The 144,179-nt window shown below is 33.5% G+C and overlaps 7 protein-coding genes and 3 long non-coding RNA genes across 19 annotated transcripts; 6 read left to right on the plus strand and 4 right to left on the minus strand.

The window, feature by feature from the left end:
* Positions 1–11,720: 11,720 nt before the first annotated feature.
* On the minus strand, positions 11,721–16,491 carry LOC112291557 (linoleate 9S-lipoxygenase 6). The gene is made up of 9 exons (XM_024539139.3): positions 15,745–16,491; positions 15,341–15,621; positions 14,921–15,161; positions 14,403–14,777; positions 14,082–14,167; positions 13,873–13,980; positions 13,449–13,753; positions 13,040–13,306; positions 11,721–12,936 (listed from the first exon to the last, which is right to left on the minus strand). The coding sequence occupies exons 1-9, from the start codon at positions 16,196–16,198 to the stop codon at positions 12,183–12,185; spliced, it is 2,871 nt and encodes a 956-aa protein (XP_024394907.1). The 5' UTR covers positions 16,199–16,491; the 3' UTR covers positions 11,721–12,182.
* Positions 16,492–32,034: 15,543 nt separating this feature from the next.
* Positions 32,035–35,306, plus strand: LOC149989934 (uncharacterized). Its single transcript, XR_016501861.1, has 2 exons — positions 32,035–33,861; positions 34,374–35,306. It is a non-coding gene; the product is annotated as an uncharacterized LOC149989934 (long non-coding RNA).
* Positions 35,307–45,638: 10,332 nt separating this feature from the next.
* On the plus strand, positions 45,639–47,103 carry LOC112287298 (ubiquitin-conjugating enzyme E2 7). The gene has a single exon (XM_024530188.3). It carries the CDS (start codon positions 46,249–46,251, stop codon positions 46,750–46,752), a length of 504 nt encoding a protein of 167 aa, XP_024385956.1. The 5' UTR covers positions 45,639–46,248; the 3' UTR covers positions 46,753–47,103.
* Positions 47,104–50,171: 3,068 nt separating this feature from the next.
* LOC112287305 (uncharacterized) lies at positions 50,172–50,727 on the minus strand. The gene is made up of 2 exons (XR_002971229.3): positions 50,525–50,727; positions 50,172–50,325 (listed from the first exon to the last, which is right to left on the minus strand). It is a non-coding gene; the product is annotated as an uncharacterized LOC112287305 (long non-coding RNA).
* A 1,491-nt stretch (positions 50,728–52,218) lies between these two features.
* On the minus strand, positions 52,219–57,893 carry LOC112295442 (organic cation/carnitine transporter 7). 5 transcript variants are annotated; one of them, XM_024547427.3, is made up of 14 exons: positions 57,761–57,893; positions 56,647–56,882; positions 56,165–56,249; positions 55,861–55,958; positions 55,629–55,702; positions 55,324–55,419; positions 54,982–55,054; positions 54,735–54,815; positions 54,406–54,464; positions 54,144–54,228; positions 53,865–53,982; positions 52,994–53,628; positions 52,696–52,773; positions 52,219–52,584 (listed from the first exon to the last, which is right to left on the minus strand). In XM_024547427.3, exons 2-14 carry the CDS (start codon positions 56,713–56,715, stop codon positions 52,513–52,515), a joined length of 1,623 nt encoding a protein of 540 aa, XP_024403195.1. In that variant the 5' UTR covers positions 56,716–56,882; positions 57,761–57,893; the 3' UTR covers positions 52,219–52,512. The 5 variants fall into 5 exon arrangements, with proteins under 5 accessions (XP_024403195.1, XP_090109449.1, XP_090109439.1 ...); XM_090253323.1 differs by lacking the exon at positions 57,761–57,893 and adding an exon at positions 57,503–57,760; XM_090253313.1 differs by lacking the exon at positions 57,761–57,893 and adding an exon at positions 57,299–57,745.
* A 23-nt stretch (positions 57,894–57,916) lies between these two features.
* LOC112295903 (uncharacterized) lies at positions 57,917–59,807 on the plus strand. The gene is made up of 3 exons (XM_024547973.3): positions 57,917–58,398; positions 58,600–58,730; positions 59,342–59,807. The coding sequence occupies exons 1-3, from the start codon at positions 58,206–58,208 to the stop codon at positions 59,633–59,635; spliced, it is 618 nt and encodes a 205-aa protein (XP_024403741.1). The 5' UTR covers positions 57,917–58,205; the 3' UTR covers positions 59,636–59,807.
* A 524-nt stretch (positions 59,808–60,331) lies between these two features.
* On the minus strand, positions 60,332–62,745 carry LOC112295711 (GPI mannosyltransferase 1). The gene is made up of 4 exons (XM_024547616.3): positions 61,959–62,745; positions 61,567–61,749; positions 60,964–61,448; positions 60,332–60,700 (listed from the first exon to the last, which is right to left on the minus strand). Exons 1-4 carry the CDS (start codon positions 62,248–62,250, stop codon positions 60,383–60,385), a joined length of 1,278 nt encoding a protein of 425 aa, XP_024403384.1. The 5' UTR covers positions 62,251–62,745; the 3' UTR covers positions 60,332–60,382.
* A 24,305-nt stretch (positions 62,746–87,050) lies between these two features.
* LOC112289718 (histidine kinase 5) lies at positions 87,051–94,153 on the plus strand. Of its 2 annotated transcripts, none has more exons than XM_024535209.3 (10): positions 87,051–88,551; positions 88,898–88,954; positions 89,307–89,628; positions 89,796–90,002; positions 90,135–90,318; positions 90,501–90,871; positions 91,156–91,259; positions 91,591–92,442; positions 92,809–93,009; positions 93,367–94,153. In XM_024535209.3, the coding sequence occupies exons 1-10, from the start codon at positions 87,817–87,819 to the stop codon at positions 93,544–93,546; spliced, it is 3,213 nt and encodes a 1,070-aa protein (XP_024390977.1). In that variant the 5' UTR covers positions 87,051–87,816; the 3' UTR covers positions 93,547–94,153. The 2 variants fall into 2 exon arrangements, with proteins under 2 accessions (XP_024390977.1, XP_024390969.1); XM_024535201.3 differs by having other exon boundaries at positions 87,670–88,632.
* A 2,791-nt stretch (positions 94,154–96,944) lies between these two features.
* On the plus strand, positions 96,945–102,107 carry LOC149989935 (uncharacterized). Its single transcript, XR_016504885.1, has 3 exons — positions 96,945–98,836; positions 99,388–100,417; positions 100,587–102,107. It is a non-coding gene; the product is annotated as an uncharacterized LOC149989935 (long non-coding RNA).
* A 15,729-nt stretch (positions 102,108–117,836) lies between these two features.
* On the plus strand, positions 117,837–121,292 carry LOC112282150 (putative glycosyltransferase At5g03795). Of its 5 annotated transcripts, none has more exons than XM_073536587.2 (2): positions 117,837–118,485; positions 119,415–121,292. In XM_073536587.2, exon 2 carries the CDS (start codon positions 119,616–119,618, stop codon positions 121,035–121,037), a length of 1,422 nt encoding a protein of 473 aa, XP_073392688.1. In that variant the 5' UTR covers positions 117,837–118,485; positions 119,415–119,615; the 3' UTR covers positions 121,038–121,292. The 5 variants fall into 5 exon arrangements, with proteins under 5 accessions (XP_073392688.1, XP_024375402.1, XP_024375482.1 ...); XM_024519634.2 differs by having other exon boundaries at positions 118,480–118,673; XM_024519714.1 differs by lacking the exon at positions 117,837–118,485 and adding an exon at positions 118,492–118,673 and having other exon boundaries at positions 119,407–121,292.
* Positions 121,293–144,179: the final 22,887 nt, after the last annotated feature.

Genomic DNA, 144,179 nt, shown 5'->3' on the forward strand with positions numbered 1-144,179 from the left:
ATGCTATGGTATTACAGATAGATTGCCGTCAAATGATTCTACAATGCTGATATAAAAAAGATGTAAAAAAATAATGACTTGTAGAAGTTAAAAAATTATTGAGCAATTGCTATATAATTTACATGACTTATTTTAAAAATTAACATTTGCATCACCTTTACATGAAGCTTTGGTATCTAAATTATGTAAAGTAAAAAAAAAAATATTAATATTAGTAGCAATGAATTTTTCTTCACATTTTGGTTTACATGTTAAGATGATTGAAGGCTTAAATAATTTATATTTAGATTCAAAATAAAAAGACTTTATAATTTTCTTTAAAAATTACTTTAAACAATAGCTTTGGATAGACATTTTTTTTCACTTAGTTTCTTAAGCCTCATAGTGAAAACCAAGTGAAGAGGTAGCTTCTTAACTATGGTGGTATACAATGGATTGGAGATGTTTGGGATCATGAGAGATCATATGATGTTGTTACTTTAGGAATTGAGTAATTTTAAGAGATTCAAGTTCATCTCATTAAAAATTGATCCATTGATCTATTACCATGATATTATGACTTGCATCTTTACAATTTCCTTATAAATATCTCTTTTCTTGAATTCATTGTTATGCACAATTTCAAGCATTGTAAGTCATCAAATCAACTCATTACTTATTTTAAGACAAAAAGATGCAATTAGAATACTAAAAATCATAATATATTATGAATAGTGTAGAAATCCTTAAAAAAATAGAAAATTAGAATTTCAATTGTAGAAATAGAGTCTTAATAAGTCTTGAAGGCAATTATCTTAATCAATTTAGTATTTTTATTTACTATTGAATATTAAAGATTATTTATTAAGATCAATATTTATATTGGTATTTTATTTATATGTATTATTTATAAAAAAAAATATAAATATTAGTTAGTAGTTAAAAAAAGTATGACAAAGAGCCTCATATCTTTTTAACTATTTATATAAAAAATAGGATTTATAATGGAATTAAATTGATTTTATTACTATAAAATATTATCAAGATAAAAAATTATAGTTTTAAATTGATATTAATATTTAAAATTATTTTAGAAAATTTTAGAATTTATTTAGAATTTAATTAGAAGATTTAGAGTAATTTTTAAGACTTTGGTAAAATAAATTTTACTATTTTGGGAGACATTATGAAAAAATGAAGTAAGATTTGAAGGCCATATAAGGTTTTAAGGCTAATTGGATATTTTTAAATACCATGGTAGAGTCAAAAAAATAAAAATATTGATTTTATTAATAGAAAGTAGGAAGACTAGCAACTAGTATAGTCCTTGTAAAAAAAGAGGTGTACAAGTTCTATATGGATTGTAACACCTTGAAGGTGATTAGAAAGATAAGACTAAAGCCTTGCGGCCTCTCTTAGAGATTCATATATAATACTTATGAACCTTAGTGAATCTCGAACTCTTGATTTCTTAAACAAGTTATTATTGAGGTAAAAATCATTCACTTAATTTTTCTATTAGTTACCTTTTATCTTTAATCTATTATAACTTATTCAAAAAAACTTAGATTTATATGGTTTCTATATCATTAGAAAGACAAAAAGATTATTTATTTAAAAATATATTTTTAATTTTTACTAGATAAAAATCTAATAAATAGATTGTAACTAGTTTTATAGTGTATAATTGTTTGATTGCACTTCTTTTGCTTATTATGTATTGTATTTTTTTTATTCTTACTCTTATTACTTCGACTTCATATTCATAATTATAAGAAATTTTTAATTGAGGCCATCTTGTAATTTGGATTGAAGAGTGAAATTTACCTTCTTAAGTATACTTGTATTATTTTATGATGTGGAAGCATGGCTACTACGTTTGTCATTTGTCAACGGTTTTTTTGTAGGTTTTTAAAAGAAAGAGTGCCTACTAGGTTGTAATCCAATTTGTAAAAGAGAAGTATCTTGTATCTTTTGAAGTCATGAATGAGATTTAGGTATTGATTTTAAAATAATTATAATATAATAGAATGGTCAATTTGACTAGTCGCTTTATACATATTTTAATGACATTGAAGATATATAAGAGTTTAGAAGAAATTCAAATCTCATGTCAATTATATAGAAAATATTAAAAGCCAACTTATTAGCTTTTACATTTCTTTGAAGAAGGCAAAATCACACAAGTGAGATAGACAACAAGAGAATTGTATAAACAAATTTTTATTTAAATGGAACAAATGGCAATAGAAAAAGGAGGTTTGAGATGGAAGATAAGATTAGAGAGGTTGGAATGGAAGATGGAATTGATGAGGTTGAAATTAGGGAGATGAAAATGTAGAAAATTGGATGAACATGAACGTGGAACAAGAAGGTATAATCATGTTACAGATACGTGGATTGATTTAATAATAATTTAGATTGATTTATTATTTATCAATATATATATATATATATATATATATATATTTCTAATATAATAAATCTTTGTTAAATAAGATAATTATCAAAATATATAAATTAGATTTTTAAAGATTATTTAAGTCCATATAAAGACTTAATAAGTTTTACATCAAGTTGAACTAAAAAGATGTTGATAATCCTTCAAATAAATATATATATATATATATATATATATATAGATATATATTTATATATATTTATATATTTATATTTCTATTAAATAAGATTGTTTTGACATCTAATTGGTGTATTTCCAAATTACATTCAGTGGGTAGAATTAATAGAACTTTTATAAAATTAAGCTTTATAATAAAGAAAATTCTTCTCAATAGTTAATGCCTTGAATTTGCCATGTGCTATTAATTTACTTTATATTTATCAATAATGACATCAACACAAGTTTCAATTTTAAATATCTATTTAGAACTAATAATTTTTTTATTAGATGGAAATGGTCTCAACTTTTAAATTTGATTTTTTTTAAAGATTTAAGTTCATTAATAATGGTTGATTTCCAATGATGTCTATCATGCTTTTCTGAAGCTTTAATTATGATTTGAGGTTCTAGAAAAAAAACGTGTTATCTTAGATATATTAGCTTGATGGTGAGACTTGTCACAAAGACAAGCTTATGATGATGTATCTCAAATTGATTTAAGTAACGGTTTTTATTGATTTAGCATTTCTTTAAGATTAAAAAGAACTTATAGAAGGATATTGATTTCTAATAATAAAAGTAAATTTTTTCTTTTTATGAGAAAAATAAAATCTATCTTTATTTTAAAAAAATTATAAAAAACCTCCAAGAAGTTACAATGAAAAAATAGAATTAATTTACTTTATAGATTATCTTTATTAAAGGAATTATTTGATAAGAATTGAACAAGTGTACATTGTACTTATTAAGTTGGTATTTTTGAATATAATAAAAGAATTTAAGTAGATGAAAGTGAGATTAATTATAGGTTTTAATGATTTTTAGATGGATATTTAAATAAATCAAGTTCCATCAATTTTCTAATATCTTCATCTATGTTAATACTTAATTCAACATAAATTTTTTTATTAAAAAAAAATGCCTTGAAATATTATAATTTTCTTATTATATTTTTTTCATAAAATCATAAGTCTTTGATTTTTTATTATATTCTAAAAAAATGGATTCTATAGAATGCAAGTTTAATATTCTTTCAGTTTTATTTTGAATGAAGTTATGACCTTAATTGTAATATTTGAAATGTTTAAATAACATTTAAAATATTTTTTTCAACTTTTAAAAAATGTTTTGATTTTTTTTCACTTTTCTATATTTTATTTTATTACAATTGTCTTTTATTGTTACAAATAAAATGATTTGTGACTATCAACTATAGGCAAGTGCCAATTGCTTTGGTTTATTTTTGATTTTTGCTCATGTATTGTTGAAGATGAGGATTTAGTATGGATTTTTAGATTTTATTTTTGATACATTTTTCTAATTACAAATATTGTTCTTAGAGGTTTTTTATGATTATTCCATTTTTTATTTATACTAGTTTGTATTGATAGGCATATTATAGAAATAAGATTGAGTTGATCGCTGATAAGATCTTTTTATTTGTGGATATGCTGGACCTATAGTAATCCAAACGTAATTGCCAATGAATTGCAAAGCTTAAAGATTTTTCAAGTACATATTATCTTTTTTAGCCTTTAAATAGTTATAGGTATCCAAATAGTCCTTTTTATGATACATACAAGGAATCAATATTATTGATCACTTTCACGAGACTACTTAGATAGTAACCACATCAAAGACTTTGATCTAAAAATGAATACTAATGAGGCTTTTTAGCTTGTTTTAGTATTGGATATCACTCAAAGGCTTTAGATCTCAGGAGTGGATATATTTTATAAGATAGAAGACAATCCTTGCAACATAGTGAGGGATAGATTTTTAAAAAGAATTGAGGGCATTTTGTTACCAAATTAGAAATTCAAATTTCAAACATGAATGAAGAAAAAGCATCAAAGGTCTTCAATTTTCAATGAGTGGTATGCTTTTGAGCTCTTACTACAACATTTTGAGCATAAGATGCTCCAAATCTATATAAAATAGAGTAAAAAATACTCACTTAAATTGTGAGAAGTAAAGCATTATTAGAAGACACAAATATAGTTTATTTCAGTTCTTAAAGAAGATGCTATTTCAAACTTCATGTCTATGATAAAGGAAGAAGATTCAATCGAAAAAAAAAGTTGATACATCTTTAAGAGATATCAAAGAAAAAATAATAGGTATTTCTTTAATTAGTATTTTAATTAATTTATCTTAAATGGCTCAAGCAATGAAAACAAATTTATTTGTAATACAAGAGCCACTATTAATTAAATCACTTCAAATATTTATTAAGCTCTTAGAGTACAAATATAGAAGTTTTAGGCATGATTAAATGTAATACACTCAAAACTTTTGTTGTAAAAAAGAAGATACTCTATATACTATATATACATGGTTGGCTTGATTTTCAATAGAGTCAAGAGGTGTATTTGTTGAGAGCCAACTTGTTAAGATTTTCTTCTGTAAGTTTGAAAAGATATTGTTGGATTTAGTCACATCAAGTTTTATTCTCAATTATGACAATAAGGCAATATTCACACAACTGTTTATTAATGTTAAAAAATGTAATAAGGTACTTTATCAACATGATGATACTGACATGGTAGCTTGAATGACGGCTGTGTCTAAGCTCAAGAAGATAGTAACTATCAGAAGTAGTTTGGCAAAAACTCAACCTGAAAAGACTATGCATTTAAGGATATGATCAATCAAGTCACACGAAGAATAATCCTAATTTTTCCAAGAAGAAAAAAACCTTATATATAGAGAAGTCTAAGTTAAAAGCTATGATTGCAAAAATAAGAGATAAATCTAAAAAAAAGTAATTAAAGTGTATTTATTGTGGTAAGCTTAATATCAATGATGATGATTGCTTCATATTACATCTTTACAAATAGCCTAATTTGGTTAAGAAAAAGGCCTTAGAAGCTAAAATTATTGGATTAGAGAATAAATTCAATAGTGTGGCCTTATTAAGCTAAGTCACCAAATCTAATATGACTTTTAAAAGTAGAACAAGTTCTTTTTTTCTAAAAAAATATATATTTGGTGTATCAAGATAAATAGTAGTTGTAATTGCTACATATATCCAAAAAATTTCTAGGCATATGACACCTATAATAAATGAGGTATTAAAACCTTTATTTGGCCTTCTAAGTAATCGCAGAGATTTTAATACTCATGTGTAATTGCTTTTATCTTTTGGCCTTGTGGATGTTAATTTTGCAGTGAAGCCTTCTATTTCAATTTCAATGTAAGATGAAGATACTAGTATTAAAAATATAATACATACTTTGGCTTACAAAATATTGACTATGCTTATATTTTTTAATATTGACTTATTAGTTTTAGAATATAAACCAACAAGGATCTTTTAATTGGCTAGTAAAACTTTGGAAGCCAAAGTGCCTATGCCATCATTAAAAAAGGCTCAAGCAACAACAAAACCTTCAATATAAAAGGATTTAACTAAGTTACAAGAAAAACTTACAACTGAAGCTATTTCTTTATTTGAAGAAGATTACTTAAAGTCCACAAACATAAATCCTTTAAGTGAGGTGCTATTGGAGTCAAGGCCACATCTTACTGATGCCAAAGCACAAAGGATATAAGCTTTTATCTACTTTTATTTTATAAAGGCAAAGCTATTCACATCTAGTAAAGAAGATGATTACCTAATAAACTTTTGACAATCTTATAAGCTAAATGCCTCAAAAAAAGCTGGTATTCAAGCTTATTGCCAAGAGTTATTGGTTGTAAGCTTAATTGAGCTTTTTAAAGGTGACTATACTTGTGCTACAATCATATCTTCAAAGAAAGATGATTTTGGCAATTAGATAGAAAAATGGATGTATAAAAAATATGGTTCAGTTAATTGTAAGATTAGATTTAATTAATATCTAATACAAATATAAGAATAATTATTTAATATAGTAAGATTCTCTCGAATATACAACATTTTGGATTTAAGATTTGATTATGACCAATTACTATTACTTGTTGAAGATTGAATAAGGACAACATTTTAGAGAGTTGATCAAGTTGACAAAGATCAATTCTATCACTAAAAGTTATTCCTATTTGGTCTTTAAAATATACTTGCTATGTTTTAATGGATGATGGATCAAGTTTTATCTAGCATGTTATTTTTTAGATGTTATATTAATGATGTTATTATTTTTTGTAGCATCCTACAAAATCATTTGAAATATTTACAAATAAAATTTGAGTAATTACGGCAATAGAGATTATGCTTACATCATAAAAAGTATAAATTCTTCCATAAATAATTATCATACTAATGTTACATTATTATCCCAAAAGGTCTTAGTGTACAACAAGTAAAGGTAGATGCCTTGCAAATTTTTTTGACACAAAGTGATGTTTCACTATTTCAAGCTTTTTAAGATTTTCAAATTACTACTAAAGATTTTTAAAAAACTTTAGCATCATTGCTAAGGCTTTAACTATTTTTATAAGTAAAAATCAACTACAGACTTGAAGTCATGAGTAACAACATGCATTCAATATATTAAAGCAAAATTTGGACTCAATTTTAGTGCTTCGATGTCCTAATACCAATAGACCTTACAACTACAGACAAATTAGAATGCAATAGGATTGAGAGCAATCTTCACACAAAAAGATGATATAAGATATGAATATGTCATTGCATTTGCTTCTAGAAGTAATAACAATGCAGAGTCAAATTACTCATCTTATGAAGGAGAAGTTTTGACAATAATTTGGGCCATTGCTTATTTTTGACCTTACTTATATACTCAACATTTTATATTGATAACTGACTATCAAGCTTTAAAGTGGCTTTTAGAGTCAGATAAGTTTACTAATAGACTTGCAAGATGGGCTTTATTGCTTCAAAAATAAAACAATAAGATTGTGCATTGAGTAAGCATTATCAATTTGAATGTCAATAGACTTTCTTATAATCTATGTCTTTTAAAAAAAGTCATAATTAGAACTTAGGGGTATAGAAATTGTGATTAAGAAATAGTTTGAGGGTGGCATGTAGCCACATATTTGATTTTAATGTTAGGTTCTACAACGATGGTTTTTAACTAGATTTTAGATGAAGAATTAGACAAGAATCAAGTAATTAATAATATGTAAAAATATCTAGTAGTCTTATATAAGCTTTAATAAAGAATATTTCTTTTAGTTATTTTTAACATAGGAAGAGATAAGATTAATGACTAAATAATAAGTTTTTATTGGAAGAATAATTTATTATTTTGTATAAGGCATGATGGAGCTAGGTGCATAGTTCCAAGGCCTAATTGAAGAGCCTCCTTGATATAATAAGTACATAAAAAACTTGGACATTTTAGAGTTCACAAAATATATTCTATATTACAAAATCAATATTAGTAGAGTAGTATATATCAACAAGTGGCCAAATATGTTTCTCAATATAAAATTTGTGATTAAATTAAATCAAGCTTTAACACTTTATCACCTTAATTGAAGCTATTACCTATTATAGATTTGGATTATTATTGATCTTCAGACTTTATTAGACTACTTATTGTTGCTTTATGTGGAGCTAAATACATGTTGGTGATAATAGAGCACTTTATCAAGTTGATTTAACTTATGTCTTTATCACAAAACTCTTCAAAATTGGCAGCTATGGCTTTTTTTGATTAAGTATTGGTACATTGTGGAACACTTGCTGAAGTCTTAACAAATCAAAGGAGAGAGTTTCTTAAAATTTTTGAAGCTTTATGTACCAAAGCTTTGATTGATCATCATACCATGTCTAAAAATCATCTTGAGATAGATTATCCAACTAAACAAACTGTTCACGCTGTCAAGCATGGATAATGGAAGTATGGATTACTTCATGGCAACCATTGTGATTGAGATTTCATGTTGTCATAGATTGCAATGATTTATTGCTTCAATATACAAGTATCTTTGGCATCTTATTGTCCTTACCAATTTTTGTATTGATGAGAGTCAATTCTATCTAGCTCAATTTTTTAAGAAGCTAGCTCCAATTAAAAACCTATATGATTTTGATCTTTGGATTCAATGTCTATATGACCAAACATAGTTCTTTAAGCAAGCCATGCCTATAGCTATGAAAAACTTATCTATTACTTCATATTGTAATACTTTGCAATATCCTTGTATTTATAATAGAGCTTATTGATCTCAGCTGCGAAGATTTTTTACAGAAGAAAATATATTTTTGTAATGTTAAATAACAATAATACTTAATATTAAGATAGGAAATATAATTTTATATGTAAAAAATATGTTTTCTAGTCATATTTTATTATTAAAAGGTAAAGATGGATAAGAGTATCGAGAGCATTTAAAGAATTATATTCCTTATTATCTTTATTTTGATGAATCTATACATCCTAAATTGGTAGTTGTGCAACTTGATCTTCCTTGTTTTATGTGTGGTGAGAAGAAAGAGGCTACTACCATGCTTTTATGTAATCAATGGGAATATAGGTGGCATATGGTATGTTTGACATCACTTCTTTTGACTCTTCTATTCGAAGATTGGATTTGTCCTTGTTGTAAGAGTCTTCTAGCCATGCCTCATCTCTTGATAATGATTGAAGATTTCTTCTATTGTGTGTCATACATTCTAACAATTTAGCTGCTATAAGACTAGTTTGAAAAAATAGAGTTTGACATTCACATCGTGGTGGTATATATCTTCCAAAATGTATGTTTTGTAGTCCTAATTGATTGAGGTTCGAATTCTTGATCTCATAAGCAACTATCATTGAGATTAAAATCATCTATTTGATGAAGCTCAAATTTTTTATCTCTTAAGCAAATTATCCTTGATATAATATCTATTTACTTAATTTTTTATTTTTTAATTTTTTATTTTAAAACCTTTCTAATTTATTCATAATAACTTAGATTTCTAATTATTCTTACATCATTAGAAAGATAAAAAATTAAATTTATAAAAATATATTTTTTACTTTTATTTTTTATTTTTTATTAAGTAAAAATCTATTGAATAAATTGTGATTAGTTTTATAGTATATAATTACTTAATTTAACTTGTTTCACTTATTTTTGTATTGTGCTTCTTTTGTTCTTGTTCTTGTTTTTGATACTTCCACTTTATACTACCAATAACAAGCAAATTTTAATTGAGGCCATCTTATAATTTGGATTGAAGAATAAATTTTACACTTACAAAAGAAATAAAAATAGCTATTGCCAAAAGACAAAAAAAACTTAACTTTTAAATTTAGACTACAATAAAAAAGAAGTTGATAAGAGTGAAGAAGGCATCATTCTTGCTTTTAAATAAACTATCCATTCAAAAACTTTATGGTGGCATTCTATAGGACCTCCAGCATATATTGACTTTACAAACCACATGTCTTAACTTGTAAGACAAGTTTTTTATATGTGTGCCATATAGTTAGCTTGTTCCATAAGCTATCCACATGTGTAATATGTGACTAATTTTTTGACCAACTTTCTAATCTAAAAATCAACAATAAATACGTATAAAGTCAAAACCATATATAACAAGCAAATTTTAATTGAGGCCATCTTATAATTTATTCATAGTAACTTGGAGGTAGGAAACACTCTTGATGGTATTACTAATGTTTTGTTTGAAGGAAGTTATGAAGGCTTCAATAATAATCAAATATCAGGGTGGTCTTCTCGCTCTAGTATAGAACATTATCAATTGTTGAAGGAACCTATCAACTACCTTCAAAGAGAATAAAGATCAAAGTACATGGCAAATAAAGTTCGGTGCATCTTAGACTTCATCAATATGTAATTACCGCTCCTCAACTCGTCCCTAAAAGAGAAGGTAATGTCACGAACATACATATTTATCTTGATAGTCATCTAGATAATAAGAATAGGTAGAAGTAAGTCAAAGTAGATAAATATGATAATATCTTGTGGGAAGCTTCTTGAAAGCTTCAAAGTTATTGCTTTGCCTTTATATATGTCTACAGGTGATTGATAGGTTAAAAACTTAGCCAACAAAGAGGCCACGTGTTGACATATTGACTACTTGTAGTAGAAGTTGGACATATGGCACACACCTAGGATACTTGCCTTGCAAATTAGACATATGTCTTGCAAGTTGGATGCGTATTAGAGGTCCTATAGCATGTCACCACATAGTTCTTAATTAAGTGGTATATATAGAGGCAAGATTGAGGCCTTCTTCACTCTTATCAACTCTTTTCTTACTTTTAGTCTAGTTTCAAGAGTCTTATGTTTTCTAGTCTTTGACAATAGTCATTCCAGTTCTTTCTTGAATATACATACTTTTTTCTATTTAATCACTTTTCTTTTGATTTAGATTCCACAAGTTCATGTATCTTCTTACATTTTGTGTCCTTGAAAAGTTTAAAAAACTTAAAGAAGACTATTAATAAGAACTTATAGTAATAAATTCATATAATTAAATTACAAGATAAAGTGTTTTTATAGTCAAATAGACTTCCAACTTGTAGAGGTTTATTTTAATTCACATGCTTCAAACATACTTTTCAATTTCTTTTATGCTCAATTAATGTCTTATATGATTATATATATGATACAATATTTTTGTCAAGGCAATTATTAATTATAGTTAGAAATAATATATTTCTATTTTTCCAATGGATAGTATGGTATAATTTTGTGGCAAACAAAGTTAAGGTATCAACATCAATTTTTGCAACATTAGGTATTACAAGTAAAGGTTCAGTATTGCCTATCACAGACCATAGCTTTTTAGTCTTGAGAATCAATGACAAACAATATTGCAAAATGTTAATGTAGGTGCCAACAAATTTAGAAACATGGCTGATATTAACCTTGTGAATAATTCTCAATATTTTATAGAATAAACTTCAAGTTCATAGAGTTAAAAACGAACTTCTTTAAATCACTTTCATTTCCATTTTAATCACAAATTTTAATTTTATGTGTAGGATCATAATCACTTTCTATGAAGTTGAATACAGCTTCAATCTTCATATTAGATTGTTGACTTATGTACATTTCAATCTAATGTAGATTCATGAGCAATTTTTCTTTTAAGCATAAGAATTGAAATTCAAGAGAATTTGCTCTAATACCATGTGGAATTTATATGAGAACCAAAATGTGGAGGAAGACTTTAACTGTATTGACAATAATGTTTACAGATCTCTATGTATGTTGTTCAAGTAAGACTAACTGTATTGACAATAATGTTTACAGATCTCTATATATGTTGTTCAAGTAAGACTAACTGTATTGACAATAATGTTTACAGATCTCTATATATGTTGTTCAAGTAAGACTAACTGTATTGACAATAATGTTTACAGATCTCTATATATGTTGTTCAAGTAAGACTTTAGTAGCATTGATAATAATGTATACAGCTTTGTACATATGTTGTTCAACTGCCTAAGACACAACTGTTCTACTAGTGTACTGTACTCATATTATATATGTATCCAACATATGCAATATATGTTTACCAAGTTCTTATGGAACATGTGTAAAACAGAAATGTACATGCCATCGGAGGGCTATGTAAGTGGATGGTACTACGGATTAGAATCCCTGAAATGAACCACTTGCCATGCAAAGAGGAGAGGCAACTCCTACTTACACTGCCTCACAATCCATCCTAGATGGAAATACTGTTGGGTACCCCTTTCCCGGTGAGCCCAGGGCCGGAAGTAGGGATCAGAAGCTCGTAAGGTAATTGCACTGGCCCTGCCCGGTTCCGAAGAGATTTATCTGCATTACGCTCATGAATGAGGTTCTCAACATTAACCATCTTTTGTGTGAACTTTGCAAAAGCATTGAGGACTTTCTCGTCGTTGCTCCAGTTGAGCGTTGCTCGCTGTCCCAAGTACTCCTCGTCTATCGCATGCGTGGCCAGGATCTCAATGGTGGACATGATGCTAGCAGCTTGAGTTGAGTTGGAGATGGAGTCCAAATAAAACCTCTCCGAGTTCTCGTGGAGCTTTTCCCAGTCTGGAGTACCAGGCTCCGGGATGAGCTTGCGGGTCATGCTTGGAAAATTCGGCATGAATCCGGCGTACGCGTACTGGCCGAAGTTGACAGCGGCGTGGTGGCAGGACGCAACCCACGCGATCGTTGTCAGCGTATAAATCAGCGACTCGATTGAGTTCAAGGTGGGCCATCCAGGTGCGTCCTTCTTGTCGCCATGGCCAACGGTGCGTATCTCAGTCCACCACGCTTGAAGCTCAGTGTCTTCCGCAACAGACTTGTCGTTCTTGTAGAAGATCTTCACGTGGTCTGTCATGTACTCCTTCAAGGCATCCCAGATCTCAAGTCCATCGGCTGCGTAGGGGTAGTCCTCGATTGCCAGCTTCAATCCATGCTTCGCAGATGAATCCCGCACCGCCACCCCCCTGAGTCCACAGAGCAACGTCAGCGAAGGACAAGTTTGAAGGTTGGGTTTTAGAAGAATAAACTGAACCATGCTAGAGATGAAGTAAGGCAAATGATCGTTACCTTTTAATGAGATCTTCAGGCAAGGCCTGCTCGTCAAACCTCCAGTCCAGGTTATACACAACTGCGGACATCTCCATACTGTACTTCCCTGCCGTGAAGTTCTGCTCAATAATCCCACCTGCATTAATGAGAGCTTTTCTTGCAGCGCCGTTTATATCCATAGTGTTTTTGTAATGCGGCACTAGCACATTATGGATTGGATGGAGAACACTCAATTGCCGGTTGGTGGCGATGATGAAAGGCTCAATGCAAGCGTGTGTGCGCAAACTGCAACCGACACATAGCCGATGAATCAACCATCCACTCGAGGTTAGTGTGATAGCAGAAACAAACAATCAATAACTCGCAATCAGAGTGAGAAGAGTTTCAGGATAGAAAAAGAAAATGATCTCGAATTGAGACTACTTACAAGTGGCTGATGAGCTCGTGATATGCAAAATCGCAAGAAGAGACGTGAGCTTTGGCGAGCTCCCACACCCAGTCTTTGGCAGAGCCTGGTGGGGGAGGAGTGAACACGCGGCTTTTCTTGCCAACTTCTTTAGTGGGTGGCAATGTAAGTTCAATGGCAAGAGGCATCAAGATTTTCTCGTTTGTCAAGAATACCAAGGCTCGAGGTGCGTACGTCGATCCCTTTTTTTGTTCATTGATTCTATTGACGTAGGGAAGGAAGGTATCATGGTAATCCATGATGAACAGCCTCTTCTGGGACAGAGCCTGCAGCAACAACACGACTTGGAGATTCAACAAAATCTCCGAGGATTCATAAAAGTTGGAAGCAATAGGAAAATGTAAATCCTCAGGCTCGAAGACGCGTAACCGATTGGTGGACTTACCTTCTCGACTGTAAGATCCTCAAGTCCGCTTTCAATGTGTTTGGTCGTTATTGCGGAAATGGGGTCGCCGAACTGAGCAGGGTCCAATTTGCTCTTGATTGGCCACTCCTGCGAATTCGAAGAGGTCGAGTTAGTCGGTTACAATTATAATGCTTACATGAATCCAAACAATGTCTACTTCAGCCTTCATGTTTTAAATGTAAACAAACCTTAAGTAAAGTGATGACGAGCGGGTTGAGGCCTGCGAGCATCCTCCGAGCAAATTCCACGTCTGTGGACCAGGCCTGAGTATCAGCTGCAAAACACACAAAAGTTTTCATATGAAGTTAAGTGTCTTGACTTTGTGACCCTCGATAATCTAGTTCTAGAGAAGCGTAATGAATGTGATGAAGGAAATCTTACATCAACGTCGTAAGTTGTGCCAGGGGTTGAATCAACAATGAGACGATCGCATTGGTGATACAAACATCGTCTACTTCAGATCAATCCGGAGACCCGACTGTGGCTAAGGCTGAGAATAGATGACGCACCTGCGATGACTCCAGGTAAAGGAAATGTGAGGAGCTTAGTGTCGGGTCCTGAGGGGAAAGCATATTCGTGAATGAATGTTAAGGGATTCTGGGTCGTCGTGCCTGCCGTAGATGCGTTAGGGGCAGCTTGAGGGGTGAGATTGGACGGAGTGACCACCTGAGCTTTCTTTGCTGCATACATGTCCATGATTTCGCCGAAGCTACCAAACTCTTGGTCTCCATCACGGACTGCACTTTTCAGAATAGGAACGATGGCGTGCTGCCCACTCCTGAGTGTCTCTGCGGCGAAATCTGAGAATTTAACTTGGTCGAATTTCTCGTCGCGCGGAATGTAGAAGAGCGCTAACAGCTGCCCTCGACTTTCTGATTTTGGATCTGAAGGCCCGAGCAAACCGATCAATGATCAAACTGACCACAACAAACTTGAACAAGAAATCCTCAAATCCTTTCAAAACCGACAATAAAAGCCCGTATGCTTGAATAGTGGAAATAACGGGGGACTAAGCGCGACTGGATACCTTTCTGCGAGGGAGGTCGACCAGTTCGAATCCGCCGCGGATAAGGAAACTCCTTCGATCCTCCTAGCACGGGCCTCTTCAAGGATTCGTGAAGGTCTGGATCACCCAAGTCGTTGTAGGTGGCGTAGTCGTATATTCGATCCTGATACTTCCGCTCGCCCTTGCCGTCACCTCGCAGATTCTCCAGCTCTTGCTTCCTCAGCCCCACCAAACCCTCCGGTGTTTCTGTCGGTAGATAGAGCTGCACAATCCCGCGTAAAACTCATCTGTAAATAAAATTTTACAGATGTATTCATGTCCATCGAAAAGTTTTCCTGAATATAAAAACATAGAAGACTTCTAATTTACTTGAGCTCTGGGCAGTACTGCGCATCAAGTAGCAATGAGAGCATTGCAGGTATGGACGGGGAAGAAGCTTACTTCATTACTGAAGAAAACACGACCAGTCTTGAAGCTGGTGTTGTACACCCACGAGTCAATGGGGAAGTTAATGACCCTTTCGTCAGGTAGCTGGACTGAGAACGACACGAGAAGAAATTCATGGACATGACGGTTCATCACGATGATGGCGCCGGGTGTGCCGAAGTTCTTAGGAACCTTAAACTCCATCTGGAATCTGAAATTAGTTGGGTACAACATGTCGACCGTCATCGCCCAGTCCTTAATTGGCACATCCTCGCTCACTAGCACCTTCTTGGTTTCTGCACTTGGCCGATTGCATTTATCAGATCACTCGGGTGAAAATTTCAAGGTTAGGGCATATATCCAGAATGCGATGTAGGCCACTAGATTTCCTAATCAAATAAGGCAATTTAGCAACATACTTGCATCAAGCTTGTTGCTGACGAGCATGATGGAAACGTGTTGTCCAAGGAGTTCAGCGACGTCGTCCCCGCTGTCGGCGATCAAGTCAGTCAGATCCAAAACCAGAAGTTTCTTTTGGACTGTGACAACGGCTTGCAGCGTGACAAAATCCCCATTCGAGGACGCAGTCGGTAAGACTCTATGGAACAGATTCCCGACCGCAGTGGTCACCTGTTCCAATCCTTCCGCAGCAGCTTTCACCGCGGAATTCGCTTTCAGCGCCAAAACTGTGGACTTCGGCGTCCCCTCTGGAATAGGCTGCGCCATTGCAAGCGGCACTTCCCTTGCGAACAGCATTACCAAATCGTACCTCGACATCAATTCCTTTCTCTTCGGCACATCAACCGTGGCTTTCGGTTTAGGCCCAGCTGGTGCTTGTGGCATCGCCGTCTCGGGTCCGGGAGTCTTCGCCATCGCAAAATCTTCGAGCTCTTCGTGCTCTCACTAACCGCAGTGACTCTGCTCCCGTTCTCCAAATTACAATATAATAATAATAAATAAATAAATAAGGTAAAACTTTTACGTCTCTCTCTTAGTAATCTAATTCGTGAAACAACGTCGGTAATGGACTGGAATTGTGTCACAAACTCCAAAGTTGGCTGGTGCGTTGAGACGTCTCAGTCTCTGAGCTGCGTTGGACTGCAGACATACCCCGAAACATGGGGAAACTGGAACCTCGAGCTCGCAATTCCTTCGTGTCAATGGCAGCACTGATGGGTTTAGGCCAAACTCTGGTGTCCAGGATTTCTATTTATAGGTTCACGTGAGGGGCTCCTTCCCCTCAATGCTCGTCACGTGGGCGGACAATTTAAGGCCCGGCTGCTGAGAATTGCTGGGTATTTGTCTGCTCGCATTGGGATCCACTTACAGTTGTCCAGACGACCCACCTCTTTATGTTTTTCATGAAAAAAATAAAACAAATTTGATAAGAACACATGCAGATAAAAGCAAAAAAAGAAAAGATAAGAAGGATCTACAAAATACAAATTTAGTACGCGTATGAATATGTATACATGTCTTAATTAACCTACTGGATAGGTTGTTGGCCGCATGGGTCAGAGAAAAAGTGCTTCTAACAACTTCTCATTCATTGGAGTGACATACTAATCCACAATCATTTTTGCAACCAAAACCCTACTCTAGCCACAACTGTATCCTTAAATATACAAATACCGTCTGGTATTTAATCAAGAAACCCAATGCTTAGTGAACAGTTGCACCTCTACTCTATACTCAATATAGTTGTTGTTTCTCTAGATTTCAAATAGTCACATTCTCAATGTTAAGCTTTTACAAATCTAAATGGTGTAGGAGCATCTAAAGCTAAGGAAACAGCACCTGCAACACAAATAGCAGTGGGGCTATTTCATGGGAAGTTGATGGAAGTTTCATATTAAAAGTAGTCATTCATCATGGGTCGCTCTGCAGCTTCTATTTCCCACTTCCAGTGCTAAGGATGCTTAGAGCACTATTCAGTGGGGGGCAGGCTCTGTAGATGCCTCCAGGAAGTCACTTCTGCACACAGAATCTATGGAGGTCCCTTTGTCAGTGTTGAAATATGAACATTACCCTTGGGTGCTAAAAGAAGCTTGGAATAATCCAAGCAAAGTCAGGCTGTGGTCCCAATGGCTCTTTAACTCTCATGAGGTCATGCCATGCTCTTTCGGGATAGAAGCAGCAGCAGCACCCTGGTGTGTACTTTCCCCAGCACACCCATCTAATATGTTCATATTCATAGATCCAGTGCATTCTTCCAGCCATCCCTGTTTGCACCATGTTTTACTGTGTGTGTTCATATAATATGACTTTATCGAATAGTAAAGTAATATTCAAGTGGATTGAATGAAGCAGATGAGAGAATCAATGTTTGAGTGGTGACATGCCCTGTGATGTCAGGGCCAACTTCTGCCATGAAACTAGATTCACTGCATTCACCATTGTATTCATTCCACAAAGGAGGTTGGGAAAGGAACTCCCAGTGTGATGGTGGTGATGTGTTTGAGAAGGGAGAGAAATCCACATGTTGGGGGAATTTGTTCCTCTGCATTTGTCTGTGGATGAATGAGAGGGGCAGTGTGTTGTTGTGGGTAAATGTGTTAATGTGTATATGGGCCTGGATGGATGACCTTTTCATGCTTTAACTAGGTTGTGGGTGTATGGGTGAATGTTTTAGGCATGTGCTTTGTGGTCCAGGGTGGCTGATGATGGCTGCAGTGGGAAGAACCCAGCCCCATGCTTGCACAAAAGTGAGAATGAAACCTGCCAAACTCAGAATTAGTAATAGAAATGGAGTGGAAAGTTTTGAAATGGAGAGGGCACTGACACTGTTCACATCTTGAATTCTTGTCTATAATTTTGGAAGGTTTGACCATGAGTTGGTGTTTTTTTGATATTGATAAACTGTTTCAACCAGGTTTCTAATTACAAATATTTTTCAACTGTCATTTATGGTTAAGAGCTCCAAAGTCATTTGTGAATTTGCACAGAATTGAGTATAGCTTTTATGTTTACAGTATACAATTTTTATACAAAATTCAACCATTGATTGTTGTCAACAAAACAATGAAAAAGGAGGATACTTTGAAGTTAAATGAGACAATAAATTGGAGTACAAAAGTTTTTAATTTGTCATGATTTTGATATCTGCATTTCAATTAGATCATAATATGTTGGTTTTGAATAAGTTTCAAATGTTTTAATAAGATGTAGATGGTTGAGTGGAACAAATTAAAGCGAGACAAAGAGAGAAATAATGTACACATGTATGCTATTAATATGACATGTATACATAGACTTTTGAAATTTGCTACAGTTTGTCATCTTAAATTTATCTAAAAAAGTTAAGATAATATGTTTGAATAGAAATATTTAAAAAGGAATACGCATGGATTGGACAAAAGAGTATGTATCAAAAAAATGATTGTCTTATAACTTTGAGTCTTTAGGTAGATTAAGTATTAAATCATTGTATAAATGTTGTTTGAAACCATAGATTCATTATTTTTAAAACACATTTAGACTCACATAATACAAAAAATCAAAGCTATTTGTTTTTTTTGATAAAAAAAGATACACTAAATAAAAGTCATTAATTCTATTTAACAATAAATTAGGTTATTTATATAAATATTAATAATAAAAATCCCTAAAACTAATGTTTTTTTTAACTATAAAAGTTATTACTAAAGTGAATTATCACTTAACATATATTAACATTCTTCTATTCAATTTTATTCTTTGTTTATTTCTAAACTGCCAAAAATAGAATTTTTTAGAAATTATAATATCTATTAATTAAAAAAATTATTACATTAATTTTTAACTAGATGAATTCATGTTGTTGTCTTGAAAAGTATGACTCAAATGAAGTTATTTTAGAAAGATATGTTTGTGAGTCAAAAAATATTTTTCAAATACAAGTACAATATAATATAAATAGGAAGAAATAAAATATAGAATGGAGCTTTTAGCTAAAAAGTAGGATTGGTCAAGCTATGCCATTGTCATAGATAATATGCAAAAAAAAAATTTAATTTTGTGCAAGGAACTACTTATGAAAAATATATATATATATATATATATATATAAATTACATTAAAAAATCATAAAAGTATGTTAAGACATTCAAAGATGTACTAAAATGAAGAAACAAATAAAATAAAATATAGAATACAATAATTAAATTATTAATATTTTCTTAATCAAAAATTAAAAAAAAAAAAAAAAAAAACTAGTGTAGAATTTTAATTGTATTTTTTAGAGAGAAGAATCTTAATAAAATAAGAGGTGGTGCATCAAGAGAATTCTATATAAAATTAATCATGGAAAAAAAATAGTTGTCACAGATCCAAATCAATGTGCTTCATTGACTGTCCTTTGTGAGTCACTGAATTGACTCACTTGGATATTTAGTATAAAAAAAATACACTTATAGTACTTAAAATCACAGATCTTGTGAATTAATACTAGAATTTTTAGAAAAAATAGAAAAGAGATTACGAATAAGAAATATCCAACGTAGGATAGAATTTAGTAAGGAAAATTCTACAAAAAATAGGTTTTTTAGTTAATTAATATTAGATGAAGGGCCAAGAGAAGTAATCTTTGCATAAATATATATATATATATATATATGATAAAAGATAAATAATTAAATAAAAATTAAAAGTAAAATTAAAAAAGAATATGTATATATGTATATATATATATATATATATAAGTATAAAGGCAATCAAGGTGGAATGAGAAGTTATCCTTGAATGGCGGCATTTTTTTTTATTTTTTTTATCAATAGGGATTCTATTGCCCAAATTTTTTTATTTTTTTTATTTTTGATATTTTTCTTGTGTCAAAATGGGAAGGAAGTGACGCTCAAGGAAGGACATGGTTGCCTATTCTGATCTACAACTTTGTGTTAAATGATTGTAAGCATTTGTTTTTGAAGGAGTGCAATGGCCTTTCTCTCTGATTTTTCGATGGCTGCGGAAGCTCTATAATCTTGGTATGTATTACAAAAGTGTCGCAAGGAATTTTATTTTTGGGATGTTGTAGATCAATAGAGGACCATTTAAGGTCCTTGATTTAGTTCTAGTATACAATCCTCTTATTTTTTTTCTTCTTATATTTTTTCCATTAGTTATTTATTTTGGCTTTGGAAGTGTTGTGGTGCAATATCCTAATTTTTGGTAATCAAAATTTTATCAAATTATTTTTTTTAAATGAACTTTGATTTCTACGGTGTTTTGTTACTCTTTTCTTCTATGTTTTTATGCATTTCCAAGCTTTGATCAATACAAAGCTTTCTCTAGTTTTGTTGTTTTTTATTCTAATTGTCCGAGCTCTGTAGATTGCCGTTGTGCTGCTACTATGCAAACCTTTGATCTTCTTTATTACGTAGGTGGCAAAGAAGTTGTTGTTCTTTATTTTTTTCTCTTGTTGTTGATTGTAGGTTCTCATTACTCCCTAAGCTCATGCATGTAGCAATCTTAGAGAGCTTGATTGTTCCTAGTTTTATTGCTATAGTCATAGAGGCTCACTACAAGCTTCGTTCTTCCTTCACACTTTTATTCTCCTCCGTTGGTGGCACTACCAATAGCCTTTTTATGTATTGTATGCCAAAAGAAAGCTTGAAGATGTAATATTGCTTATTATAGTCGTAATTTTCAATAGGTAGGTTCAAAAGGTGGTTAAACATCACTTCTTGCATTACATTAAAGCTACTAGCACTACAACTTTGTCATATTACGTGTCGTCCTATTTCAGAATGTACTGAGCATATAGTTGTGGAAGGTGAAATTATATTTTACAAGTATTCAAGAATCCTAATATGTTTCATTCTTATAAGAAGAATGCAATTTGAATTTCAATTCAAAATTTCTTGAATCTAATACAAAGTGTTCAAAAATACTCTTTTAATAATCTCAACTATACATAAACTCCAATTGCCTTGTTACTTTCATAATTAGATAATTTTGAATTTTTTTTGTAAACCTTAATCCTAATTAGTAAGCTTTAGTAAGCTGTAGCTCATAATCTAACTGTCCATTTAGAGCAAAATTTTGCATATAAATGCTACTACAAGTCTTTTATGTATTTAAAAAAGAATTCACTCTAATCCAACTTATATATTATGAGAAAACGTCCAAAAACCACACTAATGTTACTTGGCCACCAACTTGAAAGTTGATACAAATGTTTTAGTAGTGATTTCTCCTTTTTCAACTATTAACTTTAATTCAAAATTGGTGTGTAGCTTGATCTTTAAGTCTTCTAATAACTTGCCAAATTTCACATTGATGTGACTTATAGATCTTAAGATATCATAGAAACTCTATTCAATCCCTTGCTCCCAACTTTTCATATCTTCTTGTACTAAAACTTAGATATGTCTTAATCACACTATTAGATTTTTACAAAATTTTACATATACTTTGTACACTCAATGAACTAAGCACTTTGAAATTTTGAACCATAGATGTGACACCAATTTTACAAACTAGCTAAGAATGTCACCTCTAATTGTATTGTATAAATCTCATATTGCCAATACAAAATATGACTTTGAATAACAATTGCCAAGTCCAAACAAACTCTAAAAAAATAAGGCTTATGTTTCTAAAACAAGCTCCAAGCTATTTCTTAATTTTTAATCTTCGATCTTTGAATGAAATCGTATTTTATCCTAGATCATTGTTTTAGTGGCTAGAGGATTGATTTAGACCTTGTTTCACAAACGGTTGACCCCCACATATCAATCTAACATATCCTAGTGATTTTTAATCCAACCTTATTTTCAACTTAATTTTAGTATCAACCATGTTAATTATTTATCTCTTTTAACCTAATTTTATCAATTGAAGGTCTTTCTAAGGCAATAAAAGAATCTCTATAGCATAGAAGGTAAAATTAATAATCAATTTTTAACCTACTAAATATTAAGACAAGAAAATAAACTAAGAGGCTTTTATAAAAGTCATGTTTAAATATGTTGAATTATTATTTAATCATGATAATTAGATATTATTTAGAAATTTATTTTTTATTATATTTTTACCATATGGACGTATTACATCACGATAACATGTATTTGGCTATATTTTTTTTCCTTGCTGCAATGCAAATGCATGTATTGCAGTGGATTGAAGGCAATTAATAATATTGACTTGTGTTGATTCCTAATCAAAATTGAGATCTTGTAATAAAACTATTGGAACTATGATTCAATAATATTGATTTTATTTTCTTATCATTGTACAGAGCTGTGGTGCTCTTAATTGTTTAGACCTTCTTGTTCTAATGGAAGAATGTTGTAGTGATAATAGCAGTAGTATTATATTTGATTTGGCAATTATAAAGAACATCACCAAATTCTTTTTTATTGTGTTGTAGTGCGACAATGATGGTTATTGATTCTTCATTGTATTTAGATGTGATTTCCTATAATGGTGTCTATTGGTATTATAAGTGGCAAGTTGTTTTAACTAAAGCATTGCAATGAGGCAATCAACAATAATTGAACGGTTTGCAAATCATCAAGTGTTATAGCATTGTGTATTGTTCTATATACCTTGTTGGAAGTTGTTGTGTACTTTGTTGTCAACATATACTTTGATATATAGGAGGCTCATTATAATTTTGTAGAAGCTAGATTTTGATTCAATTTAAAATAATTTTATTTATAGAATTGGTGACTAATTTTATAGAATTAAAGATGGATGATGCAACACTTGCATGTATTCAAGTCGTGGATTTGATACAAGTTAAGGAATTAAAGTCAAAATTTTAGAATATAGTTGGAATTACTATGAGATAGTTGTTTGATGTGTAGTAGCAATTCTAGAGTCGTGCGCAAGATAGACTTGTGGCTATAATCAAGTAATTAAGCCAACACTATTGAGACATGCTTGGCTACAAAATCTCATAGAAAAAAAGAGCTTAAGTTAAGAAATCTAGATGGATTAGACTTCTAAGCAATTAGAGTACAAAGAAGTGACATCTTCTTGCCGCTACCACCATCTTATTGATTCATGCAAAGTCTTGTTATCTTAGTAGTAAGACATGTCAAAGTTTATTTTGGAATGTATTGCAACAGATCAATACCAACTTTGAATTTGGTGAAAGTTTCAGTGATGTGTTCATACTAGGTTACTTGGATAGAATTGGATTAGAATTTGGTTGAATACTTATTAGATTATATTTAATTTAAAGATAAATTTAATATATGGATGAATTATTATTTGTAGATGAATTATTATTTAAGGATAAAAATTACCAATGAATGAACTAAATAAAATATAAACCAAATCAAATTAAAATAAATAAATATTTTTAAATTTAAAATTAAAAAAATAAATAATTAAATAAATAAATTTCATACTATTATGTTCTTTTGATTGGGTGGAATTATGAAGTGTCCTATTATTATAAAAGTGAGCTGTTATTGATCAAATAAATATTAAACAAATAAAATATATAACCTAACGTAAGTTGTTAATGGTCAAAGGGCAGCAAAAGGTAATAGAAAAGTTACCAAGATGGCGGCTAGATTTTGGAGTGGCAGCTAATTTAAGTAGAATCTAGGATTTAATTGGATGAAATAAAGATGAATGAGGATGAAGTTGAGCCACAATGGATATAAATTCTACTTATAAATAAAGGATGTTGGAAGTGAGGGGCATCTCATTCCACACTTCTCTTATGTTTAACCTTGTTGATTTTTACTTACTTATGTCTTGCTTATTATGTTTCTTCAATAGGTTATGGGCACACACACACTTAATTATTCTTCTTAAGTAAGTTGAAGTTATTTGCTAGTTTTTGCTCTTGTGTGGAATACATCTTATGGTGTTTGCTAATGTTAGGATTTGTATGATCTAATCTTATATTTTGGCTTGTGGAGGTTCTGATTTGGACCTTATAGATCCCTAACATCTATTTGAAGGTTCTTAATTCCTAGAATTAAGTGATTAAGATCTTATACAAAGACCTTGATAGTGTCTTTGGTGTTGTGGAAGTTTTAATAAGAAAGTGAATTTTATGAGTTAAAAAAATTGATAGTGAGGCTACTTGGAGTCCACATACTTGTTAGAAGCTTTGAAAGTTGAATTAAAAATTTTTGAAATACAAAAACACTCATTTGTTTTCAAGATGGCATTCTGAGATTTTGCTAGTGCAAAATTGTTTTGGTGATTTTAAGTACATAGAGACTCTTTTTCTTGATATTTTTTGATAGACCAGTCTTAGACATGGCTTCTAGTGAGGATGAAGGTTTAAAAGTGATTGAAAAGTTTAAAGGTGACAATTTCTATCATTGGAAGGTGAAAATGGAACTTTTGTTGGCAACTTTGGACCTTTGAGACATTGTAGATGAAAAAGAAGAGCTTCCAAGAATGTATGCTAATGCTAAGGAAAAGAAAGACTTTACAAGACATGAAAAGAAGGCTTTTTGCATAATTGCCACCAATTTGGATGAAGCCAACTTTTCTTACATCATCTCTTGCAAAGAACTAGCAGAAGCACGGAAGATCCTTTGCAACATATATGATAGCAAGAACTTATCCAATATCATCTTCACAAGGAAGAAATTCTTCACTTGTAAGATGGAAGAAGGTGATGATTTCATGGCTCATGTTAATAAGGTAAAGACCTTTAATAATCAACTTTGCATTATTCACAAGTCTTTAGAAGAGAGTGATATTGTCATGACCTTGCTTGTGAGCCTTCCCAAATCCTACAACTACCTCATTTAAGCATTGGAGTCCATCAAATTAAAAGAATTTACAATGGATTATGTGACGGCAAGACTTGCTTATGAAGTGACCAAGAGAAAAGAAAAAGAGCTTCAAAGTGAGGATTCGGCTCTCTTTTCAAGACAAGACAAGAAAAGATATTCTAACCAACATGATAATGTAAGAACTTGCTTCATTTGTAGAAAATCAGATCATTTTGTTAGAAATTACTACAACGCAAAGAAACGAGAAAGTACAAACAATGCTCGTGATGAATATGGAGGTAATGATTATGCATTCATGGTAGCCATATCCAAGTAGAATATTGATTCGGATGCCACCAAGTACATGATTCCATATAAGTATTCATTTAACACTTATGAAGAAATTTCAATAACAAATATAGTCATGGGATACAATGGCTTAGTACAAGCTATTGGAACATGTTCTATTGTAGTAGAGATTGTTGTTAAAGGCCAAACTAAGAGGATTAGATTGAAGGACGTCTTACATATACCAAAGATGAAGAAAAACCTCCTCTTGGTGAATAAACTTATTTCATATGGTTGTAAAGTGTAATTTGATAAGAATAGATGTTTTGTGAATATATTGGAAGGAGATGATATTACAAAAGACTTTAGAGATGGAAACCTCTACTTCATCAAGTGTAAAAAGGTGAATAGAGTTGAAGTGGCAATATTTGTTGAATTTCCTCAAGATTAAGACAAGTTTAGAATTTTGCATCGACACCTTAGTCATTTGAATGTGAAGAGCATGAAGGAGCTCCAATCCATAGTAAGTGGCTTAGATCTTGGTCATATAAGCCAGAATGCTATGACACCTGCTTGTGAAGGTTGTATTCAAGAAAAACAACAAAGAGCTATACTTCCAAGTAAAGTTGTAACATGTACAACGAAGTTGTTGGAAATAGTCCATTCTGATATTTATGGACTTATGAAGATGCCATCAATATGAGGTGTAAGGTACTTTGTCACATTCATTGATGATTTTTCAAGGAAGGTGTGGATTTTCATCCTCAGAGCAAAGACTGAGTATTTCACAAGGTTTAAGGAATTTAAGGCATTTGTAGAGAAACAATGTGAGTGCAAAATCAAGATATTACATACGGACAATGGAAGTGGATATATATTAAAGCAATTCAATGATTTCTTGAAGATACATTGTATTACAAGACAAACTTCTATTATTTATATTCTACAATAAAATGGAGTTGCTGAATGAGCAAATTGAACCATTGTGGAGATGGCAATGAGTATGCTTCATGCCCAATACCTTAGACATGAGTTTTAGGTAGAAGCAGTGGTAAATATAGTGTACACAAGAAATAAATATCTTATAAGTGCACTTACATCAATGAGTCCAGAAGAATCTTGGAGTAGAAAAAAACCTTGTGTTTCCCACATGAGGACCTTTGGATGCAAAGCATATGTAAAGATACCAGATTGTATGAGATCAAAATTTGATACAAAAGGTACAAAATGTGTATTTGTTGAATATTGTGAAGGTATAAAGACTTATAGGCTCATGTGTTTGGAGACCAAAAGGATCATCAAAAGCCGTGATATTGAGTTTTTAGAGCACAAGAGTACTTGTGAGTACTTAGAGATTTGTCCAAATAGGAGTAATAGTATGTTTGTGGACACATCTTCAAATTCAGCAAAAAAAAAAAAAAAAAAAAGACGAAAAAAATGATGGTTATAAAGGTGGAAATGAAGATGAAGAGGCAAAGAAGGTAGAAAACAAGGCTTTTAAAAATGGTAAGACCAACAATGAAGAGCATGAAAATATTAATGATGATGGTGATGAAGATTATCAACTTTTAAGTAAAAAAAGATTATCTATAAAAGAAAAGAAGGTTGGAGGAGACCACAAAATGTAAGAAGTTGAATCTTCTCCAAATGAAAAGAGATATCCTTTAAGAGATAGAAAATAATGTAAAAAATGGTAGAAGAATCATATCTTTCTTCAAGTAAGTGAAGAAAATACCAATATTATACTTTTTGTTGACCCGTCGAGTTTGTGTAATGCAATGAAGTCCACAGATACTTTGAAATAGGAGAAAGCCATGGAAGAAGAGTATCAATCATTCATAGACTTTAGAACATGGAAATTGACTCAACTTCCAAGAAATCAAACTTTAATTGGTTGTAAGTAGATGTTTTGAATAAAGAGGGATGCAATGGACAATATTGTAAGGTATAAAGCAAGATTAGTTGCCAAAGACTACTTACAAGTTGTTTGTATTGATTTCAATGAGACATTTGCTTTCATGGCCAAATTCACCACCATTAGAACCATTGTGGCAATTGGGGCAAAAATGGACTTCGAGATGCATCAGATGGATGTGAAGATGACTTTCTTGAATGGAAAGTTGGAAGAAGACACCTACATAGATCAAACTCAAGGATTTTTTGAAAAATCTAGTTATTTCTTCTCCTGAAATAGATTTTGTACATAGTAAAAAATGTACCATTTTGATGAATCAATATACAATTAGAAATATAGAGTCATATGAACTTGAACTTAAAAGATCTGTAATAAAATTTATAGAAATGAAAGACCATAATTGTTCAGATATAGGCACTAGTTGAAAAAGTCTATAGGATCAATGACAAGGAATTTTTTATCTTGAATAAATGTCACATGACTGAACAAAGTCTTTTACCACCTTCTACATTTGCAGTCACCAAAAATCTCTAGATATAAGCTCCAAAATTTCTTGCTGTTGGAAAATCATGATGTGCTTGAAGAATATGTAAACATGCTTCTCCTTCTAGAATATATAAGCATCCTTCAAAGTAGAGTAGGTTGTTCTTGAACTCGAACTTTGAAATATTATGAGACTTATAAGAAAGATTTTTAATATCATGAACAAAAAGATCAAAGAACATACTTGATTTAATTCATTTGACAAAGGTCAAATCAATAGTCAATGTTGATTTCATTGCTTAAAGATGAAAATGCTCTAGCTTCAAGAAGATTGTTCTTTGTTAATCAAAAGATATGTCTCCTTCTTTTGATACAAGATAAGAGCATCTAAAAAGAGCATATGATAAATCTTGTTATTTTTCAAGTTGATATGTGATCTTAAAATCAAATCTTGATAATGACATGCTCCAACAAGTTTAACAACAATTCAAAACATATGTTCACATGAAATATTAGAGGTTCTTGAGAAAAAAATATATTATAATTGGACTTAAAGTACCTTTTAGATAATGATGCCATTTTTTAAATGAATCTACAATTGTAAGAAGTTCTTTTTTGTGGTTTCATAATTAATCTTGGCTATTGAAAATTTCTTTAAATGGAAAGCTACTAGATGAAATTTGTCATTTATTCCAATTTTTGATAATATAGCACCTAAAATAAAGTTTGATGCATCCATTTCCATAAAGAATGCCTTAAAAAAGTCAACACAATATAAATTTGGTATAAAAGTAAATTCCTTCTTCAAAATAACAAATGATTCTTTGGCTTATTTATTCTATTTTTCTTTGTCTTTACAAGTCAAACATGTAAGTGGAGTTGTAACTTAAAAAAAAAATTAATAAAGATTAGGTAATAATTGACAAAGCCCAAAAATATTGCATATCTCGTATTGTTCTTGAGATCTTCCAATGTATGATAGTTTGGATCTTCTTTAGATCCATCATAAGACATTCATTAGAAATGATTTATCTCAAAAAATCAACTTGAGTAGTATGGAATATATACTTTTCTATCTTCATGTATAATCCTGCATCTCTTAGTTTTTGTAACACATAATAAACATGAACTATACTCTTCTGTATTCTTAGAATAAATTAAAATGTTATCTAAATAACAGATGATAAAATCATCAAGAAACTCACAAAAGACATCATTTATTAGATATTGAAAAGCAATTGGTGCATTTGTGAGTCCAAAAGGCATGACATTATATTCAAAATGTCCATACCTAGTTCAAAAAGTAGTCTTCTTTTCATCTCTTCTTTTGATGTGGACCAAGTTATATGCTCCTGTCACGGACATACATATAATTACCTATATGAATAGATAAAAGTATGTAAAAGTAGGTTAATTGTGTAATATCTTCTAGAGAAGCTTCTTAGAAGCTTCATAGACGCTGCTTTGACTTTATAGGAGTCTATAGTTGACTTTTAGGTTAGAAACTTGGTCAACAAGTTAGCCATGTGCCACGCATGTTGGAAGCTTAAAGAACAAGCTAACTACGTGGTCCATCCATAGAAAACTTGCCTTGCAAGCAAAGGCATGTGGCCTAGAAAGTCAACATATATTGGAGGTCTTATAGAACATCGCCACGTGGCTTCTAGTTAGATAGTATATATAGAGGCAAGAGTGAAGCCCTCTTCACTCTTGTCAACTCCTTTCTTGCTTCTAGTCTAGTTTCAAGGGTCTCTAGTTTTCTTGTATTTTGGCAATAGCCATTCCAGTTTCTTTCTTAATATACATATTTCTATTTTGTCCTATTTCTTTTTAAGAAAAGTCTCACTTACTCTTTAGCTTTCATCGAGTTCTTGTCCCTGACAGATTGACAAGAGTACACTTACAATATCAGAGCTTTGTCTTTTCTTGATTAAGAGTGGATTACCCCTTTTTCTTGATAAGACATAAGCGCATTAGAAGTTGCGGATTACCCTCTTTTAAACTGATATTGTTCTTAGTATTTTCTTTGTTATCAATTCCTCTCTTCTATTTGTTTTGAGCGTTGTTAGACATCTTCTCTTTTCTAAGTGCTACTATGGCAGAGCTTGTTGAAATGAAGAGTGCAATGGCACAGATGCAAGAACAATTGAGGGAGTTAATGCTTGCGATGCATCAACTCAATTTACCACCACAAGGAGTAACAAGAATGGTAGGAAGTGAAGATATAGAGATGATTGGGGCTGCTTCAACATCTGCACCAAACCATGTCCCTTCTCCCAGAATGGAACACCCTTCGAGTGTTAGAGAACCGAGAGTTGCCTTGCCCGAGAAGTTTGATGGTACCAGATCCAAGTTTCGAGGATTCATCAATCAGGTCCAACTAGTGATTGAACTTCAACCCCAGAGCTATCCAACTCCAGGGTCACAAGTAAGATTCATTGGTACACTTCTTTCAGGTTCAGCATTGTCATGGTTTTCATCTTTTCTTGAACGACGAGATCCAATATTGGATAATCTGGAGGCTTTTTTGGCGGAGTTTCGATCCATGTTTGGAGAACATGATGCAATTCGTGTTGCAACCAACAAGATCCGTATTTTGCGACAAGGCAATCGATCAGTAACATTATATGCTTTGCAATTTCGACAACTTGCAACTGATATCAAGTGGGATGATGCCGCACTTGTGAGTCAATTTCTCTACGGATTACAATATGAGGTAAAGAAATTGATGCTTAATTTACCTGATCCTCAAACATTGAGTCAAGCAATTGACTTTGCTGTGAAGTGCGACAATCGACTTTTTGAATTTCGATCCGAGAGTCGCACAAGTAGGCCTCAACGTTACTACAATTCAATGGCAACACCGACGTCTCCTCAACACATACCTTCAGAAGTAGTGGATATGCAAATTGATGCGGTACGTTTCAAACCTCTTACTGAGCAAGAAAAGTCTCGTCGTCGACAAGAAGGATTGTGCTTATATTGTGGAGAACCTAAGCACACTGCTCAACATTGTCCAAAGAAGCGACGTAACTACAAAATGAGGAGTACGGCTGTCAAAGAAGACAGTATGTCAGAAAACGAGTACGTCCAGCTACAATAGGGACCGTGCGGCTGGAATCTTGTACAATTTCTAATAAAGGTCCTATCCTCTCCTCAAAACCATCTCCTTGTTTTATAATAGATGTGCGTTTAGGACCTAATAATTACAAAGCCTCTGCCTTGGTAGATTCAGGAGCCTCATCTTGTTTTTTAGATGAAGAATTTGCTAGATGTCATAGAATATCATTAATACAAAAAACTAAACCTGTACACGTAGAAGTCATAGATGGTCGTCCGTTGTCTTCTGGAGATGTAACTCACGAAACACTTCCTGTAGATGTAGTAATAAATGGTCATAGTAGTTGCGTAATTTTTAATATAATTAGATCTCCCTCTAATCCAGTAATTTTAGGCTTATCATGGTTAGAAAAGTATAATCCTCGAATAGATTGGATTTCTCGTAAACTTGATTTTCCTCAGAGCATTAGTAACAGTTCTATTAACCAAGTAAAAAACCATGAGTCTAGTATAGTAAAACTCACACCTATAGGTGCAAAAGCATTTATACACGCAGAAAAAGAAGGATCAACTTTTGTTATTTATGCTGCACCTATTTTTGAAAGCGTAAAGACTTCAAGTGGCATTCCAAGTCAATATCAGGATTATCAAGACGTTTTTGAGAAAAAGAATGCAGATATTCTTCCTGAGCATCGCCCATACGATTGTTCAATCGATCTCAAGGAAGGAACTCAGCCACCATTTGGACCAATTTACAGTTTATCGCAAGATGAGTTGGCTGAACTCAAGACATATATTGACGAGAATTTAGCGAAGAATTTCATACGCCATTCAAAATCTCCAGCAGGAGCTCCAATTTTATTCGTAAAGAAAAAAGATGGATCTTTACGAATGTGTGTTGACTATCGAGGACTCAACAAGATCACAATCAAGAACAGGTATCCATTACCTTTGATATCAGGACTCCTTAACCAGTTAAATCAAGCTAAGATCTATACAAAAATAGATCTAAGAGGAGCATATAATCTAGTACGGATCAAAGAAGGAGATGAATGGAAGACTGCGTTTCGAACCAGGTACGGGCATTTTGAATATAATGTCATGCCTTTTGGACTCACGAATGCACCAGCTGCTTTTCAACATCTCATGAATGATGTATTTTGTGAATTATTAGACAATTTTGTCGTCTGCTACCTAGACGATATCCTGATTTATTCTAAGAATGTTGAAGAACATGAAATACATGTTCGTCAAGTATTACAAAAACTCAGAGATGCAGGATTGTACGCCAAGATGGAAAAGTGTGTATTTCACACTACTCAAGTTGACTTTTTAGGATACATCATTTCAAATGATGGTCTTATGATGGATTCTAAGAAAGTCCAAACAATCATGGATTGGAAGATTCCAAAGACTGTGAGAGATGTCCAATGTTTCTTGGGATTTGCCAATTACTATCGGATCTTCATCAAAGACTTCTCACGAGTTGCAGCTCCACTTACACGCTTGACTAGTAAAGATAAATTCCAATGGAATCAAGAAGCGGAAGCAGCATTTGAAGCCTTGAAGACATCGTTTGTCTCTGCACCAGTCTTATATCGTGTTGATTTTTCCAAGGCATTTTTTATAGAAACAGACGCATCGGATTTTGCCTTGGGTGCAGTTTTATCACAAATGGGAACAGATGACAAACTTCATCCGATAGCTTTTCATTCAAGAAAATTCTCAGCAGCCGAGATCAATTATGAGATCCACGATAAAGAACTTCTTGCAATCGTGGATTCCTTTCAAGAATGGCATCATTATCTAGAAGGTGCTTCTAGTCCAGTCACTGTGTATACAGATCACAAGAACCTCAAGTATTTCATGTCAGCACGCGTATTGAATCGTCGTCAAGCTCGTTGGAGTATGTCTTTGTCAAGATTCGACTTCATTATCACTTATCGGCCAGGAAAACAACAAGGTTTGTCCGATGCCCTGTCTAGACGTTCTTATTTTGCACCAAAAGAAGGAGATGCAGCTTTTGAGCAACAAAGAACGGTCCTCTTGAAACCGGAGCAATTTCATCTCCGAGCAGTGAAATCAACATTGACTGTTGATTCAACTTTTCTCAAGTAAATCCAGTCCAGTATGTCCTCAGACCCTCTTGTTCATGATATCGAGAATAATTCTTCCAAGTCTCATGATTCTTCTAAGTTCGAGTTCAAGAATAATCTATTATATTTTGAAGGACGCCTATATGTTCCAGAAGGAAAAGCACGTTTGCGTGTTCTTCAAGCACGTCATGACTTTCCAGCAGCAGGGCACTTTGGATATAATAAGACTCTGGAACTCATATCAAGAGATTTTTGGTGGCCACAAATGTGGAAGTCAGTCAAAGACTTTGTACAATCATGTGATATTTGTTCAAGATCAAAAATTCCTCGACATCGACCTTACGGACTTCTTCAGCCATTACCTATACCAGAACAACCATGGTCTTCTGTTTCTATGGATTTCATCACAGATCTTCCAAGCTCAAGATCTTATGATTCTATATTTGTGATAGTAGATCGTTTCACCAAGATGGCACATTTTATGCCATGTACAAAATCTATCACAGGTGAAGAAACAGCTAAGCTTTTCATTGATAATATCTATCGCTATCATGGATTACCTAAAGATATCATATCGGATAGGGGAACTCAATTTGTGTCGAGATTCTGGAGGACTCTTTTCAAGATTTTAAAAGTGGACATAAAGCTATCTTCAGCTTTCCATCCTCAAACTGATGGACAAACAGAGCGCGTAAACCAAGTCTTGGAACAGTATTTAAGGTGTACCATCAACTACCAACAAGATGATTGGACAAACCTTCTGCCATTGGCAGAGTTTGCTTATAATAATACGGTACATTCCTCTACGCAACAAACACCTTTCTTTGCCAATTATGGCTATCATCCATGACTTGATACTTTTGATTTTTCAAAAGTTGATAATCCTGCAGCAGAAGATATGGCAAATCGGTTGTCAGAGTTACATGCAATAATGAAGGCGCAATTGAAGAAAGCTCAAGAACGACAAAAGATAAATGCAGATGTATATCGTAAAGAGCAACCACAACTCAACGTGGGTGATAAGGTATGGCTACTTCGTCGCAATATCAAGACCACTCGACCTTGTGACAAATTGGACTATCGTAGGCTTGGCCCCTTTTCTGTTTCTGAACAGATCAACCCAGTTGCATATCGATTACATCTACCGGAGTCAATGAAGATCCATCCTGTATTCCACGTGTCTCTTCTTGAACCATATAAGACAGTGGATATACAAGGAAGAAGACAAATGCCACCGCCTCCTATAGAAGTAGATAATAATGAAGAATTTGAGGTGGAAGAGATATTAGACTCAAGGCGGCGCCGAAATAAGCTGGAATATCTTGTTCATTGGTGCGGATATGATATTAGTGAGCGCACATGGGAGCCATCCAGGAATCTAGCAAATGCATCAGCTAAAGTCAAAGTTTTTCATCAACGACATCCATCAAAACCAAGATGAAAACCTCTCTTATAAAAGAGACAAGATTGAGGCAAGATAACATTCAATTTCCTATCCTTGTTTATAACTTCTTTACATTTTGTGACGCTAATTAGATGGAGAGCCAACAACCAGCGGATTCAACTCAAGAACCTTCGTTTGCTGACTTACCGGATGAGACATTGCGATTGTCACAACCTTCAAGACGACGCAACCGAGATGAAGACCCTCAAGAACGACATGTTCTTCCTCGAATAGATGGTGAGATACAACGCGTTTGGTATCACGACCTTGGAAGAGATTCTCGATGTTTGGTGATATTATTGGAGATAGGAACGACTCCTGATGGTGTTTCAAATGTATTATTTGAAGGAAGTTATGAAGGCCTCAACAGTGATCAAATAACAGGGTGGTCTTCTCGCCCTGGAATGGGACACTATCGATGGCTAAGAGGACCCATCAACTATCTTCGAAGAGAAGAAAGATCAGAGTATGTAGCAAATACAATTTGCCGCATATTAGATTTTCTCAATATATAATCACCGCTCCTCGTGGAACTCGTCCCTAGAAGGGGGGTAATGTCACGGACATACATATAATTACCTATATGAATAGATAAAAGTATGTAAAAGTAGGTTAATTGTGTAATATCTTCTAGAGTAGCTTCTTAGAAGCTTCATAGACGCTACTTTGACTTTATAGGAGTCTATAGTTGACTTTTAGGTTAGAAACTTGGTCAACAAGTTAGCCATGTGCCACGCATGTTGGAAGCTTAAAGAACAAGCTAACTACGTGGTCCATCCATAGAAAACTTGCCTTGCAAGCAAAGGCATGTGGCCTAGAAAGTCAACATATATTGGAGGTCTTATAGAACATCGCCACGTGGCTTCTAGTTAGATAGTATATATAGAGGCAAGAGTGAAGCCCTCTTCACTCTTGTCAACTCCTTTCTTGCTTCTAGTCTAGTTTCAAGGGTCTCTAGTTTTCTTGTATTTTGGCAATAGCCATTCCAGTTTCTTTCTTAATATACATATTTCTATTTTGTCCTATTTCTTTTTGAGAAAAGTCTCACTTACTCTTTAGCTTTCATCGAGTTCTTGTCCCTGACAGCTCCTCATAGATCTATTTTTGTATAAATCTTTATTTAATTTAGTTGATCAAGAAGTCTTGAAATCAAAGATAGAGGATACTTATTCTTGATATTGATCTTATTAAATCCTTGTAAATGCACACATATCCACAAAGATCCATCTTTTTTCTTCACAAATAAGATAAGAGCCCTAATTAGAGATTTAGAATGGCACATAAAGTTCCTAACCAAATTTTCATCAATATATTTTTTGAGTATAATCAACTCATTTTGTGATAGGCTATAGATTGGTCCAAATGGTAGTTGAGTTCTTTCTTGAAGATCGATGGTACAATCATAAGGACAATGTTTTAAAAAAAAATCCTGCATTCTTTTTTTCAAAAACGTCTAAAAAATCTTCATATTGGCTAAGAATAGTACTTGATATCTTCTCAGCATCAATAATAGACGTGGCACATATAACAAAAGATGGCCCTTCATTTGCAGCATGCATGAAAGCTTTTGCACCTATTAATAAGGGTTTGGATATACTAGACTTATGGATTTCTACTTGCTTAGCACGACCTTGGATTAAACTATGGAAAAAATCAAGATTGTGAGAAATCTAGTGTATATGAGGATTATAACTTTTTAACCATAATAATCCTAAAATGATTGAGTTAGAAAGAGACTTAAGTACATTAAATATTACTAAACTATTGTGACCTTAATAAAGTCTTTAATTACATTAAATATTAATAAACTACTGAAGACTTTAATAAATTCTTCATCTATAAAAACAAGTTAAAAATCTTGAATCCAACAAGGCTAAGACTTTGTGATTTTTCAATCCTAAACATACTTCTATTGTAAAACAAGATGACAGATCAAAAGAGAGAATAAAACCTTTGCTAGATGTTGCATATGATTCCAGCTGCATGATTCCTATTATAGCTGAAGCAACTCATTTTTTAACACATTGTCTTCTTTGGCAATTGTACTTTTCATTTTGTAATTGCATTATTTTTTTGAAAAATATTAAGCAGTGTGTTTAGCTTCTCCACAATATAAGCATAAGCCTTCTTAACATCTTCGATTCTTTTCCTATTCTATGAAGGATTTAAAATATATTGTATCAATTTGCATTGGTTTTGGCTTTGATAAATAAGTTTCTAAAAACTTAGGAGCTACCTTCATTATTTGATTGTTCCTCTCTAGCCATATCTTTGTTCTTGACATCATTCAAATAATCGATTGTGACATACAATGGCTTGAGCAATAAATTATTTTAAAGATTTTATCTTTGGTATTGTCAATAACAAGTCTTTGATATTATCCTTCAACCCATATCAAAATTGATTGATAAGGACTTTGTCATTCCAATCCACATTGCAAGCAAGGTTTTGGAATTTAACAGCATATATGATGGCTGACCATAATCCTTGCCATAAAGATAAGAGCTTGGTCTCTGCTACTCTTTTTCGATCACTTTCTTTGAATGTAGCCATAAACACTTCTAAGAATGAATTCAAATCATAAAAAAGTCACAAATCTTTTTCCATTAAAGGTACAAACCAAGAGAGAGTACTTCTTGATAGAAATGCGTCTATGAATCTGACTTGAGTAAACCCATCAAAATATTGGAAAAGGTGCAATATTAGATAAAGCTTGACTTATTGCAAAAATCTTCGAAATTTTGATCTTGTTCCATCAAACTTCTCAAGCATACTAATCATTATCTCCATCATACTTATAGAAGCAAAACTCCTTGGATTTTTTTGTAAGGTCAATCTACTTACTTCCTTTAATTGTACAACTTCTTGCCACAGATTTTGTTCTTCCATAGGCATAGGTATAATACTTCCATGATTCACATTAGAAATACATAAAATTTCTATTATTAGAGTATTGACAAGCTCATGAATATTTGTAATAGTTATAAATCTATTCTCACTTCTATTAGGAGTAGCATCTATAATTTTTTCTTCTATAGACAACTCAAACAAATTAAAAAAAAAAAATAGAGTAACATAATCTACAATCTCTAATAAAAATTTCTACAAAGAAAGATAATCCACTAACTTTAAAGAAAAGATCAGTATTAAAAAATAAGATTTTTATTTAAAGGTGGATAATCTACAATCTTCAAAACACAACAATAAAAGTAGGATAATTTTTTCACTTTTAAAACAAGATAAAAACAATATGTTAGCACTCTTATCAAATTTTCAAGGACATGAATCTCAAAGAAAGAGATTCCTCAATACACTCTTGTATCAAAGAAAGAAACTGAAAAGTCACTCAAAAGGTGATGGAATATTAATTTAGATTAGCTATTGCCAAAAACAAAAAAACTAGATAGTCTTGAAACAAGACTAAAGACTAAAAAGGTATTGATAAGAGTGAAGAAGGCCTCACTCTTGCTTCCATATATATTCTTAACTAGAAGCTATGTGGCGATATCTTATAGGACCTCCAAAATGTATTGACTTTATAAGATACGTATCTTAACTTACAAGGCAAGTTTTTTATATGTACACCATATAATTAGCTTATTTCACAAGCTACCAATACGTGGTTAATTTGTTGACTAAGTTTCTAACCTACCAATCAACTACAAACATATATAAAGTCAAGAAGCATCTATAAAGCTTTTAAAAAGATTTTCTAAAAGGTCTTATAAAATTAATCTAATTTTATCTATTTTTATCTATTTTTATCTAATTATATAACTATTTACTATAATATCTATGTATGTCCGTGGCATTATTCCATTGATCTTCAAGAAAGAGCTCAACTATCATTTGGTCCAATCTATAGCTTATCATAACTCAAGTTGGCTACATTCAAGGAATACATTAATAAGAATTTGATTAAAAACTTCATATGCTATTCTAAGTCTCTAGTAAAGGCTCCTATCTTATTTGTGAAGAAAAGAGATAGATCTTTGTGAATATATATGGACTATCAAGGATTCAATAAGATCACCATTAGAAATATGTATCTTCTATTTTTGATTTTAAGACTTCTTGATGAATTGAATCAAGCAAAGATCTATACAATAATAGATCTATAAGGAGCATACGATCTAATATGCATTAAAGAAAGAGATGAGTAAAAAAACTATATTTTAAATCAAATATGGCCATTTTGAATATAATGTTATATTTTTTAGATTCATAAATGTACTAATTACTTTTTAATATTTAATAAATGATGTGTTTTGTAAATTTCTTGATGACTTTGATATTTATTATCTAGATGATATCTTACTTCATTTTAAGAATATAAAAGAGCATGAACTTCATATTCTCCATGTATTACAAAAATTAAGAGATGCAAGATTATATGCCAAGATAGAAAAGTGAATATTTCACACTACTCAAGTTAACTTCTTAAGATATATCATTTCAAATGATGGCCTTATAATAGATCCCAAGAATGTTTAGACTATTTTAGATTGGAAGATCTCAAAAATAATTAAAAATTTATAATATTTTTTAGAATTTGGTAACTATTATTGGATCTTTATCAAAAATAAATTCAAGTTGTTGTTCTTACATGTTTGACATGTAAAGACAAACTTGAGTGGAAAAAAGAAGCTAAAGAATATTTTAAAGCTTTAATAATGGCATTCATTTTTATATTAATTTTATATTACATGAATTTTTTATGGAAACAAATACATCAAACTTTACTATGGATGCAATTTTTTCACAAATAGGAGTAAATGACAAGTTCTACCTACTAGCTTTTTATTCTTAGAAATTTTTAGTAGCTAAAATTAATAATAAGATCCACAACAAAGAACTTCTTACAATTGTGGATTCATTTTAAGAATAATGTCATTATCTAAAAAGTACTTTTAGTCTAATAACTATGTATATGAATCACAAGGACTTAAAATATTTCATGTCAATATGTAATTTAAATTTTTGCCAATTTCATTGAACTATGTCTTTATTAAGATTATTTATTGATCCAAAAAATATCAAGATTTTTTAGATATTCTTTTTAGAGATTTTTATCTTTTATCCAAAGAAAAAAAATATAAGTTTTGATTAATAAAGAAAAATTCTCTATAAAATAAATCATTTTCATCTTTTAGTAATAAAATCAATATTAACTATTGATTCAACTTTTTTGAAGTAAGTTTAATCAAATATATCATGTAATCTTCTTATTTATGATTTTAAGAATAATTATTCTAAGTCTCATAATACTACAAAGTCTGAGTTCAAAAATAATCTATTCTATTTTGAAAGATAATTATATATTTTAGAGAAAAAAATATAATTATATGTTCTTCAAGCTTGTCACAACTTTCCAATAGCTTGATATTTTGGATACAACAAAACTTTAAAATTAATATCTAGAGATTTTTGGTAGCCTCAAATGTAGAAGGTAGTTAAAAACTTTGTATAATCATGTAATATTTATTCAAGCTCAAAAACTCCTTATTATTGACCTTATGGACTTCTTCAACCATTATCTATTCTAAAATAACTATAGTCTTTTTTTTCTATAGATTTCATCATGGACCTTCGAATTTTAAATTTTTATGATTCTATATTTGTGATAGTAGATTATATTACTAAGATGACATATTTTGTATCACATTCAAAATCTATTACAAGAAAAAAAAATTAAGTTTTTTTTAAAAATATGTATTATTATTATAGATTGTTCAAAGATATTATATCAAATAATAAGATGTAATATATATTCTAATTTTAAAATATTATTTTTAAGATTTTATATGTATAAATAAAACTATTTTTGGATTTTTATTATCAAATTGATAGCCAAATTAAGCAAGTGAATTAAATTTTGGAGTGGTATTTGAAGCATATCATCAATTATTAATAAGATAATTGGACAATTCTTTTGCCATTGGTAGAGTTTGTTTATAATAATGTAATACATTCTTCCACTCAATTAATATCTTTTTTATCAATAATGATTATCATCTATAACTTGATATTTTTAACTTTTTAAAAGTTGATATCTTGCAACAAAAGATTTGATAAATCATTTTTCAAAGCTACATACAATAATTTAGGTGCAACTAAAAAAAGCTCAAGAACAATAAAAAATCAATATAGATGTGTATTGCAAGGAACAACTTCAATTCCAAATTGGCAACAAAGTATGATTACTTTGTTATAATATTAAGACTATTCACTTTTGTAATAAGTTGGATTATCTTAGACTTGAACTATTTCTTATATGTAAATAGATTAATCTAGTTGCTTATCAATTCTATATATTCAAATCTATGAAGATTCATTTTATATTCCATATGTCTCTTCTTGAGCCATACAAGATAATAGATAAATCAAGAAAACAAAAAATATGAAATTGAAGAAGTTGTAGACTCAAGGCAATACCAAAATACATTCAAATATCTCATTTATTAGTATAAATATGATATTAATAAATGCATGTAGGAGCTAGCTAAGAATCTTATAAATGGATCAAAAGAAATTGATATTTTTCATCAACATCTATCAAAACTAAGTTTGATAGATCTGTTTGCTAACTTACTAAACTAGAAATTACAATCATCACAACCTTTAAGATGACATAATTGAGATGAAGTCCTTTAAAAATAATATGTTTTTTTTCTTATAGATGGCGAGATACAATATAATTAGTATCACAACCTTAAAAGAGACTCTTATTGTTTGATGATTTTATTAGAGGTAAGAATGACTCTTGATGGTATTATAAATTTTTTGTTCAAAAAAAGTTAAGAAGGCATCAATAATGATCAAATAATAAGGTAGTCTTTTTTCTCTACAATGAAATATTATCAATGGGTGAAAAGATTTTTCAACTATTATCAAAAGAAACAAAGTTTAGAGTATGTGGAAAGTATAATTCACCACATCTTGGACTTTTTCAACATGTAATCACTGTTCTTTGTGGAACTTGTCCTTAGAAGGGGAGACAAAATTACAAACATATATATTTAGTCTAATAATTAATTAAATATTATGAATAGATAAAAATAGATTTATTTAATGATAGCTTATAGAAAATATTTTTAGAAGCTTCATAGGTATAATTTCACATTTATACATGTCTATAGATAATTAATATGTTAGAAAATTGACCAAAAAATTAGGCCACATGTTACATGTATTAGTAGTTTTTGGTACAAGCTAAGAATGTGGTGTACATATAAAAAACTTACCTTACAAATGAAATACATGTCAAAGGTTCTATAGAATGTTGCCATGTTATTGTGTTGTGGTTTGGATACTATGTAAAAATAATATATATATATATATATATATATATATATATAATTTACTATATAATATAGTAAAAGCTATATTATTAGATTTTAGTTGCTTACAAAATATAATTAAATTGCTATTTTGAAATAATTAGTCTAAAAGACCTACTATTGAGGTTGATTTTTATGTTGATAATAGTTTTTATAAATTCAGAGCCATCTTTATTAGATATTGGTGACTCTTGAATTTTATTTTATTTTATTTTATTTTAATTTGATATTTAGAGCACATATTATATAAAAATTATTGAAAAAAAATTTAGAGAAGGATTTTTGTGTAAAAAATGATAGTTAACCCAACTATATGGATGAATGGAGATGAATGATGAAAATCTCCATTCTTATTAGCCAAATGCCATATCCAATGGGCTTCAAGGAAGCTTCTTAAGGCCTTAGTAGGAATTAGGGTTATTTTTTTGAGGGCATTCAAACATCAAAGGTTAAGATCATTAGTTTTAGGATTTTAGATATGGTTTTGATGAAAATTTTATGTGATTTGGAGCTTTTGTAAAGAAGATATAGGCTTTCAAAATCAAGATATTGATTTTGTACCTACTATCACTCTTTTGGACATAGTGCATGTGTTTAAAGAGATTTTGAGTATCAAATTGTGTGATTGAAAATTTGGTTTAAAGAACTATATTTTTCATATAAAAAATAAAAGTTTTGGAGTCTATTTGAAGGCGAAACAACTACTTGAAGATAGTGCTTCCAAATTGAGGTTTGTCAATAAACCAATTTCATGAGGGATTTGGTTGTAGCCATATCTTAGGCATTTAGACAAATATTTAGTTAAAATTTTCTAAAAATGTGTACTAATATGTTTTAAAGCTATATACCAAATTTTGTAGCATTTAAATTTTTATTTTTGAGATATAAAGAAAATAGTACTCAGGTGCTTATAAATTGAAGTTTAAAGGACCATCTAGGATTCTTAAGATGCTAGACGATCTATAGTAAGTTTATAGTTCATTTTATTTGTATTAAAGCTTAAAAGTAAATGATAAATTATATAGAAATTTGAAAAAAATTGAATGATTGCATCGAAAGATATGAAATTCTAAAATTTAAGGGAAAAAAATCCTTTAGAAAAAAAAAATTGAAAGGATTTTGCTACAATTTGAGCATTTTATGCAAGATAAAGTGGTTTTTGGAGGCCAAGACTTTAGATATATGTTAAAAATGGAGATATGGAGCTATGAAAAAATTATGATATAACAATGGATTTTCATAAGAAGATTATGGATTTTCTTTGGAATTATTGAAAATCTAACTTATTAGCAAATAGTTAGTTATGATTTGGTATAAGAAAGGATGTTAGAAAAAAAATTTAGATACTCTAAAAAGCCTTATGTACAAACCTTATTAAATATAAAAGGTTTTTAGAAGTAAAAAATCTTTTGATATTTTTATATTTATTTTTCTTCTATAATAAGAATATAATACTTATTAAAGCTTAGCCAATAAGTTAAAGTTAAATTCTCTACAACTATATCCAATATATCCAATATATCTAAGATATCCAATATATTTTTAAATCATGAATCATATCATACAACAACATAGCTTCTAGTTAGATAGAATATATGGAGACAAGAGTGAAGCCTTCTTCACTCTTATCAATGTTTTTCTAATCATTAGTCTTCTTTCAAGATTTTCTAATCTTTTTATTTTTGGCAATAGCCATTCTAATTTAATATCATTCTATTTTTGAATGATTTTTTAGCCTTTTCGAGTGACACAAGAATGTATTGAATTTTTGTTTTTTTACGATTTATATTTTTGATATAAGCATAAATAATATAATCATGATTGAAAGAACTCAAATATATAGGCTAGTTAAAATGGTTGTACCCATCTATTAGTACATTTATTGAAGTTTTTAGGATTTCATTTTTTATTTTATAATTTAACTAAGTAACAATTATGTTTAATGTAATCTACATTTTTTCTTTGTTTAATTGAAGATTTGATCTGTTTTTTCTAGTACTACACATATTTATTTAATTCACAACCTAAAAAGTATGCATTCAATCTTGCGGGAAATGTAATATCTTTCTTAATGTGTATAGAAGTGATTGTTTTTACTTTTTGGATTTATGGTGATTTTAAGTTCTATAACACAACTTAGAAGCTTCTAGAAGCTTACACATGATATATGATCATGGTTAAAAGTATATTATAGAACAATATTTTGGAGTACTTTTGTTATAGAAAGAACACATTTTCATAATATATAAGGATATAAATGGAATTTAGATTTTGAAAAAGAAAAGTTTAAAGATCTTCTACATAAAAATAAAACATAATTGTCCATATTACAACATGATTAATATAATAGATGTGTTACTATAATGTAGGAAGCTTAGAAAATATGGAAAAAAAAACATGAAAATAAGGAAATATGAGAACTAAAGAATACAAAAAAGCATAGATGAATAATAGGATGGATGGATGTGCCAAAGGTTGCAATGCCCAACAGCATAGGTTTCTATTAGAGAACATAAATATGTAGTAAATAAAAATTATGTTTTCCAATTATACTAAAAAAACATAGATGGTTCCATTGTTATCCATATAGTATTTCTTTTCTATTCTTTTCATTTTTTAGTAAATATTTCTTTAGAAGTGGTCAAATTTTGACTTAGCAATTATAAATTAAAACTTTACAACTTTTTCATGGTCAATAGCACAAATTGTTTTTAGTGTATGTATGTAGATATACATATACCAATATTTCTAAAATATTTTTTTATTATTTTAAATTTTGAACAAAAATTATGTGAATAATCTTAGATATTCTTTTTGAAACTATGAATGAGTATAACTATTAATGAGTGTAACTTAAAGAACTTAATATAAATATTTATTTTTGAAGAAAAATGATTTTAAAAAATTATAAATGAATACATGTCTTTTTGCTATAGTTTGTCACTTCACAAACCATATGCAAATATTCTTCTTCTTCTTTCTTTCTTATTTTGATAATTTATCTCTTGGTCTTTTTTATAAACATGTCAAAATTTCTAATTTTTAATATCCATTTCCTGACTAATAATTAATTTAGTTCCAATTTATGAATATGTATATATATATGTAAATAAGATAAAAGATTATTTTTAATTCAAATATATTTACCTGAAATAACTCAATTCATTTATAGATTTTATTATAAAGATTAATAAACCCTATTAGAAATCACAAAATTCCTCATATTCTCATAAATCAAAAGTAGAGTTCTATTACAAACTACTTAAACTTAAGAGAAGTCATAGCAAAGATAAATTCAAGACTTAAAAGAATATTTGTTCTACATCTCAATAACATGATGAAACATTTCTGACACTTGATTTAATCAGAGTCAGAACTTGGAAGACTATGAACACTTGAACCATCCCAGGAAATTGCAGAGTTAACTACAACTTCTTTCAAATGGCACAAAACTGTTAAAAAGAAACCAGTACAATGGCTCACTTTTTGCATTTATGAGACTAGCTCACATAAAATCATGTCATGAGCAAAAGCTTACAAATACATCTACATATACAACCAATCAATCAGCCATGAAGGAATCCAACCTGAAGACCATGACGATTGTAAGTGATTCGGCAACAAACTCTATACTGAAGAAGTACACGTATAAAATCAGTTTTCAACCATGCTTGAACAGCAGCAAAGCATTCTTTGGTTTAGGCAAAGGCAAGCTGTGAGAGCAGCACTAGAAGAGGCAAATATCAAAGAGAAGAGGACATAAAAGAGGGGTTGGACAGGCTATCCATGAGACAACCATCCACTCCACAGCCAGCCACAACACAAGAGTGAGGAACAGTACGCCATAAGGCAATGGATCAAGAAGACACATCAATATGACTTGGTTTTGGAGAAAACTCTGCATTGTGGATGCACACCTAAAGCAGAGTAGATTTGAAAAAGCTAAAGCGAAAGTATAGGACAGCTCATCAAAGAGTTGCGGGACCTGAAAGTGAATTCGGGGATGAGGGCTGAGACGGGCTCTGTGGCCTCGTTGTCGCTCTTCGCAGTGTGTCTGTGTGCCTGCCTGCCTGCCCTGCCGCGCCGTGCTGCGCTGTGGCGCTGGTGAGGGTGGACGGGGGACGACAGGGCTGGGTTGTGGGGGGGGGGGGGGTGTGTGAGAGTAATAATAGGCAGGCTCAGCCGACCTCCAACTCGTGCTGGTCCTCGTCCTCAGAACGTTCTAGGTTTCGTTGCCTTGGCCACACTCCAGCACAGGCATCACCCTCTGCACTGCTCTGTTGTGCTCTCTCGGCACCCAGATACACACCCTCTCACACCCACGCAACACCCTCTTCCTCCGCTTCTCCCTCCCTCCCTCCCTCTTCTTCCTCCTCCTCCTCCTCCGCTGCCTCGGCCTCGTAAGGCGGTGTGCCCTCTCAATCCCCTCCCTCCCTCCTTCCTCTCCCTGGATCGCCGCCTGCCTTCAATTTGCTGTGTTTGTCAGCGGGTGAAAGCGTGTCGCGAGTGATTGGGTCGCGCTGAGTGTGTGCGCTTGGGTTTGGCCGGGTGTTGTGGAGTCTGTGTGGGTTTGGGTTTGGGTTTGTTAGTGGGAACGCGGGTTCGTTGGAGCACCTGCTGCGCGGCTATGGCGGAGAACCAGGCGAGTCTTCTGTTGCGGAAGCAGTTGAAGGATTTGTCTAGGAATCCCGTGGATGGGTTCTCGGCTGGGCTTGTGGACGACTCGAGTGTGTTCGAATGGAACGTGACCATTATCGGACCGTCGGAGACTTTGTACGAGGGGGGTTTCTTCAACGCCATCATGAGCTTCCCTCCGGATTACCCCAACAGCCCTCCAACCGTTAGGTTCACCTCCGAGATGTGGCATCCGAACGTGTACCCTGATGGGCGCGTGTGCATCTCCATTTTGCATGCTCCCGGTGACGATCCCAATGGGTACGAGCTGGCGAGCGAGCGGTGGTCGCCCGTGCACACCGTGGAGACGATATTGATCAGCATCATCGCCATGCTTTCGAACCCGAATGATGAGTCGCCCGCGAATGTCGATGCCGCCAAGGAATGGCGAGAGCAAAGGGACGAGTTCCAGCGCAAGGTGAGGAGGATTGTGAGGCGGTCTCAGGAATTCGCGTGAGGCAGTAACGACCCTGCAGTGGCTGCAAGAGGGACATCCCCCCCACCCCCTCCTGAGCGATCAGGTGTCGTGGCTTTGCTCCACCTTAGGCGTAGCTGTGGTATGCACAGTGCTATAACAGAAATTTTCGAGGAATGTGAGAATGGGTGGGCGCTAAGTGGTATGTTGTAGTGGATTGAGAGAGTAGGGATTCAACCCATGTAAAGATTACTATGCACAGGAGGTCCTGGAGGTTGGCGGAGGAAAGCAAGAGAGCATGGTTGTCGCACAGTGCAGGTCCGGGGTTGCGTTCTGATATGGGGCAAGGAGTTATAAAGGGTGAATAAACACAATATGAGTAGTCTTGCTCTCTGTCTGTTCCACACTCGCCTGTCAGCATTTTCCAACCATGTATGCCAGCGCTGACATGGCCAGTATGTGCAAATGCCTCGGGTTCTAAATGCCTATGTATGGTACAACCTGACCTGTTGCCACATAAATGTTTCAAGGATGCGTATGTCAAGCAATTTTACAGGATAATGCTGCCTCCGGTCTGTTGAGCGTTTTTGATCGATTACTGAGATGCGCAGTGTGGTAAGACCAGCCGTCATGATTTTACAAATTTGTAAAGGGACCTTTGTCCCAAAATTTCCGTGCGAGATTTGGAGATTTTAGACAGGTGTGTATGCCCTGCTGCTTGTGCTTTCAGCTACCAGTGAGTGTCTCGATCGGGATTTACGTGAATATCCTGACACGCATATTTATCCTCTTGGGATTTCTTTTATTTGTGCGCTGTTTTCATGCTGTCCTACCAGTGCTTCAGCATTGGTCGCTCATCATTTAGCTTGGTCCACAGGAACGTTTGGCGTCCATCAGACGCAGGTGACGAATCTGGAAACCGTCCCAGGTTGTAGAAAAGCTATGCCCACCTACTGATACTTCCTGCACATGAACGAGTCAGGCATGTTGTGCCTGCTGTCACTACTCCTGGAGGCACATTTTAACTCCCCCATCTGTCAACATTTACGTTAGTAACATGCAAGACGCTTGATAAAGCAGCAAGTAGTGCAGAAGTGCACTGCAAGTGTGTTCGGTCACAGATCTCTGATTCTCTGCTACGATCAACATAGTACTTGGACAATGGTGGCCGCAACAATGTAACAGGAGGCGGTTTCTTAATGTCCGCCAAGGTCATGCCTGGATGTCTGGCAGACTTAATGCACAACTGTCCATTCATTTATCGATGTTTTCGTGCTTACAGGTCAGAGAAAAGATGGGAGAAAACTATGACTATATCTTACACTATGAATTATTCTCACATATGATCACAAAATTACGAACTACAATCTCAATGTAGCCTAGCTGCGACAGATAGTAAAGTGGTGACAAATATGCATTGTCAGTTATCAGCCATGGAAAAGCCCCACATTATGATAAGTTGGAATCTTTTTGTAATTTCGAATGCCAAGAGTATCAAGATAATTCATGTGGGGTGGTGCGACACAAGAGGTTGACAGTGCCGTAGGCTACACGATGAGAAACAATCCTCTTCTTGTTTGGAGAAAATCCTCCAAACACATTCGGTCTTACGCTAAAACCTTCGAATTCATATCTCTAATCGAATTCACCGTCTTGTGTTATGTGGACGCTCACTATCGTATAGCTATTCTCACCTCATTATTACTGAAAGGTGTCACTGAGAAGGAAGATATTAAAATCTGGTGTACTAAGGTGTATAAAGATTAGCTGCGTCACACGGATCATTCTAAAAAGACAACCACGTGGCTAATCCCATTCAAATGTGTGCCCTAACTTCAACAAAGAGTTGGCGCAATGCGTCGGATTACACTTCAGAACAACTTGACCTTTTTTTACACGTACTAAACACAAGCTACTCGAAATATTACAAGCATAAATGCTTTCAAGCATACAGATTCAAACAAGTCCATGTATCTCAGTTTGAATTGAAGGGTATTGTGTCACAGGAATCACTCTAGGGTTACAAGCTCATCATGCCAATAACACCCTCTTTCAATGAAGTTGCAACTAATTGCTGACGACTCCAACAAAGAAGCCAAAACCAAAATAAGAATAAGAATAGTCTGCAAACCACTTTGCTTCCGTCCCTGCATCAATTATCAGCTTTAGTTTCTTCGAGATCCATGACTAGTTCTCTTCAGAATCTCATGTTTGAATTAGGTTCATCAAACATATTCACAAGGAACTGTGTCGCAGCCATATTTTGAAGAGTTTGAATCAGTAAGATGCCGCGGCCCACGTGATCCCCAACATAGTTGGAATGTACTAACTGTCTGTGGAAATAATGCTGATGGTCGTCATCAGGTCCGTAATCACCAGTGACGATCCTTCAGACGCAGCTTTAACTTGTAAATATTTGACGACAGCCAATTGGGGGTACACTAAAGTGTACAACAAAATGCAGGTGAACTCAAATAAAGCCGTTCAAGAACACTTCTGCTGGTGGTAAGAGAGACTCCGCATTGAAGCAAAGCTTGGTGGAGAAACCCTTCCATGCAATGCTGCACAGTCCGTCCTCAGCATTCCAAAAGCTAGCCTTTCAGAGAAAACGGAGACCTGAGATCTTTGCATCTGAAGCCGCTTCAGATATCATTAAATTTGTCAGTAAACTATTTCATCTGCAACTTTAAATCGCTAAAGCATGAAGTGTGACTCAACAACTTGAATACTAGACTGTATTTCAAAATCCACCAAATCTTCATAGTATAACAATCAATCTCAGAACCTCAAGCCATGAATAATTATAAACCCTGATAATATCGAATCAACATTCTCACATGCCGAAATAGCTTCACTTAAATTTGAACACCCCCCCCCCTTTCCAATTCGTGGTTCTGCTTAGATTAGACAACAATTTCATGATGCCACGGACATTAATTTGGCAAACAAAGTCACTGAATTGAAGCAATTTAACTAGTATGTGGTAAGATGAGGCGCAGCCTAGTAGCCTCAAATTCGCACAGTGGACGATCACGGTGATGCCAAGAAGTTGCAATTCGTGGTTCTTTCTGAGAAGGACAGCGTTTTGAAGTTTGTTCAATCCAGGTGCAGTAGAAAACAGGCAGTGCGAAGTGAAGTTTTAAAATATCCGGAGCTTTTGATCGTTCAGTGTCTTGAGCATTCACATCGAATGACGTCGACCAAGAAATTAACATTGGACGGTTAGGAGCCTATTCCAGCTAAAGGGACAACCCACAGTCCTGCAGGCATGTAAAAGACCAGGTTAACACCTTCGAGCATCATGAATGAGAGCTTTCGATGGGAAGTGGAAAGTAGCTCCGACGATGGACCACGCATTACAACCCTGACCGACGAATAGTAGTGATGGGACTAAGTTTAGAGCCAAGAACATGATCAAACCATACCCCTGAATCAATTAACCATGCGCAGACACAAAACGAAAGGGCAAACCTTCCCCACGAAGCCATGGAGACATGGCAAGGCAAACTGCAACTTCTCTTGAGATGGAGACCATAAAATAACAAAGCTCATCTGCGAGTGCTTCACTCAAAGAATAATTCAACGCTTGTATCCCTTCTTGCAGCAGTTTGAGCCCTGCACAGCTCGAGAAACAAAGCTTCAACAAGTTTTTGTGTGGGAAAGAGATAGAATTGTCTCTGAGCATGTGCTGGGTCATACATTTCTAGGAACGAAACCCACGCCACATCTCACCAGAGTGTTTATCGTTATGAGCCAAAAAACTTCCTTTAGATTACTTGTGAGGTTTGAAACAAGGATTTACAGCCAATGTGACCTGAATGTACCGCTTCTCGTCCGCTTCAAGAGCAGGGCTCCTTCTTGTGAGCAACCCACCACAGCTCGAAGAGTTTCTCCAAAAATCTCTCAACCTGGAATCTACATCAAAAATCTGCTAAACTAAATTCCCATCAGAATCAAACGGGCGTTACCTCTCCCACTCTTCGAAGCATCCTAGCGCAGCAACAGAGAATCCTCGCGGCAGACACTTCCAAGAACCCACAGATTTTGGGCTTTCTTTCCTTCATGTTGTAAGTGAGCTTGTCGATTAACAGAGAGACTGAGAGGACCGTGAGAGGTCTCCGCTCTTACGGAGGTCTATCGCGTCCAATCTCTGGCAGCACAAAAAGCTTTCAAATCACATCATCACCCATCAGAAGTATGAATGCACCAGCAAAGCAAGTGGAATACCACATTGGGTGTGTGTCAGTAGGAGTTTCAGAAAGAGGTGATGGTTTCATGTTCTTATGACGATGAAAAGTGTTTTTCTACAGAGTGTCCGTGGCGTTTTTACAACCAACCTTCAGGGGGAGTCTGAGTAAGAGGATGCATTCTAAAAAAAATTCACTAAGGATTGAGGATCCCATAGGAGTGAGCCAACACATGTCACCACATAATGTAATTTGTTAGTGGGATAGGGGAAAATTGGTCCATATTTAGGAGGAAAGTTTATGTGTGGGCATCAAATTGAGGGGAAAAGGTTGGGTAACAAGTTTGTTCAAATTGAACAAATTAATGATTTGGGAATATAGAAGAAGTTGATGCCCCTTCTACCACTAGAGTGAAGTGTTTGTGGGAGATTAAATCAAATGAACATAAAAAAATAAAAATAAAACTTTTAAAAATCATGCTTTATTTTCCTCTTAATGCAACAAAAAATAATAAGTGTGCACCTTTTTTTATTTCTAATATGATTATTGACATCAACTGTGTCATGCTATTATTTATGTATAAATAATAATAACTGTTTTAACTATAAACATCAATTTAACCTAAAAACATTTCAGCACCCTATAATATGTTGTGAAAAATAGTTCTTTTGATAAATACATAAAATGACTATATCTATTTTATAGATGATCATATTATAGTATATCCAATAAAATATGTTGAATGTGGTTTTTGTATTAATTTGCAAACAAATTACAATTTTTTTCTTCTTATTATTAATATGTGTATACATGTGTAATTTTATATTTTTTTATTCCATAATTTATAAGATTCAAGCTACTAAGTTTTGTGTCCTTTTTATGGAATGAATTCAATGATTTCTAATAATTTGAAAAATGTACATTACATCAAATTTATTTATAGAAAAACAAGAAAAATATATTTTTCAGAAATACAATAATTCCTATTGAAACAGCAGCTTAGAGAGGTGCTCTTCATCTAGATAACATGATCCCACCTTCACCCAACCACTTCCAGTCACATGGTGACATCCTCTTGCCAAATCCAATGACAAATGAAAAGATAAAATGTATAACAGGAATTGTTGAAGGATTTCCACATCTTTTAAAAGAACGTTGTTGTGCTGCCAAGCCTCACCACATACTGTATCCACTAAAAACCATGAGATGGTCCAACATCAACTCATTTACCTTGAACTTAACAAAATAAAAGTTTCACATACGCTCATTTCCTTGTGGCAACATTCACATCAAACCACTCCACTCATAAGAATACGGGATGCACATCGAAACTTAGCAGTGTGCTAAACTGATTCATGAATGTATTGATTGCAACACAACTGATGTAATAAATTACAAGGAAAAACTACCTTGTCTGCGCAAATAATCTGGCATGCCACTAAACCAAGTGCTACCATGAATCCAAGACTTTTGGTGGACACAACGCACAGGTCTTCAGCGTTCTAATGCTGATAGGATATTGAAGCCACTGCTTCTCAAAAGCCGCCTAAAGTTCAGTGGCAATGTTTCAAACAAATCCCTCTACAGTGTATACAGCAAATAGTAACGAAATAAATCAAATTCTCAAATGATCTTCAGAGGAAGCTCCTGGCTTGTGCGATTGTATGTCATCCGGTAACCTTAGCCCCTGCAAGAAGAAACCACGTTGAAGGAAGAGTTGAGGTTACCATACAATTGATATGGAAAAAAAGTATATAACAACAATAACAATGAATGAAAAATCTTAACAGGAGAATACCTTGGTTTCGACTGGAAAGAGCAACGTGGCTATGCTTGCGATCAAAGGAACCGTAGAAAAAAGAGTCACTGAAAGTATCTGCATCCAAACAAGCCCATCAAGTCAGGGGTGCACAAAATCTTGGAGAATCCACTCAAAGATGAATAAAAATAAAAATAACGAAGATTTATGTTGCATGATTATGGCAACTCTTCCTCGTCCGACTTCTGCCTCAATATTCAGCACAAAAAAGGAGAAGGTCAAGCCAAGTCAAGAAACCAACGAAGCAAAAGGCATCAAAACAGCTGGTCAAGCTTACCCTGTGACCATTTTTCATCATTTCTATGGCAACGAAGGGGCACAAGAAACCACCGATGCGACCGGCGGAGTTGCTGAAACCCAGGCCGGTAGATCTCAGCTTAGTGGGGTAGAGCTCCGGAGCATAAGCCCACAGAATAGAAAATGCACCCATGATACAGCTCCGAGCTCCAAACATGAGTGTGGTGGTAGCCATTTCCGAGAGAGGTTTCCAAAGAGGGGCTACAAAGAGGCCAGTTCCGAGGAGAAGAGCTCCCATGCTGGCCTTCCGACCGTAACGTTCAACTGTCAGGCAAGCCAATACCAGTCCTGGGAGCTCCGCCAAAGAGGTGATTAGAACTGCTTTGTAGCTTGCAACGTCCGTTCCTGGCCTACCGTCTGTCATACACCCAGCGTCCATGGAGACAACCTCATCGTGGGACTCGACGGGTAACTGGGTTGTCAGGAGCACCAGCCCATAATAGGTGAAAGCATTGGCGAAAAAGAATGTCCATAAGAGGATTGTTGTTAGCTTCAGTTCAGGAGAAAACAATTGTTGAATAATGGACCAGGCTCCTTTGACTCCACCATGATTTGTGTCGCCACGAACCTCATCAAGACTGTCACTCGGAGTATTCACCTTCGAGGCCACCTTATCTGAATGAATTGGACATATTAGGAACTAAATCAAACCAACAATAGATGAATAAAAACCTACCTGTAAAATAAAACCAGGTCGAAACTAAAATCTATCAGTTACATAAAAACCAAAAAAAAGGCGCACATTTAAAGACTGGCCTCATTTCAATTAACGATTGCGGCTCAAATTATAAGGAATTTGAAGTGACGGCAGAATGTCTTAAAAAAGACCTCGTCAAAATTTGAGATTGTACCATTGTTAATTTGATGACATGACTTAGCAAGTGAGAGGTTGCCAGTAGGCAAGGATCTTCCATTGATATATGCGACCTGTCTTAAGACTTCCCGTGCTCCCTCTATATCCCCTTTGACCTGTTTACAGAGATAAATCACAACCAATTAAATATCTAACAAAAGTTGATGTTAAGAGTTAAGACTACCCCCCCTGCAATCAGCTGCTAGACGCTATTGGGGGAAGAGTTCAACTCTATCAAACTGCAAAGAAAAGTAGTGTAGGCTTGTGATAAGCGTACCATCAAATATCGAGGAGACTCAGGAACCCATGAGTAGAAAACAAGCAACAGCAGGAATGGCAAGGCAGAAACTGCTACTAATATCCTGGAGAAATTTTGCAGTTTTCATCAACGTCAAGTCTTGCTTGTTGAGCATTGTCAACAGAGCATTACTGTTCTTTTTCATAAATTACAAAAGCATAGGAAGTTTACAACAATTAAGATGTGCATTGCTGTAGTGGTTATAATACAGAAAATTAATAAATGCGATCATTTTACAGACCTCCAACTGTGATTCGGTAAAATAACCCAAGCCAAGAGGGCTGATGATACAGAGCCCACCTGATACACATCCAAAACAATTCTTCAAAACGTTTCAAAACTAAGCTTGGGAAGAACCGCGAGAAATTTTGATGATAAATGTTGCTGGCTTGATTAGCTAGAAAGAAGGTAGCCAATAACAACTAGGCCTAAACTAGCAGGAAACGAAATGACTATCCATAAATTTGAAGACAACATTTTCTAGCATACTAGGTAATGTACATGTATAAAAACAAGTATAAGCAGTTAAAAGTTAACAAGCAAGCAAATTAAATTAGTCTTGTCACTTACCGTCCACAAGACATTCAAGAAAACAAGCCAAAAACCTCTAGAGGAAGCTGGCAAAAACTCCATACACAAGGAGAAGATCACCTACAACAAAAATTGCATACAGATTAGACCCACGAATATTCAGTTCCAAAAACAAATCTCCAGATCAAAAATTCTAACTTACTCTTAAATGTCGACACGATAGTTTTATAAGTTGCTTAAGGATGTAAAATGGACGTCATTCAAAACACTTTATTTTAAGACTTACTGATGAGCCACCAAGTCCAAAACCAACGAGTGTCCGAGCAAGAAGAAGAAACCAATAAGTTGGAGACCAAGCGCTGCAATTAAGAAACCATATGTTCCAACATTGATCAGATGTACAAGCTCACAATTATTCAGAGAACAACAATCAACTAAAAGTTCACATCAGGCTCGCAAGCTACCTTCAGAACCTAATCTTGAGAAAGATGGTAAGTGCGCTCCTATTATACTTACAATGACACACCTTTGAATAGAAAGACTTAGAATAAGTATAGATGGAAAAAAAATCCAATAAATCAATATCCACCTCCATGACAAGATGAACATGTTTTCATGGCAAACTTGCCTTAGTAACCCGAAGAAAAAAGTGAAAACAGCTGTAGCCAAAAAACCAACTCTGCGTCCTTTAATGTCAGACACTAATCCCCATATATAAGCACCCCTGCGTAGCAACGAGCTTTAAAGTATCAGTAACCAAGTTTAAATACAGCTAGAAAGTTCACCTGATAATTCATTGTAAAAGTATCAAGCCTTGTCATCAGTAATACAAAATGAAATAGAAAAAGTAGGAATAAGATATCTTGAAGCAGAGATTGGCAAACATTCCAATAAAAGAAAATCATGAAGCATACGATAGGTAATAGCATTTACACAAAGATTCCTACAAACACTGAACTCGAAATGGCGCCTTCTTGGAATGAAGGCAACCCCCATTCGCACTTTGCCTGCAATTAACATTTCGCATTCTCAGCAAAATCCGATAAGAAGCTACCACTTGATCAAAATTGTGCAACGCAAAAATAAACCTCGAGTACAGACCGATTGCTCATTCCTAAGCATTGGCATATAAACCTTAGAAAATTCTTAGTAAAAACCAGTTTACCGCAGGACCGATGAAAGACAACAGAATCATTTCTGAAGCGTCTGCCAGCCAAGCAAGGCCGGTGTAAGTCAGGATTCCCATCTGAAACTTGCCGAATCCTGAACAAACATTCCGACAAATTTCAGAGTCAAAACCCGAATAGGGAAGCTGCTTCTTAAGAAAAGCTTAAGCTCAGGAAGAAATACAATTAACGCACGTACAAGTACTATATCAAAAATACCACGTCCCCCTGAAGCAAAAAAGTGCCATTTGTATAACCCAAAAGTTCGAGAATGGAAGAAGGCATAGAAAATAAGTGAAATACCAATAGTCTCAATGGTTTCTTCAACTGTAATGTTGTCGTAATTAGCAACTTCATGGCTAACAGCATCTGGCCCAGTATACAAGTTCTGTGCCGATGCCAACAATTTCAAGGGTTGTCATTCCAGAGTTGCTGCTTTTGAAAAACTTTGATGCATGCAGAAAACAGATAATACACCAACTTCACACATAACCTCATCTGAGCAAGTATCAAACATTCTGAGTGGCTAACTTCGGTCCCTTCCGAACTACTGCTCAGAACTCTAGAATGCAAGCTCCTGAGCATGATACTATCTTAAAAATTGGTAGACGAATCATCCTAAACCAAAGCCAAATCTAGTTGGAGCACAACTTTCGAGATATTCGAGCCCTCCAGAATGGAATGTATGGTTGTGATCTGGCAGTGGCGAAAAACAACGCCTGGTGATAGGGTTCTTATAACATAGCAATCGAAATTCAAGCACACCAAAAGCACGTAGAAGATACCAGCAGACGCAAAGTCTCGGAAATTGGTTGGTTCGGATCGACACGATCGGTTATCACACCGAGCTCCATATTTAATACCGAGGACCACTCTTGAAGCCAGGATCAATGTTTCGGTGTGGCAACTAATTTACTGCAGATCTTGTCAAAACCTTTTGCTGCATTCCCGAACTTGTTACTCATCCCCTCGTAATTTGCATAAAGGAGAAGCGCTGTCATTTAAAAATAGTCGCCACGTCCTGATAAATTCCACCAAAAACAATCTAGGTCTAAGTCGGAGGTGGAACTCGAGCAATCTCGAAAGAGCACTGGAATGAACTCAAAGGACTCCTGATAGTTACTGTAAGCAAAGAGAAAAAAAAATGAATTTTGTGCATCATGAACATCAGAAGCCATTGCAACTCTTACACATAAGCCACAGAATGTAAGTAAATGACACTTGATCCACATTTTCAAGAGAAACAAAAGCATACGGACAAATACAAGAGATCGGGAATGCGACTGCTATTTTTCGATCTCGCCTCACGTTATGTGAAACCCAAACAATGCTAAAGGTTTGGATTTCAGTTGCTTTCATTTTTTACAGAAAATTGAGTCTCGAGGAACAAAAGCGTATAGACAATCTAATCCAACAACGACTCAAAATACCACGCACTCGAGGGGCCCACAAAAGGATTGCTCGCTTGCTAGATATCCCTCATGACAACCACCGGCGTTCTAATCAGTAATACCAATCTTTCTCTTTCACCCACATACTCGGCCGTCGAGCCAGCGCACCCAACAACTAACTCAAGCTAATTCGTGCGCATAGGACGATCTCTGAAACTCCCAGAAGAGGATCTCTGAAACACCTTCACACCTGGATTCCTACACACTAGATCCAGCAAACTTGTCTGTCTCCTGAGACGAAAAGATTGTCTTCGTCAGTCCAAACCCTACTCAATAATAGTCTGAAGAACAGTCCAAGGTTTGCGTGGTTCCACTGAAATCAGATCTAATTTGGCATTCCTCAGATATCAAAGCATGTGCTCCCAACGTTATTGTCACAAGGCACATGTATCGTAAAAGCTTGCAGATCTAATGTCAAAGAGCGACAGTGGCAGTATTGCAATCTTACAGGGGCTCGGTTGAGAGGAGAAAAAAACATGTTGCGGTGAAGAGCATGGCAACTTTTTCTCTCTTCTTAGTCTTTTTCTATTCTAATAATTCAGATATTTGGACTTTCTAAGAACCTGGCTTGTACTCGTGTCCATGACGGGGCTATAGTCGACGGAAACGACCTAGGTTTGCAATGAGCAGTGGATGGGGGACTTGGGTGGATGAGTTGGCATGTCGGGGTGTGTTGTTGCCTAATGTAGAGTAATCCCGAATCACGCTCATCTTGAGAAAGTGTTGTTAAACTGTATCGAACATGCAAGTGTAGGTCTGGTTGCTGTATGGCCAGCTTTTGAAGAGGCAGGGACCTAATTGCAAAGAGGAGTGAGTGGATGAGAGATGCATGGAGCGAGTAGAGTTGTTGGCATCGTCAATTAATCTAAGTGGGGGAAGTTCCCGTTATTGAGATGGGGCAAGCTCTGCAGAAATTGCGAGGAGGTTCGGGAGGAGGAGCAGCAGCAGCGTTGCGAAGAGCGCCTCCTCCCCAGCATCATGCCAACAACACCAACATCGACACCGCTGTTCGCCCGCCGCCATCGCAACCTCCACAGCCTGTGCCCCGCCAGTCCGTCGAAGTGCGACCACAGGCTCCAGAGCCGCGTGAGTGGACGAACTTTTGGTTGATTCCGATGTAGAATCGGAAGCTCGCATCTGGGTATTGTGGATTTCTTTCAATTTTGCAACGGAAGCCGACTTTTCAATTTAGAGATTCGCTGAGTTAAGGTCACTACACGTTACGTGGCTGTACCCCTGTGGTTGATTGTGAGTTGTCTAACGTTGTTGAATGTGAGAATGAATCAGAGCCCATTATTGAACCAGGAATGCCAATTCCGGGGGAGTGGAATCGCGGAGATCCCAGGTACTCAGCGATGGTGCAGCAGGTGGTGGGAAAAATTAGCACACGGCCTGGTGGAACTCAAGAGATGGGCAATGTAAGTGGATTAAGTGCAACGTTTCTGTTCCATCTTTGTGATTGTCTAACTGCACAGTGGCGACGCAGAAATTCAATTTTCAAACAGTGTTGTCTTGGAACAATACAAAATTTCTCGCCGACTCGCTAGTTGGTAAACTGTATCAAGATCTCTGTTCTTAGAAATATCTTGTGTTAATAGGTAACTTCAACAATGGCTTGTTGAAAGAAGATGAATCCAACACGTCCACTCGATTGCTTTCCACATTTTTATCTGGTGAAGGGTTTAGGGTTCTACCCCACCAGATGTGACCGAGTCTTCCTTTTATTTAAAAATTCAACAATGGATATTCCAGTCATTTGTGGAGCTTATAGGTTAGAAATGCTTAGAAATTAAATTCTGACATTCCTCTGACTCTATTAGCTCGCAGAGAAGTTTGTGATTGAGCGACAGTGAACTTGGGCATTCGTTGGGGATTGTGGTGGGTTGTGATAGCTAGGAATTCACAGCTGACCATAGTAGTGATGTACCTCCGTGAATTGAAAGTAGTTTACTCTTCGAGAATGCGTGCTTGTCTTCGAAGCCTTCCAGTCGCACGGGCGGATTCAAACTTGTTCGATTTGCGTGGGCAGGCTCAGGTGACCGCAGAATTTCGCCGACCAAGGCCTTCCAATCGGCGCACTTCAGCTGCCACCGGTCCAGACGAGGAGAAAGTGGTAGCTGCGGGCACTCTCAACATTGCAGGAATTCAGGAAGCTCTAAGGCTTTTCCAGGGTATTCGTGCCGAAGGTGAAAAGGTGCAAGAGAAGCCGATGGACGTGAAATCACTTGCAGAGAAATTTAATGTGAATGTGGTGTTGCTGGAAAGGGTGTTGAAGTATACCTCTTTGCCAGAACCCTCTCGAAAGCAGAAATTTCGTAATTAATAGGTTGTCTTCCCTACACATTCAAAAGCGCTGACTTTCTGTATTGAAAGTGCCTATTCATTGTAGTTGTATGATGTTTTGTCCTCAGACACTTTTTCTGACAGTGAGTGAATATCATCCTATCAGAGTGCAATTTCTTAAGCCAAGTTTGGAGACTGGAAGCAACAGAAAATTTTACTTGCATGGATGAATTTCTGAATCCTTTTCCTACTGTATACATGTTATTGCGGCAGAACTGTGATTCAGCGGTCTCGCCACCTTTCTGGAATGTGATTAGTTGGTATGCGAATAAATTTGCTGTCAGTAATGTGATCTGTAAAAGGAAGTAAAATTAAGTTGGAGGAAAGAGAGCCAAACATATGGTAACGATAAGTTGACCTTAAAGTCTACTTCCATCAAACCGAAGGCTGCTGACAGCTCTGTAAAATTTGCTTCAAAAAGACGCACAAACTGGATAGTAAAGTCCTGTACTCAAACAACATACCTTAATTGCTGTTAGATGACGTCATTTGAAACAGCCGACATCCTGCAGTTCGCCTAGAGAAAGCGACGGGTTTTAATATCTTCAACTATTCAAGTGGTCCGACTGTTGATCCTGAAGCGGATGGCTTTCAAAATGTTTGCAGGTTATCAAATCTAAGCTAGAGACGAATCTCCTCAAAACAAGGCTGAAAATGCGCATCACTAAGCAAAGAGTAGCAATTGGAAAAGATTCTCATAATTAGTCCACACGAGTAAACAGTACTATCAATCAGACTTGGTATTGGGAAACCGGCGAATCCGAACAAGCTTGCCCTGTTGGAAAAGAGGGCAAAGCGAGTGCTGATGCACAATAACGCCAAGGATACCCACAGTGGCAGCGAAGAATATAAGGCTTGCTGTCCATAGCTGGAAAAACACATTATATCCTCTGAATTCTAAAAGGTAAGCCCAGCCTAACCAATGCACCTGAGCAGCTGTCCAAACACCCATACACAGAGCTCCTTTCTTCCAACTCAATCTACTGGCTGGAATGATGACAGGGAGCAGGCAAAAGAACCACACGAAATACTGTGCAGTGATCACCTGAAAGAGACACCAAGGAGAAAGATTTAGTAAAGATCGCGAATATTGCCACTGGTGTTTCCAGAGAGACAAGGAGAATGCGATTAAATTTTGTTAAATCCTAAAACCAAATGACAGTAGATTCAGAAACCATAGACTAATGCATGTTTCAATACATGGCGAGCCAAACTCCTAAATTCTTAGATAAATCATGAAAATATCCTGCAATTCAAAGAAACGATTGATCTCAACAAGCAACTAGAGGAATAAGATTGGGCCTGGACCTTGTTGAAAGCGACGAAAGCCACTGTTTGAGCGAAGAAGCAGAAAGGCAGATCCTTCGCAAAGTAGTTTGCAATTACTGATTGAACACCCATTTGAGGAACGAATGCCAACACACGTTCCAGCAGTGTAAACCCGAGAGAATGATGGAGATACACATAATAGAAATATATGGAAAAATTATGTCGCGGATCGGTACGCATGAAGTGGTACAATAAAGCCTCTTGCAGAAACTCCATGCCGTAGAAGCAATAGCAGATTCCCGTCAGTGCAAAGAACGTTCCTCCAGAAACAAGACCAAACGTGAGTCTCTCGGGGTTCAACCATCCCATTAAACCTTCCGAATCCAGCTTGTATTTTGAAATGCGGGCAGCCACCGAAGGATAGTCTTCATCAAGAAAGAAGATGATGGGAAGGGCGTATATGACTGGATAGATGCGGAAGTGAACCACCACTCCAAACCAGATTGCGGCCTGAGCCAGCCGCCCTAACAACGAAAACACCGCAACAAGGGCTTACCAATAAATCAACAGAAGGCTTTACGCAATGCCCTCCAAATCTGATAAAATCGATCAAATAATCTGCCTTGCAGGAGTTGAACATACCAGTCATGAGGCATTTGAGAATCCATAGAATAACGACACAAACGAGTGCCTCGCAGTTCCCTCGTGTCGCCACAGCAAACGTAAATGGGTTAAAGAACCACAATGCGGCGCAGACGACTTGCACATTGTCAGCCACGCCCCGCAGCCTGAGCACTTGACTAATCAGAATACCCACCAGCAGATCTGCAACACACAGCAGAGCACCATAACCATTCAGCTCTGCCATGAATACATATAGTTTCCCCACAAATTTAACCTACCAACCTGCCACATCTCACATGATTAACGCATCTTAGCTCATCAGCACGCAATCTTCAGCCCCCCATCCTCAATTGATTTGATTAAAGACACCAAGCACAACACTGAGGCACAGGAATGAGATGAAAGCGTACCAGCGGCTGCGAAGAGCACTTTGCCCCAGCATCGATGAAGCACGATGTTAGGAACGAGTATGAGTGCCAACAGCGGCGAGTAGCGGTATGTGTCGCGATCGAATGGCGACTTCCCTTCTACTATCAGCCTTGAGGCATCCGAAAACACTGTGTAATCAATGTCGGTGTAGGGCACCTCCATGTGTGCATCCTGCCAGTCTCCATATACGATCAACCCCACTCGTAGTATTGCCGCAGCAAAAACTAGCGCTCGTCCTGCACTATCGCTTTCCCACCCCCATAATCGCCCCATCCTCGGAGCTCCGTCCCTCGCTTCTCAAATGCACCAAGAGCAAGCTAGAAATTCATGCGTAGCTGATGACGATCTAGAACGACGGGGAAAAAAAACCTCATAAGCGGAACAACTCGCTCTTATTACATCATAATAACTAGTGTCAGATCTATTTATCGTAGGCATTGCCGTCTCGTGTTAGTCTTCACTTCTGTGTTACAAATAATTTCCTCCTTGGGGTCTCGGTGCATCTGTGAAAAATCGGCGACATTCAGAAGTGTGTCATTACTGCCTCAACAATTGCTAGAATAACTGTGCCGCGAGGGACATAGCTCGGGTGGCAATCTTAGTTGCACTATCAATTCCTGATCATATTCACCAAAACTTCCGCATTGCAAGTAGTGTACGATAAAAGGGGAGATGCGACGAACGGTCAGGACAGTAACCCTAGATCACTGATTATCCCGCTTCAAAAGATCGAACCATCTTCATGGAATCTGATCTGCCAATTCTATAATCGTTAAGGCTGAGTTGGGAATCCACAGAACTCTGAAATACGCAGCATACTCTCCTGGAACTCTTGATGTCTTTAGATAATGGAAATTAATTAGGTTGAGGCGGTTGAGAGTAGTACCCACCCACCATCGTCTAATGCGCACAAGGCCTACGCACCACGACACTACTTTCCGGGTTAAGTAGTTGAGGAAGATTGATAATGAAAGCCTCTTATAATTGTTGACAACACCTACATCATTGGGCCATTCGGTCTTCTCTGTTGAGCATACTCGACATACATTGAGCAAGCTCACTGAAATACATTGCATTGCATGGATTCAAGATATTACAGTGCATTTAAGCTAAATCTTCACGCAGTTATAAGTTATGTGGCGTCTACAGAAATCGAGTATGCATCTTTGAAGATTGTCTCCAAAGTCAAGTGCCAAGTGCAACCAAAGGTTGGCATCGAAATTGCACCCGAAGCAGGCGATACAGTCGGATAATGAAGTCCAGCAGCCGGCTGCAAATCGAATTGAGATGCTAAATGCAAGTTATTCGGACGTTGATTAAGCTATCTTCTAAAAGATATTTGAACAAAGCTGTCATGGGTAAACAAGCATTTGCATTGAATTGCTTCAACTGTCCTCAAAAATCCAAGAACAGACGAATCAAAACAACAAAACCTGCATACGTAATCTCCACACAAATAAATTAGAAAACTTCTTGTGATCATGCCGATTAAACTTTACTTCCTTCTGACAAAGCCAGAAATTTGTGATTCAAGATGAAACTCGCAAGCCGCAACCTTCACATATAGACCCTGAAGAGATTGCTGAAGTGTTTCGAGACGGTGGTTCTACTCCTTCAACTTCACCTTACCTCTTAGTTTGCTTATTCGACGGATTTGCTGCTCGAAGTTATGATCTTCAAAACCTTGCGACATTTTCGGTTTTCTGCATTTTGTGTAGTTTCATTGGAAGAAAACCCCCTGCGTCTCTTCAAAGAATCTGATCAGTCAGTTCCCTGTGAGGGAGAGAAACAAGTGCGTCACTGACAGGCTTACTTGAGCCTACTGTGGAAATTTCGACCACTGTCGCTATTAATGCCCCAGCTTTGAAATCTGCCGCTTTAACATAACGATCAAAAAACTCTCCCGAGGGCTACTTGCTTCTAATGAGCATGCTCTAGAATCAGAGTCAGGTACATAGAATTTCACTAGCACCACCCGGCTCCTCTTGTGGATCTTCACTTGTGTCATCAAATAAGATGTAAGACAGCAGATGCATCTGCAGTCTGACATTGAGCCATTCTTTTGAAAAGCTCTCGAAGAGTTTCCGGCCAGATCATACCTAACCAATCCCACGCGTCTCGATTGCCCGAAGGATGCGTTCCTAATGTACCTCCACGTACCAAACTAGACATACAAGGGGTCCAGAGTTTGAATCCCAAGTGTCTGCGTCATCTGTCTTATTCTTATCAGAGTTGGCATCCGCGAGAAGAAATGGCTGAAAGACAAGATTCCAACCTGCGCGAATCCTAAGACCCCACGCTTCCATTCCAAATGTACCATCTGAAAATGAATGGAGGTCTTACAAAAATCTCAAATATGCACTGTTTGATGACGCATAGTGGGACCAAAGTGAACCAGGTCCCACGCAATTCTCTTGTAATGCCTGCATGCTAGCAGAATTGCTGGGGTCAGAAGCTGCTCAAAAATTAAGTCTACTGAAACCAGAGTATGTTAAGAACTTAACACGGTCCCATTTCATCTTTCTAGATAAAAAAACAACACTATGTAAGTTGGACATCTTGACATTGCACGTGGCCTACATGTACACACCAAATTCAAAACAAAATTGTGATGTTGAAAATTTTCGAATCATTACAAACTGGATACAACCCGTGTTAAATGTGCGACAATATAAAGTACTGAAACTAAACCACAACGAAAGAGTCAGGTAAATCAAATCTACGTTAAACACTAGACCACTACAACATACCACGTCATGTGACAAAACACAATGTAGAAACTAGATAAATCACGACTTCCACCTCTATCAACTCCATCTTGTACAGGTTAAAACTTAGATGAAACTACAATGATACACATCAATCAGTATCACAGCGTTCAGTCTATGAACACGTAAAGCTGAAAAAGATTAATCACAACTTCCGACACAAAATCTAAAGACATGCCAAAGTTGCTTCAACATCTGCAACTTGCATCCATAAGAATATCCATCACTCTTCTCCCGTGATGAATTTTTGGATGTATTATGTTCGGTGAAATAACTAGTCAATTTAGGGATCAACAGATGGCAGCATGATTAGATGTATTGGTGTACAGGCTCTCTAAATTCACTTCAGTTAAGGATGGCATCAACAGCTAAGTCATCAGACCGGTAGAAAAAAATTCTCTTCACTCTAGGCAGCAAAGTCCACCGAGCGTTCGCGATCAATGAGCGACACCGCATTCTCACAAAACAATTCAATGATGAAATTTTTTAAAGTTATAATTAAAAACTCGACCACGTTCGTTTGAATGAGTAACGAAAATCCTTTGGTTTGGGGTTTAAGATTCCAACACCGTTACCCTCTCACACCTGCGAAACTCCAACTTTGATCCCAGTTCCGACTTCTCAACATTCTTATGCAGTACAAAGTTGTCACTAACAGCTAGCTTCGCAAATTTAATGAATATACTTTTCAACAATTACATCGTTATTTCGAACGTGAAAAGAACGTAACATGAACACATCAACGAAATGATCACCTTCCAGGAAGATCCTGATCAAGCCAAGTTTCCGTCAACTGAAGTACCTCGCATGCCAGACATGGATGACCAGTGTGTACGCTCCACCCTGAAGCAACCACCTCATCCTTCCAACTCGACGCTCCTCCAAATACTACAACAAGCCGCCTTCGTAGTATCCACAATTTCCTCGTTCCCGATTCTCGGTCCCTGACAATTGATCGCCATCACTTGCCGCTACTAATCCACAACCCTCAGGTTCGTCGTCTTTCAATTTCATTGTTAGAAGAATAAACTTACACAGACTGTGGCATGTCGGCCAAGCCCTCATTCCAAAGTTGTGATCCTCCTTCAAGACTGCGTCCACAGATTGCCCTTTCACCCCTCGAGCACTGAAAAACTGCTGCACTCCCATCTCTTCACCTTCCCATAAACAATGAGCTGAATAAGTACGGTCTATGCCGCTTCATACTTGTGCGCATCATCGAAAATCCTCGATCAACCAAAAGGGAAACGGGTCTCTCAACCGATTGTTCGAGGCGACATCCTGAACCGATCTTTCGTAGGAATAGAAGCCAACGAGATGGAGAAGTAGCATCAGAATTCACGCTCTCCGGGCACTCGTATATGCATCCAGTGACCTCGAGACGCCAGAATAGCAATTGTTAACACCCATGCGCTATATTTGTGCTCGATACAAAAGAACCCCTATTGCACAAGCCAAAAGCTAGCCTACAAATAGAGACTCACAATGCAGAGGAATTCTCACCGTGAATCCCTAACCAGAACGTCACCTTCCCGTGAAACCCTAATCAACACATTAGCTGCCCGGGAAACCCATATTCCTTATTCCCATTTTGATTTCCATCCATCTCTGCAATGTTGTGGATATTCTTCCTTGTTCAATTGTTTCCTCTATCTATCTCTTCACGAGTTGGAGATATCTGAAGGTTGATATCAAATGTTGGTACTGAAAACCAAGCATTAAGAATAAGGAAACAAGTATAATAAAATAAAACAACAGCTTCTATATCCATTTGAAAGTTGATGGAAAAATGAATCATATTTGTTTGTTAACTGAAAAAATTGTGTGATATTAGGTTTTCTTTATTGTCCTTACACACATCTGTAAAAGTTCTTAGTTTCATAACAGTTTGTGAAATCTTGATTGGTTCGTTGTATCAAATGGTTCACACATCTATATTTGTTTGGAACTAAAATAATGAATACAGCATACAATTTTGAACCAAATCTTGAATATATATATATATATACACACACAAAATTTGATGTATCTGTATTGAAAGTAAGAATTAAATAGTTCATAAATAAAAAAATTATCAAAACATCCAAAACTCAAGATATAATAGACAATAATTTCTAAAATTAGAATAAAGCATTAGCTTTTATATAGCGTAAAGTGTGGCACTAGAAAAAAGTCATGTTTTAAAAAAACTTTTCATGCTAATTTATAATTTCAAAATATATGAATTAATTTTTGTAAAATAATATAATTTAAATTATATATATATATATATATATATATATATTTCTATTCATAGACATCCAATAATGGCTCAAGCTACAAGTATATCGTAAGTTGCTATATAAACACCTCATATTGTTATATGCACACCTAAAAAAACGTGAAAGCTTATAATTAGCTAGATGTTTTAATGTGGAGCTTGCCACCTGATACAATTGCAAGGGAGGTTATAATGGGCAATAGCCCTTCCATTTGGTGATCCTATTAATCAATCACCAAGCAAGATCAAGGAATTGCAAGAGCCTTTAGAGGCAAAGCTCCTCAAAGAAAATTTGAAAACTACACCTTGTATTGGATGTTTATCACCAATTTTTACTGCACTACACCTTTTACTCATTATGTGTATTTATAACTATAGTATAATCCACTTGTTGGTGAAAAGCTTTGTATTAATTTCTTATTGACTTCTTGAATCATTAACATTATCAACTTCGAGTACAAACCTTATATATATATATACATATATATATATATATATATAAACAAATAGTTTAGTTCTTATAGATATACATGTAACTATTAAATAGTTTACTATTAAATCCACATTTAGATATTGAATCACTAAACCCATCTCATGTTTACACTTTTTAATATGATTGAGTTTTCTATACTAGAAAAAAGTGGATTTTCTACTACATTGTTGTTCTACTCAATTACTTAAATTCCACCTTTGACATGTTAGAAGAATAGTAACTATCACTTATAAGACAATGGATAATGAACAAGAATTATTGTTGATGAACATATTATTAATGCTTACTGCAATAAACAAAAAAATAGAATGAGATTCACAAACAAATAATGTATCAAAAATTGGATAGTTCTAAAGTTGTCAATGAAATATTCAATGCTTGAGATTCTTGAGATTCTTCCACACAGTTTGGTTGTGGCAAGCACTATTTGCAGTAGTTGTTAGTTAGTTGGGCTTTACTCAAGGTCCAAGTATTAATCCTCAAAGACTATGAATATGTGCTTGAAATTGTTTATTGAAATCACTATAAGAATTGACATAATATTGTAGATCACTAAAGTGAATATAAAGCAATAATTCTTTCTTGGTGAAGTTGTCCATGATGAAGAGATCTTTGGTTCTATAAGGTAATGCCAGTACAAGATGTAGATTTTGAATTTTTTTTCTACGAGCTCTATCCTTAAATGCCTCTACATCTCCTTGACTCTATCTGCTAATTAGTTAACAAGACCACTAAAGGGAGAGGGTTGCCACCTTCATTAATCTCCTGCAATTGTCTAAGGTGACAAGGTCTATATAAAAATACTTAGGCAATTACAAGCCTTCACAAATTTTGTGTACATTCTTCTATATTTTTAGAATAGATTAAAATACTATCTAGATAATAAACAATAAAAGCATTATAAAACTTTTAAAAATCAATAATTATTAAAATATTAAAAAATAATTGGTATATTTGTGGCTTCAAATAGTATGAATTATATTCAAAATATCTATACTTGATTTAAAAAAAAAGGCTTCTATTATCAAGGATATACATAGATACACTAGTAAATACTTATATGATTAGGTAGAAATAAGTAAAAATAGATAAAAGTAAGTTTTTTTCATAATACCTTTTAGAGAAGCTTTCTAAAAGCTTCATAGATGTTTTTTTTTTCTTTATATGTATTTATAATTGATTGGTAGGTTAGAAACTTGATCAACAAGTTAATCATGTGTTAATAGCTTGTGAAACAAGCTAACAATATGGCACACATATAGAAAACTTGTCTTGCAAGTTAAGATACATATCTTACTAAGTCAACATGTTTTAGAGGTACTAGAGAACATTTCTACATAGCTCTTAAATAAAAGTACATATGGAGGTAAGAGTGAAGCTTTCTTCACTCTTGTTAATACCTTTTTAGTGCTAAGTCTTGTTTCAAGACTTTTTCGTTTCTTTGTTTTTGGCAATAACCATTCTAGTTCAATAGTGTATCATCTTTGAATGACTTTTTACTTCTTTTTAGTGATACAAGAGTATACTAAGGATTTCTTTTTCTGAGATTCATGTCCTTCATAGTTTGACAAGACTGCTAACTTATTATTTTTGTCTTATTTTAAAAATGAGTAGATTATTTTACTTCTATTGTTGTGTTTTAAAGGTTACAAACTATCCAATTTTTTAAAATATATATATATATATATATATATATATATATATATATATATATTAATATTGATATTTTTTATAAAGAGAGTAGATTACCACTCTTTATGGAAATTTTCATTTGGTATTAGATATTGTAGACATTGCCTTCCTCTAATTTAACTATTTGAATTTATTTGAATTATCTATAGAAGGAAAGATTATGGATGCTACTCTCAACAAAAGTGAGAATAAATTTGTAACTATTTTAAATCTTTAAGAGCTTATTAATATTCTAAAAATAGAAATTTTATGTATTTTTAATGTGAATAATAGAGGTACTATGCCTATGCCTATCGAAGAAGTTTAAAATCTGTGTCAAAAAATTATGTAGTTAAAAGAAGCAAGTAGATTAACCTCACAATCAAATTTGGAAAACTTTGTTCTAAAAGTATGATGGAGACAAGTTTCACCATGCTTGAGAAGTTTGATGGAATAAGATCAAAACTTTGAGGATTTCTACAACAAGTCAAGTTCAATGTAAGTTTGCATCCCTTTCAAAATTTTGATGGATTTACTCAAGTTAGATTTATAAGCGCATTTTTATCACAAAATGCACTCTTTTAATTTTCACCTTTAATGAGAAAAGATTTGTGACTCCTTTATGATTTTAAATAACTCCTAAAAGTGTTTACTACTACACTTAGAAAAAGTGAGGAGAAAAGAGTAGTAGAGATTAAGCTCTTATCTTTACAATAAAGATCATAGTCAACCATCATATATATTGTTGAATTCCAAAATTTTGCTTATGACATGGATTAGAATGTCAATGTCTTTATCAATCAATTTTAATATAGGTTGAAGGATAATATCAAAGATTTATTATAAACAATGTCAAAAGCAAAATCTTTAAAAATATTTATTGCTCAAGCCATTACAAGCGACAATGAATTATTTGAAAGATGTCAAGAACAAAGGCTTGGTTAGAGAAGAACAAGTCAAATAATTACAACAGCCTTCAAGTTTTCAAGGCCAAAACCAATGCAAATTGATATAGTATGTTTCAAATCCTTCATGAAGTAAGAAAAGACTCGACGGCATCAAGAGAGTTTATGCTTATATTTTAGAGAAGCTAAATACATTGTTCAACATTATCCAAAAAAAAATGCAACCACAAATTAAAAAGCATAATTGCTAAAGAAGACAATGTGTCTAAATAAGAAATTTTTCTAATTACAATAGAAATTGTGCAACTGAAATCTTACATAACTTTAAGTAAAGGTCATATTTTCTTGTCAAACTTTTTATCTTATTTTACAATAGAAATTTATTTAGGGAAAAAACATCACAAAGCTTATCTTAGCTTTGTTAGATTTAAGAGTCTTAGTCTATTTTATAGACAAAGATTATTTCAAAAAATAAGAAATATCATTAGTCAATAAAATTAAATCCGTACATATAGAAGTCAAAGATCGTAGATTGTTATCTTTTAGAGATGTTATGCATGAGATTGTTCTTTTAGATGTAGTAATTAAAGCTCATAATAGTATAGTAATATTTTATGTAATAAGATTTCTATCTAATCCAATTATTTTAAGATTATCCAGATTGGAAAAATATAATCCTTAGATAGATTAAATTTTTTGTAACCATAATTTTTTTAGTAGTTTAATCCAAAATCTTATTAGTCATATAGAAATACATAAGTCTAATACATCTAAGTCTTTATATGAGCTTTCATGCATGCCACAATAGAAGGGTCATCTTTTGCTATATATGCTATGCCTATTTTATGTGGTGGAAAGACATCAAGTAGTATTCTTAGCTAGTATTTAGATTTTTTAAGATATTTAAAATATATATATATATATATATATATATATTCTTCTAAAGCATCATCCTTATAATTGTTCCCTTGATCTTCATCAAAAAACTCAACCACCATTTGGATCAATCTATAGACTATTACAAAATGAATTAATTATATTTAAAGAGTACATTGATGAAAACTTGGTTGAAAATTTTATATGTCATTCTAAATCTCTAGCTAGGGCTCCTATCTTATTTGTAAAGAAAAAAGATGGATCTCTGCAGATGTGTATCAACTATCAAGTATTCAATAAGATCACCATCAAGAATAGATATCCTCTACCTTTGATTTTAGGACTTTTTAATCAACTAAATTAAACCAAGGTCTATATAAAAATAGATCTATTAAGAACATATAATATATTATGTATTAAGAAAGGAGATGAATAGAAAATTTCATTTTAAATGAGGTATGGACATTTTAAATATAATTTCATGCATTTTAGACTCACAAATGTATGAGCTGTTTTTCAATATCTAATGAATAATGTCTTTCATGAGTTTTTTAATGATTTTATTGTTTTTTATTTAAATGATATTTTAATCAAGTCTAAGAATATAAAAGAGCATGAAGTTTATATTTGTTTCATGTTAAAAAATTTAGAGATACAAGATTACATGCAAATTTAGAAAAGTGTGTATTCTACACTACTCAAGTTAATTTCTTAGGTTATATCATTTCCTATGAAGGGCAAATGATAGATTCAAAGAAGGTCCACACTATTATAGATTGGAAGATTCCAAAAATAGTTTGAAATTTTTTATGTTTTTTGGGCTTTGCCAATTATTATTGGATTTTCATCAAGAATTATTTTCATATTATAGTTCTATTTACAGGTTTAACTTATATAGAAAAACTTGAGTAGAGTAAAGAAGTTGAAGCATTGTTTGATGCTTTAAAAAAAGAATTTATTTTTCTACCAATTTTATATCATGTTGACTTTTCTAAGGTATTTTTCATGGAAGTAGATGCATTAGAGTTTGCCTTAGGTGTAGTATTATCACAAATGTGAGCAGATAACAAATTCTTTTCAATAGTTTTTTATTCTAATTTTTTTTTGGCAGTGGACATTAATTATGAGATCTAAAAAAAATAATTTATTATAATTATAAATTCATTCCAAGAATGGAATCATTATCTAGAAGATACTTTAAGTATAGTCATCATATATATAGATTACAAGAACCTCAAGTATTTGATATCGGCATGTATTTTAAATTATTGCGAAGTACATTGAAGCATGTCTTTATCAAGATTTGATTACAAGATTAGTTATTGACCAAAAAAACAATAAGGTTTGTTGAACAATATTTCTAAATATTCTTATCTTGGATTAAAAAAAAGAGATGCATCTTTTCATCAACAAAGAACAATTATCTTGAACGCAAAACATTTTCACCTTGAAGCAATAAAATCAACATTGATTGTTGATTCAACATTTCTTAAGCAAATTCAATCAAGTGTATCTTTTGATCTTTTTTTCTATGATATCAAGAATAATTCTTTTAAGTCTCATGATACTTCCACATTAGAGTTGAAAAACAACCTTTACTATTTTAAAAGACAATTATATATTTCAAAAAGATCAATTACAATCACATATTCTTCAAACTTGTCATGACTTTCTAACAATCCAACTTTTTGAATACAATAAGACTTTGGAGCTAATATCAAGAGATTTTTGGTAGTCTCAAATGCAAAAGGCAGTCAAAGACTTTATATAATTATGTTATATTTGTTCAAGATCCAAAACTCCTTGCCATTGATCTTATGGACTTCTTCAACCATTATCTATTCTAGAACAACTATGGTCTTCCGTTTCTATGGATTTTATCACAAATCTTCAAGTCTCGATTTTGTATGATTCAATATTCATGGTAGTAGATTGTTTTACTAAAATGGCATATTTTATACCATGTACAAAAACTATCACAAGTAAAAAGAATAAAAAAATAAAAAAATAATAAAATAATAAAATAAACTTTTTCTTAATAATATCTATAGCTATCATAGATTGCCTAAAGATATTATATCAAATAGAGAGATTCAATTTATATCAAGATTTTAGGAAATCCTTTTTAAGAAATTAAAAGGTAGATATAAAACTCTCTTTGGCTTTTCATCCTCAAACTAATGGGCAAACAAAATCAATAAATCAAGTTTTGGAGTAGTACTTGAAGTGTATCATCAACTATCATCAAGATGATTGGACAAGAATGAACAAGTCAATCTTGTTACTTATTAGTTATATATACCGGAGTCTATGAAGATCCACCATGTATTTCACATGTTTCTTCTTAAGCCATATAAGACAGTGAATATGTTAAGAAGAAGACAAATACCACCTCTTCTTATAGAAGTCGAAAAAAATCAAGAATTTGAGGTCTTAGATTCTAGACAGCATTGAAATAGGTTAAAAAATCTTGTTCATTTTCATAGATAAGATATTAGTAAATGCACATGTGAGCCAACAAAGAATCTTCCAAAGGCAGCAAAGAGAGTTGCAGCTTTTCATTGACAATATCTATCAAAACCAAGATAAAAAATAACAAATATTTGCCATAAAAGAAACAAGATGAAAAGAAGATAATACTCTACCTTCTATCTTTCTTTGTAGCTTCTATGTATTTGTGACACTAAAGAGATGGAAAACTAATAATTAGCAGATTCAACTTAAAAGCTTTTATTTGCGGACTTACCAAATGAGACATTGCAATTGTCACAACCTTCAAGACAAACATGTCCCTCTTCGAATAAATGGCAAGATATAATTTGTTTGGTATTACAACCTTAGAAGAGACTCTCAATATTTGAAATTTTCATTAGAAGTAGGAACAACTCTTGATAATGTTCCAAATATTTTATTTAAAAGAAGTTATGAAGGCCTAAACAATGACCAAATAATAGGGTAGTCTTCTTGCCTAGTATAAAACACTATCTATGGCTGAGAGGACATATCAACTATCTTTGAAGGGAAGAAAGATCAAAGTATGTAAAAAAATATAATTTGCCACATCTTAGATTTCTTCAACATATGAAGACCACTCCTCATGGAACTTGCTTATAGAAGGGGGGGTAATATTACGAACATAAATAGATATACTAATAAATACCTATATGATTAAATAAAATAAGTAAAAATAAATAAAAATAAGTAAAAGTAGATAAAAGTAAATTTCTTTAATAATATCTTTTAGAAAAGCTTCCTAGAAGCTTCATAGATGCTTTTTTATTTTATATATATTTATAATTAATTGATAGGTTAGAAACTTGGTCAACGAGTTATCCACATGTTGATAGCTTACAAAACATGCTAACTATATAGCGCACATATAAAAAACTTGCCTTGCAAATTAAGATATATGTCTTGCAAAGTCAAGATGATTTGGTCAAATTTTCATCAACATATTTTCATCAGTATAAAATTTCTAATACAAATTTTTTTCTTATTAATATAAAAAAGATAAATTATTATAAATATGTATGGATTATCAAAGGCTAAGAAAGATCACTATGAAGAATAGATATTCTTTGTTTTTGATATTAGAACTTTATAATAAATTGAATCAAAGAAAGATGTATACAAAAATAGATATATGAAGATCATATAATTTAGTATGCATTAAAGAAAGAAATGAATAAATGTCAAGAATATGAATCTCAAAGAAAAAAAAACACATAAAGTTTTTGGTCAAATTTTCATCAATATATTCTTCAAGTAAGACGAATTTATTTTGTAATACCCACAAATTGGTCCAAATGGCAATTGGTTTTTTTTTCTTTAAGACCAATTAATCAATCATAAATACTATTTTTTAAAAAAATATGTATATTTTAAAATTATATATATATATAGATATATCTTAATAATTATTATATTAGCTTACAATATTAATTGAAGCCTTTTTACAAATAAAAATGGATGAAGAATAAATAAATAAATAAAAATGGCTTTCTTTTTTAACTTGCATGAAAGCTCTTGCATCTATAAATAAAGGTTTTGTTGTAACAGACTTGTACCTTTCTTCTTGATTAAAAAAACTTTTATATGTTGTAGATAAAATTGAAATTATAAAAAATCCATTTCATATAAAGGTTGCAATTTTTTAACTACAAAAAACCTAAAATGACCGGTTTGAAAAAAGATTTAATAATATTAAGTATTACTAAATTATTATGATCATTTTTTGCTACTTTCGTAAAGATATTATTGTAAGTAATATCTCCAAAATACAACAAACAACCATCTATGACTTCTACATGTACAAACTTAGTTTTTTCTATTAAGAATGTTTTATATTTTTTAACAAAATCTTTATCTAAAAAATAAGCTTAAGTTCATAAAATTAATAATATAAAGACTTTGTAATTTTTAGAACCTAAATAAATATCTATGGTAAAATAAGGTGAAGGATTTAATAAGAGAATATGACTTTTAGTAGATATTGCATAAGATTCTAGCTACATGGACTCTGTTATAGTCAGACAAAATTATTTTTTAATACATTTTTATTATTAATATTCATGTTCTTCAATTTATAGTTGTATTATCTTTTTTAATAATATTGAGTAATATATTTAGGATTATCATAATATATATTTATTTATTTATTTATTTATGATAATATTGAGACTTTTTTGATTGATGATAGATTTAAAATATATTATATAAATATTAAAAAAATCATATTAAAAAATAAGTTTTTAATAACTTAAGAGTTGTTATTATGATTTGTTTTTTTCTATCCAAATCTTTATTTTTAGAAATTTTTAAAAAGTTAATTATTACATGTTATAATTTGAATAATAAATTATTCTAATCAATATGTTTTTGGAATTACTAATAATAAATCTTTGGTACTAACTTTTAATTCATATTAAAGTTAATTGATATGGACTTTATCTTTCTAATCCACATCTTAAATAAGGTTTTGAAATTCAATAATATGTATAATAATTTATTATCATTTGTATCATTAAAATAATAATTTGTATATACTACTATTTTTTATTGCTTTCTCTTAATGTCGAATGAAATATTTCTAAGAATTCATTTAGATCATATAGTAGTTATAAATCATTTTCCATCAATGATGCAAACTAAAAAAAACACTTCAAGATATGAATGTGCTTATGAATTTAACAAAAATAAATCCATTAGAATATTAAAAAGAATTTAATTTTTAATAAAACTTGATTTATTATAAAAATCCTCAAACTTTTTATCTTATTCCATTAAACTTCTCTAGAATATTAATCTTTATCTCCTACATATTTGTAGTAAGAAGGCTTTTTGAATTTATTGTGATTTTGATCTATTTACTTCTCTTAATTGTAAAACTTCTTCATCTAAACATTATACTTCAATGTTGACTTCTTTTACACGCATAGGAATAATACTTCTATTATTGTTATTAATAATAAGTAAAAATTTTATTCTCAAAGTGTTAATAAGGTTGTGAAGAACTACAATAGTTTCAAATTCATTCTTACTTCTACCAAGTATAGCATCTATAAAATAAATAAATAAATAATAATAATTAAATTAATTATAATAAAAAAAAACTTAATAAATATACAAGTAAATTAGATAATATTAATCCACAATCTCAAATATCAAATAAAAATTTATACACAAAAAATGGTCATCTTTAAAAATATAAATTAAATTAGATTGAATATCTATAATAAAAAAATATATTTAAAAATAGATAATCTGCAACCTTTAAAATATAATAATATGAAGGAGATTAATCTTTTCACTTTTAAATAAAATATAATAAATAATTATGATTCTTTTCAAACTATCACAGTCATAAATCACAACAAAAATTCTATAGAAGCAATATATTCTTGTAACATTCAAAGAAAGAAAGTAGATAAATCAAAGATATGTATAAGATAAAAATTAGAATAAATATTTTCAAATATAAGAAGACTAGAGCTCTTGAAATAAAGCTACAAAAAAAAAAAAAAAAAAAAAAAAAAATGACAAAAGTATAGAAGGCTTCATTCTTGTCTCTACATGTACTACCTAAGAGTTCCACGAAAACATTTTGTGAAACCTCTAAAATTTGTTCAACTTTGTAAACACATGTAGAATTTGAAAAGCAAGTATCTTATATGCGTACCACATGTTTAATTTATTGGAAAAAATTTTAACCTATCAATTACTTAAAAATATCTATAAAATCAAATCTATATCTAAAAAGCTTCTAAGAAGTTTATCTACAATATATTATATAATTTATTTATTTTATTTACTTCTAATTAGTCTCTTTTAGCTAACTAATTATAAATTTTGCTTATATTAGTGACATTTTTTTGTGCTAAGATAAGATTATAAGAAAGGCATTGATAAAAATAAGAAAAGATTTCACTCTTATCTCCATATACACTATCTAATTAAAGAGCTACACAACAATGTATTATAAATTATTTGACACATGACTGACTTACAACAGATGTATTTAATTTGCAAAGCAGTTTTTATACATGTATATCAAATAGCTAAATATGGCCAATATATATAATATATAGTCAATTTATTGGCCAATTTTTAACCTATCAATCACTTATAATTATTTATAAATTCAAATTTACATCTATATAGGTGATAAAAAGCTATTCTAAAAGATATTTTTAAATTTATTAGATTTTTTTTTTTTTTCATCACTAATGCCAATATTGATGTCTATGAAAAAAGCTCTATGTCATTGTACTAACAACAACATTCTAAAGAAGAAAAGCAAATACAAGATTATAGATCATGTCAAGCTCAAATGAAAAAAATATATATCTATATAGCTTTTTTTTCTAAATTAAAAATTATTCTTACAAATTGGAAGTATTAATATCATATTTTTTAATTAGCTTTGTTAAGTTGTTTTTAAAAAAATAAATGAATAAAATTAAGTTATTAACCAATTAAACTTTGATAAGATCCTTAGATTTTTTTATCATTGACTATCAAAGTTTTAAAGTCAACAAAATTCAAATGAACAATGGTGTATCATAAAAGTGATTTTTTTTTAATATAGTACAACCATTGAACTTGAGATTTATGAAGGATATAATCATAACCCTAATTGGTTTTGCCACCAATTGAGATAATTTGGCCACCATTTTTTTTATTATTTGACATGTTCTAAAAATGTGAGCATTCAATTGAAAAATTGGCAACCAAATTAGATTTTATTACCAATGTATCAAAAAACTTAGATGATTAGGCTTTTGTTTTGAGATTGGCTACAAAAATTTGATAGTAATAGAAGAACTGTTAACAGAAAAGTGTTGTTGCCTCTATTGGACAATGCCTCATTCCATACCAAAGAAGATTTGGAGTTAACAAATAATGAACTACTAGGGATATTAATTATCCACCAACCTCCCACATCAATTTTATGATAAAATATTAATTGCTAAAGTATATAAATATTGGGGGGATTAATTATTGGAGGTTCAAATATATAGAGAGAGACATGCTGTAAGTGCAAAATCTTGGGCACAAGTGCTCCCACCTCTTCTGAGACCTAAAACAAATCTAGCAAGGAAATTGCACCTGGCTCATGGTTTTGTAAGTTCTTAGGCAAGTAAGGCAAGTCTCCAGTATTGGTTGCTTTGAGAGGCACTGGAGTGCTAGAGGGAGAGGACAATGGATGTCCCAATTATTTGCAGTAGTTGGGACTTGGGGAGCCAATCACTCTCTATGGACGTGAAAGTATGAGACAAAGAAAGGGTGGAAAGAACACCACCACTTGCTCCATTTTCAGCAGTGAATGCAGACATGTGGTCTGATAGTACATGATAACTTGAACATATAATATAGTTTAACTTTTCTCTAAAGTAGGGTCTTTGTTGGGATGTAAGTTTTGTGCTGTTATGTATTTCCTCAATTTAACCAAAGCATAGGGAATATGTCATTGTTTGTCAAGGAAAGAAAGAAGCAGACATGGCCATGTCTTGGAGTTGCTTGGCTGGAGGAGGTTTGGTCCTTTTGAGCTGTTGCCTTAGCAAATTGGATTCCTTCTACACAGAGATAGTGAAGTAACGAATATTCTGGATTCCAATAGTACATGCATCCTTCAATGTTGACAAGGTGGCCAATCAAAGCCAATACATGTCCACCATTATAAGATAAGTTCCATGATTGTGACAAAATCAAAAAAAACTTGTGTTCCTGAGTACTTAACATGAACCCAAAAAAGAATTAGTGCATTGATGAACATAATGAAGTAAAAGCAGGAAGCAGAGCAACACAGAAAAGTCATATCAAAAGGGTTTGATCATTGACAGATTTGTTTTAAAATCCACTTGTTAAGAACTGAAACAACAATGCTTGATATTCTAACATTTCTCACTAGTGAAATGGTGGATGGAAATTCTTCTTGAACTGATGCAATTTTTGTGGTGTCATGGAAAGGATTACTAAAGTTGTAACTGTGACAACATCTGTTTCCTTAAATAATGTTGATGCTATTTCCATGATCTTTGTGGTAAAGCCAGAATTTGAAACAATAACTGAAGGTACACACACACACACACATTTTTATTTAATGTCATGAATAGATGCTTGCATATCCATATATACACAATTCTTTGTCATGTAGTTTGATTCTTTACCTTTTAATTTATCATGTTGAAATCTCAAAACTTTAATTGACAGTTTCTGTTGTGATATATTTTGGGATTTCAAAAAACCAGATGATGGTGGACTCTACCCATCCAATGAATTCAGGTTTGTATTATTATTTACAACAATGCATTAGCTCTCCACACAGATTAGTGCATTATCTAATAAGTTGTGAATCCAAAATCAAAATGTCTGCTATCAATAATAAAATTTTAAAAAGTAGTTTACAAATTGATGATGTTACTTTTTTCATTTATAGATATATAGGATTATTTTGTATATATGATGAATTGTGAACATCTAAATTTTTATAAAATAGTCATTTTCATCCAAGTTTCATAAAGCTAGCCTGAGTATTTTGAATTTTTTTAAAAAAATAATAATAATAATAATAACTACATACTGTTTCTAATTTTTGTTTTAACAATTTGATTTGTTCTACTAGAAAACATGAACAAAAATCTACCAACTTGTGTTGCTGAAGAGAGTTAGAGTTGGCACTGTAAATACAAAGTCATCACCTCCAATCATGGTTGGGAACATGCAAGAGAATAGGCAAGTGTTGTTGGAATATGATTGATAGAACTTCTTCTTTTTTTTAATTTTAAATATGCATATGTAAATGCTTGCTCATATTCATTTATGTAGGTCCAACTGGAATTCTTATTAGATTTAGATTCCAGACTTAAACATCAAGGAAGAACCCCAGAGAGAGAGAGAGAGAGAGAGAGCACCAGAGAGAGAACTAAAAATAAAATAAAATAAACTATTCTTCAGGTCTATACAACCAAAGAGGCCCCCACAAATGCCTGCAGCAGGGAAGGGGTGCTGTTGCTGCTGGAAAGCTTCATGATAGCAGGAGGGGCACCCACACTCTTCCCTCAGAGATTTGAACACACAACTGAGGCTCAGGTTCTAATGATATATTCAAGTGGTGAGTGTGTGAAAAGGCTTTGCATAGTCTTTGATGATTAGGCCACTCACAAGCCCAATTTCACCCCATAGCTATTGTACACATCATCCCTCTCAGCAACATGGGCCAATTCTCCAATCTTCTCCTTCTTCATCTTCTTCCTTTGAATGCTTGAAGCTGACGGCCAAGAATGTGATTGTTGCACACTTAATACTGCATTGCTGGCAGTCAGCATGATCTCTTCTTGCACAGAGTCCAAAAGCAACTGCTCTTTCTTTCTGTATTTGTGTGTGTGGTGGTGCCTGCAGTTGTTGTGTGCATGAGAGAGTGAGTGTCAATGTGGGAGTGAACTGCTGCTGGAGGGTACCATCCATCACAACAGTTGATTAGAAACTACGCATGTGAATGTGTCTCTGTCTGTAAGAGAACCAAATTGAACCAAAGCAACAAGGCTCTCCTCTCTCTCTCTCTCTCTCTCAACTTGTTTGATCTATCTGTGGGGGGTCAAATCACTGGAACTAAAGGTGCCAGGGCAGGAACCTTCAATTATACAGCAGAAGCAGTAATGGAAGGGAATACTACTCTTGTTTGTTTGTTTGATAGAAGGAAGGGGAGATGTATGTAATAGATGGACTGATGAAATGGTAACCTGTCACAGTAATGGGTTCACCATGTGATGCCTGGTAAACAAAGCATGTGGGGGGGGGGAGTCTATTCACCAGTTTCACATTAGCGAGCGCCCTCCCATGAGCCCTTCTCTGACTCTCACAGCAACAGCACATAGGGACAGTTGGGGGACCCCCTTCCTTGTCTAGATCTTTCTCCCATTAAAGAGGAGAATTGCTGTTGAGATGTAGAATCTAATGTTGGAATACCTTTAACTGTCAACTGAAGGTTTTTCAGCTATCTCAAGGGGGCTTTATTTTGGATAATAATAATAATAATAATAATAGTGGTGGAGAATTGAGGTATTGATGTGCTCCAAAAGAAAGAAAGAAAGGAAGGAAGGAAGGAAAAATGAATTGCTGCAATGGTTTGATTGAAAAAAAATGAACAATTTAGTTTATTGCATTTGGCCCCTAAACCAACATATAGACTTAGCAAACCACCAACTACATCTTTGTAAAGTTTGCCAATTATTGGTGGGTATGGAATGGACTTGAAATCTTTCTACATGAAGAATGATTGTTTTTGGGCATGAAGAATGGTTGTTTTTGGGTTTGTGCAAAAGCAGTTTAGGGTAAGGTATATGGGTTGGTTCTAGGACATGACATGGATTAAGGTATTTCAATATTAGTAAGTGAGCAGATGTGTCCCTTTAACTCTCTCCCTCTTCAACTGCCTCCAAGTATGTGTATGGCAAAGCCAAAGGAAGGCACTGAACCCCACACCATCAAAAAGCTGTCAAAGCTTATGGTTAAACAACAAACTTGTATGCTGCAAAGTCCCATACAGAGTGAAGCAGTCACTATTGAGTTAGTTGCCATAAAGAAAGAAAAATAGGATACACATATTCATTCATTCTTGAATGGTTTAATACAGTGGCACTTACATGTGATTCAGTTATACCACAAAATGGGGCAGTTTGGTACAACTTATATTTGAGTATTTGTGTTGCAGAAAACCTTTGAATACATTCTTATGAAGAAATATTCTAATTTTCTTTTGTTTAAATTTTTTTTAGTAGTTTGGCCCCATGGTAACTTTGATGATAATGAATTCCTTAAAAAGAATAAATTGCAAAACCAGTGTAGGAAAGCAGTTTGTATATTTAGAATGTGTTTTTGTTTCTTTCCCCTCTTCACTCCAAAAACCAAGACATCCAATTTTGAAAGATGCAGACTCTGATGTACTTACAGTTACAACTAGTAAATACAAACTTGCATGTGTACACCATAACCAAACTAACTAGACTTTTGATAACAGATTGGTACAAGTAAAGTTTTAAAGTTCTGTGAGAGAGCCAGGTAACACTATGAACATGAAATAAATAGACAATTAAATAATGATGAAATCACTATAAAATATATAAAATGAACAAAGTAACAAAAAATATATATAAAAAAAATCTCTGATTAGAGGAATTAAACTTTGCATGTAGACTTTTTGGACAAAGCTTTTAAACCATCTCATAGTGACCCCTCCCTCCTCCCATATAAAGCTACATCTCCCAGCTTCAGATGGGCCAAAGTCAACTTTGCCTCAAGCAAATGGCTTGTCTTTCCAGGGAGCAGCTCTGATGGATGGATGGATGGTCAGAATGGATAGACTACATGGGGGGAATTGATGCAAGGGACTGACAAAAGCACTACCACAACCTCATATTCAGGATGTGGATGTACTTGAGGATGAATGTCTACGTTTATCAACGCAAGGTACAGAAAATGAGGGGAAAGGAGAATAGGTGCTCAGAACTGATGAGAGGAATGTTAACCCTAATTCTACTCCAAAACGTTCCGCCATCCAATTTCAAGGGCTCTAAAGATTCATCTCCATTTCATCCATATGCTCAACCCTAGAAATCACCACTTCTCCCAGGAGGAGAGGGGATTGACCTTGACTGACAATGGAAAGGCAGATGCTATGAGCCACTGGTAGCCAATGCTGATCATGTCCTGGACTACCCCACACTTGGTCACATGGTTCACCCCATAAATCCTGGCCTTCCATGCCCTATCATCATCACTATCATCCTCACCATTATGTTATTTCTCTTTACATTTTAGTGCATTAGGGTGAAGGAAAAAATTAATTAACAAATTGTGTAGCAGTTGAGTAATGCCCATTCTCCCACACAACCCTCACTGCACAAGATGGAAAATAACAACCCCCATCATGGCATGGAATGAAATGTGCATCCATGATGGTGGGCCAATGGAGCCCCAAGCCCTAAAACATATAGAGGTCTTTACATCCCCGATGCAATTCATGCATGAGAGGTAGACAACCCATTTCCCATGAGCGTTTCAGCATATTTGCACTGAGTTTAAAAATAAAATAAAAACATCCACTTGTAGAGAAATAGAAATGAGGAGGATTCCAAGTGTTTTCACACAACTTGGTCCAGAGAGGGAATTTATATAAATGTTTTAGCTAATGATTCTCTTTGACATATTTTTGACATGTTGGCCAACCTAATTCTGATCATAGGCTATCCTAATCTCAATCACTGGTGGATTACAAAACTAAGAATCCAACTTTTACAAAACTAAGAATCCAACTTTTACAAAACCAAGAAGTTGGCACCTAATTTTGCTATCAAGGGAAATGTGGCACCTAGTTATACTATCATTCCATGCCAATCAATCAACAACTGCCACCAATTGATAATTCACACATGCCCATTTCAAGTACAATAAATTTTATTTATTGCTCACAACTCAACATCATTCTATGCTTGAATGGTTACTGTTGAGAAATGAGCTTGTGTGTTGTGGCTCTCCTATCTCTTTCTTCTTGCGTAGTGAGGCAAAGTTCCTTTTAGCACGTCTCCTTCAATACACTCTCAATTGTAGGTCAAAGTCTCCCTTTCCTTCGAATTGTTTTCAACATCACCCAATACCATTTTCTTATATTCTACCACCAAAGTCTCATCAGGTTTTTATTGTTGAATGTACATACATGCATACTTTTTCAAAAAATGCATATCATGTTAGTCATAGTTGAGCTAAGAGATATTGTGAGAAGGACAATTCAAGAGCATAAATATTAAACAAGTATTCTTTGACAAATGTCACTTGGGAGAACTTTGTGCTTAGGGGACAAGGCAAGAGGGTTTAATTCTTAAATGTTTTGATTGGCTGATATTGAGAAGTGTTGTTGAGTTGGTTTTAGACTTTGAAAATAAGTCAAAATGTTATGAGGAAAAAAAAAAAAAAAAAAAAAATGAAGTGAATTACATTTTTTTTTTTTTTTTTTTTTTTTTTTTCCCCTTCCTAATGGTATGAATATTAAGAAGTTACATTCAAATATGCTTAACATAACTGTTAAAACAAAAAAATCAATCTTTATGCACTTCTCATTAATTTTTGAATCAAAATATGGCCTGACATACTTAGACTCATACTAAAAGAATATGTTGGCATTAATTGGAGAGTGCAAAGTGGATTTAAAAAAAATATGAAAACTGTTGTTACACATTGAAACCATGGGTATCTGCACAAACCACTTACCAAACAGTGAATGAATGTTATGCAACATCTTGAGTAGTAGGCCTGAAATTCATTCAAATGATGGCGAACAGGTATATGCATTACTGTTTTGGGAAAATTTCCATGTGGCCTGTGGCTATATAAGAGAATGTCCCTAAATTCAAAACATTTGATTGGGATTTTGAAGAATGGTGTGCTAGAGCCACTTCAACGGATTTGGAGGATTGATGACCAAGATCAAAGGGAAATCTCAGTTGAAGTTGACTTCACATTATCTCAGAAAAGATTAGTCCAAGATTCCTTCATTACACTGTCTAAACATAGTTGAAACAAACTGTACATCATACTGTCTAAACATACTTAAAAAGCTTGTGGAAATCAAAGTATTATTATGTTGGATCCATTTCACACTGCTGCAGCAGAGGTAACTGGATCACTTTCTTTTTCAATTTGAGAGAGAAAGGTTACCTCATATAGTAAACATGGATTTGAGATATCCTGAATGCAGAGCCAATTAGCAAGTATCTACACAATGAAAATAGCATGTACCCACAATGGCAATATTGAGGCCTTGGACTTTAATTTTTTGATATTCATGCTGACAGAAAAACACTCATATAATAGTGGCCTGATCTGCATTGGAATGAAAAAGTTCCTACCCATTGCCATCCCAAAGTTACATCATAAACTTGAATGGTTCTACATGGCAGAACTTTGCCCTGGGCAGGTACCAAATGAATATTCCACATCATTGGTAAATAATGTTAGTGTTTCTCCTGTCTCATGTAGGATGATATCCTTGCTCAATGAATTCATTATACCTAATCAGGTTGGAGGTTAGAAACCTTAGCAAGCTAGATCAAAAGATTAGAGGATTTCAACAGAATATTCATGTGATGACTGAGAGGAATGGAGAGGTCACTTTGAATATGGTGGTGTGAGTGCCTTTCTGTATGAGAGGGTTACAAGTGTACCTCATCAAAATCTTAACTCCCCAACACTCATAGCTCTATCAAATCCTGAACAATACTAGCAACATTCTTGCTCATGTTAGGGGAAAAATGAAAGATGTCCATGTGATGAATTGAAGCACAAAGAGATGAGCACAAAACCCTAGTCACAAAGCAAAGATTTTGAATAATTTCAAAAGTCTCAACCACATTTTGAAAGCATTTCTTAAAGTAGAGTGCAAATGGAATTTGAGGTTGTGAAAGAAAGCCTGTCCAATACTAGTGTGCTTGGTTTCAATACACCTTGAAACTGAAACATGATTAGAATTGTGATTATGGGGGTATGCAATTTCCATCATTTTCATGTTCAAGTGGCTTCTAAAAGGCTTTTGTGGTGGAATGGCAAAGTTGACCTGGGTATGATGAGTTCGCCAGAATGATGAAGATGGAGGCGACGACGTGAGGAGGCTTGGGAAAGATGCGATCCGAGCACCGGGAATGAGGTAAAAAGCCTACCACACCCATGCACGATTTGGAAAGGGGGGAGCGATGGAGGGGATAAGCAAGACGAGGGCGACGATGTTGGAAACCCCGCGGGGCCCTCACCTGTGGAAGGCTGAAAGAGCTCTCGGCAACCCTACCCAATAGGGCCTCATACCAGTAGACCTTCTTTTCTGGAGCAGAGCCCCAGTGCCGCTTGCAAGAAGAATTCAATATTTGAATGGGGAGAGGGAGGAGGAGGTGTGTTCACACAGGGCACTGCGGCCGAAAGCGGCACGGCATGAGCAGTAAGAATTGAATGCGGGATGGTAAGTTTGGAGAAAAAGGCGAGTAAATGAATCGCCGGCTGTTTCTGGTGTCGTTACCAAATTTAGACCCTTCAACCTCCGTTCCCATCTTCGTTTCTCCGTTGCACCGTTATCGTCGAGCTCCTGCTCCTGCTGCGTTCCCCCACGAAGCTCTTGGACATGCCATTGTATCTGTTGGAGAGGCAGGTAGTGTACCTTTTTGCTTTTCGCGCTTTGGCTTGCCAAATAGCGCAGTCATAGGGCAGTTTAGTGTGGTCAGACCTTGTTGGCGGCTCCACGGAAGCGGCGGTGGTGGCGCTTTTGTAAGCGGAGTGCGAGAAAGATTTTGGATGGATGGTTCAGGCGGTAGCGGCCAAATCTCCTATCACACTTAGATTGAGCTACCGAAGAAAGGAGTGTATGAAGGAGCAACCATTAATAGAAAACGGAAGATGGCTGGAAACAGGAGGTGGCACGGAGAGTGTTTGGTGCTTGACAGGGGCAACAAGCCATGAAGTCTGAAATATTGGAAGCTTCTGCCTAGATGCCATACTTATTGACGAGCGGGTCAGTGGATGAGCAGATGTGAAGGAAGGGCAGATTGGTGCAATTGTTGGTTGCTGCTTTCGGTATGATCTTGTCGCTGAGAATTGCTCGCAGAGTGGTATGTTAGTGTGCATGGATGGTGGATCTTCGCGAAGGTTTTAGGGCCTAGGTGTATTGCACGATTGGGTGCGTTGTTTGGAGAGTTTGTGGATGTTCGATTAGTTAATGGCAGGGTTGGACGGCAGACGGAGAAGGGAGAGGGTACGAAGGAGATGAACGGTGATTGATCGAACGGGGTGGTAGTGTGAAGGGGAAAAGTGATGTTGGTGAGGCGGTTTGGAGGAGGGAATCACACAGTCTAGGTGTTGGATGGGTTTACAGGTCAGGTTTGGCAAGTTTTGGAGCGAGTAATTGTTGTTGGGTTGGGTTGGATAAGAGGATTAAAGGGGCACCGACTGTGATGAAGCGCTCGGGGATCATCGAAGGGCTTAGTGAATGTTTGTGGAATTGGCCTGGAGTTGTGAAGCCGAAGGTTTCTGAAGCGCTAGAATGGAATTAATCCACGTCAATCGCCATGGCTTGAGCAGCGTGCAAAGTGCGGACGAGTAATCCAAGGATTGAATATGCATGGGAATCTACAGTTTTCGCAGAAAATGAGCGAAGCTGGTGGTGTATCTTGGTGGTTAGGAGGGATCAAGATAGTTTGGAGTCATGTTTCCCAGTAGCATTGTGAACTTGTTGCGGTGGAAGCGGCGCAATAAGAATTTGGAATTTGTGGTTTTCAGTTTCGTCGCGAGTAGAGTTTCAGGTTCTTGATGGGAATAGCTTTGTCTCTGTAGATGGCCAGTGAGGTGTTATATTCCTCTGCGAAGATGGTGGATGTGCAAGCAATGCCAGGGTTGTGGCCGGAGTCCACTCAGGCGGTGATGCTTGATAGGCGAAGACGACATACCACGGATCTTCAAGCGGCCGGGACTACGGGGAGGCATGTTGTTTCCAAAGAGAATACGTTTATTGATTCTGAGCACTTCAAGGAGCTTCTGGATCGCAGCTGTTCGGCTGACTCTCAGCAAGCGTCCCTTGCGCGGCTGTACGAAGATCGACAGGACAATGCTGTGAATCTTCTCAAGCAACAGCTTGAGACACTCAACTCAGCTCGATTAGAAGCCGAACGGCGTCAGATCCAGATTATGGAGGAAAGCTACTATGAGCCCATGTATAATGTTGGGGACGGGTCCACGCTTAGTGAAGATAGCCCTCGATACGAGCACTTTCTTGGGGATGACGGTCCGGGATCTTGGAGCTCTATTCCTGGAAGTGATAGCTGTTCAGTGGAGATGGAAGGAGATAGTTTCGGTCCCGCTGAGTACTGGCGAGACCGTGCGCGTGGTTATGCCAAGCTCTTGACAGATAGTATACGGAGGGAGGAACAACTGGTCGAAAAATTGAATGAGTATGCCTCAATGCCTCCCCCGAGTTGGCAGCCTATTGAAGAGATTCGAACGCAGCTCCACCGCTTTGACAATTTTTTACGGTTTTCTTTGAGGAAGGCGCCGGTGGTAATTGGACATCAGGTGTTTTACCAATCTTACAGGTTAATAGAGGATTGGAAGAATTATTGCTTGACCTGGGACTTTTTTTCTTGGACCGACACAGTGAGTGCACAATATGTATCCACAGGGAATGACAGGAAATTTAACGTTAAGTTGTGGGAAACCTTCGAAGGTGGCCTTCTTGTGTGTCATTGTAATATTTCTTCTTAAGGAATTCTTAGCAATCTCGAGCTTAGATAAATTCTGTTTAAGATATGTGGATTCTACACTCGAAATTAAGTTAAGAAATGCTAAATAATTTCAAGCATGATTTATAGCTGTGATATGGCTAAAGAGATACTGAAGCTTCCCTTGACATATCTCGCAGGACAGCGATTTGCGGTACCGGTTTATCTACAACGCTTTTCCCACATTATCGGAAGAGGTACTTTACAATCTTTTTGCTTCTCTATCTTTTCGTGAGGCATCCTTTTTCTACTTAATAGTTAGGGTGTGTTCTCTTGTGCATATTTGCTTGGAACCTTAAGTCTTTCGGCTTACAAAGGTCACACAATGCTTCTAAGCTTAGATTGGAATCTGTTCTGTTTCCTTTAAACTTAGGCACTCGTTGTGTTCAGATATCTTCCTCTGAATAGAAAATGGAAATAGCTCGTTCCTCAGTATTAGACTTCTTCACTGGACTTCTGATCTCTTCTCTATCACAGATATAGCATCGTTTACTTGAATGCATGCCGTAAACTCCTTTGAATAGTGTTTGAATTCACCTTGCTATTCAGGAAGTAATCGGAAAGACGGATATAGAGATATACAGCGGATCGGGAGTAGCGGAGCTGATGGACTTCAAGCGAGAGGTCATGCGGAAGGGGTGGCCTGAGAAAAGAGAAATTTCTTTTAATACAGACCTTTTTGGTGAAAAAACTTTCTTGATCGCTGTAGAACCCGTGCTGAGTCGGTCAGGAGAAGCCATGGGCCTCAATTATATTGCCATGGATATTAGTGAACAGGTAGACAAGCGTGAACGAATTTCGCGGCTTCGCGAGGAAGTGGCTGTGCAGAAGGCCATGGAAGCTGAGCTTCACAAAACCATTCATATTACTGGTATTTTTTTCCGTGACTAATCATGGAAGATGAAATAAGCTCAATACCAGGCAGTTGATTTTTCGGAGTGACATTCGGATGTGTATATTCAAAATGTTGCTATAGTCTCAATACGTTTTCGGTGTACCAATTTTTTTTGAGTAGAGGCAAATCTTGGAAATGCGCAGAAGAAGCAATGCGTGCAAAGCAGATGCTGGCAACAATGTCGCATGAAATTCGTTCTCCTCTGTCTGGTGTAGTAAGTATAGCCGAGGTGCTGGCCACCACGCAGCTTGACCAGGAGCAGCGGCAGCTAGTGGATGTCATGGTGTCATCTGGTGATCTAGTGTTGCAGCTCATTAATGACATCCTAGATCTTTCAAAGGTTCAATCGGGTGCGTAATATCACCTCGTTACTATTTATGCCGGGCATTACTACATTTCTATATTCTAGATTTAAAAGATTGTTTATGTAGCAAATTTTGTGCACCTGCAAAAATGCAGCTGATTTATTTGTGGTCTTACAGGGGCAATGAAATTTGAGGCTAAAAAGTTTCGACCACGAGAGGTGGTGAAGCATGTGTTGCAAATGGCTCTTGCTAACATGCAATCTAAGGATCTCATCTTAGAAGGACTAATCTATGATGATGTGCCTCTCGAGGTCATTGGGGATGTTTTACGAATCCGTCAAGTTCTCACCAACCTAGTTGGGTAATGCACCTTCAGACCCCTTCTTCCATTTCACATGCGATTTCTTCGGTTCATGTAGGGGATCCTAGCATGATACATGAGCTTTGACTCAAAAACACGAGCGAAGCTGCACAATCATTGATGCTAATTGTTTATTTTGTGGTTTTATTTTTTCTTATTCTTCCATGTGTGTGTGAGTGTAGTAATGCTATTAAATTCACACATGAGGGATCTGTGACGATAAGTGTTCGGGTAGTCCCTCCTCCCCCCCCCTCTGTCGAAAGGGCAGCCAAGAATGTCTTTCAAGCAGCTACTGGGATTTCTGCAACAGCTTCGGGTCACAGTGTACCCTCTACTGAGATTTCTTCTGGAGGTTCTCGACCGAATTCTTCTCCGGTGACTTCAAACCATGAAGCTGGTGAAACTTCAGGGGACGTGCATGCTACCGATAGCAATTCGCCGCTTACAAGCGTGCAGTCCATTGCTGAATGTGGAGAGCTTGCAGTAGGCGAAGGAGTTGAGGATGCTGTCTGGCTACTTTGTGAAGTTTCTGACTCGGGCATTGGCATCCCAGGTGAGCCAATATAGTAGCAACTTCCAGTACTTCTGTTTATGCACATTTAAGATTCCTGACTTGTTTCTGTATTATCACTAAGAAAATAAGACACATTTCTTACATGTATTACTTAAGCTGAAGCTTTTCCCATGAAGCAAAGAGCTGTTTTAGCTCAAGGCCTGGTCTCAGACCTCTAGGAAATAGAGCTCTTGCATCTGGTTGTGCGGGCGGGCTTACGTTGAGCGTCGAAATTCGATAGGCCTTGGCTAACAGTAGCTTGCTACTTTGCATCAATCATGTAGAATCGGCATTGCCAACATTGTTTGAGAAGTACACCCAGGTTAGCACAGCCCATGCCCGAAAGTATGGTGGCACTGGATTGGGATTGGCGATCTGCAAGAACTTGGTAAGTAGTATGTTCATGCAACTATCTTTCTGTCTTATGCAACTAATTTCACAGCGGGCTTCTAAATAAAAGCTTATTTGCTGAACTGTGTGATCACGATCATTATATATTATCGTTTGATTATATTAGTCCCAGGTATGTTTACCGTAAAAATATACTTCGAGAAGAATACTTTGCAGCTCGTAGCAATTTAGTGATGTAGAAAATGCAAAGAATTTGATTTGCATGCAATTGGCGAGTGAATTTATCATCTAAGGATTTTCTTAGATTATGTTGTTAGTTTACACTAAGTGTTGATTATGTTGATTATGTTGGAACGACGAATTTGTAGGTGGAATTAATGGGCGGCAACTTGACGGTGTTGAGTAAAGAAAATCACGGTTCTACGTTCTCTTTTGCTCTTCCTTTCAGAGTAGATTCAGGAAGGTCTAAAAGCTCTGGTCGACTAAGTGATGAGGTCTATGAAATGATGACTAATGAGGCGAAGTCGGAGTGTGTCAACGAGAGGTTGGTATCGACAAAAAAGATTGGTTACTTCCATTTTACATCAAAAGTTGCTTCATTATCTCCAACACCATCTCTGAATCCATCTCCGGGTCCATCTCCAAGTCGGTCTCCAACTCCACCCATTTCACGATGCCGTAGTAACCCATTGTCTGTTGATGCTCTCACGGAATCAAATTTCCTACAGAGAACAAAAAGTCATGGTGGTCACAGACTCTCAAACCGACGAAAGTCAACAAAACCTGTTGCCATAGGATTTTTCCATGATGGTTCACCTGAGTTCATGGATGTCGACTCGAAGGCACCCGACCACATGAAGTACATACCTGGCTTGTCTATGACACAGTGCCAAAGCCAAGCTCCTTTTGTGCATAAACAATGCATGGTTGGACCTTCTTCCCGTTCCCATCGCCCTTCAACTAAGGTTCGCTTGCCGAAAGTTCAGGCAGGACTAGCAAGAAAAGACAGAATGACTTCAGAAAGTTCTGTGCTTCCCCACTCAATTCATGGTATCCAGCACCAAAGACAGTCTCGTATATTGCTAGCAGAGGACAACAAGGTGAATGTGATGGTGGCGCAGTCGATGATGCAGCGGCTTGGCCACAAATTAGAGGTTGTGAACAATGGAGCGGAGGCTATTGAAGCTGTGAAACGAAATTCTTATGATGTTATTTTGATGGTAAGTGTACAGGCAGTGTACTGCACTTGCTTTTCGCTCAACGCGATATTATTTACTACTATTGTTGAGAAATGTTTTTTTGAATTGGAGCTTTACTGGATGTTTTCCTTCGCTTGTACCAGGAACGTTTGAATTTTCTCTGCTGTAGGTAACAGCGATTATAGTTTAGCCCTTTTTTTTTTTTTTTTTTTTTTTTTTTTTTTCAACTTCAAGTTTTCCATTTTCTCATTTGAGCCTCTGGTAATTAGCCAGGTTTTATGTAAGTGGTTAACTCTTTTCTTGTGTTGTTTTGTTTTGTTTTGTTTTTTTAAATTTGTTTTCTGTTGGTATATAAGTTGCAGTTGCTTTCTCATTTTCGCTTTGCAGGACGTGTGCATGCCGGTGATGGATGGACTTGAAGCCACCCGCAGGATACGTCGTTACGAGGCAACGGGATCGTGGGAGGAGTTGAAAGAAGGAGATATGAATAGGAGTACAGAATCTAGTTCTTTCGAACATTGTTCTCGTGTGAACTTCGACAATGCACAGTCTCAAAGTTCTACGCGACAAAGAACTCCCATTATTGCGGTGAGTTTTCCCGTGGATTCATTTTAATCTCAATTCTGTTTGTGGTGCATTAATGGTATATTTCACATACTATTTTTTACTTGAATGGTGCAATGGCACTGTAATGATTGAATTGAGATCACTATGTGTGTTCTCAACATATCTAGTTAAGTCAAGGTGTGGCATACCGCAAGGGGCTGTTGTATTAGTGTCTTCTTTGCTCAGTAATTTGAGGTAGGAGAGTATTGTTTTACTGTTATCCAGCTTGCAATATCTGCTTAGATCCTAGATGTTTCCAACGACTGTCATTGTTTTCTGAATTTTTTGGATGTTTTGCGACACCTTTCCAAATATTGATGCCCAGTTTGCTCTTTGCAGATGACAGCGAATGCGCTGACTGATAACATGATGGAGTGTTACATGCATGGGATGGACTCCTTTGTTGCAAAGCCCGTAACTTTCAGAAAACTTGAACATGTGCTGAAGCAATTCATACCCTGCCTTGATAGCTCTCAGAATTCATCGGGTCAACTAACTTCGACGGAATCAGGTTCGTAGTGGGTGAGGCATATTCATGGCAAGGATATCCCAAATTTATCAACTACGATGGAGTAGTTGTATGACACGAAGACATCAGGGGGTGCAAATACACAAATTTTTAAGCATGAGCATCCTCTGAAAGCATGTTGCGACCCTTAAGAGTGCTGTGCACAGAATAGCTTTTCAATCACCTTTTTCTTCACCCTTCTGCATTTTTTCTGGTTTGGAAAACTCTAGAATAAATTTCAGGCCCAATGGTTGCACTCTAATTGGTGGGAAGCGTGTCTGAGCTGGATGACAATATCCTTGAAGGGCCAGCCCGTGGGGAGTACTTCCGAAAGCAGCTGACTGTATGATAACCGTCAACAAGAAGTTGGCACCCCATTCTTTTTGTAATCTGTAGTACACTAACTCAAGTAAGTATTAAGTAACAGCAGCACGTTTTGCAATCTGTCCTTGTCTTGAACTATGAACTATATGATGGTTTCATTTGTTGTGGCGATACTGTGCTCAGCACTTCGTGCCGTTGCTGATGCATGAGTTATGACGTTTGTAACTTTCTCAGGTCATGCAGCCTGAGGTGTACATTTTTGTACTAAAAAATTGGATTCCTCTTCAAACTGTACTTCAAGTATGTGTGATAGGTTTTTTTTGTCCTTCGTTTTCTGAAAAGAGAGGACTTGTGTCTTTTCATTTCAAGGTGCAATGAAATAACCCTATCAAATCCTAAACAACATTTAGTGGCTTGAACTGAAGTTTTCTCTTTTTTTCTTTTCTTTTTGCCACAAGAGTGTCCATATTGTCCACACTATTATTTTTTGAAGATCAAGCATTTATAACAGGGGTATAGTGCAATTAGGAACTAGTTTAATGAGAAGGTGGAAGGATACTAGGAAGGTAGAGCATAATTTGTGAAGGGTATCAATGAAGGCATATGGAACTTCACAAAGTTGCTTCTAGTTTTGTTCTAACTTCAACATTAATTAGTGAAACAAATTTTCATGTTTGTTGGACCATGTTGATTTCCTTAGAAATTTGAGTAAATGACATTCTTTTGATGTTTATAAATATATATCAATAGGTATATGTATATATATGTGTGTGTATGTTTATTTGTAATAAAATAAATTATTCCTTCTTTTATTAAGTAGCAAAGTACATGATAGTAAAGGTCTGTAGTCCACAAGTTGATTGCAATCTTTTTGTGTCATTATAGCCAAATCAAAGTTAGTTCAACACAAAATTAATTTTTATTTCAAAAAATTTCAATTGAAGGAAAAGATAAGAAGTATGATGCTATATTATTTAGAGGTATTAGTTCTAGAATAACAATGTGTAATTTTAGAATAATTTATTTATAAACAATATAAAAAATTTGGTGGTTTTACATTGATATTAGATAGTTCTATCATCCTTATTTTGTAGATTTGGTTGTAAATGAGAGAAAAAAATGGAATAGATGAATAGAAGTTGTAAAGAAATATAATACCAATTTGGAATGTCTTTTATTTACCTTGATGATATTAAATTATATATTTATTATTTATATGACAAATTATATTAGTCATTTGATAGAATTACCAATGTTTTTAATTGTTAGACTTAGGTTTATAAATATATTGAATACTTGCTTGTAGAAAATTTTTTTGCAAAAAGTATTTGATTAATAAAGTCTATGATTTATTACAAGATGTTTATTAGATTTTTTTTTTTTTTTTTTTTTTTTTTAAATTTTTTTTATAAAAAATATTTATATCTAAACAAGAAGATCATCTAATCATTTAATTACTTGTAAAGTCTTCATAATTATATTTAAATGACACATTTAAAATACCACCAAGTGTAGTATCTATTTTCAATCATATCACCAAACATTCAAATTCTCTTCTAAGGTCATGGTACCTTATATATTATATCTTGCCAAATATTTAAAAAAAGACATATCTTCTTTAAATATCTTCATCTGAATTCTAATACTATCAAGATTAAGACAACCTAAATGATATATTTGGCACTTTTACATATAACAATCTTTGAAATAAATTTATTAATTATTGATTCTCCATCCTACAATAAAGTTCTAAGAATTGATTCTTATATTTGCTTCAACTTATTTTATACCATTTTTTATAAATGGTTGGTTCTTGGTTTAGATGTATGTTGATAAAAAATAGAAACCAACTTTGGTTTATTTTTAAGATTCTTTAATGGTTCTATTGTGCATTTGTTCTTATCATATTTTTATAAATATACAAGACATCTTAATTTATTTTGGTGCTACCTCAAATCTAAGATTCTTTCCACTTTAAAATATTGATTTTTATCTATTTTAATTAGAAATGATGGTAATTGCTTCACTCATGGTATGTTGACCATAATATAAAAATTTGAGATCAAGATATCAATAATGAAGTCTTTTGAAAAAATAATTGAAATTGTTTAGAATATGCAATAGTTGAAGAAGTCTACAAGATTAATGATGTGGAGTCTTTGCTCAAGAATTAATATCTTAGGATTAAACATATTTTTTGACAACTTTCCATGTTTAAAGTCATAAAAAAATCTCTTGAAAAAAAATTCCAATTTTTTTCAAAAATATAAGATAAATAGTTTTTTGAACCAATTCTTTTTGTATGTACTTCAATACTGATTAGGTGCTTTACCCAATCAATAAAAAACACTTCAAATTTTTAGAAAACTTAGTTTAATATAGAAAAGATTATACTGATTGGTGTGTTGAATTATTTTATTAGAACTTCTGAAATTATTATTTAATGTAAAATATTGGTCATTTCAAAGAATTTTTTATTTTGTATACTATTAGAAAGTCATATCCTATGAATAAAATTATCCAATTTTTTTTTGTCTTAATATTTGAGATTTTTTGACTAAAAAAAAAAAATCACTTTATTAATTAATTAAGAAAAAAATTGTAATGTATATATATATATATATATATATATTTATAAATTTAAAGCTTCTTATTCAGTTGTGGATTAATTTCTTACAGCCAAATTTAATAAAAATGATGCTTTGAGTATTGGTTGGTGATATTAAATAATTTTAATTTAAGAATTTTACATATGTATAGAAATCTGAATCTTAATACATTAGAATTAGAATTAAAGCTTTGATATACAATTGTTTCCATAATTTGATAATCTTTTTAACAATAATTAGTTGAAATCAACTCTTTTAAGTTAATGATAATTTTATAATAAGTTCTATAATGCCAATGTAATTTTAAATCAAATATTGGTTGAATTAAGCCATGTCATTTAAAATTTAAAATGTTATAAAGATGTGTAGATGAAGATATTATATATATATATATATATATATATATATATATATTATCTTCATTATATAATTTTTATTTTTATTTTTTAATACAACATAGTTAAAGTTAATATATAAAAATAATAATAATAAATATTCTTAAAATTAACATTTTTTTTGTACTTTCAAATGTTTTTGAAGAATAATTTAAATTTATACAAGTGAACATTCAAATTTGCTATATATGCAAAAAATTTCAGAGTAAGTTTGTACAAATTTAAAATATTTGTTCTAAAAAACCTTCATAATGACTCCTTAATATACTAAATAGATATTTTTGAATACATTAAAAAAAGAAAAGTCAAGACATCAGCTCTTTTCTCTTTGTTAAGTTTTATTTTGTAAGTGTTGGATAATTACACTTTGATTTAGTTGTATTTTCTTTTATCATTTACAAATATGTAAATACACGGTTTTTTTTATTAATTACAAATAGTGTTTTATTTGATAATATTAATATATTAAGTAAAATCAAGTATTTTTTGCCATAATCATATTGACGTCTTCTTGGTTATTTATTCTTTTATAAATTTTAAGAACTTAGTTTGGATAACTAGGATTTCTTTATTTTCTTTTGATATGCTTTTGTATTGCTAATGTTCATGTGTTGTGGATTGTGATTGTTTTTATACCTTTTATCCTCATTTGTGTTAAACTTTTTGAAAACTTGTAGCAATGGTGTATTATTGGTATACTATGAGAAGGTTGTCCATAGTATAAAAGGGACATGTCCACATAGTAAAAAGAAGGTGTCTACCTAGCAGCTCTCTACAAATAATTTGCTAAATTATCTTTGTCTTACCATGGTTTAAAAATGATATTACAACTTTATAATAGTTAATATATTAATATATTTATTCTTAACAGTTCTTTTCTCCAATTTATTTGTTGTGTCAAATTGTATAGAAAAATAAATTGAATAAAAAAATTGAATTAATTTATCAATCTGATTCTCCTAATTTTTTTAAATTAAAAATTTTAAGTTTTAAAATTCTATATATATATAAATAATTTATTTTATATAAAAAATAAGATTTCTTGAAATTCCAATCCATTATAGTAAGAAGCTCTTTTAAATAAGATATTCTGCCATTTTAAAGATTTTTTTTTTAGTGTATTTCTAAATAAATTCAAATTTTAGTTCTATCTTTTTTATTTTACGTCTAAATTCTAAAATTTATATAATTTTTAAAATAACTTATTTTAAAATTTAAAACTAATTTTAATTAATAGAAACCGAGGTAGAAATTATAAGACATACATAGGTTTTTGTAATCTTGTTGGCATAGTTGAGGTCCTTTTTGGATATTGTGATGATGCTGAGATGTTATAGATATGTTTCATTACCATAAGCCTTCTTTGCCTTAGTAGTAAAGTTGTTGATAATGTTTGTTTTAGAGCTGTTTGACTTTTCTTATATTTTTATTTATTTAGAGATACTACATAAGATCCATAAAATTTTAACTTTTTAACAAATATATATTTTAAAAAGGCTTGTATGGAAAGTATATCTTATTAAGTCTTTAGACTATTCTATAGTACAAAATAGAAAGACTTTAAAGTTATTATTTATATTTTGTTTTATTTGATGAGAAAATTTTATTATATTTTTGATCTTAAGCACAAAATATAACATCTTAGTAATAAAAAAAAATAAAGTAGGTATGTCTTTTTATCATCTATAAAAACTATTGTATATTTTCATTTGATAGATTAACACCTAATTTAAAAAAAATTAAAAACATAAAAAATACGAAGAGAGTTTGGACAGAAGTTCCAACACCCCCTCTTGGACAAAGCCTAGTCTTCTTGTGTGTGTTTCACTAAGATGGACAAGCGTCGAGGTTTGTGTGACGATAGGCCTGGACGCGGGTTGATTCTGGCTCTTTGGGCTCTTCTGATTTTCTTCAGGGATTCCTTCAACTGGTTGAACTTTATCTGATCCCTGGACCTGTGGTGATGCAAGACGGTAAGACCATTTGAGCCCCCTCTGAAGCTGCGGTGGCTTCTTTGCAAATGTCACAAGTACATGGATTGAGGCAGTTTCGGTGTGGGTCTCACAATGTTGGCTCAAAGGTCGTTCAACCAGTGAAGTATTATGTGGTTAGGCGTAGGTACACACCCAGGGTGTATTTGAGTTGGTTGGATTGCAAAAAAGAGGTGAAGAGGTACAAGAGAGCGGATTTTAAGATGTTCAAAACTAAGGCAATAGCGGAAGAATTTGTTTTTGTTTGAGAGCTTTTAGACTAAGTCTGTTTTGACCAAGTTTGAACTTTGTTCTTTCTAGTGGTTTAGTTAACATGTCTGCAGGTTGTTCCTGCGTGTTTGTGTAGACTACATTGGTTGTACCGAATTCTATTTTTTGTCTAGTAAAATGCTAATCGGTTTTAAAATGTTTGGTTTTATCATGGAATACCAAATTATGTGATATTTTAATTCCACTTTGGTTGTGACATCCTAAGACGGTTGGGCCCGTACCTGGAATCTGAAATTCTTAATGTTTGTTTGCGAGAGCTCCAGGAGATTGGTGAGCTTCCAAGATAGAATAAGCAAGCGGATGTGGATAAGTGATTGTTGGTATCTTGCGCAAAGTCCGCGTCAGAGAAGCCTGCAAGACAATTTTCCTCCACGGCTTTGTAAAAGATGCCGAGTGATAGGTAGCGGGGGACATGTTGCAAGATTTTGCATGCAGCTCAAAGATGAGCTTGCTGGGGCCCATTTGTATACTGGTTGCACAGTCCGACGGCAAAAGCAAGGTCGGGCCTAGTTTTAGTGAGCCAGTGAAGTCGTCCGATCATCGCTCAATATTAAAGAATGTCATAGGGTCGAGTGCTGATGTCTTTGCGGAGCTTGGTGCCTTCATTTAACGAAATGTGTGAAGGATGGAAAGCCTCCATCTTAAATTGTGCAAGAAGTTCGTGAGAGTAGCTGGTTTCATGAAGAAGGAGACCATTGTCACTGCGGGTGTACTCGACCCCTGGAAAACGTTGAATGGAGCCTAAATTCGTCATTGCAAATTCGTGATGTAACTGTTGTTTGAGCTTGGAGATGTGAGGCATAGATGTGCTGGTGATTTTAACGTCATCTACATGTTGTAGGAGGATGACAATACCGCGGGAGTCATGATGGTAGTATGCATTTGGATTGGCTCGGCAACGGAGCATGTTTTGACTTTGTAAGTAGTTATCCATTTGGGAGTACCAATAGGGGAGGCTGTGATTCAAACCATATAGCAATCAATGTAGGCGATAGACCATGTGTTCGTGGCCGGGGGAGTGTTGAAGGTAGACCTCCTCGTCAAGATGGCCGTTTAAAAAAGCGGTTTGTATATCAAGCTGATGGATTGGCAATCAATTTTGAAAAGCAAGAGCGGCGACAGTTTTGATAGTCTCCCAACGTACGATTGAGACAAAGATCTCTTGATAATCAATTCCATGTTGTTGCTGAAAGCTCCAAGCGACAAGGCGTGCCTTGTACCGCATTGGAGAACCATTGATTCCAGGTTTCAGTTTAAAGATCCATTGCGTTTGGATTGAGCGTTTACCTGGGGGTAACAATACTAATAACCACGTGCAATTGTCGTTCATGGATTGTAGTTTGGAAGCCATAGCAAGTTGCCAGTGAGTTGCAAGAGGCATTTGAAAAGGAGATGTTTTCCCCGCCTTCCATGTTGCCTGCAAATTTTTTAAAGTAAGCACAGAAGTTGTCGAATTGGGCAGGAGGTCATCGGTGTCGGTGGGGGCGCTGAAAATGAGGTGGGGCAACCAAGATAGTAGGCGCGGATGAGTCGCTAGGATCTGATGTAGGTAGTGCGGGGATTGGACGAGAAGATTGAGGATGCGCTATAGGTTAAGATGCTGTGTTATTGTCAGGAGATAGTATCCATGGTGACGAATTGGTAGTGTTGCCTGGTTGTGCGGTATGGAGGCGCGGATCCATCGAATGCTGATAGTGGAGACAAACTGTTGGCTAAAAAAGGTAGTGCATCCGAAGGATCTGCTGCAAGCAATGCGAGCTCTGGAACGTCGGGTGCGGCAAATGACTGATCCAAAAGGGTAGGTCCTCCCATAATTGGTAGTGGATCCAATTTTGTTGGGAGGAAAGGCGCAGGCTTGTTTTCATGTATCTGTACATCAGCCAAGATTAGTACTTTATGAGTAATTTGTAACATCAATATAAAGTACATCGATATAACCAAGATGGATCATAACATAGGTAGCCTTTTACTTGTGTATTGCTTTGATACAATTTTGGATCATCAACGTACACAGTACCTTGGTGGGTGACATGATATTGAGATAGATAAGAAGCACAGTACTACTGTGGGTGGTGTAACATCACACTGAGCAGGGGCGGAAGGCCTCTGACTAAACACTGAGTTGAGCAATAAAAGGACTGACATGCTACAATGAACAGAGAAGACAAACAAAATTTGGACATAAGTTCCAACAAATTTGATCAAGGGGGGCGATGATTTTTATTTTATTTTTTGTTTTATTTTTTGTGGGCTGCTGTCATCAAGGGTGTTGCTTGAGCCATTGCATTCCAACAACTCCTGTTTCATTAAAACCTTATTTAAGAAAACCTTATTATATTTAAGTGTAAAACCATAGATGAAAGAAAAAAGAGTACAACATTATTTCAAGAGCTCATTAACTTTTTTGCTCAAGAAAAGTAAGTCACTGCATATCAATGCCATAAGTAAATCAATGATGGTTGCACAAAAGAAGAGCTTTGATGAGGAGATCAACAAGGTTATTTGCAGATTCAATTTTCTTGATCAGTAACTAAATCATAGATGTAACTAAAATAATTTACATCAATATGTTTTGTCCTATTGCCTTTAATGAAACCAAATTGCATTTATGCAATATAAGAGCTATTGTTTTCATATAAGATAGTGGAAAAATCATCATATGAAAACCCACAGGTTGTCTAAATAAATTTATTAATTAGTCGCAACCAAATATATTTTTGAGATGCTTCATATAAGATAATAATTTCTACATGGTTGGATGATATTATTGTTATAATTTGTTTCACTAATTTTCATGATACTACAACTCCATGTCTTAAGAATATATAGTGTACTTGAGATTTAGTTATTGCAACATCAGATTTATATCATGCATCAAAATATTCAATTAATTTTGAATCTAAAGATTATATGTAGTATAATTCTAAATTTTTAGTACCTTTCAAATAACATAATAAATGTTTGATATCATTTCAATATCATAGTATTAGATGTGCACTGTGTCTTGCAAGAACATTAACTATAAATGAAATATGTAATCTTGTAGATGTAGCTAAATATAAAAGTACTTCAATTCCTACAAGGTATGGATATTGTTCTCTCAATATTTTTTCTTTGTCATCACATGGATAGTATGGATTATGACTATTATAACCACGCCTAATCATTAGTATTGACAATTGATAAGCATTAAATATATTGAATCTCCATAAGATTTATCTAATATATGTTAGTTGGTAGAAAATTAATGCTACAATATGTGAGATTCATAATTTGAAGACCAATGCAAAAAGTTATTTTTTCTAGCATTTTCATCTCAAATTCATGAATAAGTAGGTTAGTCATTGCAATGCATGCAGATCTAATATTCGCCAGAATAACATCATCAATATATACAATGATTATTACAAAACCAATTTCATCTTATTTGATAAATAAATAAGGAATTAATGGATAAATTACAAACTTATTTATAATTAAATAATCTCAAAGACATTAATATTACATGCATTTAGATTATTTTAGAACATATAGGGCCTTGTGTAATTTAATACCATGATATCGCCCTAGAACAAGTGCATTTAGAGTTCCTATTTTCAAAGTAGATGGAATTTTTATATAAATATTTACATCAAGAGAATCATACAAATACATATTTTCCACATTCATGAGATGCATCTCAAGGGTATCATGAGCTGTTATTATAATAATATATTAGAATGTAATTAAATCCATGACTAAAGAATATGTAGATTCATAATCAATGCTAAACCGTTGGATAAATCCTTGAGCAACAAGACAAGCTTTATAGTGGATTATTTGACTCTTAGCATCTTGCTTGAATAGTAATACAATCTCATATTCTACAAGGCAAGAAGTAAGAGTATCTACAATTGGACCAAAGACTTTCTTCTTATGTAAAGAAGTATATTCTTCTTTGATGGCAATTTTACATTTTAACCAATCAAAGTGATGCATCACTTCTTAGATGGTTTGAGGTTTAGGATCATCTTTCTCATAAGAAAAAACTTCTACAATCATGAATACAAATGATTTATTTATAATAGTAGATGATCTATTCAAATGTCGTTTATAGCAAAATATAGAATAAATAATTTTGTATTCAATTTGATTTTATTCCTCTTAATTTCAAGATTTTCTATTGCATGAGATGAAGATATAATGTGTATGGACATATTGTCATTAATTGATGGTCTTATACGTTTAATAGGAACTTCTACAGAAATAATACTAGAATCACCACATGTTATAGCTTTCTTCTTTCATGATTGCCTATCTAGTCTACAAGTCCTTTTAATTGTTGATGTTTTAATTTGAGGTATATTAATTAATAATATTATAATCTAAATAGGTTCATTTTTAGCCTCATTAATTAGAACTCTTATAATCTGAGGCGCATCATTGAAGCCATTAAGTGTTTCATTTGTGATCTATTTTAGATGCAAAATCTTATCAACTTCAGTTTCAACTAAAGATGTTTTAGAATTAAGATTTATTGTAAATATTTTTGGTGCTTCAAATACAAGTATTATATTTCTTTATTGATTAAATATTCCTTGTCAAAGAGATAGAAATATGTTCTCTTTAAAATGACAATTTCGAAAACGTGCACATTATAATGTGCCAATTGATGGGTCAATTATACAAATAATATTTGATGAAACAAAACAAATATATATGCCCTCTAGTCGATGAGCTCCAATGATATGTCGTTGAGATTTTAATACTCAAATCCAAGTACAAAAATCAAATATCCATAGGTGACATACATTTGAAAGATGACTTAACATGAGTTCTTATAGTATAATAATTTCAAGAGAAGAAGGACAGAAGTGTATTAATGGTGTAGTATGTAAAACTATATGATCCCACATAGATGCTCATAAATTTGCCTGAAGAAGGAGTGGCCAAGTAATAAGTTGTATTCGCTTTATAAATGACTTTGTAAGTCTATTTTGAGCATGTTCATATAGAACATAATATGTCAACTCAATCCCTATTGTAGTACAATAGTCTTTAAAAAACTTTGATGCAAATTCTTTTGCATTATCCATACACAATATTTTGATAGGATAATCAAAAAAATATGCTAAAATATGAATAAGTATAGATATAAGATTGGCAAATACCATGCTTTGGATTGATAATTATAAAACATGTGATTGTTTGCCTGATGCATCAACAAGGACCAAAAAATAATGAAATGGTCCAAATATTGGATTAATAGGACCACAAATATCATTGTGCACCATTTTAAGTATTAGTGGTAACTCTCATTTGAAATTGAAGGCTAAGCAATCATCTTGAGAAATGCGACTTCATATGATAGATGATATAAACTTAAGTATAATGAGAGCCCAAATTACAATCCAATATAAACCATTTATTATAGCAAAGGCTTTTTCAACAACTTCATGATTCTATTGAAGAACCAAATCATCTAGCCTATCTAAAATTGTGATTGAGAGGTGATAACTATTGGCATGCACATCTTGGTAGCTGATAAGACTCCAAGGTGCTGAATATGCAAACATTGTATGTTTATATTTTATAATAGAGTTTGCAGGTAATTTTACCATTGCTATTTCCTCTTGGAAATAAAATACATTTGTTCTAACCATATTCATTAAATTTTTAATTTGCTAAGTTTAAGATTTTTTAATAAAAAATTATCTATTCTGCAAGATAATATGTACTGTTGCAAAATCAATGAGTGCATCATTTGACTCATCATTAGAGGTTTTGTTATTCATATAAGCCTCTAAATCATCAATACCAATTGAATTCATGGACACATTTATGGTATGAACTTTATAAGCCTCAGCTTAAAGTTTTTTATTTTCTTGGAACATTTAAACAAATTATTTTGAAGTATGGCATGCATGTGCCAAATGTCCAATCATTCCATATTTCTAATAAGAACACATATGTGATTTTTATTTTTTATTTTAGTTAGTTGTAGAATGTTTATTCTTTCCATATTGACAGAAATAGTCACAACTATGATTGACATGGTGCTTATGAGCACTTTTTTCATGTTTGTATAATTTTTTATTAGACTTTGAAATATTAAGTGCATGAGATTTTGGAACCATGGTTCCAAAAGAATAAGCTTCTATATTATGCAAGAGTAACTCATTTTGTTTCTTCATAAGAAGTAAATAGGACATAAGATCATGATGACTTTGAAATTTCATATTTTTATATTATTGTGCAAGTATAGCAAATACAAGAGGAAATGTAGAGAGAGTTTTTTCAATCATTTCTTCTTCAGAGATGCTTTGTCTACATAATTGTAGTTGTAAGATAATATGATACATTTCACTATTGAAAGCTTTTAAATTTAAAAAATTTAAGCTATGCAAATGTGCATATTATGACATACATGTAGAAGAAAAATGGTTTTTTGATGATTAAACCTAGATTTAAGATTTTCCTAGCAGCAATAGGAACTTAGTACAATAGTAGCAATTTAGCACAACAATACTTGTAGTAACATAATATAACACAATAGTAACTCAGCATAGCAACAACAACAATAGCAATAGCAACACAACACAACACAGCAGCAGTAGGTTAGGAAAAAAAATTGAGAAAAAAAAAAATGATAAAGTGCATATATGTTTTTAAGAACCAAGACTAGTAAATAAGAGCAATTGTATTGATAATGTATTGAAATTTTTTTAGAGAGAGATAAGAGTAGTTAGAAGTAATGTGTACACACATGTAAAATACACACAAGAGAGAGTTTATTGATATGGTTATATAATTTATACAAAGAAAAGAAGAAAAGCCAAGCAGTTTCTCTTCTTTATATTCCAAACATTGTAGCTATAATATTTATTAAAGACTACAGTAAATAGTGTGGAAAGTGCTGGCTACATTTAATGTTCTCAATAAAATTCATTTTTTTTTTTTTTTTTTTTTTTTTTTTTTGTGATTTATCTTTATAATACTAGATTCTATATTCATTTTTTTGATATTCTATTTTTTTTATTACATGATCAAGTCAACATTAAGTGGAAGAGAGATTTTTAAGAACTCTAAACTATAAGGTGTTCAAAACTATTCTATTTAGTTCAAACTTATAATAACTTTTAGAAGAGAGAAACTATAGCATGTCATCAACCTTAATGCCTTCATCACATACTACAAAGAATTGTCCTCAAAGATTGTAAATTCTACAATTATTGATTCATTTATAGAAAAATAGCCTTCTATTCTAACAACATTAATTATATTACCTTTGGCAGTCATTTTTGCAAATACAAGGTTTTCAAGAAGGCAAATTCAAAACTAATGAAATTAGTAGTAGTATCATAAATGATAAATGCTTACCACACATTATACATGTGTTAGATCTAAGAAAAGTTTGGATTAAACTTAAAGGTTTCTTTAAATTTAAATTGATAAATAGAAGATTAAATCTGAACTTCTAGTATTGTAGCTTAAAAATAGCTAATTGTTTTAGGATCAATATACATTTGAGGAAGGTAAGTGACTTAATTGATAATTAGCCAAAATTGATGTCAAAATGCGAAGTATATAATTTGTTGAAAAAATCCTCACTAATTTCAAATCAAATTAGAATGTATTTACACAACTTAAGACGAGAAGAAAAAATTCAATCTTGTACTTGGATCTTAAAAATTAACTCTTATTTCAAGACATAATTTTCACTTGCAATTGAAATTAAGATAATGAAGAAGTCATGTTGCTCTACTATTTTATTAATTTACTTTTTTTTGCATCTAATTATTGCAAAAGTAGATTTCAGCACCTATCTTTTGGACATTTTAGAGCCCACACTAATTCTAGTTGAGGTTTCTCAAAAAACTAATATCTAAACGTAGCACATTTTTCATTTCTTTCAAAAGAAGAGCTACCCTTCCAATAATATTTTTAAATCACCATCATATAACCTTAACAACTGCAACACATATAGTAGTTTTTATTATTGGCCTAATTGCTATAAAAATTAAAAATTAAAAAAAATCACAAGATCAAAATTCAGCCTAAAAATATTATTTTTAAGTTACAAAAATAATTCAATAAATTTAGTCAAAAATAAATAATTGAGTAGCCAAAAAATAAAAAATAAAAAATACTTGAAGAAACAATACTTGTAAAAGTATACAAAATCTGCTATACTAAGGTAAAAAAGTCACCACCTTATTGTATTGATGATTGATTGGAAGATCGTAGAGCTAGTGTTTATATTATAAGAAATAAAATTTTATTCTTTAATGTTAACATTCAACCTAAATCAACAATCAATACAAAAAGAAAAAACTTTGTACTAATAATTGGACAATATCATTACTCAATTTCTAAAACAAATTGTTTTATTTCAACCACCGAACCACTTTAATTAACACATTTAGATTTATGAGGACTCTTTCTATGCAAATTTGTAACATGGACTGAGTATATGCTTACATTCATAGACATTTTTTTCCAAAAATTGCAGATATTTGTTTTAGTTAATAAAAGAAAAACTTTTAGGATTTACAAATAATTTTACTACATGAAAAAACACTAACCATAAATTATCATGTCTATGTATCAATTGAGACTAAAAAGATATCTCTCAATTAAATTTAATTCTTACTTAAAATACATAGTATACATTGTCAACCTATCATTGCATGTACTTTGCAATAGAATAAATGAGTTGAAAGAAAGAATTAGTACCTTTGCAAAATCACGCACATTCTACTATCTAGAGCAAAACTACCATCTTTTCCATAGAAGAAAGCACTTAAAACATCAAATTATGTTTCCAATTAAATTCTATATCAAACCTTGTATTGCATCACAGTACTATAAATTTACTTAAGTCAAAAACATTTTATCTTTTACTTGCATATTTTTGGATGTTTATCATATATGGTAATAAATAAAAAATAATGAAAAACATAAAAAATATTAGAAAAATTTAATTTTTTTTATTAAAATTTATAATTCTAAAATTTAATAAATTTGTAATTTTAAATTCTTAATATAATTAAGAAAAATATTAAGGCTATAATGATTTTGAAATAGAAATATTTTTATCAGTAGATAAATTCTATTCCTGAATATTTCTAAATTATTTTAAAGTGTATCATGTTATACTCTTTATATATTTTTTTTTTGAGCCAAATAAATTTCTTTTCATTTTTACTTCTAGCAAAAAATTTGACAACATAAAACACTAAGATAATTTTGTTATTGCCTTGGCTGATATAATAAATATTATAATCATTGTAGCTTCTAGTCATGCCAATTGATATGAGGTATGTATAAATTTGTTCATACCATAATTGCAGACTTTATCATAGATCATATAAAGCTTTCTTCATTTAGCAAACCAAGTATTTATTTCTAACTTTGCCAAATTTTAGTAGTTAAATCATATAGACTTTGTAAATAAGTTTTCTATTTAAAAGATAGTTTTAATGTCAAGTTGGTGGATGTTGTACCAATTTGATGCTGCTCTAGTAACTAGGATTCTAATTGTGGACCATTTTACAACAAGTACAAATACCTCATCAAAAATCAATTCTATAATATTATTCAAAACTTCTTGCCACAAGTCAAGCTTTAGTCAAGGTAGTTATCTATTTAAAGAAAGCTTTGTATCAAAGATCCTTTTAGTAATATATATATATATATATATATATTTTTTCCTTCAAGAGGTAGTGGAACTAAGTTCCAAATCTGATTTTTGTTTGTAAAATTTGAGACGCTTAGTGTCATTGAAATTATCATTTCTTTTTAGTATATATACAATTTTTTATATAAATATTGCTGAAATAATAATTGTACATAGTAGTCTGTTTTTTTTTTTTTTTTTTTTTTTTTTTTTTTGCTTGTACACATGTTAAAGTTGGATTTTATGACTTTTTTACAAGTTAGAAATTCTTTTGAATTTTATCAAAAAAAATTAAAAGAGGTCTTGTAAAGATTACTGAATTTCTTGGCAAAAGTTAAAAAAAATGCCATAGAAGCTTTAAAAGTATTGTGTAGTTGTAGAAGCAAATAAAAAAACAAAAAAAAAATTGGAAGGTAGGAAACATTACAAAAAATAAAAATAAAAATTAATACCGTGGAAAATGTTTGGATTTGGTTCATGGTCTTGTTTAGAATTGTATTGCTTTAGTTATTTCAAGAAAACAAATTTATAAGACAATTAACAATCAACTTTGAAGAGATGATCTTATCTTAAGATTGTTTAAGAATATAAAGAAAGAATATAGTGATCTAAAAAATTGGTTTAAGTTAAGAATAGAAGAAGAAATCTAATTTTAAAAAAAAACATAAAATAGATCTAAAAAATAATGACATAAAATATTAAAAAAATCAAGTGATAAGTTTTAGTTAATTAGAGTTCACCAAGAATTAAGTCCCAAACTAGAAATAAAAAAGATATTTTTTTAAATGATTGATTTGAAATAGTCAAAAAAATTCTAATATGCATATATAAGCTATTATTACAAGGATAATAATTATTGCCAAAATAAAAGAAGAATTTTCTAAAATAAAAGTTATAAAAAGAAACTTCTTAAAATAATTTAATAGTATTTTAAAAGTCTATATTCAAGTAAGATTTTAAATAAAATATACAATCTAAAATTAAATCTTAGACCTTGTAGTTGAAACCATCATTATCAATCTTTTTAATACATGTTAATTTAAAAAATAAAATTTCATTTATTTACAAAAAATATTTATTTCCTGCCTATTACTGCACTTTTATCAATAATATTATATACAACCTAAATTATAAAACACACAAGCAAGATACTAAACATACAAAAATATATTCTATTTAAATATTAATTATAATATTTTAAAAAAATGGTTGATTGATGTTGACTATATTGATAAGATGAATGTTGATTGCCAATAGTATTGTCCTTTTCTTGTTGATTAGGCTTTCTACCATGTTATATAAAAGAAGAGCTTTTAGAGTAGTGGTATTGAATCTAAACTAAAAATTATAACAATAGTGGAGACTATTCTATTGCCTATAATTTAGGCATTATGGGCAATGATTATTAGTCTAATATGGATAATACAGACATCTTTCAGTCAAGGGTATCAAAAGAAGATTTAAAAGTTGAAAATTACATCATTTCTAAGTACCATGGTAGTAACTTTGCAAAAAATTCTATAAATATAAAGAATAAGATTGTGAATTAGACCAAGCTTATAAAGGACCAAGCTATTTGTTATTATTATATTAAATACAATTGATACTAGAAGAGGGAGTTAGAAATAATAGACATCTTTCTTGGTTATAGAGTTCATGTTGAAACTTCTAACAAGTAAGGTTATGGAAATTGTTTTGTTTTTAATATAAATAGTAATTATAAAGAGGTTGCAATATATGGTGTTGTTTTGTAACATGACTATTAAATAGAAAAAAATTATAAAAGAATTTATTTTAATTTATAATAAAAGATTACTTCAAAAAAAAAAATAAAAAAAAAAAATTTAGGAATGTAGTAAAACAATTTAATACTAATTCTGTCTTTTGTTTTAAATTTGTGAATGTGATTGTGTTGGATTATTTTGTAAATTTGAGCTTGGTTAGACAGTTAGATCAAAATTAATTTGGATTCTAATAAATTATGGTCTTAGAAATTAGATTTTAAAGATTAATAAAGGTTTCTATAAAATTGAGTAATTTGCTAATTGGATTGAATTAAATTTCTTTGTATACTAATAGTTGATTTGGTTTTTACATTTATGCAATTTGCAAGAATAAGTTAATAACTCGATTAAGATATTTTGATATTTGGAGGTTTATGTTAACGTTGAAGAAGGAAGATAATCCACTTCCAAGCAAATTAGGATTATTTTTTCTTAATTTGTAAGTTAAATTCTTTTCAAACTATTTTATTTATTTTTAAACAATAAATTAAGATGAATAAATTTTTTGAAACAAAATCAATAGTTGAAATGATTATTATTGAGATTTAAAATCTAATATGACGTTTACTTATAATTTAAATAGGATTTATTAGAATTTATTTGATGTTTGATTAGAATTTTAATAATATTTTTAGAATTCTATTAGAATTTAATTAATATTATATTAATATTTAATTAATATTTTTATTAATATTTAACTAATATTTATTTATAATTTATTTATAAATTTAAAATATTTTTTTGTGATTTTTTACTAATTAATTTAGGATTTTTAATGATTTTTTAAGGTTTATTTAAAGTTAAATAGAGTATAATAAGATTTTTTTAATTTTTTAAGATTTCTAAGAAGGTGATTCTAAAAACCTTATGCACTATTTTAGATTATAAATCCAACTTCAAAACAAGATCAAATTTATCTATAGCTAAATGCTCAATGTATTTCTTAGTTGATTTTTACATAATACAATAACAATAGTGCTAATAATTGTAAAAATTGGTTTTTCAATTGAAGGGTGTTACAAATAAAGGTGGTTGGTTAAAAAACTCATCAACCTTAGGTACAAGGTGTATGAGCTTACACATGGTTGATGTGACTAGTGTATCTTTTACATTGTTAAAGATACATTTCAACAAACTTTTTGGATGTAATTTTTGTTTTGATTGTAAGTTGGATGCCAATGTATTTGAATTTGTTAAATTAGATATCTACATAGTAGTAATTTTTCCAAAAATTAATGCTAAAGCTCTTCTTTTATAATTTTATTATACAGAAGCAATTATAATAGAGAAGCAACTATGGTAAAATTGACTTTATTATAAGTTGTAAGACCAATGTGCCAATAAAATTGATAGCATTAATTGGAGCCAAGCAGCGAGAAAGATTTTTCTTAGTAGCCAATAATAACCAATAAAGTTTTAAGTTTCGAAGTCTAAATCAAATAATAAGAATAAATATAGTTTCCATAGGACTTACTTAATATATATAGAATTTTTTGATAATTTTTATAGTCAGAGCAAGGATGGAATTTAGTTATGGAAAAAAATGGCAATTATTGCTATGGATTTAGAATAAGGGGTGTCTTTTGATTTGCTATATGGAGTGTTTAAATTATTGAAGTATGTAAGCCAAGTGTGGTCAAGCTTATTAGATCTATTATATATTTTTTTAAAGAAATTTGAATGAAAGATTATTTAAAAGAGAATAAAATTTGAATAATTTGTCAGCAGCTTGCTTTGAAAAAGATATTGCATAAAAGACCAATTATTGCAATGCAAATCTATTCTAGTAATCTAAAAAATAAGCTATCAAATAAAAATATCTTAATATAGAAGACCTTAAGTTTTATTATTAAAAATATTATACATTTTTAATAATTGAGGATTGATTCAATTGTGAATAGGCATAAGCCACAAAATTAAATGTATCGTTGGATGCCATTAAAATTATTTTGGCATTAAAATTAAAATATAGTCATTGTATCTTTAAATGAATGGGTTGTATTCATTGTAGTATAGGTCATGAATTCCTTGCAATCATAAGCATTTTAGATATTATTCTTGAATTAATCAAATTTAACATCTTTGCATATTCAATTGTAAAGATTGATGGTGTTGTAAAACTTAGAAGTATATATTATTGGCACATATTGATGTAATAAATAATCATGTTGATCTCTTTTTGGGTGGTAGTAGACAACATACTAATTTCCAAAGTTAGTAACACCATTACTATGGAATATATTGGACATGTAAGTAGATTATATTTGAATATAATAGATTGTTGAATTTTTTAAAAATCAAGAAAAAACATTTAAATCAGGTTCGTCATGAAAAAAAATATTGAAAAGTTGAAAGAGTGGATAATACTTAACTCAAGTGCGTAGAAGATATTAAATTGAATTAATAGCTTTGTGGTTTAAAGTTTGCTAGTCTACAATGGTGTTAGACTTATAAGTGCAAGCACAAGTCAATATGCATCTGCTATTGTAGCTTGATGAATTGTCATAGTTGACTATTGTTATGGATATTACAATACAAATTATTGTTATTAAGTTTAAATCCTAATGCATAGTTGCGAAATATTAACTTGGAATATTACATCAATCAAAAAGATTTTTTTTGACAAAATCATCTATGTTAGAAATGTAAAAAAATAAAAAAGAATGAAAGCAAGAAAATCTAATTATTTGTGATTCAAAATTTGGACCTCTTTTCATCAAATCTTTTATCTAAACTTTGATGTTCTAAAAGTATATTTATTTACAATGCAATATTTTGGAGCTTAATTAAAATATATTGTGAATTTAATTAATATACAATGATCAATTCCAAATACCTCAAAATTATATTATCTTATATCAAATGCTAATTTGCAATACAATATAATGATATTGACTTTGCAAAAATAAATAAGTTGAGAACAAAAAATTCTTATGATGAATTCTACACCTACCACAATTACAAGACAAATTGTTTACAACATTACTTCAATGAAAATATAAAAGGTAAGAATAATATAGAACAATATAAATAAAAAAACTTCAAAATTTTTTTAGATAAAATTTTATTTCAATTGATTAATGGTAGCAACAAAAAAAAAAAAAAAAAAAGAAGAAGAAGAAGAAAAAAAAGAAAAAACCGCTTCAATGTGCTCTTGTTATATATTTATACTACTCTTATATAATTCTGGTTGCTAACCATCTTTATATAAGTAGCTACTTATTTTTGTGTCCTAATTAAATCTAAATTTGGTGTCCAATTTTTTAGTTGATCAAGTATCTTAGACTTGCTTAAACTTTTATATTTAAGATCTTAATATAACTTGAATTTTTGGTTCTTAAGAGGATTGAATATTTCCAATATGTCTTAAAATCCTATGTTTTATTTTCTAAATTTTAGATGGATTGGATATTTCCAACTTGCCTTAGACTTATTTGTCTAAGTTTTTCTTCTTGTTTGAATCCTATTAATTGAGATCTACTATTCAATTAAATAGGTAGTTATGAATTACAACATTTATAACTAGGATACAAGATTAGATTCTATAGCTCAAATGAACTTATTCTTTTAAATTATTTTGTCAAAATAAGAGCTATTATATTATAAATCAATGAAAAATTATGGTTTATAATACCTAGACTAATCAAAATAAAATCAATAAAATAAGGACACAATCTAAAGTCCTACAACTTAAGATTTTATTATCTACAACTTTCTCACAATTCCAAAAACTTTAGACAACACAATTGAAGTTTATTTTTTTATCAAGGTTATTGAAAATGATAGCATAATATTCTTTGAATTTTTGAAGTTCATACTTTTGATTTTCATAATTATTATTGGAATAAAAAATAAAATATTATAATAAATATAATTAATTTAAGATAAAAACTCTTATAAAAGAAAAATCATCTTTGGAACCGAATTTCTTCTAAATAGAAAAAAAATGTTACTCAAAATATCAATTTTAAAGATGTATAGTTCAAATTAAGATCATGTAAAAAAGAAGTGCTCATAGAATTAATATATTATTAAAGAATTTTGAAGAACCTAATCTAAAACAAATACTATGGCTTTTTATATTAAACATGTATGTTAGGTCTTCTTAAAATAATACTTCATAGATTTTGGGGGTGTTTCTGTACTAAATAATTGTAAGATTGAACAACATCTATCTTGTGCAAATTATCTATAATATCTTAAAATTGAAAATTTCATAAACTTGGATATTATACTAATTGGATAGTAAATCAGTCAACAAAAGTATCTAAGTTAATAATACAAGTCATTATAAAAAATAAACAAATACTTACTATCAAGTGGATTAAAGGTGTGAATTTTGGTACTTAAAATACAAATAAGTCTAAAATCTTTTTTTTTTTTTTTTTTTTTTTTTTTTCTAAAATTGCTTTTTGATTTGAAAAAAACTCTTGATTTACCTTAAATCATTATTAGATTGTTATACCTCTTATTAGATATTGATTTGTGGATATAAACTCACAAAAAATTCTTCTTATTTCAAATTTGATAAGTTTTTGAAAAAATTGACATTAAAAGGAATTCTATACTAATTTTTAGTTTAAGCTTAATTGTGTAAAATTCAATTTTTTAAAAAAGACTATAAAAACTTAACTTAGATTAAAAAATAAAAGAGATAGAATAGTAAATTGAAAAGTAATCTATATTTACAATCAATTCAAATAAAAATTTGAAATAAATAATAATAATAATAATGGTCTTCCTACAATTACTATCAATACTATCAACTTTTGTAATTATCTATACTACTTCAATTATTAGTGATTAGTTGTCTTTTTCATAACAGCCATTTATCCTTTTGACCTAATTTGCTCTAATCCAAATTTTAGATTGTCCAATTCTTGTGCAAATTAAGTATCTCCAATCTATCTCCTATTGTCTAGATTATATTGGTCTAAGTCTATTTATTAGGTTGGTTCTTCCAAACTGTTCTTACTTAACTAAGTATTTTAATAAAATCCTAAAAAGCTTTTTAACAAAAAAAAAATAAAAAAAGAAAAAAATTGCAAAACAATTCTTGAGATTTAAAGAATTTAAAATACTACTATTTTTTTTATATCTAAGTATCTTGTCTTAGGATAATTTTGATAAAACACAACAATATGAAATTTAATAATTAAATATGACATAATATTTAAAAAAAGAAGTTTATTTGAAGCCTTATAGAATAAAGAGATGTGTTATGAAATGTACTAAAAGAAAAAAAAAAAATGCAAGATCAATGACATAGTAGTAAGTTTTTATTCCAAAGTTGAAATAGGTCTTTGATGGTAAGCAAATTCTTTAGAGGAAAAATAGATAAGATAATATCATAGAACTCTAAAATTCTATTAAAAGATTTAATACTTTATAAAAATAAAAATAATGATTATCTAGTAATACCAATGACCTTGCTTAAATTGTATCTTAATAAGAGGTTCCTAGTAATTTTGGATGATGTTATATCTTTTAAATCCATTACTAATTGATGCACATGGAAATCCACTTTTATGTCTAAAACAGAACGGAAAATATCATAAATATCCCTAAAATATGTTGAAATAACAAGAAGATCCTTACATTCTTAAATGTAGAAAATCTATGCCTCACTTTTGTGATAATTATAAATCTCCTCTTCAACTTGATATGCTATAATTATTATTTTGTTTTAGATTCATCAGAGGCCTAGTATGTGTGCCATGCAAATTTTGATGCACCACTTTTTTGCACAGTTTGGGTACTCCATGGATTAAATCTTGCTACTAGCATCCCACACTTTTTGCAATAAAAAGTTTGCAACTCCCATGTGGCAACTCTCATGTCGAGACTTTGGTTTTGTAAATCATCCAACTAGTAGTATTTGATGCCAACGGAACTTACTAATTGTTGTAGACTTTTGCATCAATCTACCATCTATCCAAAGACTCCATCTCCATTGAGTAAGTCATTTTTGCAATAATGGATGATAAAGATTCTCAAACTGGTGCATAGAAGTTGCAAATTTTGTGTTGCAAAAAGTGTGCAATGACAACAATGACGTCCAAACTGACATCCAAACTATGCAAAAAAGTTCCATGTCAAAATTTGAACAGCACACGGTTTGGGCTCCGGATGCACCTACATAGGATAATAATTATAGCTTGTCAAGTTTGAGGACACATTTACATTTACCACAAAAGTGGGGTAAATTTGCTATTATCAAGAATACATGGATATTCTTAATATTTCAGGGGTATTATGATATTTTCCCAAAAAAGAAAAAGGATGGGACATTGTACGCTTCCTGCCAGCTAGGATTGCTCGAGGGGATGGCCTTCACGTAGGGTGACGTTCACATCCACGTCATCCGGTCTTCTTCTTCGTCTTCCGTCCTTCCATCCTTCACGGCGTCGTCGTCGTCTTCGCAGTTGTCGGTTTAGGGCACTGTTTTCAGGGGACAGTTGTTCGAAGTCACTGTCATCCTCTATTTCTGCTCTTGACATGATTTCTGGCATCGTTGACCTTCGAATCGTCTACGCTGTTCATTAATGTAATTATATGGTTGAGAGATAGGCAGTCTCTCTGTTTGCGTATTCTTGCGGAAGCGAGGGACGCGTTGGGACGGATATGGCTGAACCTAGGAATGGAGACTCCATAATTGACCTCCCCCCCCCCCGGACTGCCTGGACGAAGGGTGATTCGAGATGTGCTTGAATTGGGCTATTTTTCGGGTTTTCGTTGAAAAAAGAAAAAGAAAAAGAAAAAGAACAGAAAAACCAACAAAGCTGGTGGTGTATCGTTGGTTGAGTCGTACGAATGGAGGTGGGATTCCTACACATTTTTATACGAGTTCGGGGAGTGTATATGGCCGGATTTTGACAAGCGTCAGGAATCATGCATGACTTTACTCGACAAAAACCGTGTACTGTTTCATAAAACCCATTCCAGCAGATTCGCCAATATCACTGGAAAAAAAAAAATTAAAAAAAAAAAAATTAAAAAGAGGATAAAGAGTTTGTTCAGGAGAGTCGATTTCAAAATTTGACATAATTTTAGGGCGTTTGAATGTTGGGGCAGATAAATGCTTCGAGTAAACAGCGTTTATATTGTAAAACACATAAAATAAGGATCTGGGTGAATCTCTTATCACCCATATAACTATATATCTTTGTAGATATTCGATCTAAAATCCTTGCAGGATGTCTAAATTCAAGGTTTCGTTCCTTGTAGGCAATTTTTTCTTCGGACAATTTGGGTATGTGAGAAATTGACAATACGGAGACTGTTTCCTGTGTCTTTATTCTTCGTGACGACGAAAGAATACTTAAGGACGTGACAGATTAAAAAAGGGAGGTCTTTCCTGCAATAGCACCACAGGACGGAGGAATGAGCTGAAAGGAGCCTTTTCCCAGATGGCGCGTGCGTGGACAACTCTCTTTGACAATCCAAACAGTGCAGGATTTCCAGGACCAACAGTGACAACGTGGTGAATTTCAATGTGCAGGAGTAGCTCTAAAGGCCTTTTCCTTGCGCTCTTCTGGTGGACGACCCGCGACTGGGTAGCTCCCAAAAGATGGAGCGTCACCCATGGCAGATGGAATGCACGAGGGCCCAGCCTTGCAGTGTGGCCGTCGTTCGGCGGAGAGGATTCGCTAAAGAAGTAGCTGGAATCCAGCCTCCTTTGGCCAATTGCATCATCTCAGCCATTTAGCCCAATTATAAATGATCCCTGAGTTATTTACTAGTGCGATTTCTAAATACATCTGCATCGGTACTTTGTGCGTTGCTATCAGCCGATTCTGCCCAATCATTGAAGGTGGCTACGACTGCGTTGCCGAGAGCTTCCGCCCTCTGAGCCCGCTATCTCTACCGTGTGATAAAGGTCCTGGGAACTCTGGATGTACATGGCATGCATCGGCAAGGCGAGTTCGATTCTTATTGTAGACTACCTTGTGCAGGTTTCTGGTGTGTGGAGCTCAAATCTTGTCTTGTTTCAGACCCGGTGTGGATTTTCAGGGGCCCCTGAAATTCCATTAGAATCGGAGATTGATTGCACCCCTTGGATCTGTACCCCTAGCATCCTTTTGAGACGGTCACGAAGAGTGTCGAGGTTGGTTTCTGAACTAAAGATTGGACAGGATTGGTGTTGCATGCTGTGGGTGTTTTTAGAGCGTCGACGTCTTCTTCTCGATAACTCTCGACTTTTTTTTGGCGTTCTCTTTCCCTTGTATGGTCGCTTGCAAAGTTAGAGCATAGGCCTCTTGTCTAACGTAGGTTGCAACCAGATTTTAGCTGAGGTTGAGTCATCCACGTCTTCTCTACGAAGGCGCTTTCATGAAAAAAAAATTCATTTGTTGACTCGAAGTAGGTGGATTGAGGAAAATCTGACGCTCGTTTCCCACTCCGATTGATCGCCTGAAATAATACAGCTGTCTTTTTGGTGACTGGCAGAGACGTTCCATGTTCTTATAGTATAGCTAGTAATGATAGAAAATTCCAGGAGTCGTGCATGTAGTTGGCGAACCAGGACCAATTCACGGGAGCCCTTCCGTGTTGTCTGTGCTTGTGAAAGTTGCATGGAGAGTCGCATCTCTAGGTTTTGAAGGTCCTTGAGGTCTGCTGATAGTTATAGGCTGCCTCTGTGCACGTATCTACTTGCATGATGGTAGCTTTTGAGAGGTTTTTGTTGAGAGGTTGGCTGTAGAGCTCGGTGCAGGTATAGCTTTATTTTTTCTTCTTCTTCTTCTTCTTCTTCTTCTTCTTCTTATTTTTTCTTTTATTAAGAAATCTGGGAGTATCTGAATGAATTCAACTACCTCTAGTTAACAAATGCTTTGTTAAAGTTTTGCAGGCTTCGAAATAGCTGACATCGTCTTACCAGGTCGCTTGCAGCGGATTCTCAGAAGTGGAAGGTTAAGGTTCTGATGTTTCCTCCAATTTCGAGTGGAAGTATAAGACCTACCTTTGGTATAGTAGCACTCTATCATCTGGAAAGGATCACGCTGGGACCGGATTATCACAGGAACAGGGGGGAAGTGTTATTCACAGAGCCATGAGTTCGTTTCCTAAGCAGAGAGTGGCAATTATCACTTTCGTTTACTGCTTTGCGGTTGCTATAATTTGTGGCACGTGGTCCCCCGATGGCAACTTCGGTCGGTCAAGCGGGTTTGCGCTAGAATTACAGCCCGTTTTGGGAGAACCAGAAGATGGATCGTCAATTTCATCTTCCTACGGAGCTTTGACGGTGGGTGCACGGAAGCTGACTGAAGCCAAAGCTGAAACTGATCCATCTGAGGAGAAGAAAGTGTCATCGGATTCGATCTTCTCGCTGGAAATTACGGAAGATGATCATGTTGTGCTTGACCTCCGAAGCACCCTCCCTAGGCTTTACCACTCTCCTGAATTCTTTGCCATGAACTACAATGATATGGCCAAAAATCTGCGCATCTATCTTTACCCAGCCTCACAGAACTACAACTTCACTCAGTACGAGTATGGGATGAATCCCTCCGAGATGGTTTCAGAACTCGGGGTAGAAACCAGCAGCACTACAGATACCTTCTTCAATTTGCTCGTCGAGAGCAAACGTTTCGTCACTGACGACGCCGACGGCGCTCATTTGTATTTCCTGCCAATCTCAATCGACCGCGTCTGGGCCGCTGTTGGCCCTGCTAAGGTCGGTGAACATCTTCGCCACTACTTGCAATGGTTGAGGAACACGTACAAATTGTGGGACCTGTCACTGGGAGCAGATCATTTCTACTTCTCAAGCCACGCATACGATCCCATCAACCATCGCAACAACCTAGAGCTCACGAAGAACGCCATCCAGGTCGCGAGCTCACCGCTCCGTCGTAATCAAAACTTTTTCCCCCACAAGGACATCTCACTGCCTTCCTACAAATCCCAGCACATAGCAGAAGTGCAAAATTTGGTGGGAGCGAGCCAAAGACCGAAGTTAGTTTTCGTCAGCAGCCCTCCGGAAGACATCGACCCCATCGTCGCATCCGTGATTCAAAAGTGGACCTCCGACTCCGACTTCCACGTCGAATCTGCAGACCAGCCATCTCCCCCATTCGAAAAGCTACTCTCCAGCCGGTTCTGCGTGAGTGTTTCCCCGCAAGCAATGCTCAACGTTGTGGACTCCCTACGACTCGGCTGCGTGCCCGTCCTGATCGCGGACTCCATCATCTACGATCTCCCATTCCAAGACGTCCTCAACTGGAAAGAATTCTCGGTGGTGCTTGGCGTCAAGGAGTCTCCCAACTTGAAGACTCTTTTGAGCAGTATTTCAACCGATGAATATCGCAAAATGCAGTACCTCGGCCACCAAGCCAGCAAGCACATGGAGTGGAATGATCCTCCAAAACCGTGGGATGCTTTCCACATGACTCTGCATGAGCTTTGGGTTCGGCGACACAGCATCAAGTACGCACGCCGCAACGAAGATTCACCGTCGCAACCCCAACGGTAATCTGTCTCCGAACTACTGACAGATCCTTGGCTGTCTTGATTGAACTACTATTATTTACAGTCATAGTGATAGACACGTAATACATTCAATTCGGTAACCTCCACATAAGATCATGGAAGTGTATATAGAAATGACACAATTGTTAAAGACGATAGTCGGTTAAAAGTAGAAGGTATAAACACATGTGTACAATAGACACATCCCCACTTTGAAGTTCCGTTCCAATAAATTCCAGAGGAAGATGCTTTGAGGTAATACTGCTGATGAGATGTGAAAATAGCAGGCGGGGTGCAGATATATATATATATATATATATATATCTATACTCTGGGTTTGCTCTTGAGTCAAAGTATATTTCACTTCGGTGAAAACAAAGTCTTTCTATTAGACAGCATTGTTCCTGCAGATGAGCCGCTGCCAGGGTGTGGGTGTGGATATCAACGACCTCAATTTGATACCAAACGCAGACCTCGAACCTTCATGCCCAGAAGTCTTCAAAACATCAAAGAACATTTTTCTTACTGCCATGAATTACATAGAATCGGCACATCATCTTTCCGCAACAAAATTTCTATTTGATAATTTCCTTTTAAAATAAAATCACATACACATACACATACGAGCACAAAGTCGGCTGCGATATAAGGTCCATGCAGTCGGCCACCTCAAGGTCGATGCTCAAGGACAGCTCTTCTCGAAAAATGGGTGAGTTCACTGAAAACTTTGTGCAAAGATTCCTCGATCTCTGGAGGGCAAAAACACGAAGCCTTTGAATGATTGGAGTGAGTTGCTACAATTCCATCAGATTTGGTGATGCTACCAACAATAAAGAGTAACCGTCAGTATCAGATTCGCCGTGACAGCTTGTGGGTTGCTCGATGCTATGATGTGACAAATTTTCGGAGAGTCTGGGCAGTTGTCGGCGTCTCACGAGTCTCAATGAGGACTCGGCCTTGTGCACAGTGAGCTCAGCTCGGCATGGGAATCCAACCCTTACATAATTGAGACGAGCTTTGATTCCGAGCAGCATGTTGAAAGGATTGCGGATGAGAAGAGTGGGAAGTGCGTGGGTGAAAGGTTCTGTGCAGGAGTGTTCTGTGGGTCCAGGGTTGAAAAGCGGCGATGTGCGTGGAGCTTTGCATGCCGCTCTTGGCGTGGACCTTCAACGCCTGGCTCTCACCTTCCTTCCCCGTGTGTCCCCGGATTCCAAAGACCTGAAAATAAAAGGGGGTCTTCTAGTTGCCTATTTTGAAGCAGGACCTTGACTGAGGCACCGTATTAAGGATGTGTTTCTGCAGGAGGACAAAGCGTGCTCATTATATATATATATATATATATATATATAGATACGGCTTTGTACATATTTCGTGATTGTATTATTTAGGAGGTTATAAATATTTTACTTTTGAGGTTAAAGCCTCTGTACGTAAAAGGTTGTGGTGATTTTATGTATATATACATATATAAATTCCAGACAGTAAAGTTTATTCTAAGGAATTATGATAAAGATATTTTTTTGGTATCCATGTGTTATTTTTATTTTTTTGGTAAAGTTTTTGATCGGATGAGACTTGAATCTGTACACTCATGAGTGTGTTTCATGCATTTATTTGGCATATTTAGAAGCTCTGTATCAAACTAAAGTTGGTTGTATAATGCTAATTTTTAATAAGGTTCAAGAAAGACATCAATAACAAGGTTTTGCTAATGATTTGATTTCATAATCAGAAAGAATTAACTATTTGTTGAAACTTTGTTGCAAAATTGGGATTCTTATAAAGAGCAAGTTTGTTGGAGACCTTTCTAATGTATACTGATGTCATTGCAATGTGGGTTATGCTTTTATAATAGAAGATTTTAGGATAGTTTTAAGAATATATTAGAATATTCTTTTATCTATAAAATTGGATTCTATGTTAGTGACTTGATAATTGTATAATGTAGCAAAGAGACTTGTCTAATAAAGTTAATCAATTTTACATGTGAAATCATGCTCATTTGTCAAGCTCTCTACAACTATTAACATGTTAAGATTTTTTTTCAAATATATCTTTCAAATACCTTGAAATATAAAGAATATCCTTACATTCTTCATAATAGCAAATGTATCTCTTGTGGTGATATCCTATCATATACAAGGAGTACATTTTTTGTTATAAAAAATAAAGGAATATTCTTGATATTTCAAGGTATTTAAGGGATATATTTGAAATTTTTTCAAAAAAATATTGCTTTAGTATATAATCTTGTCTTGGATTATTAAGAAGGTTATCTTCATAGATTGATATGTTAAATCAGTTGTGATCTCAATGATTGGATTATACTATTGAGGAGTTAGTTTGCAGGAGGTCTATTTTTTATACAATGCTTTTCAATTTTTCTAGGCTCTAGCAAGGCTCACAACATCTTATCTTTGTGATTTGGTTTTTTTGCAATGTTTTATGGATGCAAATCATAGATTTTTAGCGAATTTAGAAGGCATGCAAGAAAATACAAAATTTGTGGCAAAATCTCTTTAATTAATGTCTTAGAGTTTACAATGAATGGCTTTAAGTTGCTTAAATTCAAAATCTTGTCCAATGTTTCTACAAACGGTAATGTAGTTTCTAATAAAACTTCTTATATATTCTCCCTCCTAATTCTACTTTGTTTGTTAGATAGATTCAACTTACATTCACTTTATATTCATTGGATTTGTAAACCACCAAGTTTCTTAATCACTATAGTAAATAATAACCATAGTACTTTGATTGCTTAAGACAAAATAAATCTTGATGGATTCTTTGCTTTAAAAATATTTGAGGTCCAAATTCAAGTTATTAACCAAAAGTAATCATAGAAAAAAAGAATAAAAGCCACTAGTATAAAGAAAGAAACAACAATTTTTTAAAAATATTTCCTTGAAGAACCTTAAAATATCTTAAAATATGAAGAATATCCATGTATTTTCAAATATATCTCTCATAAAAATTGGATATCACTATCAGGGATATTGTGACAAATATATATATATTTATTTTATTATTTATCTATATGATTAAGTAGAAGTAGATAAAAATAGATTTATTTCATAATATTTTCTGAAAATACTTTCTAAAAACTTCGTAGACATTGCATTGATTTTACATGTGTTTATGGTTGATTGGTAGGTTAGAAATTTGGTCAACAAGTTAATCACATATTGGTAGCTTGCGGAACAAACTAACTATATGGCATATATATAGAAAACTTGCCTTGTAAATTAAGATACATGTTTTTCAAAGTCAACACGTGTTAGATGTCTTATAGGACATTACCATGTAGCTCTTAGTTAAGAATATATATAGAAGTAAGAGTAAAACCTTCTTTATTCTTCTCAATACCTTTTTACTCTTTAGTCTTGTTTCAAGACTTTTTAGTCTTCTTATCTTTGGCAATAGCTATGTTAGTTCAATATATTAATCTCTTAAATGAATTCCTAGTCTTTTTGAATAATACAAGAGTATATTGAAGCTTTCTTTCTTTAAGATTCATATCCTTGACAATTTGATAAGAATGCTAACTTATTGTCCTTATATTGTTTTAGAAGTAAATGGATTATTCCAATTCTATTGTTGTATTTTGAAGCTTGTGGATTATCCACCTTTAAACAAACTGTTTAGTTTTCTAATATCAAATTTTTTCCTTAAAGAGAGTGGATTATTCTTTTTTGTAGAAATTTTTATTTAATATTAGAGGTTTCCGATTATCCTCATCTAATTTGACTTATGAATTTGCTAAGTTTTTTAAAATAGAAGGAAAATTCATAGATGCTATACTTGATAGAAGTAAGAATAGATTTGCAACTATTGCAGATCTTCATGAACTTCTCAATACTCTTAGAGTAGAAATTTCACGCATCATTAGTGCCAATCATAGAAATTTTAATCCTACACATATAAAAAAAAGTTCAAAATCTATGGCAAGAAGTTGTGTAATTGAAGGAAGTAAGTAGATTGATCTTATAACCAAATCTAAGAAGTTTTACTTCTATAAGTGTGACATCAATGCATATTAGTATGCCTAATCAGTTTAATGGAATAAGATCAAAATTTTGAAGTTTTTTGTAACAAGTCAAGTTCTATCTAAGATTGCATCCCTTTCAATATCTTAATGGATTTACTTAAATTGAATTTATGGGCACAATTCTTTCTAGAAGTGCTCTCTCTTGATTTGCACCATTAATGGAAAAGAATTCATAACTTCTTTATGATTTGAATTCATTCATAGAATTTTTTACGGCTGCATTTGAAAAAAATAATTGAAAAAGAGTAACAAAGATCAAACTCTTATCTGTACAACAAGGATTATGGTCACCTACCATATATACTATTCAATTCCAAAACCTTGCTTGTGTCACGGACATACTCATATAAGCCAGTAATTACATATATAAATAAGTAGAAGTAAATAAAAGTAGATAAAAATAAGTTAATTCTATAGTATTTGATATAAAAGCTTCGTAGAAGCTTCATAAACATTGCTTTGACTTTATAGGTGTCTTTAATTGACTTTTTGGATTAAAAACGTGGTCAATAAGTTGGCCATGTGCCACACATGTTGTTAGCTTGAAGACCAAGCTAATAATGTGGCCCACACGTAGAAAAACTTACCTTGTAAGTCAAGGCATGTGTCCTACAAAGTCAACACTTATTGGAGGTCCTATAGAACATTGCCATGTAGCCTCTAGTTAGATAATATATATAAAGACAAGAGTGAAGCCTTCTTCACTCTTGTCAACTCCTTTCTTGCTTCTAGTCTAGTTTCAAGGGTCTCTAGTTTTCTTGTCTTTTGGCAATAGCGATTCCAATTTCTCTTTCAATATACATACTTGTTTATTTATATTTTGTTACCTTTTTTTGAGTGAAGGCTCACTTGTGTGAATTGCTTTTTCATCGAGTTCTTGTCATTGACAGATTGACTAGAGTACACCTATAATATTAGAGTTTTATCTAATCTTGATTAAGAGTGGATTACACCTTTTTTTTGATAAGATATAAGCATATTAGAAGTTGTGGATTATCCTCTTCTAAACTAATATTGTCCTTAGTATTTTCTTTGTTCTTAAGTCCTCCCTTCAATTTGTCTTGAGTGATATTAGACATCTTCTCTTTTCTAAGTATTATAATGGCAGAACTTTTTGAAATGAAGAGTACAATGACACAAATGCAAAAATAATTGAGGGAGTTAATGCTTATGATGCATCAACTCAATTTACCACCACAAGAAGCAACAAGATTGGCAAGAAGTGAAGATATAGAAATCATTAAAGTTGCTTCAACATATGTACCAAATCATGTCCTTTCTCCTATGGTGGAATGCCCTTCCAACATTAGAGAACCAAGAATTTTCCTACCCAAGAAGTTTGATGGCACCAGATCTAAATTTTGAGGATTTATCAATCAAGTGTAACTTGTAATTGAACTTCAATCCCAAAGCTATCCAACTCCAAGATCGCAAGTTAGATTCATTGATATGCTTCTTTCAGGTTCAGTACTATTGTAGTATTCATCTTTTCTTGAATGACGAGATCCAATATTAGATAATCTAGAGGCTTTTTTGATGGAGTTTCAATCCATGTATGGAGAACATGATGTAATTCGTATTGCAACCAATAAGATTCGTATTTTATGATAAGGCAATCGATCAGTAATGTTGTATGCTTCACAATTTTGACAACTTGCAACTGATATCAAGTAGGATGATGTTGTACTTATTAGCCAATTTCTCTACAGATTATAATATGAGGTAAAAAAATTAATGCTCAGCTTATTTGATCCTGAAACATTGAGTCAAGTAATTGATTTTGCTATGAAGTGTGACAATCACCTTTTTGAATTTTGATCTGAGAACCTTACAAGTGGACCTCAACGTTACTATAATTCAGTGGCAACACCAACACCTCTTCAATACATACATTCAAAAGTAGAGGATATGCAAATTAATGCAGTACATTTCAAACCTCTTACTAAGCAAGAAAAGACTTATCGTCATTAAGAAGGATTATGTTTATATTGTAGAGAACCAAAATATATTGCTCAACTTTGTCCAAAGAAATAATGCAACCACAAAATAAGAAGTATGGCTGTAAAAGAAGAAAATATGTTGGAAAACAAATTTGTCCAGCTACAATAGGGACCGTGCAGCTGGAACCTTGCACAACATCTAGTAAAGGTCCTATTTTCTCTTCAGAGCCCTCTCCTTGTTTTACATTAAATGTTATTTTAGGACCGAAATATTACAAAGCCTCTGCCTTGTTAGATTCACGAGTCTCAACATATTTCTTAGATGAAGAATTTACTAAAAGACATAGCATATCTTTGGTAAAGAAAACTAAACCTGTTCATATAGAAGTCATAGATGGTCGTCCATTGTCTTCTGGAGATATTACTCACAAAACCCTTTCTATAGAAGTAATAATCAATGGTCATAATAGCTATGTAGTATTTAATATCATTAGATCTCCCTCTAATCCAGTCATTTTAGGTTTATTGTGGTTAGAAAAATACAACCCTCAAATAGATTGGATTTTCTAAATTTTTACTTTCTCTAAAAGTATAACTAATAATGTAATTAATCAAATAGAGAGTCATAAGTCCAGTTCAATTAAACCCATGTTTATAGGTGCAAAAGTTTTTTTGCTTGCTGCTATGAAAGAATCACCATATATTATTTATGCCACACCCGTTTCTAACGGTGCAAAGACTTCACGTGGCATTCTAAGCCAATATCAAGAATTTCAAGATATATTTGAAAAAAAGAATGCGGATACACTCTCGAAATATTGTCCCTATGATTACTCAATTGACCTTCAAGAAAGAGCACAACCACCATTCGAACCAATCTATAGTTTATCACAAAATGAGTTGACTAAACTCAAGGAGTATATTGAAGAAAATCTAGCCAAGAATTTCATACGCCATTCTAAATCTCCGGCAGGAGCTCTAATTCTATTTGTGAAGAAAAAAGATGGATCATTGCAGATGTGTGTTGATTATCAAGGACTCAACAAGATTACCATTAAGAACAGGTATTTACTACCTTTAATATCTGAACTTCTTGATCAGCTGAATCAAGCTAAGATCTATACAAAAATAGATCTCCGAGAAGCATACAATCTAGTACGCATCAAAAAAGGAGATGAATGGAAGAGTACGTTTCGAACTAGGTATGGATATTTTGAGTACAACATCATACCTTTTGGACTTACAAATGCACCAACAGCTTTTCAACATCTAATGAATGATTTTTTTTGAGATTTTTTGGATGATTTTGTGGTCTTTTATCTAAACGACATCTTGATCTATTCTAAGAATCTAGAAAAACATGAACTTCATGTTCGTCATGTGTTACAAAAATTAAGAGATGTAGGACTCTATGCCAAAATAGAAAAGTATGTATTCCACACTACTCAAGTCGATTTTTTAGGTTACATCATTTCAAATGATGGACTTATAATGGATCCTAAGAAAGTTCAAACTATTATAGATTGGAAGATCCCAAAAACGGTAAGAGATGTCCAATACTTTTTGAGATTTTTCAACTACTATCGGATCTTCATCAAAGACTTCGCTCAAGTTACAATTCCACTTACACGTTTGACTTGTAAAGACAAACTCTAATGGAATCAAGAAGCGAAAGTTGCTTTTGAATCTTTGAAGACAACGTTTGTTTCTGCACCAATCTTGTATCATGTTGATTTTTTCAAAGCATTCTTTATGGAAACAGATGCATTAGACTTTGTTGTCGATGCGGTTTTGTCACAAATGGGAACAGATGACAAACTTTATCTAGTAGCCTTTCATTCAAGAAAATTCTCAGCAGCAGAAATCAATTATGAGATCCATGACAAAGAACTTCTTACAATTATAGATTCTTTTCAAGAATGGCATCATTATCTAGAAGGTGCTTTGAGTCTAGTCACCGTATATACGGATCAGAAGAACCTCGAGTATTTCATATCAATACACATATTAAATTGTTGTCAAGCTTGTTGAAGCATGTCTTTATCAAGATTCGAGTTCATCATCACTTATCGATTAGGAAAATAATAAGGTTTGTCTAATGCCTTGTCTAGACGTTCTTATCTTGCACCAAAAGAAGGAGATGTAGCTTTTGAGCAACAAAGAACGGTTCTCTTGAAGTCGAAGTAATTTCATCTTCGAGCAATAAAATCAATATTGACTATTGATTTAACTTTTCTTAAGTAAGTTCAGTTAAGTATGTCTTCAGACCCTCTTATTCATGATATCAAGAATAATTCTTCTAAAATTTATGATTCCTCTAAATTCGAGTTCAAGAACAACCTACTCTATTTCGAAGGACGCCTATATATTTGAAAAGGAGAAGCATGTTTATGTATTCTTCAAGCTCATCATGACTTCTTTGCAGCAGGACATTTTGGATACAATAAGACTTTGGAACTGATATCTAGGGATTTTTGGTGGCCTCAAATGTGGAAGGCAGTCAAAGATTTTGTACAATCATGTGATATTTGTTCAAGATCAAAAACTCCTCATCATCGACCTTTTCGACTTTTTCAACCATTATCCATTCCAGAACAACCATGGTCTTCTGTTTCTATGGACTTCATCACAGATCTTCCAATCTTAGGTTCTTATGACTCTATATTCATGATAGTAGATCGTTTTACCAAGATGGCACATTTTGTACCATGTACAAAATCTATTACATGTGAAGAAACACCTAAGCTCTTTCTTGACAATATCTATCGCTATCATGGATTACTCAAGGATATTATATTAGATCGGGGAACTCAATTTATATCAAGATTTTGGCGGACTCTTTTTAAGATTCTAAAAACAGATATAAAACTATCTTCAGCATTCCATCCTCAAACTGATGGACAAACAGAGCGTGTTAATCAAGTTTTGGAGCAATATTTAAGATGTACCATTAATTACCAAGAAGATGATTGGACAACTCTTTTGCCATTAGTAGAGTTTGCTTACAATAACACGATACATTCTTCTACAAAACAAACATCTTTCTTTGTTAATTATGGTTATCATCCACGACTTGATACTTTTGACTTTTCAAAAGTTGATAATCCTGCTACGAAAGATTTGGCGATTCATTTGTCAGAGCTACATGCAACGATGAAGGCGCAGTTAAAAGAGGCTCAAGAACAATAAAAGGTCAATGCGGATGTCTATTGAAAGGAACAACCACCATTCTACTTGGCTGATAAGGTATGGCTATTCCATCGCAATATCAAGACCACTCGTTCTTGTGATAAGTTGGACTATCGAAGGTTGGGACTATTTTCTATTTCTACACAAATCAATCTAGTCGCATATCGTTTACATCTACCGAAGTCAATGTAAATCCATCTAGTATTCCACGTGTCTCTTCTTGAACCATACAAGACAATGGACATACCAAAAAGATGACAAGCTCCACTTCCTCCTATAGAAGTGGACAATAATGAAGAGTTTGAAGTAGAAGAAGTTTCAGATTTAAGGTGGTGCCGAAATAAATTAGAATATCTTGTCTATTGGTACAGATATGATATTAGTGAATGCACATGGTAGCCAATAAAGAATCTTACAAATGCACGAAAGGGGATGGATGCTTTTCATTGACGACATCCATCAAAATCAAGATGAAAATCTTTTTTCTAAAAAAAAAAATATCTAGGCAAGATAACATTCTACTTTCAATCCTTGTTTATAGCTTCTTTGTAGTTGTAATGCTTGGGAGATGGAGAATCAATAACCAGTGGATTCATTTCAAGAGCCTTCATTTGCTGACCTATCAAAGGAGACATTACGATTTTCACAACCTTCAAGATGACTCAATCAAGATGAAGATCTTCAAAAACAACATGTTCTTTCTCAAATAGATGGCAAGATACAACGCATTTGGTATCACGACGTAGGAAGGGACTCTCGATGTTTGGTGATTTTACTAGAGGTAGGAACAACTCTTAATAGTGTTTCAAATGTTCTATTCGAAGGAAGTTATGAAGGCCTCAATAATGATCAAATAATTGGGTGGTCTTTCTGCCTTGGTATGAGACACTATCGATGGTTGAGAGGCCCTATCAATCATCTTCGAAGAGAACAAAGATCAGAGTATGTAGCAAATACAATTTGTCGCATCATAGATTTCCTCAACATATGATGACCGCTCTTCGTGGAACTCGTTCCTAGAAAGGAGGGTAATATCACAGACATACTCATATAAGCCAGTAATTACATATATAAATAAGTAGAAGTAAATAAAAGTAGATAAAAGTAAGTTAATTCTATAGTATTTGATATGGTAGCTTCTTAGAAGCTTCATAGATGCTGCTTTGACTTTATAGGTGTCTTTAATTGACTTTTTGGATTAGAAACGTGGTCAACAAGTTGGCCATGTACCACACATGTTGTTAGCTTGAAGACCAAACTAATAATGTGGCCCACACATAGAAAAACTTGCCTTGTAAGTCAAGGCATGTGTCCTACAAAGTCAACACTTTTCAAAGGTCCTCTAGAACGTTGCCATGTAGTCCCTAGTTAGATAGTATATATAGAGACAAAAGTGAAGCCTTCTTCACTCTTGTCAACTCCTTTCTTGCTTCCAGTCTAGTTTCAAGGCTCTCTAGTTTTCTTGTCTTTTGGCAATAGCCATTCTAGTTTCTCTTTCAATATATATACTTGTTTATTTATATTTTGTTACCTTTTTTTGAGTGAAGGCTCACTTGTGTGAATTGCTTTTTCATCGAGTTCTTGTCCTTGACAACTTGCAGTGTGGATTGGAATGATAAAGCTCTTATCAATCATTTTTGATATAGATTGAAGGATAATATCAAAGATTTTTTATTAACAATGTTAAAACCAAAATCTTTGAAATATTTTATTAATCAAGCCATTGCATGCAATAATTGATTATTTTAAAGGTTTTAAGAATAAAGACTTGACAAAAAAATAAGCCAAGTAATAATAATATATATATTTTTTTAGAAACTTATTTATCAAGGTTGAAATCAATGTAAATTAATAAGGTATATTTTAAATTCCTCAATGAGCAAGAAAAGACTTAATGTTGTGAAAAAGATTTGTACTTTTATTGTAAAAAAGCTAAGTATATTTCTCAATATTATCCAAAGAAATAATGAAATCACAAAATAAGGAATACACTTGTCAAAAAAGTCAATGTATCAGAAAATAAGTTTCTCCAGCTACAATAGGGACTATGCGGCTAGAATCATGTGCAATACCTAGTAAAGGTCCTATTCTCTCCTCAAAGTCATCACCTGATTTTACAATAGATATATATTAAGTTCCTAAAAATCACAAAGTTTTTGCATTATTAGATTCAAGAGCCTCAACCTATTTTATAGACAAAGATTTTGTCAAGAAACAAGAAATATGTTTAGTCAAAAAAACTAAATCCGTATATGTAGAAGTCATAGATGGTTGTTTATTTTCTTTTGAAGATGTTATTCATGAGATTTTTCTTTCAAATATAATAATTAAAGATCATAATAATATAAAAATATTTAATGTGATAAGATCTCCTTCCAATCTAATTTTTTTAGAATTATCATGGTTAAAAAAATATAATCTTTAAATAGATTGGATTTCTCATAACCTTAATTTTTTTTATAATTTAATTCTAAATTTTAAAAATAAAATAAAAATAGATAAGCCTAATATATCAAAAATTTTACTATTAGGTGCAAGACCTTCTATACATGTGGCAAAAAAAGGGCTATCTTTTGCTATTTATGATACATCCATTTTTAATAGTGGAAAGATGTCAAGTGGTATTTCTAGTGAGTATCAAGATTTTTAGGACGTTTTTTTTTTTTAAAAATCAAATATACTTCTAGAGCATCAATCCTATAATTGTTCAATTGATGTAGAAGGAAGAGCTCAACCACCATTCAAACCAATCTATAGCTTATTGCAAAATGAGTTGGCTACACCAAAAGAATACATTGATAAGAACTTAGATATTAACTTCATATGCCATTTGAAATCTCCAACAAAAGCTCTTATTTTAGTTGTAAAGAAAAAAGATGGATCTTTATGGATGTACATAGACTATTGAAGATTTAATAAGATCACCATAAAAAATAGATATCCCTTACTTTTGATTTCAGGACTTCTTAACCAACTTAATCAAGCAAAGATCTAAACAAAAATAGATCTATAAAGAGTATATAACCTATTCTAAATTTGTAATGGAATATGGATAAGATATTTGTATTATTAATACATGAAGATAGATAGTTGGAGCCATCTTTGAAAAGCTTTTAGAAGTTTTTAGAAGTTACTAGAATTTAGGCTAGGTTGGTGGTTTATATAGGATCTATTATAAAATATTCTACAAAGAACTTAAGGTGGTTCTCTAAAAATGACCTACTATTAAAAATATTCTAAAAAGTTTGAGGATGATTGGACAAAATCTAAATAGGACTAACTAGGACCATTTAGATATTCAATTATATATATATATATATATATATATATATATATATATTTTAATAAAGTTTGATTTTATGTTTTTTTTTATTTAATTCTATTTTATTATATTTTACTATATTCTAAATTTTATATTCTATTTTATTTTAATTTATTCAATTTTGTTCTGATCTACACTATCTTACATTATGATGGGATTTATATTGCTATAGATTAGAAGAATCTTAGATCTTAGAGATAGTTCAATCTTATTTCATTGGTATTAAAAAAAAATATTAATCTACTCTTTGATAATATGTTGATAGCCATTGTATAGTTGAAGATCAATTGTTATAGTCACATCAAGTACTATTTTGGAGCTACCACAAGCTACTTTTAAAAAATTAGCTAAAAGAAAAGAAGATATTATAATAGCAGAGTTCAATAAGAAAATTGTAGCATGGAAGATATGGCAAAGCAATCCTAGATGGAAACTGAGATACAACACCTTTTAGGCTAAATAGCTACTTTACAAGGGCAAATAGAAGCCTTTAAGATAAAAATATTAACATCTATTAGGCTAAAATTAAGTAAGTCTGATACATATTTTAAGACTTTAAGGCAAGAAGATGTATGCCAATGGCTTTTTAGCATGCGACAATATCTCCAATTATTTGAGACAAATAACACCAAAGGAATTATGTATGTTGCTAGCTATTTGACAAATAGAATAGCCATTTGGTGATAACATTGAGTTCAAAGCTATAGAACTTAAGGTAGATTTTGTGATTGGAAGGAGTTTGAGACCAAGTTTAGGAGTTAATTTTGACCCATTAATGTGGAAAAGATAGCACATATTTAATTGATTAATCCTACACAATCTAAGTTAGTGCAATATTATATCTCTTGATGTAAGTCCCTATGTCTCCAAATTAGCTATATTTCAAAGGCAAAGATGATAGATTGATTTATTTGAAGGTTGAAATCTGTAATTTAGAAAAAAATAGAATTAAAGAATCTACAAATATTTGAGGAGGCAATTAGGATTGTAAAAAAGATCAATGCTATACATTTCAAAAATTATGGAGCACAACCTATAGGACAAAGTTCTATACTCCTATCCAATACTATGGCATAACAACCAATATCGATGGAGGTTAATGCCCTACAAGGATCACTAACACCACAAAGACAACAAATATTGGTGCAGGAGGGATTATGTTTCTATTATTGAGAGCCAAGCTATCAGATCAAAGGTTGTCAAAAATATCAAAATTCAGGCACCAACAAATCAAGGCAGATTCACAATCTCGAGACTCATCATGTCGATAATAAAATGGAGCATGGAAAAGAGACTTTTCAATAAAGGTACTAAAGGCCAATATTAGAAATAGCTGTTGTCTTTGAAAGACAAAAGGTATGGCCTCAGATAACTATCAAAAGGATCAATTGGTATGTTTAACGGATTGACTAAGAGTACAACTATGTAAAGTATTTGTGGATTGCAGCTTTAGAAAAAATTATATCTTAATTGACATTGTCTATCAATTTAGGATTAAAACCGAGGTAATTAAAGGAAGAAGTACATATTTAGCAAATAACCAAGAAAATATATTGAATAAATATATAAAGTAGAAATCTTGAGATTAAGTGAGTCCTATATCTTAAAAAAAAAGTTTAAGATAACAAAGCTCAAATATGTTGTTATCCTTGCTATGCTATAGCTAAAAATAGAAAATAAGTAAGTTGATTAGATAGCAATCAAAGTATCAACTTTAGAAGTCAAAGATCACTTTCTTAAGGCATGTTGTTTCTTCTAAAGGCATATACATAAAACAGGATAAGGTGAAAGCGGTGGAAGTTTGGCCAACTTCAAAGAATACTTTTGAAGTCCACTCATCCTTATGCCTTATTGGAAATTATTGCAATTTTATTTGATAATTTTTTTACATTGTTACTTTAGTAACATGCATATTAAAAAAAGATGCTCTATTTGAATGGAAACTAGAGCAAAAAAGGACCTTTGATAAGTTGAAGGAGGCATTCATTATTGCTCTACTATTGCAATTGTATGATTCCAACCTTCTTTATATATTTAACATTGATGCTTCTTACTTTGCTATTGGTGCAGTCTTTCATCAAGACTTTGATAGGAACCTTCAACCTATGGTATATGAATCTTACAAGCTTAAAAGGATAGATCACAATTACTTTGCATGTGATGAAGAAGAATTAGCAATTGTACATGCAACAAAGGTGTGGCAATATTATGTGTTGAGAAAGCCAATGACTGTTTGGACTAACTATCAAGCCTTGTTATACAATTTGCATCTAAAAAATATGAAATAACAACAACATTGTTTCGAAGAACAATTACAACTCTTTGATATTCAACTTGAATACAAGTAAAGGCAACAACATATTTTGCTGGATACTTTATAGCATAGACCAAATTTGAGGCCCAAATCAAAAAATTAAAAAAAAGTTGTTATTATTAGTAGTATCATTTCAAATCTAATCAAAGGAGTGGAATAGAAAGAAACTATGCATTGGAATACTTATTTCAAGATGATTATTGATTGGCTGAAAGTAGACAATGTGCAATATCAAGATTACCATCTTAGAGATGGCTTACTTTATTTTAAGAAAAAAATTTATATACTTGATGATGCTTTATTTTGGATACACATACTTCAAGAAAGACATGACATTATAATATTTGGACATTATTAGGGACATATTCCTTAGAACTTTCTAGAGAGAAGTTTCTAGAACCTTCTAGAAAACAAGCCTCTGGAACCTTCTAGAAGAAAAGCCTCTGGAACCTTTTAGAGAGAAGTTTCTAGAAGCTTTTAGAAAGGAAGTCTCTGGAACCTTCTAGAAGAGAAGTTTCTAGAAGCTTCTAGAAAGGAATCCCCTGGAACTTTTTAGAAGCTTCCTAGTTAATAGAAGTAGCTCGAGAAGTTTCTAGAACCTTCTAGAAAGGAAGCCTCTGGAACCTTCTAGAAGCTTCCTAGTTAATAGAAGTAGCTCGAGAAGCTTCCTAAGTAGGAGTATATATAGGGATCGAGGCTGAAGAGTTCTTCAGTCTCGACAACACATCTCTTGGAGCTCTAGCTCACCTTTCTGGTGTTGTTCTTGTACTCATCTGTTTAATCTAGTTCTGCCACTTCTTCTTGAACTTCTTGTTAGATTTCAAGTCTGTATTTTGTGTTCGTGACAGTTTGTCGAGACTACAGTAACTTGAAATATCAGAGCTAGTTCTTTCTTAGTAGAGTGTGGATTACCCCTCTACTTGAAGGTATACTAGCATTTTTTAGAGGTTGCGGATTACCCTCCTCTAAACTGATACTTCTTCTGTTACAATATTGGAGTCTTATTCTTCTTGGAGAGAGTGGATTACCCCTCTTCTTGAAATTCTTAAGTCATTTTATAGGTTGTGGATTACCCTCCTATAAACCAATATTGCTTCTTATAGGGTCATTTTTGTCCTTCTTTTAGAATGGCCGGAGGTCAAGATATTAGTATGACAGAAAGTTCGGAGTCTAAGTTAGATGCTATTATGAATGCCCTCGCTACATTATCACAAAGAACTGTAGAGATTGAAGGAGTGGTGACAAGGCTTCATAATGATGGAGTATGTGGAATAGCACAATCTAAACTACACCAGCCTCAAATTTCGGTACTTGGAGAAACAACTTTACCTCAGGTTCGACAAGAACCACTAGTTCTACAACATAAGGAGCCTCGAGTTAGCCTTCCAGATAAGTTTGATGGAACACGTTCCAAGTTTCGAAGATTCGTCAATCAAATCAGGTTGATAACAGTTTTACAGCCCGAACAATATCCAACGGAGGAGTCACGTGTTGGGCTTGTTGGAACCTTACTTACGGGACAAGCTCTATCATGGTTTGCTCTTTTTTTTGAGAAACGATCATCCATATTAAACAACTTTGAAACCTTTTTGGAAGCATTTGCGGAAGCATTTGGTGAATACGATAAGGTTCGATGGGCTACAACAAAGATCCGGTCGCTACGACAAGGGATGCGTTCTACATCAGTCTATGCTTCGGATTTCAGGCAATTAGTATGCGACATCAATTGGGATGAAGAAGCGTTGATGAGTCAATTCTATTGGAGTTTAAGAGATGATATGAAGGATTTGCTGTTAACTCTTCCTGATCCACGAACGCTCAATGAAGCCATTAGCCAAGCTGTGAAGTGCGACAATCGCCTATTCCAATGTCGCCAAGACCAACGCTCAAGACAACATACAATTTGCCATGCTCCAACTATGTCGGCAAGCGGTGTGAATTCGCATTCAGAGGTAGAAGACATGCAAATTGATGCGGTACGTATCAAATCTCTTACTATAGAAGAAAAAAAGCGATGTATGGAGGAAAATTTATGCTTGTATTGTGGTGGAGAAGGCCACAAAGTCAGAAACTATCCCAAAAAGCAAAATCGAGGCATAGTCAAGACTAGGGGAGTATTTGTTCAGGAAAACGAGGATGCCCAGCCACAGTAGGAACCGTGCGGCTGGACAATGAAATATCCCAACAACAATCAGGTTCCTTTCTTTCTACCCAACCTGCACTTTGTTTTACAATCCCTCTATTTATCGGCCCTCAAAAACTGAGAACCTTAGCACTACTAGACTCAGGAGCATCTGCTTGTTTTTTAGACAAAGAATTTGCAAAGCGTCATAAGATCCCTTTAGTACAAAAATCAAAACCTGTTCATGTTGAGGTCATAGATGGGCGACCTTTATTGTCTGGTAGCATCACCCATGAATCAAAACCTATAGAAGTAACGTTTAAAGACCATAGTAGTCATATCATTTTTAATATTATTAGAACCCCATCAAATCCTATTATTCTTGGTCTTTCTTGGTTGGAAAAATATAATCCATTGATAGATTGGAGGTTGCGGAAAATGACTTTTCCCACAAAACCACCCAAGAAAAAACCTAGTAAAAAACCTCGAAAAAAGAAATCCTTATTCATTGGAGCAAGAACGTTTATAAGATCATCTAAGGAAGGCACTCCATTTGTCATTTATGCGGCTCCAACTACCGAGGAGAAGATCTCAACAGCAAGTATACCGGAGCAATATAAAGATTTTGAAGAGGTGTTTCAAAAGAAGAATGCCGACATACTACTGGAACACCGACCATATGATTGTGCCATAGACTTGCAAGAAGGAGCACAACCACTTTTTGGCCCAATCTACAATCTATCGCAAACAGAGTTGGCAGAGTTACAAAAGTACATCGACGAGAATCTAGCCAAGAACTTCATTCGTCATTCAAAATCATCAGCTGGAGCACCCATCTTATTTATGAAGAAGAAAGATGGATCATTACGGATGTGTGTGGACTATCGAGGCCTCAACAAGGTAACAAAGAAAAATCGTTACCCATTACCCTTGATTTCTAGTCTCTTAGAACAACTTGGACGTGCGAAGATCTTTACAAAAATTGATCTAAAAGGAGCTTATAATCTCGTATGAATCAAGGAAGGAGATGAGTGGAAGACAGCATTCTGTACAAGGTATGGTCATTTCAAATATAATGTCATGCCTTTTGGTCTTACCAATGCTTTAGCGGTTTTCCAACATATGATGAATGACATCTTTCGAGAACACCTCGATGATTTTGTTGTCATCTACTTGGACGATATTCTAATATTCTCTAAAAACGAGGAAGAGCATGAGGAGCATGTTCGTTTGGTCTTGGAGAAACTACGCAAGCGAGGATTGTATGCCAAATTAGAAAAGTATTTATTTCACCAGACGGAGATGGAATTTTTGGGGTTCATTGCGACTACAGAAGGTTTGAAGATGGACCCCAAGAAAGTAGAAGCAATCATGTCTTGGGAGGTTCCGAAGACGGTTAGAGACGTACAATGCTTTCTTGGTTTTGCTAACTTCTATCGGATCTTCATCAAGAATTATTCTCAAGTTGCTGCTCCTCTCACTCGATTAACATGCAAAGATAAGTTGGAATGGGGACCTTTGGCGGAGAAGGCGTTTCAAGATTTGAAGACAGCATTTACTACAGCTCCAATTTTGGTACATCCAGACTTTACAAAGGCCTTCTATTTAGAAACTGATGCTTCAGATTTTGCTTTGGGAGCTGTGCTTTCATAAATGAGTGAAGATAAGAAGCTCCATCCAGTTGCATTCTATTCTCAGAAGTTCTCTGCTGCTGAAATCAATTATGAGATCCACGATAAGGAACTTCTTGCTATAGTGGATTCTTTCGAAGAATGGCGTCACTTTCTTGAAGGAGCTGCACATCCAGTAACCGTATATACGGATCACAAGAATTTGGAGTATTTCATGACGGCTCGAGTTTTAAATTGGCGTCAAGCTCGGTGGAATATGTCGCTATCTAGATTCGATTTTGTTATCACTTATCGACCTGGAAGGCAGCAAGGACTATCCGATGCTTTATCAAGGAGATCGTATCTTGCACCAAAGGCTGGAGAAGCAACGTTTGATCAACAATGTACAACGTTATTGAAGCCACAGAGATTTCAACTTTGTGCTACTATTGTATCATTTGATGCTGACTTCCTAAACCAGGTACGTGCTATGACCATTAAAGATTCAGTAGCCATTGATATCAAGCAACGTACCAATGACGACAAGTTCAAGATGGAGGGAGATCTTTTATACTTTGAAGAGCGATTGTACATTCCAAAAGGACTAGCACGACTCCGAGTTCTTCAATCTCGCCATGATTTTCCAGCTGCGGGACATTTTTGATTCAACAAGTCCTTGGAACTTATTTCTCGAGATTTTTGGTGGCCCCAAATGTGGAAGGATGTGAAAGATTTTGTCCTCTCTTGTGACATCTGTTCAAATTCTAAGAATCCTCGGCATCGCCCTTATGGACTTCTACAGCCATTGCCAATTCCACGTCGACCATGGTCTTCAATTTCTATGGACTTCATCACGGACTTGCCATCATCAAACTCATTTGACAGCATCTTTGTCGTGGTAGATCGGCTTACGAAGATGGCACACTTTATTCCTTGTAAGAAGACATCATCCAGTGAAGTCACAGCAAGACTCTTTCTCGATAATGTGTATCGATATCATGGACTACCAGATGATATCATATCAAATCGAGGTACCTAGTTCGTGTCAAAGTTTTGGAGATCTCTCTTTGGGATATTGAAGGTGGATATCAAGCTTTCTTGAGCTTTCCATCCTCAAACTGATGGCCAAAAGGAACGGGTGAACCAAGTCTTGGAGCAGTGCTTACGATGCAGCATCAACTATCAGCAAGACGATTGGACTGCATATCTACCGCTAGCCGAGTTTGCATATAACAACACCCTCCATGCGTCGACTCAACAAACACCATTCTTTTTCAACTATGGGTATCATCTGAAGCTTGATTTATTGAGTCCGTCAACAAATAACAATCCAGCAGCTGAAGGATTTGCGAAGCAACTATCAGAGCTTCAAACTATGTTGAAGCTTCAATTACAATCCGCTCAAGAATCCTATAAGACGTCTGCAGATAGATTTCGAAATCCAGCACCTACTTTCAAAGTTGGAGACAAAGCCTGGCTTCTTCGACGAAATATCAAGACCAAGCGACCATGTGATAAGTTGGACTATCGCAGATTGAGACCATTTATCATCCAGAAGCAAATTAATCCAGTGGCATACCGGCTGGAGTTACCGGCTTCTATGAAGGTACATCCAGTCTTTCATGTTTCTCTGTTGGAACCTTATCGAGAGTCATCTTTTCCTGGAAGAGTGCAATGTCCGCCACCTAGTATTGAAATCGAGAACCACGAAGAATACGAGGTTGAAAAGGTATTGGATTCACGGCGAAGGTGGAAAAAGTTAGAATATTTTGTTCATTGGTGCGGCTATGACATTAATGAGCGAACGTGGGAGCCAGCTGAAAATCTTGTCAATGCGCCACAAAAGGTACAGGAGTTTCATCAACGACATCCCGATAAACCTAAATCAATTTGATGATAGCTTTTTTCTGAAGCTTGTTCTCCCAACAATATAAGAAAAGGGGAGAGCACTAGCAAAATTCATAGTTGATGTAGTTATTTTCTCCAAGATAGATCGTAGTTTGGTCTTTTGATATAGATAGCCAAGAGATAGATACTATGCCAGTTAGAGTAACGCAACCGAGTAGCTCACGAAGGCGACCCCGAGATGAAGAACTACATGTACCACGACGACAACGGAGGATACCGAGTAACCGATCACTGGTGATCGTATTTGAGATCGAGCCTGCTTACGATGGTCAACCAGAAGGCGTGTTTGTAGGACAATTTCACAATGAGGACACGGAAGTTCATGCTTGGTCAGAAGTCGAAGGCATGGGCCACTACCGTTGGCTTCAAGGGTCGATGAACCACTTGCCTCGTGAACAACAGTTGGAGTTCATAGCAGAAGTTATGCGACAGATCTTCATTTTCTTGCGTTGGTACTGATCAACAACATTGCTTCTCAGAGACCTCGAAGCTAAAGGAGGGGGTGATGTTAGGGACATATTCCTTAGAACTTTCTAGAGAGAAGTTTCTAGAACCTTCTAGAAAACAAGCCTCTGGAACCTTCTAGAAGAGAAGCCTCTGGAACCTTTTAGAGAGAAGTTTCTAGAAGCTTCTAGAAAGGAAGTCTCTGGAACCTTCTAGAAGAGAAGTTTCTAGAAGCTTCTAGAAAGGAATCCCCTGGAACTTTCTAGAAGCTTCCTAGTTAATAGAAGTAGCTCGAGAAGTTTCTAGAACCTTCTAGAAAGGAAGCCTCTGGAACCTTCTAGAAGCTTCCAAGTTAATAGAAGTAGCTCGAGAAGCTTCCTAAGTAGGAGTATATATAGGGATCGAGGCTGAAGAGTTCTTCAGTCTCGACAACACATCTCTTGGAGTTCTAGCTCACCTTTCTGGTGTTGTTCTTGTACTCATCTGTTTAATCTAGTTCTGCCACTTCTTCTTGAACTTCTTGTTAGATTTCAAGTCTGTATTTTGTGTCCGTGATAGACATCTAAGGAGTAAGAAGACTATAGAATGGATTTCAAAGACATGATTTTTGACAAATTTAAATTATGATGTTTAAGCTTTTGTACACTCCTATGAATCATACCAACATAACAAAGCATCCAATACAAAATCTCATAAACTATTAGAGCCAATTCCACTACCTATGACATGTTGGAAGTAGGTGACTATGAATTTCATTATGTATTTGCTGCAAATGCCTCACAATTGCACCGTGGTTGCTGTCTTTGTAGACCAATTCTTAAAACAACTTCACTTGCTTGTGGTACGCTCTAATTTTCATGTTCTAATACTTGCATGAATCTTCTTCAATATTGTCTTTTATTACTTTGGATTACCTTGTGTCATCAATTTAGATTGAGATCTAAGTTTCAAAGAAAGCTTTTGGCAAACTTTGTTCAAGCTATTGGGTACACAACTTGCTCTATCTTTGGCCTTCTATTCTCAAACAGATGGACAAATAAAGCATGTAAATTGGACCTTAAAAATTATGCTATAGGTATTTGTAATGATTCATCATAATTACTGAGATTAATATTTGACATCCTTAGAATTTCCTTACAATGATAGTATTCAAGCAAGTTCCAGTCATTCACAATTCTTTTTTAATACTAGTTTGCATCTAATTATGCCAGCACCTCTCTATTGTCCCATTGACACCAACTCAATAACATGAAAGTTTATACAACGGCTTACAATGGCCTTGCAAGAGACATGGCATAGAATTGTCAAAAACAATATGCAGATAATTACTAGTAATATAAGATCTTTTAGTAGGGTGACTAAGTGTTACTTTCCAATGCCAAATTTCTACTTGGTACATCAATCCAAATCCATAAATTGACACCTTAGTAGCTTGGACCTTTTCACATTTTTGTCTTAATGATATTTCATGTCGATAATTATTTTGAATTCTTACCAAGCTTGTTGGAATATATTTTTATCAAGATTTGATTTTAAGATCACCTATAGATTTGAAAAACAATAAGGTTTATTAAATGTCCTTTTTAGACATTCTTATCTTGTACTAAAAGAAAGAAATGTAGCTTTTGATCAATTGAGAATAATTTTCTTGAAGCCAAAGCATTTTCATCTTTAAGCAATAAAATCAATATTGATTGTTGATTCAACCTTTTTCAAGCAAATTTAATCAAGTATGTCTTTTGATCCTCTTGTTGATGATATCAAGAATAATTCTTTTAAGTCTCATGATACTTCTAAGTTTAAGTTTAAGAATAATCTACTTTATTTCAAGAAACAATTATACATTCTAAAAGACAAAGCACAATTACGTGTTCTTTAAGCTTGTTATGACTTTCTAATAATCAAACATTTTGGATACAATATTATTTTAGAATTAATATTTAGATATTTTTGATGGCTTCTAATATAGAAGGGAGTCAAAAGCTTTTTACAATCATATGATATTTATTCAAGATCTAAAATTCCTTATCATTGATTTTATCAACTTTTTAAACCATTACCTATTTTACAACAACCATGGTCTTTTGTTTCTATGGATTTTATCAATCTTATAATCTCAAGTTTGTATGATTCTATATTCATGATCATAGATTATTTTACCAAGATAGCATATTTTCTACCATGTACAAAATCTATCATAGGTAAAGAAATGACTAAGCTTTTTCTTGACAACATCTATCGCTATCATG

This window comes from Physcomitrium patens, chromosome 1 (assembly GCF_059467195.1).
Source record: "Physcomitrium patens ecotype Gransden chromosome 1, ASM5946719v1, whole genome shotgun sequence".
In the NCBI taxonomy this organism is placed as follows: domain Eukaryota; kingdom Viridiplantae; phylum Streptophyta; class Bryopsida; order Funariales; family Funariaceae; genus Physcomitrium; species Physcomitrium patens.

What these genes read in the sequence shown, in the direction of transcription:
- LOC112295903 (XM_024547973.3), top strand. Translation starts at nt 58,206, where the DNA reads ATGGGGCAAGCTCTGCAGAAATTGCGAGGAGGTTCGGGAGGAGGAGCA. An exon ending in ACCACAGGCTCCAGAGCCGC is followed by an intron (nt 58,399 to 58,599) that starts GTGAGTGGACGA and finishes AGAATGAATCAG; the next exon opens with AGCCCATTATTGAACCAGGA. An exon ending in GAACTCAAGAGATGGGCAAT is followed by an intron (nt 58,731 to 59,341) that starts GTAAGTGGATTA and finishes TTGCGTGGGCAG; the next exon opens with GCTCAGGTGACCGCAGAATT.
- LOC112295711 (XM_024547616.3), bottom strand. Translation starts at nt 62,250, where the DNA reads ATGGGGCGATTATGGGGGTGGGAAAGCGATAGTGCAGGACGAGCGCTA. An exon ending in AGTGCTCTTCGCAGCCGCTG is followed by an intron (nt 61,750 to 61,958) that starts GTACGCTTTCAT and finishes TGTGTGTTGCAG; the next exon opens with ATCTGCTGGTGGGTATTCTG. An exon ending in TCTCAAATGCCTCATGACTG is followed by an intron (nt 61,449 to 61,566) that starts GTATGTTCAACT and finishes TTTCGTTGTTAG; the next exon opens with GGCGGCTGGCTCAGGCCGCA.
- LOC112287298 (XM_024530188.3), top strand. Translation starts at nt 46,249, where the DNA reads ATGGCGGAGAACCAGGCGAGTCTTCTGTTGCGGAAGCAGTTGAAGGAT.
- LOC112289718 (XM_024535201.3), top strand. Translation starts at nt 87,817, where the DNA reads ATGGCCAGTGAGGTGTTATATTCCTCTGCGAAGATGGTGGATGTGCAA. An exon ending in TTTTTTCTTGGACCGACACA is followed by an intron (nt 88,633 to 88,897) that starts GTGAGTGCACAA and finishes CATATCTCGCAG; the next exon opens with GACAGCGATTTGCGGTACCG. An exon ending in CTCGGGCATTGGCATCCCAG is followed by an intron (nt 90,872 to 91,155) that starts GTGAGCCAATAT and finishes TCAATCATGTAG; the next exon opens with AATCGGCATTGCCAACATTG.
- LOC112295442 (XM_024547427.3), bottom strand. Translation starts at nt 56,715, where the DNA reads ATGGAGCTCGGTGTGATAACCGATCGTGTCGATCCGAACCAACCAATT. An exon ending in CCGAGACTTTGCGTCTGCTG is followed by an intron (nt 56,250 to 56,646) that starts GTATCTTCTACG and finishes GCATCGGCACAG; the next exon opens with AACTTGTATACTGGGCCAGA. An exon ending in TTGGACTTGGTGGCTCATCA is followed by an intron (nt 54,816 to 54,981) that starts GTAAGTCTTAAA and finishes TTTTTGTTGTAG; the next exon opens with GTGATCTTCTCCTTGTGTAT.
- LOC112291557 (XM_024539139.3), bottom strand. Translation starts at nt 16,198, where the DNA reads ATGGCGAAGACTCCCGGACCCGAGACGGCGATGCCACAAGCACCAGCT. An exon ending in TCGACCTCCCTCGCAGAAAG is followed by an intron (nt 14,778 to 14,920) that starts GTATCCAGTCGC and finishes TCGGGCCTTCAG; the next exon opens with ATCCAAAATCAGAAAGTCGA. An exon ending in TTTACCTGGAGTCATCGCAG is followed by an intron (nt 14,168 to 14,402) that starts GTGCGTCATCTA and finishes TGTGTTTTGCAG; the next exon opens with CTGATACTCAGGCCTGGTCC.
- LOC112282150 (XM_073536587.2), top strand. Translation starts at nt 119,616, where the DNA reads ATGAGTTCGTTTCCTAAGCAGAGAGTGGCAATTATCACTTTCGTTTAC.